Source organism: Magnolia sinica, chromosome 4 (assembly GCF_029962835.1).
Source record: "Magnolia sinica isolate HGM2019 chromosome 4, MsV1, whole genome shotgun sequence".
Classification (NCBI taxonomy): Eukaryota; Viridiplantae; Streptophyta; class Magnoliopsida; order Magnoliales; family Magnoliaceae; genus Magnolia; species Magnolia sinica.
Window position 1 is genome coordinate 32,404,793 of NC_080576.1, and position 144,179 is coordinate 32,548,971.

A 144,179-nucleotide genomic window follows, 5' to 3' on the forward strand; every position below is an offset into this window, starting at 1 on the left:
ATGTCAGGATCAAGTCTCTAAAGCTTCTTCTCAGTGAGCCATGTGCTGTCAGAAGCTAAGCATGACTTCCATTTAACTAGGTACTTCCGAAACCTGCCATTTGACGTGGAAACTATCTCATGGTCCAGGATATCTTCTATTTCCTTTCTGGGTGTGTGAAGGCTAGGTATGGGAGGTAGAGGCTGGGATGAAAGGTCAGGAAGAGGCCATAGATCAAGGGGTAAATTTGAAAAATCATGATGGGTGGGCGAAGAGCTGGACAAAGTATCAGTGGGTCCCTGAAAAGTAATTAGATCCTCCACATTGAATGTGGAACTAATTCCCATGGAAGGTGGAAGATTTACGTCATACGTATTGAGATCATTTCACTTTATAATTTTGAAGGGCCCAGTGCTACGCACGTGTAACTTACGAATGGCCCCTAGAGGGTACCGCTCGGGCCTAATGTGGACCATCACAGAGTCCCCAATATTGAACTCTTTGAAACATCTATGTTGGTCTGCAGAAAATTTATAATGTTCATTACTAGTAGTGATCTTTCGACTGATTTCTTAATGCAACAAATGTATGTGATGCGCAAAAGACTTTGTAGACTCTGATGGCCTATGGGAAACGACATGGGGATAAGATCAATAGGCTTCCTAGGCTTGTACCTAATAACGACTTCAAAAGAACTTAGACCTGTAGACCTATTAACTGAACTATTATATGAAAACTCGGCTATGGGTAGTACGGTGTCCCATGTCTTGGTATGCTCCCCGACTTAACATCGAAGTAAACTCCCTAGGCTCCTATTAACCACCTTAGTCTAGCCATCGGTCTGAGGGTGGTAGGCAAAAGAAAATTGGAGCCTAGTATTCATCATGTGCCATAGTGTCTTCCAAAAGTAACTCATAAAGCGCATGTCACGGTCAGACACTATGATTTTTGGTAACCAATGCAGTTTGACGACCTCATTAAAGAACAGCTTAGCAATATGAGATGCATCAGAGGTCTTAGAACAAGGAATGAAGTGAGACATTTTAGAAAAATGGTCCACGACATCAAATATGGAAGCGTGTTTCCGAATAGTCTTGGGAAGTCCAAGCACGAAGTCCATACTGATGTCCTGCTAAGGGATGAATGGGACTGGCAAAGGTGTGTATAATCTTGTATTCTGTTTTCTTTGCTTTGCTAGTTGACAAATACAACATTATCCTATAATTTTGGCCATGTCTCACTTGAGGCTTGGCTAATAAAACCTATCATCCACTAAGGTAATGGTCTTGTAATGACCAAAATGACCTACGACCCCTCCTGAATGTAACTCCCAGATAAGAAAATCGCAGAGGGAGGTACGTGGTATGCACAAGCTGTCACTCCTAAACAAGTATCCGTCCAAAATCAAATATTCACTGTTAGCTCCTGACGGACTCTCTAACAACGACTCATACACAACTCCGAAATCTGGACATATAGAATACTCTTCTTTAATGCGCTCAAGGCCTGTAACTTCAACGTTCATGGAGTTGAGTAATGCGAGTCGACAACTCAACGCGTTAGCAGGCTTATTCTCGACACCGACCTTGTGCTTAAGCACGAAAGTGTACTCTTGAAAGAATTGAACCCACTTGGCATGCCTAGGGCTTAATTTCTTCTGAGAGTCCAAGTATCTCAAGGCCTCATGATCCGAGAACAAGACAAATTCTTGCAGTAATAGATAATAACGCCAATGGCCTAGTGATTGCACTACCACGTAGAATTTCTTGTCATAGGTGAAATATCTTTATTTTGCCTCATTCAGTTTCTCACTAAAAAATGCGACAGGGTGTACTTCCTGACTAAGTACTCCTCCTATGCCGACTCCTGACGTGTCACATGTGACTTTAAAAGCTTTTGAAAAATCTAGAAGTCGTGTGAGTGGAGCTTCGGTCATCTTGACCTTTATCTCCTTGAAGGCCTTCGAGGGGGCCTTTGTCCATTAAAACTCTCCCTTTTTTATGAAGTCCGTGATGGGAGCCACAATGGAACTGAAGTCTCGAATGAACCGCCTATAAAAGGTGACTAAGTCATGAAAGTTGCGCACCTCATGAATATTGCGGGGTTCAGGCCAAGTAACAATGGCCTTGACCTTCTCGGGATCCGCCGATACGCCCTTAGTTGACACAATAAAACCTAAGAAGATCACACTACTAGACAAGAATGCACACTTCTTTAAGTTGGCGTATAACTTCTTGGCCCTAAGGATCCCACAAACCTGCGTCAAATGATTGAGGTGTTACTCCTTGGTCATGCTATAAATCAAGATATCATCAAAGTATACGACCAAGAACTTCCCCATGAAGGGTCTCAACACTTGGGTCATCACACGTATGTAAGTGCTTGGGACATTAGTTAACCCAAAAGGCATAACTAGCCACTTATATAGCCTATCGTTCGACTTGAAGGCCGTCTTCCACTCATCACCAGGGTGTATATGGATTTGGTGATACCCACTTTTGAGGTCAATTTTTGAGAAGATAGTAGCATTAGCCATCATATCTGGCATGTTATCAAGACGCGGTATGGAAAATCGATACTTGACTGTGATTTTGTTGATGGCCCTACTATCAACACACATCATGTACCATCCTTCTTAGGTATAAGAAGGGCGGGCGTGGCACACGGACTCATGCTCTCTCAAATGAAACCCTTCTCTAAGAGTTCATTAATCTGCCTCTTCAACTCAATGTGCTCCTTTAGGTTCATTATGTAATGCAGGAGGTTTGGTAGAGTCACCCCAGGGATTAAATCAATGGCATGTTGTATATCCCTCATAGCGGGAAGCTCATTAGGTAGATCATCAGGAATGACATCATGAAACTTATGTACTACCTGAATGGCCTCAGTGGGTAACTCTACGCTAGTCTCTGGTATACTCTCCCTAGCCACAAGGGCGTATATTGTCGAGTCCGCCTCCATTTCTCGCTTAAAGTCTTTGGCATTCAAAATATAGAGCGGTTTAGACTTGGACTTCGACTCCACTCCTTTTGGGCTGCTTGCACCACTCTATGTGGTGGACTCTTTTCCAGTCGTACTCTTAGGTGACAAAGGATTTAGCTTAACTTTCTTGCCCTCAGACCAGAACATACACACATTTCAATGACCAAATATGGTGATGCCCCTATCATAAAGCCACGGCCTACCCAAAATGATATGACCCACATCCATAGAAACAACTTCATACTAAATTGTGTCTTTCTATGATCCAAACTGAATAGGGACAAGACAACGGTGCGAGACTAGAATGGATGTTTCATCAACCCAAGAGACTGTACGGTTGAGGATGGGCTTCCAGCTTCAAACCCAAATGACTCACAGTGCTAGTTAATGCCATGTTGGCACAGCTAACACTACCCACGATCATCTTACAACTCTTTTTTCTACATTTTGCATAAGTGTAGAAGATCATGTTGCGGCGCCAGTCATCAGTGCTGTTGGCTTGAGCCAAAGCGCAACGCACAATTGCAAGGGTCGCAGACTCTTGCGTTCCCTCTTCCTCATCACTAGGAGTTTCGACTGGTTCATATTCCTCCTCCTCACCATTACTCTCTGGAGGCACTACTTCTACTTGCCCATCAATAAGGAGTACTGTAGTGCCCTCTCTCGTGCCGCACTAGTGAGCAAAATGACCAAACCCCTAACACCTAAAACACATAGTGGCCCCGCTTCCACACGAACTAGACCCAACAATCTCTTTACCCTTATCATCCTTAGGTCTGGGCTAAACATTAGAAGAAAGTTTGTTTTGGAATCCCGTGTTAGGTCTAGCCCCATAGGGGTTGGCCTTAGCACAGAATTTGCGAAAGTCAAACTGCCTTCCCACAGAAACTTTAAGGTATTACTTGACATCTAACACTACTTGGTACAATTGTTCAATAGTGTCTATCTCTTTGGCGAGCAATTCTCTCCTGATGTCAGGATGGAGGCCCATTTTGAAACGAGCAAGGGTATGTATTAGGTCATCATCAACCTCACAGCGGGTCGAGTATTCTTCAAACTTCTTGATATAGTCCACAACACTCATGGAACCTTGTCGAAGAGACTACCACTCCTCAATCAATCGTAAGCAATAAGAGAAAGGGAGTTACTTTTCTTTAAGCGTTTCTTTCATCTCTACTCAATGAACTATTGGGAGTTCCCTCACTTTTTCTTTCTTTCGCTCAACCATCGCTCAAAACCAACAATAAGAGAAAGGGAGGTACTTTTTTTAAGCATTTCTTTCATCTTTACCCAATGAACTATTGGGGAGTTCCCTCGCTCTTTCTTTCTTTTGCTCAACCGTCGCCCAAAACCTCTTTAATTGACCCACAAGCTTCATCTTAGCAAATCAGACTTGTCGAGTGTCCGACATATCATACCACTTAAAATAGTGGTCCATATCTGTCAGCCAATCTAGAAATGCTTTAAGGTCGAAGTAGTCATCAAATGTAGGGGCATCTACCCTAACTCCCTTAAGGAGTTATGCATCTGGGTCATATTGATCATGATGTCCCTCACGGGGTGAGTGCACAAGTACGCGCCCATGACCAGCTTCTTGGCCACCTCTATTCCTTGGTCTAACCTCCTGACCAATTGCCTAAGATTGGGCATCCTCCCCAGTGGTGGGGTTTGCCCTGAAGGATGCCTCTATTTCTTCAAGGCGTTTATCTATGCGTTGTTTTAAGTCCTTATTCAAGGACCCAACCTGTTGGGCTAACTTGGCCACTGTTTCTTGCAGTTACTCCATATTTAGTGTGGCGTGCAAACCAAAACCAGGACTCGTATGTGTAGGCATATACTGACTTGCTCAACCTAAGGACCTGCTATGACAACTATATGTGTCTAAAAATTAAATGACCCTACAGGACTTTATATGAAGGAGACTACATACCATTACGAAAATTCAGCTATATATATCAGGGACTACAGTTTTCTAACCCTGATATGTAGACCAATTTGAAATTTAAGCATGAGATGCAAAAATTCAGGCTTAGATCATACCAATTCAGAAACAGTTACACAAATTCCACATCCCACATGACAATCCAAATCATTCAATTAAAAAGGGGAATCTATGCAGGTCCAGGCCAACACAGGCTAAGACTAGACCAGTAAAAATTATAAACCAAACGATGTCAAAGGGGAATAGAAATCAACCACAAATGCATAAAAATCAGTCCCTAATCCATGGGATTCCTCAATTTTAATTCAAGGAACCTTAGGATTAAAAAAAGGGTAAATAAATTAGGGTTAATGCAAACTAAGGCTAGGGTTTAGGAAATAGGAATGAAAAGAGAAAAACCAAAGGAAAACCTGACCTGGAGAAAGATCCTGCGCGCAAATGGTGACCCGGGGCTGACGCATGTCCACGGGTGGGCTGGTCATGTGATGGAAGCCTGCCTCCCTAAAGTGACACCTACGCCTTGGTTTGCTAGGAGAGACTTCCAATCCCTCCAAGTTTGACGATGATCCGACATAAGGTTGAGGCGTAGTGCTCCGTTAAAGTTTCAGCCCTCCCACCGGTCTAGATTTTGGAAACTGGCTGTAGGGGGATGAATAGCTGAAAAAGCTAAGAAATTAAAGCAATAATGATGATAGAAGATGAGAGATATGGATGGAAGAGGGTAGGGGCGGATGAGGATAGATGTGGCTTCGCACCATGGTAGTTAGCCCTTCGTAGAAGGGAGGGCTTTACACCCACTTTTGAATTCTTCCACAACTCACGAAGAGAGCAGAAAAATAAAGCAAGAATTTTTATTAAACTTGAATGAATGAAAAGAACTGCAAGGGGTGCCTATTTATAGAAAAAATCCTATACCCCAAAACTCGCACCATGTGTGCAACCTATTACTTGGTAGTGAAGTAAACTAAAATAAAAATCAAACAAAAAAATCCAAAGCATTCATGATGTTTTAAATAATAACAATAAGCAAAACCTAAAATATGACATCAATCCAACGAATAGACCACGATCATGAGGTCCCGTGATGGGCTTTTCTTGACTATTGGGCCCATCCTTTTGAACCAAAACTTTATCTTTTAACTAGGAGGCCCTCCCTGGATATCGTCATCAAACCATATTGATGGTGGGGCCCTCCTTCTGTGAACGTACGTACATAGGGGTGGCAGCTTGCATGCGCGTGTACGCGGCGTACGCACGTGTCCTCATCATTAACATAACACGTACGTGGGTACGATAGTTATCCTCACCTTGCGTCTACTCTTGAACAAGAATCTGACCATTGGGAATGATCTTCATCTATAAATTAAGTCATCCGACCATTGATCATGTGATGGGATACATGTACCTTCCCTTGACTAAATCGGTGAATAACTCTTTAACCATAATGATTTAGAAGTAAGTTCTTTTATAAGAATTGTTTAGAATTGACATAAAACCAAGTAGAACCATTAGATTTCACAAAACTCTTAGATCAGTAATAATTACGAAAATGCCACTAACCTAGACCCTTGAATCCTATATCACATGGTTCCCATTATCCGTTTAATGTGAAAATTTGTACCATGCCTATGTATCATAAATTAACAGTACACGTCAAATTTCAGCTCTTAGATCATTGTAAAAATGACCTAATCAACAAATCAGCCCATTAACCGTTGATTTTGGTGTCCATCAAATGAAGAAACCTCGAGGGTAGTCGTAGTTGGATATTTCCCTTCATATGAACGACTTGGATTGCCCATCATATGGACCAAGTGAGAAATATAAAGACCCCACTTTGGTAAACTTTTCCTTGGGCACGAAGTTATCCTTCCAATGCTTACCAACTCGTTATAAATCTAGATCTTTAGATCTAGCCACTTTCTACCGTCCATTAAAACTCAAACCTAGACTACACCTTGGCCTCAGATGACTACGATATCATACAAAATTTGTACCCCGATCTGTGATCCTAAATCGTTGAACGCTGAAGTCGGTTCTTTCCTTTTAACGCAAAAGGTGGTATTTCAGATCTAGCCTCTTACAACCTTCCATCAACCATCAAACTTGGTCCAAGTGTCTACCTATCTTAAATGCATAATTCCTCCAAGAATTAGCTCTGATCATTAAGCGTGGACCAGTAATTAAGATTAAGTCTGTTTTGACGTCTACCAATAAAACTATCCAAATAAAGTCTCCAATCAACTCCACACTTGGGCCATGGGTCAACACAGCACATGGAAGTCGATGAAGAGTGTGGATCTTCTTAATTGTCATCACAGTGGATCCCACACTATATGTACAAACAATGGTTTGCGCATCCAAAGTATCTCACATACAAAGACGTGTTGGAGGAAACTTCCTTCTCCAAATTTCTAATTCCAGAATGCCCTCTATCATAAAATATTAGTACGACCCACTTAAAGCTCAGATCAGCCCCATATTTGAACACATGGCCTACAGGGTCTGACCAAGAGGATGAGTGGAATGGACTGATCAAACAAATATCATTGTTAGGCCTAAAAAGGGTTTAATGGTGAGAATCACAACAACCACTATTTCATGTAGTATGACCCGCGTGATCATTGAATGTACTTCAAATTTAGGCTCAAACCCTTAATGTAGATGGAAAGACAAATGGGCGGCATGGATCTTAGAAAACATACCCGTGGACCCCACATTCTAAAGTGCGTGTGCACAAGGTGCGCACCCACTTCCAGCACACCGGAACTGCCAATTCGGTCAAAACCCATTGACCCGACTCCCACTCGAAAAAGGAGAGCTCTCTCCTTTCCGTCTGCACAAAACGGATGACCTGCGTCCGTTTTAAGGAAGTGCTATGGCCCACCATCACCACCAGATGGTATAATCCAAACCGTCCATCAGATACCCTGGACGAAACCGTCCCACCCCATGTATGATCACGTGAAGACGGTACCCGAATGTGCCGCAATCCCCGGCCAAAAGAGGGCCTTTGCGTTGTGATACTGACAAACAAGGTCTGTTTAAGAATTGATGTGGCCCACCAAGCAGGGCCGATTGGAAAATCTAGACCGTCCACCCTATCGGCCATCTAAAATCGACCCTAGCGGTGTTAATTAACACACGTGTGGGCGTAAGCGAGCAGATCATAGCCGTTCTCCTTCCCGGATGCGAAAACGGATGCTGCGTAAGTCTCATGTAGTTTCCGCTGCGCCGAAGGAATTGCGTAATGCTACACCTGGCGAGTTCTAACATGACTATAAAAAAAAGGCCTTCCCACCCCACTGTCTGAGGAAAGAACAGAGAAAGGAAAGAGGGAAAGAAACGTGAGGGAGAGAAAAACGGGAAGAGAGAGAGAGAGAGAGTGTGTGTAGGGAGCTAGATATCGGAAGTAAGTAGATAGCCACTTCGAGGGGGCCGAGTCCTCCTATTATGAATAATGAATAAACTTCCAGATAGATTTTTATTAACAACAGCAACTTAAATAACATGACAAATAACCAACAGCCCACTACTTACTGAAATTAAGCAACACGTAACAACCCACAATAACAACTACTACATAACCACCTAGCAACCACACAGATAACTATCCACTATCCGCATGACCAGACTATAATTAACTACCCAAAGACTCGGAGAACCCCACTACTAACAGAATAGACTAAGTCAAATAAGCAAAGCATAAGGCCTCACGTCCCAGGCCAAGCCCACAAGTAACAAGCCCATGACAATCCTTCCCCCATCAGAAGACCTTGCCCTCAATGTCAGGGAAGTCTTTTTGCAGCTGTTGGAAGTCCACCTAGGACTCATCATCGAGCCCTAGTCCTTTCCATTTAACAAGTAGTTCACTCACAGCTCGCCCTTGCTTCTTCTTCATGCGCCGCTGCAAAATTTCTTCAGGCTCAGCTTGCGGCCCACCATCAACAGCCACAGGAGGAATGGTAGAGACCAGCACATTCCGAGCGCCCAGCTTCCGTTTCAAACACGATACATGAAATACGGGATGTAGGAGAGAGGTTGATGGAAGATCCAATCGGTAAGCGACACTCCCAATCCTCTCTAGGATCTGATAAGGACCATAAAATCGGGGAGAAAGCTTCAAATTGCGGCGCTGCACAACCGAATGTTGTTTGTACGGTTGGAGACGCAGGAAGACCCAGTCGCCTATTTCGAACTGCCGTTCAATACATTTTAAATCAGCAAAACGCTTCATCCTTTCTTGTGACAGGTGTAGGTTCCCCCGCAAGAGGCGTAAAATCTCGTCCCGACGCTGCAGTGTGTCTTCCACAGACTGAACCGCCACTGTCCCCGGCGAATGAGCCAACAATGGCGGCGGAGGGTATCCGTAAACTGCCTCGAAAGGTGTTATTTTAGTAGAAGCATGAACATTCGTATTATACCACCACTCTGCAATAGGCAACCACCGAGACCAATCTCTTGGTTTATCCCCGGAAAAACACCGTAAATAGTGTTCCACACACTTGTTAACAATCTCCATTTGACCATCCGTCTGTGGATGATAAGCGGAAGAAAATTTGAGCTCAGTCCCCTGTAATTTGAACAATTCCTTCCAAAATAGGCTAGTGAAGACGGGATCCCTATCACTAACAATAGAACTCGGCATGCCATGGAGTTTGAAAATATTGGCAACAAAAATTTGAGTAATTTTAGAAGCTGTGTAAGGGTTCGCAATTGGAAGGAAATGCGCATACTTACTAAGCCTGTCCACCACGACCAAAATCACACTGAAACTGTTCGAAAGAGGCAGCCCTTCAATGAAGTCTAAGGAAATATCCGACCATACTTTTGTAGGAATAGGTAAAGGTTGGAGGAGTCCTGCCGGATGAAGATTTTCTGTTTTGTTGCGCTGGCAAACATCACACTCTCGAATGAACGTTTTGACATCCTCTTTCATACCCTTCCAGTAATAATTGGCCCTAGCTCGATGAAGAGTTTTATGAAGCCCCAAGTGACCTGCTTGAGGGCTCCCATGAACCAAATGAAGCAACTGCTCCCTGATAGCAGTAGAGTCACTAATATACAGCCTGCCCTTGTAAAACAACAAGCCATCCTTTAAATGATATTTAGAGACATCAAGGAGATGGTTTGAAAAATCAGAGATGAGTTTCTTTAATTTTGGATCCAAGGAATAGGATACACGCAAATCTGAAAGCCAACTAGGAGAAGGAAAGGACAAGGCAGCCAGCTGGCTAGGTGCATCTTCAAATTTCCTGGATAGAGCATCTGCCACCAAATTGTCTTTCCCCTTTCGGTATTCAACCACAAAATCAAATCCCAACAACTTAGTAAGCCATTTCTGTTGCATTGGAGTACCCACCTTCTGCTCAAGTAAGTACTTGAGGCTTTGATGGTCTGTTTGTATTCGAAAAGTCTGCCCCAACACATAAGACCGCCATTTCTTCACTGCTAGTACTAAAGCCAGCAACTCCTTTTCATATGTAGAGAGGTGCAAGGCTTTTCCATGAATGGCCCGACTCATAAAGGCAATGGGCCTGTCCTGTTGCATTAATACAGCACCTACACCATAACCAGAAGCATCACACTGAATAGTAAAGGGTTTAGTGAAGTCAGGAAGAATTAAAACAGGGGGTTTAGTCACAGCTTCTTTAAGGGCAGTGAAAGCATCTTTGGCAGCAAGATTCCATTCAAAGGAATTTTTTCTAAGTAGAGAAGTCAAGGGGGCAGCAATAGATCCATATCCTTTTATGAATTTCCTATAATAACCCGTAAGACCTAAGAAACCCCTTAAGGACTTAAGAGTGGAAGGAAAAGGCCAGTTTAACATGGATTCAATTTTTTTAGGGTCAGCTCGGACTCCATCTTTTGAGATTAAGTGACCCAGATATTCAATCTCAAGACACCCAAAAGCACACTTGGATTTGTTTGCAAAAAGATGATGTTGGTGTAAAATCTCCAGCACCTTGGCTAAATGGTGTCGATGTTCTTCCAAGTTGGTGCTATAGATAAGAATGTCATCAAAGAAAACTAAGATGAATTTTCTCAAGAAAGGTTTAAAAATATGATTCATGAGAGATTGAAAAGTAGCCGGGGCATTTGTCAAGCCAAAGGGCATTACGAGAAATTCGTAATGTCCTTCATGTGTACGAAATGCCGTTTTTGGGACATCATTAGGATTAACTCGAATTTGATGATACCCGGAACGTAAATCCAACTTGCTAAAAATAGTTGCCCCATGCAATTCATCTAGGAGTTCATCAACAATAGGAATAGGAAATTTGGCCTTAATGGTTTCTTGATTTAAAGCACGATAGTCAACATAGACGCCAACTACCATCTTGTTTACGTACTAAAAGAATCGGAGAAGAAAAAGGACTATGGCTAGGACGAATAATACCTGAGGCAAGCATGTCATTAACAAGTTTTTCAATTTTAGTTTTTTGAAATAAGGATACCGATAAGGACCAACATAAACGGGTTTGGAATGAGGATGAAGGACAATATTGTGGTTGTGATCACGGTTTAGTGGAAGTCCCGTAGGTTCATGAAAAACTTCCTGAAATTGCTCAAGTAAACTTGTAAGAAGAGGGTCATTTTCAAGAGTAGAATTGCTAAATGGAGTAGGATTGAGAAGCTAAATTACCAAACCCCACTTGTCTTGTTTCATAGCCTTACCAAACTGTGCCCCATCCATCATGGATACCTCGGTTGGTGTAATGCCCTGTAAAACATGCTTAATATTCAAGAGAGTGAATTCCATACGTAATAGGACAAAATCCCATAAAATAGGCCCTAAGGTACGGAGCCATTGAACTCCTAACACAATATCACAACCACCCAAAGTTAAAACATAAAAATCTTCATGAAAAGTGTTTCCCTGCATTTGAAATTGAAGATCCTCACATTTGCCCATACTGAATAAAGTGTCACCATTTGCCACTCTAACCAAGAGTCCTGCTGTGGATTGTGACTGCAGATGCGCCCGGTGTTGAATGGAGGGGTCCAGAAAATTATGTGTACTCCTGGCATCAATGAGAATCACCACTACACAACCGTTGATATGGCCCAGAATGCGCATGGTTTTTGGACTTGGGGAACTGGCCAGAGCATGGATAGAAATCTCAGGAGCGGGTTCTGTATCAACTTCTACCCCACTCAAGGGAACTTCTACTCTTAGAAGTGGTGGTTGCTGCACGGGTCGTGGCTCGTCCTCCTCTGAGCCAGCCCATTCCATGATAAACAAACGGGCTGATTTGCATTTATGGCCCGACCCCCATTTGTCATCACAATTGTAACAAAGTCCTTTTGCCCGTCGCTCCTTCATTTGTAATGGGGACAAACGTTGAACCGGAACAATAGCCTTTGTATCTGAAGTGGTGTTGGTAATAAATGGCCGTGTGGGAAGAGAGCTCACCTTTGAACCCCGCCGGAAGGCGGTAACATTTTCCTCCTGCATTTTTGCCATACCAAAAGCCATTGTGAGGTTAAAGGGATTTAGCATACGGAATATCCTCCCGTAAGCCGCTCAAAAAATAACTGAGCTTATATGGTTCTGCTAACCCTTTGAGCCGATTAGATAAGACCTCAAATTGTGACTTGTAAGCCTCCACGATTATAGTTTGTCAGAGCCGTGTAAGGGCCTCCATTGGATCATCCAAAAGGGAAGGACCAAATTTGGTGAGTAAGGATTAAGAGAAGCCATCCCAACTAGTAATCCCACCTGAAGCCTCCAAATCCTGAAACCAAGCGAGGGCTTTACCCTCCATATGAAAGGAAGCCAAAAGGACTCGATGATGAGGGTTGATTTGATGATAATTAAAAAATTGATTAGCGCGATAAATCCAACTAGTAGGGTCGTTGCCATCGAATTTAGGAAAGTCGAGACGAATAGCCTTTGTTTGAATTCCACCATGCTCTTCAAATAAAGGATTTCCCCGCTGAGAGGATGACCCAATGTGAGAGTCTTCCTTTTGCTTTCCTTACTGAATGACCAAGGTCTCCACATTAGTCACCACCAGTTGTAATTGTGCTGACAAGTTTTCCACGGCCTGTTGCAAGGCTTCTTGATTTTGGTGTTGAATTTCCTGTGTGTGCCGAACTGCAGCCAACGATTCAGCAAGGTGGGATAAGCGAGTATTGTGCCCGTCAGCCATGGACCGAACGGCTCTGATACCACTTGTAGGGAGCTAGATATCAGAAGTAAGTAGATAGCCACTTCGAGGGGGCCGAGTCCTCCTATTACGAATAATGAATAAACTTCCAGATAGATTTTCATTAACAACAGCAACTTAAATAACATGACAAATAACCAACAACCTACTACTTACTGAAATTAAGCAACACGTAACAACCCACAATAACAACTACTACATAACCACCTAGCAACCCCACAGATAACCACCCACTATCCGCATGACCAGACTATAATTAACTACCCAAAGACTTGGAGAACCCCACTACTAACAAAATAGACTAAGTCAAATAAGCAAAGCATAAGGCCTCACGTCCCAGGCCAAGCCCACAAGTAACAGGCCCATGACAGAGAGAGAGAGAGATCGATCACTGACCGAGGTTGCTGTCCGTCCAGCAAGAAAGCCACAGCAAACCGCTGTAGGAAAGAGGAGAAAAAGGAAAGAGAAAGAAAAGGAAAAGGAAAAGAGAAAGAAAGAAAGGAGAGGAAAGGAAAGGAAAAAGAGAAAGAGAAAGGAAGAGAAAGAAAAGGAAGGAAAGAAAGAAAAGAGAGGGAGATCTCTTCCATCCACTTGCTGTAATGCCGGGTGGCAGACTCAGACGAGCAAAGAGAAAGATAAATCATGGGCCAAAATCTATCGAACATCCAGCAAGAGATTGAGGCCTGTCGGATCAAACTCCGGCTAGCCACAACAAGGAAATAGTAAAACATGAAGTAAGAGGTATTCACTGGACTCGTTTTGTTGCGTTGAAATTGTTGGGTCTCCTTCTTACATAACAATTTATGTTAAAATTTCTAATCTAAAATTATAATTTGTTTAACCTAGATATAGACGAAAGAGGAAACCTTAGATTAAACCCGATCATACAAATTGTATATTCTATGGTTGAAAGATGAATCAAGAGTGCATGCACTAAGTTCTAACGACGTAAGATGACGCTTTGACATAAGAGGTGAGGGTTTTATCCTTTGAGCTTACAGTAATTTAAGTTATTATATTTATCTTGCCTTTCTATGCTTTTAAAGATGCGAATTATCCTGTTTTTCATACCTTTAATGATGTGAATTATCTTGTCTTTCTATACCTTTAATGATGTGAATCATCCTACCTCTCATGTTTATATTTTCTGGGAATTATCCTATCAATTGATTCAGCTATTATCATTGCCATTATTGTTCCTGCGCGGATTATGACATCATGTCAAATACAATTGATTTCTCTGAATTTATGTGAGGTCATGGATATAAGCCTTGCCTCTGCCTCATCTCTTTATTTGAGTTGGCCCTGCCACTCGTCTCTATATTGAGTTGGCCATTGCCACTCTCCTTATTATTGAGTTGACCATTGTTACTCTTCTCTTATTATGTTGGCCATTATCACTTTTGTTGAGTTGACATTGTCACTCTTTGCTTTATTATGTTGGCCTTGTGTTGTCTATCTTTAAGGCTTGGGCATGTGTCTTGCTATTCCAGAACCTCCATACTTTAGTTGATATTCTTTATGATTCAGATTCAGCTATATTTGTTATGATTCAACTTATATTCCCTATAAGTGCAAATGATGTGTAAGATGTATCACAACTAGTGATTCAAATATTCTATCATGGACGTAATGCGCTCTGGGTAGAGACCCTCTTGGGGCATGTAAATCCTTGAGCCTTCGGGTAGTAATGCACAAATCGATGTGTATAATTCGCAAATGTAGTGTTACATCAATCTGGGATTGGATGTTGTAAATAGTCGCTCTATGAACAAATCGTGTCACGTAATTCACTCAGCCCATGTATTGTGCGCTCTGAGGAGTTCTCGTAAATCCATGATAGCGTCAGCCATACTAGTGAATATCTGTAGTTATGGGATGCGGGTCGAGCCGGTTATCTATAAATCATATTTCACATTGTGATGATCACTACGTATGATGAGCCTCACATACTTTGCTAAGCATGTATCTCATGTAGGTTGGTTGCGCATGCTGATACACTCGTGTTAGTGGAGCACGGGACGTATCAAACCCTTATTTTACCAGTTATAAAGCTTTTGAATTATTGTTAATCTTAAAGGATAACCTTCACTATGAGTAGGGCATTGACCTTCTCCCAACCGTACAGATTATGCAGATGACATATAGATTGAAGACTCAGAGGACAGCTTTCCTATAGAAGACTATACTGAAATAATGAGAGGATAGTCCATGAATTAGTTTTATACTTCCGCTGCGAACTCTGATGTTGTAATAAACCTCCCATTTGAGGCCTTGATTATTTCTTTTACTCTAATGATATATAATCATTACAGTTGATTTTATTCTTGTGAATGTTGTCTTCGTGAATGTATCTGGATCTAAATAAATGAAAAAAAATAGGGTGCGATTTCAAAGAATCCAGTTGTACATTATTAACACCCGATTTCCTCGGGCACGAGTACATACTTTGGCCGTGAAAATTCATGTTGTTACACAAAGGGACAGAGAGGAAGTAGAAGAAAAGAAGATGAAGGAAAGGAGGAAGAATGGAGAAAGAAAGAAGGGATTGAGTGGGTGTTTTGCTACCGAGTCAAGTGGACTCAACTTACTAGAACCAGTCAGGTCAAGTCGTGACGTGTCCGGCTACCCTATTGGGCATGTCTGATATAAGAAGGAAGCAAGAGGAGATAGACGAGAGAGAGCAGAAATAGAGATTTGAGAAATTCATCGACTGAGTTCTCCTTCAGCCAATTGAGTCAACTTAGCTAGTGTCAAATCTATTGAATTGACTCCGCAAGTTGACCCACTATTCCAGGTATGAGTTGTGCCAGGCATGGGCTGAGTTCAATCCCACTTGGCAGGTGTTGTCATAGGAAAAGCCAGGAATTGAGTCAAAATGGAAGCTGTGACGACGTCCCTTGATTTCTACTAAACTTTACCAAGCTAAGAAGTGGGTTCGAGTCGATTGGGTAAACCATCTTACAAAATTTTAAGATTAAAATTAATTTATTGTTCTAAGTTTCTATGTTTACTTTGAATATTGTGAGAATCAAACTCCTCAAAAATCAAACCTAGGTCTAAAACGTAGATTGAATACCCTAATTCTAATTGATTGAGGCATTAAGGTTAATCTTAATCGATTGTAGGGTGTAATGTTGTGGCCTAATACAATTCTTATAATTTATGGTAGGATCCAATCCTAGAACAAGTATACGTGAATCTAACAATCATAAGAGGATGGACTTGACTTGAAAGGTGAGGAATCACCCTCTTGGCCTTCTGCAGTCATTGAATTCCATGATATGAAATCCGTATAATATAATTATAATATGCAAAGTCTTGTGAACTTGATCTCATTGCTACTAATCCTGCTTTATTTAATAAATCTTGTGTGTTTATAGTTACTTCTAATACTCATGATACAAGTCTTAGAAACATGTTATATTCTCTTATTACATCTTGTGAGAAAGATCATGTTACAATATTCTTATCTTAGTTAGAGATTTGAAATTACTACATGGAACAAATACACATGTATGCTAGAGTTCTATACTCTTGTGATCCTATCCAATCTAAAAATAGAGGAATTATGGAGAATTATATCAAAGTGAGATCAAAGTCATAACTCAATGTTGAAGGTCTTACCAAGGACCTTAAGATTTGATAACGACCACAAATTAAGGAACATTATTGCCAAATTTAAGAGATGTGCATGAGAATCATGGTGCATAACATTCATGCATAACATATGAGCTTTACCAGGTGCTTGATGTAAGCCACCTCTTGTTAGGTCTACTAAGAATTCTATCATTCTAGTATAACCCTCAGGTTGAGTGCATTCATGCCACTATGGGCCGCTCTCTTTACATGAGGCTTTTTTGAGTTTTTAGGACCTCCTCGGATGTATCCTAAATACTTTTTTAGGAGGCTAAATTACATTGGGCACTCTCATTGCATGGTCTTTTCCAGGTAGTTAGTTTACTGCGGGTAACCCCTTCTTTTGACAGTTGGATGTGCATCCCCAAGTCTATGACTTTAGACATACATCCATACATTCATGCACATGTTCATATAATATCTCTCACTATGAATTACTAAGTTAGTTTTAAAATATATTGGAATACTTTGATATGCATGAAATCTTTGAGGCAAATTCCCACCGAGTTATCACTCACCCTATCGTACAGTTGCACCAAATAGATGCAGGTTTATTGAAGGAAGAATACCCCCAGTAGGGATCCCAGATGTGACTGATGAGGAGTCTGGCAAGGAAGGATATCATGTCAGTGTGGTTGAGCTGTTTGAGCTTAACCAGTAGTCTATGATTTACATGCTTTCGTCATTAGAACTTTATGTGTTTTTAATTTCACGGATTGTAATTAAAATCCTCTACTAAGGGATTTCATTTTGCTGACTTTACATTTATTAAACTTCCTTGTTAATGTTCTTAACATCTATGGCTTATATGGTAGTCGTCTTACTTTATGTCATGGGATTTGTTAGTAATTAGATGTATGGTAGTACACTTCATAATGTAATAATCAAGTTCTCATTCGCGAGTAATTATCCTTGGGTTATGAGAACCAGTGTGTTACAGATGGGTTGTAGGAAAAAATGGTGGTCTTGGATTTGGGAATGTGGAAGCTCTGTGAGATTCTCAGTCTTAGTTGATAGTTCCCAAATGGTTTCTTTTCAACATCTTGAGGCTTACGGTAGCGGGACCTCATTTCTCCATATTTATTTCTAGTAGTTATAGAGGCCCTTAGTAGAATGATAGATAAAGAAGTGAAGGCAAACTTGGTACATGAATTTGGGGTTCGGAAAGGGCATGTATTGGAGGTGTTCAGAATAGCCAAATCTTAAGTTATGGAATGGGTGATTGCACTAAAGCTTATTTCCTAGTTTCTAAAAAATTGGCTAGAGCTGTAATCTTCTTTTTATTTATGGTTATTGTATTCTTTTGGTTGCAGCCTGTGATTAATAAATCTATCACCTTTATTGACTAAAATGAAAATCAATTCAACAGTCCACCATACCACTAAAATATATACACATGCAATGTTTGAATTATCTCCAATATTATCTTTATCTCCAGCTCAATGATACCGATAACACTGGTAGTATTAGAAATTTTAGGTATTAGCAATGAATTGCCAAGTACTGCCAACATATCAATATCGCTAATGTAATCGCCAATATTTTCAACTATGTAAACTCTTGGTGTCACTTGTATTATCAATGCATCAATTATCACTAATGCATCACCAATATTTTCGACTATGTAAATTTTAGGTAATGCTTGTATCATAAGTGTATCGACGACATTTCAATAATATAACCAATGTATTGATATCATCAAAATTTTGTTTATTAGAAAAAAAATTATTTCAATTTTTTTATGGGCACATGGTTGCATGTAGTGTTCAATTTGTCATTGATAATATTGATGATATTTTGATATTATCGATATTGCAACATGCACGATATTGAAACCACAAACTTTTATTTCCTTTCCAATTGTTGATGATTTCTTGAAATATTATGTGTTGTTGATATTTTGCATATCGATAGATGTTTGGATGTAAGGTCGGATAGTTAAATAGGCCGGATGGGATGGTTGGACTAATTTCTTATAATAACATATGCTTTCTTATATATGCATTCTTTTTGCAATTTTTTATTTTTAAATATGTAAATATGTATATTTTAACATCGCCCGAAGTTTCGCTGAAAATTCCACCATTTTTCCCATTTTTCCCTGCATTTCCGATTATCAACGATATCATATTGTTTCCATATCCCTGGCCACCGAAACTTGTAGCAATACTGATACTTCAAACACTGCATGCACATACTTATTAACTAATTTCTCTACTCCTACTGTTCCTTTAGTTGGGCAGAATGAATAATGCTTATTGGACATTCTTCACCACTCATTGATGTCTCTACCTGAAACATTTTGCAATTTAGATTCCAAGGATCACATCACAATTCTTATTTCTCAACTAAAACATTTACAACCTATCTGCAATTCAAATTGCCAAGGCCAAGATAATGATATTCCAAGATATTATCTTTTGTAAGTTTATGCCTTACTATACTTAACCATGCACGCAATGCAAGAAGATAACTCTTTAGTCAAACATGGAATGGTTTATGAATTTTTATTTTTTTTAAAAGAATCTGAAACAACGAAACAAACAAGTTAATATTGCATAGATCTTGCGAGGAATAAGCCATATGTAGCAGAGAACCATAATAAGAAGGTATTGCCGTTATTATTATTATTATTATTACTATTATTATTGTGTATTTTTTTGAAAGGTGAAAATTTTATTCAAAAAGAACCAACAAAACAAAAAAAGAGAAAGCAAAGAAAACACAAAACAAACTATAGTCTAACAAGGCAGACTGCTGAAAGAATAAAGGGGCTACATCCCTGCCCAGTCTGATAACACTAAAACGATTACAAAAATTATTGCTTGGCTGGATCTAGACATATCTAGAAATATTATTATTATTAGATAATGGTACCACAATATCAAAAATAGAAATTAAAGAAGGAACTAACAAAACCTGCAATCTTTCAAGTATCCTTTGTTCCCTTCGAACCCCAACATCAGTCGGAAGGCATGGATACCTCTAACTAGATCGAAGCTTTGATGGGATTGATGAAATGGGAACGGATGTTTCCAGCGGAGGAGCACCTGATTTGGGCACTTCATTCATTGTGTCAATTTTTACATCATGACTTGTACCTGTAATCTCATTGCCTAAACTTGGATCTGTTCCACCAACAACCAACTTCTTACTCTCATCATAGCTACGATACTCCTTATGGCTGAAGTTTCTTAGCGTCCAAACTTGACAAATCACTTGTTATGGTTTTCAGATTGGAGGGGAATTCCAAACATTGAGAACATATTATGAAGTCGGTTTTTACTTCTCTTCAGTCCAAGGCATTTGGAAACCTGCTTGTAGAGTAGTAACAAAACAAGGAAAGAATATTAGTTTGAAATGGTGACACATGCATAAGAGACAAGCCTGAGTGCAAACACATATGCAAACATATACACAACAGACTCAAACATACAGGCGTCAGCTAAAAATATCATAACAGATATGTAAATCCATATAGAAATGCTCAAGCTCACATGAATTCACACTGCAAAACTATAGTATTTTTCTTTGAATGACAACTGTTGTTTTCAGTATTGGTATCAGTGCATGTATCACACCCTTGGGATACGGAAACATATCAAAATAACATAGGAAATATCACATGTATTGGGAAATTGGTCGAATTTTCTAATGAAACTTCAGGGGATGTTAAAAAAGACATTAATACATACTTAGAACTCAACAGATCACCAAAAAACAGGTACATATGATAAGTTTCCTTTGTATATGGTTATAAACTATGCGTTGTTTAATAGAAGTGATGCAACTATACTCGAAATCAGTTTGTACAATTTAAATCATAGAAAACATGCATGAAAAACACGTCCGCTATATTCACAAGGCAAATATGCCCTACAATGTGGGATGCGTTTATTTAAAAATATATTTTTAATTATTTTTATAATTTTTTTTAAAAAAAGGCGCACTCAAGTCCAACCAGTTGGAGTATACCTCAGGTCGAACCAATATAGAAACTCACCATTAATTATTGTTAATAAATGTAAGGAGAGAAGGAAAAGGGGTTGCCGGCTTAGGTGGACCCCACCGTGGTTTTTGTGTAAAATCCACCCTAACCACCATGTGCATCACCCGTGTTAGGCCCAAGACACAAAAATCAGCCTCATTTATGATTGAGGTGGATCACACAATTAGAAACAGTGTACAGGGCAAAGCTCACCCTCCAAATTGTTTCCCTTGTTATGTCCTACCTAAATCACTAATGAACGTAATTTTTGGGCGCAACCCTATGCTTTAGTGTGACATTCAATGGTCGGAGTGGATTCAATATAATAATCATGATACACCTTGTAAAAATCAAGGGTGGATGTCCCTCTCCCAACCTTTTCCATTATTACGGCCCACTTGAAGCACAGGTCAGCCTAATTTTTTTATATGGGCCTAAAATGGGATTACACATCTAATGATCGGTATGGATTTCACATACACATCATGGTGGACCCCTTCAAAAATCGAGATTTATTCCCTAATTTTTTTTTTACTCAAACCTATTGGACCTCAAAATATAGCACATCCATATGATAACTTTCAAAGTATTAATTGGGCCACACCATATAAAACATCTAGACATTGGTAAATAGCGAAACAAAAATGTGGTCCACTCAGTGAGTGGTTTTTACCGAGTCTTTCAAAAGGTGATGATCATGATGAGGTCCACCTATTACAAGGGTTGGATGTCATACATATAGGAAAGGTTGGAAGTTATCTCTAGTTAGATCTCAACCTATACTCCAGCTAGTTGGACCTAAGACCTCATTTTTCAGGGAGTTTTAGGGATGCCCTCCCTTGATTTTTTTAGGGACACACTATGATGTATATGTCATATCCTCTCCTACCATTAGATGTGTAATCCCATATTAGCCTTATAGCCAAAAAATCAGGCTCACCTATGGTTCAAGTGGGCCACTACAATGGAAATGGTTGGAAGATAGACATCTAACCTTGATTTTTACAGGGCCAACCATGATTATTATATTGAATCCACTCCAACCATTGGATGCCACACTAAAGCATAGACTTGGGCTAAAAAATCAAGGTCATTAGTGATTTAAGTGGGTCATACCAAGGGAAACAATTTTGAGGGTAAGCTTCGCCTTGTATATTGTTTCTAATTGTGTGATCCACCTCAATCACATATAAGACTACTTTTTGTGTCTAGCACGGGGTGACACACATGGTGGTTGAGGTGGATTTCACATAAACACCACTGTGGAGTCCACCCAAGCCGGCAACCCCTTCTCCTTCTCTCCCTACATTTATTAACAGAAAGTAACGGTAAGTTTCTATGCTAGTTCGACCTAAGACTTCATTTTTCAAGGAGTTTTACATACACCCTCCAGTTTTTACAAAGCCCACTATGATGTGTATGTGAGATCTACTCCAACTTTTAGATGTGTAATCCCATGTTAGCCTTAGAGCCAAAAAATCAGGCTAACATATGATCCAAGAGGGCCACGGGCCCACAACAATGGAAACAATTGGAAGAGAGACGACTAGAGGTGTACACAAACCGAGCTAGCTCAGTTTGTTCGCGCGACTCGACTCGAAAAAGCTCGATTCAACTCGGTTCGAAGTTGAGTTCAAGCCGAGTCGAGCTGATTTTTTGAGCTCGAAAATGAGTTCGAGCCGAGTTCGAGCAGGCCCCAGCTCGACTCGACTTGGTTCGAATCCAGCTCGAATCGAACTCGGATTGAACCAGTTCAGTGACTCGGTTACTTTGCCATTAATGTTGCTCACCAGCTATTTGATAAAATGACTCAACGAAATGTGGCTGGTGGCAAGGAAGGAGAAAAATTCCAATGGACTAGGATCACATCCGAGTGACTAACCAATGATTTTTAATCGTTGATTTACATGGATAATGTTTGGACTACGCAAATCATCCTATAGAAGTAATTTTAGTGATGTTGTTGATAATCTGATTGTTTTGGATATCATCAATGGGCCACATGCCCAATAGATTAGTATACTAGTGACACACATGTTACACATGTGACTCATGGGAGGATTTTAGATGTAATCCTAGCTTCCATCTTGGATTTCAAACCACCTCTTTGAGGGGATTTGAAATCCCTAGTTACTTTATGGTGCGAAATAGATAGGGGGTTTGAAATCCCCTCAAATCTCCCCAAATCCATGGTGCCAAATGATCCCATAGTGATTCAAGTGGACCACACTAAGGAAAACAGTTCGAAGAGTGCGCTTTGCCTTGTACTCTATTTCTAATCATGTGGTCCACCTCAATCAGAAATGAGGCTGATTTCCTAGACTCATGGGCCTAACATGGGGTGACACACATGGTGGTTAGGATGGATTTCACGTAAACACCACAGTGGGGTCCACCTAAGTCAAGGACCCCACTTCCTTTTCTCTCTAACATTTATTGACAATAATTAATCATGAGTTTCCATGCTAGTGGACTTGAGGTATAGTCCAAGTGGGGATTTAGTGACCATTGTTGAAATGTTTATATGGTCATATAAGTTTTGTATTGGTCAAGTTTTTGGTTTTTCACTTCATCTCAAGGAAAATGACCTTTTAAACGGTTTGAATGGCATATAAACATCGAGGTGGAACCTAGGAAGGTTTCAACTAGAGGCATTCATTTTCCCATTGTTTCATATCGTATGGCCCACTTGAGTTTCATATCGTAAGGCCCACTAAAAATATGAAAAAGCTATAAAATATAAATTGTATGAATTATATTGCAATGAATTAAAAGAATAAATAAAGATAGCTTTTTTAGTTTCCTCTAATGTCTCAATTGGATTTAAATTATTTTGATACGTGTACCGGTAACAGAAATAAACAGATATAAAATTTAGTAAAATTGATGGTTCTGAACCAATATTATTAACATATACTTATCTTAGAAGTATTAACCATACACATTAGTTAAAAATAAATTTTAGTTAGTGTTTGTAATTGGCACTCCTAAGCATACTTTTGGCCCTGATTTTGAGCTAATTATGGCCAAGCTTGCTTGATGAGCCTTACCCATTGACATTCATAAATTTAGCAGCATACAAAATAAATGAAATAAAAATTTTCAGGAATAAAAAAATAATAATAATTAAAAAGAAAGAAATTACCTATTTAGCTTATTTATTACAATGAAACACATTTCATTTTTAATTCACATTTATATGATTTTGAATCTTTATAAGCAAGAATTGAGTTTAAATACATTTGTATAACATATTTATAGAGTTACAATATACATCGGGGTAAAGGAAAGTCAAGGCAGGTGAGGAAAGCAAAGGTAGTTCAGGAAAGAGAAAGTAAGAAAGGAAATTAGTGTCAATTTCGCATGAAATTCCTGTGATTCTGTGTGGGCCCCATTGCGATGTTTTTGAGAAAGCCACTCCGTCCATCCGTTTTCTGAGCTTATATTTAGGAAATCAAACAAAAAATAAGGTCCACACAAGAGGAAACAGTGGAGATTTAGTGACCACCGTTGATACATTTATATGGCCACAAAAGTTTTGTATCGGTTTAAATTTTTGGGGTTTTTACTTCATCTCAGTGAAAATGACCTTATAAACGGTTTGGATGGAATATAAACATCGAGGTGGAGCCTAGGAAGGTTTTAACGGTAGTCATTCCTTTCCACACTGTTTCATCTCGTATGGCCCATTTGAGTTTTGAATCCTCTTAATTTTTGGTCACGTCCTAAAATGATCTTGAAAAATGGATGGACGGGTTGGATTTCTCAAAAACATCACAGTGGGCCCCACCCAGAATCCTTGCACAGTTGCCGTACAGAGGAATTGCTGGAAACGGAGTGGCTATTCCCCTGCGACCAACCCGGTGGCTGGTGGTCTGTGCTCTGTGGGCCCCATCATGATGTATGTGCTTCATCCATTCTGTTCATCCATTTTTACAGATCAGTTTAGTTTAGGGCTTCACACAAAACTGAGAGGATATAAATCTCAAGTGGACCACACCACAAGAAAACAATAGTGATTGGATATCCACCATTAAAATTCTCCTAAGGCCCATTGTACTGTTTATTTGATATCCAATCTGTTGATTAGGTCATACAGGCGCAGATGAAGGGAAAAAACAAAGATCAGCTTGATCCAAAACTTTTATGACCCCCAAATAGTTTTTAATGGTCGACGCTCATTCAACACTGTTTCTGTAATGTGGTCCACTTGAGATTGGGATATACCTCATTTTTGGTCTCATATCATAAAATGATTTGGAAAAATAAATGGACGGAATGGATGAAACACATACATCATAGTGGAGCCCAAAGGCCGTGGCAATCTGTCCACACCATCTGCGTGAATGTGCAATCTGCATGGGAGGGAATTTCACGCGGAAGGAGTTTTTTCCAACCGTATGCCTCACTTCTAAACCACCTTCCTTTCTCTGCTCCTCCGCTCAAGAGATGCATGGCTCTGATTAGACTAATTTTTATATGGACCGCCCTTGCCATCCGTTTTATGGAAGCGGATTGCCTGGCTACGTCATCAAGTTGTTGGGCCCCACTATGATGCATGTGTTATATCCACACCGTCCATATGTTTGGCGAGATCATTTGAGGGCACGAGCACAAAAATGAGGCAGAACCAAAGCTCAAGTGAACCACACCACAGAGAGCAGTGGGGACTCATGCCCACCTTTGAAACCTTCCTATGGACCACCAGGGTGTTTATTTGCCATCCAACGCGTTCACAGCAGTCCACCAGAGCTTTGGAATTGCCTCATTGTTGGGCTTATGCCGTAGAATGATCTCCCCGAATTGGAGTGGCATTTTGGATATAACACATACATCATCGTTTGGTGGGGTCCACAGAACTTGGTGATCGTTATTTTCAGTACAAGCTCTACTGTTAGTCACCCCCATTAGTGAATTGATACCAAGACCTCAGCGTTCAAACGTATCTTTACTCAGTTTACCACTTGAGCTATGGATCAGGGTGTACGAGCAAACCATTCTTGTTTTTTTCATAACATGAGATTATGAATGAAGATAGTAGTATGAAACAAAGGAGGTTATTTCCATTTTGATCTTATGTATCAGGGTCCATTTCAACGTCACAAACCTTTATCTGTTTTTTCAACTCATTGTAGGATGAGATGACAAACCTTAAGCTGATCCAAATCTCAGGTGTTTAAATTTTGTAGGCCACAAGTTTTGGATGAAGCTGATCTTCGTATTTTCCCTTCATCCTAGTTGATATTATCAAAAGTTGTGAAAACCTTACGATGGGTCTTAGGAAGAATTTAATGGTGGAGCTCTCAATCACAACTGTTTCTGTGTTGAAGTCCACCTGAGTTTTGAATCTGCTTAATTTCAAGACCACGTCCTATAATGTGCTGGAAAACAGATGGACGGATTGGATAGACAACACATCATTAAGGTGGGCCAAAAGGTAAGGGTAACAGTCACTAAGGTGTTAGCCGGGCAACACCTAATCCGTTTATTTGATTAGGATATGTCAAATCAGTGCGATTTTGTATTGTAGCCCATGAAATGCCTGCTGCTCCCAGTGACTAGGAACCCAAAAACTTACATTGCTCAGGTAGGACCAGATGACTTCTTTATTTGTAATTTATTGATAATAATAATAATAATAATAAAATCTTTTTTTTTTTTTTGCTTGGCTGGAATAAGATCCAAATAGTTGTGGCCCGCAGCGGTAATAAAAAGAGTTAAAATGATCAAAGGTTTGAATTAGACCAATCTAGGATTTTTCTTTCTTTTTTGGTACACGCCATCTACAACAACTCTCTGCAAATGAACAGTTTGGATTATTGAAACATGACCTGAGACCAGTCTCTTTGAACTGCCACCCTCTTAAACCATCCATTCTTCATGTAGATGGTGGCCTACAGATGCAAGGACCGGGCCATTCATCATTAGCTAAGCCCAAATACTGGGGCTAAATTTCAATATCGGGCCCAGCCCTTAGGGCAAGTTTAGGGCCTAGGCCTTTGCCGGCCAGGACCAAGCCAGGCTGCCCGGGTGAAGTAACACCACCATCTCCAATCATTAATCGGGTCCAGCCATTCTTGGACTCCCCACTGGTCGAGTCAACCTATCTGACCCGAGGTTCTAAAAGATGGATGTTTCTGATCAATTAGAAAGGAAATGTAGAATCATCAATCTAATCCATCCATCAAGATGTCATGAGCCCTTCAAAGAATAGCTCATCATCAACATTCTCAAAGCCTTGTCCCAGCAAACAAAGACTAGCCCATAAGAAGAAGAAGAAGAAGAAGAAGAAGAAAATTAGCTCATGCCCAACCAGCAACAAGCCATCAAGCCCAGGTTTTGGAATTTCCAACCTCTGAGTGGAAAGTGGAAAATAGCATCCCAGGGCTGGAACAGCCAAATGCTGAAAATCAAAATGGATCGTGCTTTGTGGCAGATCCAAATGATAGAAGACAAGGCGTGGAAGGGCATCAAATGCCTAAAATTCAGAGCAGACCACATCATTAATGTCAAAATACTCTCGATAAGAGCCTGACCATATTTATGCTCCCCATGAACTATCAGTCTATAGAGAAATGGAAAAGAATCACTTCCATGGTGTGCCGTAAAGGCCGTTACGGGGCCATAACATAACGGTGGCAACCGTTACGCGTTACAGGGTTGTAACTGCCGTAATAGCCATTATGAAAATAAAAAATAAAAAAATCCGTAATTGCCGTTAACGGCACGTTACGTCCCCTGTGAAGGCCATACCAGCCCTATAATTGTCTGTTATGGGGCAGATACAGGTTTTCCATACTTTTTAATCAATATTACGGGGCAAATACAGGTTTTTCAGGATTTTTTTTTTAATAAAAAAAAGAGATCGCGACCTGTATCGTAAAGGTAACGGTGGTGGCCATTACGGCCACCGTTACCATTACAAAACACCTTGATCACTTCCTTGCAATGAAAACACGAAGCAATTTCCATAAAAGAAGAACATTGACATCAACTTACAAGGAAAGATGAAATGCTGTGGAGGATTCAAGGTCACTCAGAGCAAGAGTCACTCCCTTGCAATGAAAAACACAGAAATTTCCAAAAAAGAACATTGACATCAACTTACAAAGAAAGATGAAATGCTGCAGAGGATTCAAGGCCACTCTAAAGAAGGGACGTAGACATTGGGTTAGCGAAAAAATGCTTTCGGAACACCGATGCGGGTCTGCTTCCGAGCTGGCTTCTGACTAGGCTTCCAAGTATAGCTGGGGGGTTGCTGGATGTAGTTTGATGCATTTCCCTCACAGTGAGGTGATTGTCTAAAACCAACAGTTCCAACAGCTTTCTGCAGCTCTGGAAAAACGTTTGAAGCAATGTATCAGAAAATCCGCTCAAGCATTGTTATATATGAAAAATCATCTATGATAAAAGTAATAATAGATGAAAAGAAAAGAAGCAGTGTAATAAAATTTTGAAATAAATTGCAAAATAAACATGATAGACTGTAATGGTGTTGGCAGCACTGATGGCTACTAACGAAATCATTGGCAAGTAGCCCAACAAAATTTTCTAGGTGATTGTTTTGGGCAATTGTCTTCTTTTTACTTTTTTCCCTTTTCTCATAAATTTTTTTATTAGGGAAATGAGTTTACTATAAAGATGGTGAAATAAGTAGAATGTAACCATTATGGAAACAATGGATAAGAGGAACTAGAAACTCAAAAAGAAATGAGAGAGAGCCTTACTTGCCTAGATATAGCTAGACATTATTTTGCTTACAGTAAGGGACAGCTTCCACGGTTCCTTTTTCCAGCATGATACCCATGACATGGTAACACTGGATTTGAAAATAATTTCCATTTTGATCATTTATTTTTTAATTGATCTAATCCATTTTAGAACAAACCACCTGATAACGCACTTTACTTGGCCTAAAAAAGTAATCATTCTTGATAAAGTTGGTTGATTAAGACAATTGTATCATTTAGGAACCATAAAGCACCTTTGGATGCATACGGTTCAAAAAATAAAAATGATTCTTCTTTTAATAGAGGCAATGGATCAGTGGATCACTCAGACATTTCAGATGTGACTCGTCTATGTCGACTCTGATCATACCCAATCAGCCCTGATCAGGTTAAACAGCACGAGTCACCTAGATGAGCCAACCCCCAACTAGGCAAGTTGCAATTCAACTCAAGACTGGACGAGTCAGCCCAACTCGCTGAGTCTTAAACCCATGAATGTGTCGGGTTGGTCCACAGGTCAATGGGCCCAACCTAATTTTGAGGCCGGGTTTGGGCCAAGCTAAGTGGGTAGCGGGTTGGGTTTGGGCTGGAAATATTGTCTGCTTTAAGTAAATGGGTCTGGTTTAATTTGAGCACTACCCAACTGATCCACCCATATAGGCTATATTAATATGTTGGGCTGGATGACGCAGCTCATAACCCGAAACAAAATAACGATAGCAAACATACATATATACATATATGCATATACGTGTGTATTCAATAACTGGGTCAGGCTGGGCATAACTTGAGTCCCAAATTCCATTCTTAAACCTGAATTAGGTCATGCTGGGCTAAATGTTTCGGGTTACACTATGGGGTTGAGCCAGAATTCTTGGCTTGTTTAGTAAATGGGTCAGGCTTGGCTAACAATGACTAGACCCAAATCCAACCCATTGCTACCCTAACCTTTTCTTTTAATCATCAGCAAAAGGAATACACGGGAAAAAAAAAAAAAAAAAATAGGCAAAAGAAAATTAATGAAAGAAAGAAAAAGGCAAAATATCAATGGGCCACAATACCAAGTAAAAAGATGCTAAGTGCCATGCAAAAAGGTGTTGGAGACATTTTACTGCTTTTCTTTTTCATAGGAATAAGGCAAAATACCTGAGGATTCAAAACATCCATTCGATTGATAATATTGTCCTGTCAGCACCACAAAAAGAAACTATTAGAGTAACCCCAATGATAACTCATCTTTCCCCAAGAATAAGTGTTTTCGTCAAGTATGTTTATAGACTAACTCAAGGTATGGCCATTGATAGTGTAATGGCAGAACAGGATTCATGCGGCTTACCCCAATTAATTGGGATAAGGCTTAGATGATGATGTGATTATTACGTTTATAATGTTGAGTTCCTCAGGAGTAAGGGCAGTTCTTGAATATAAGAAAATTCTTGGCTAATTGTCCTCAGCAATTTCATTGTGAATTTAAAGAAGAGGAATGTTCACATGTGCACCATTTTTTTCTTTAAAGGTAACCAGTGTTCGAGATATCGGTATCACGTTATGTATCACACCCTTGGGATACAAATACGTATCAGTTATCGCATAGGATATATCAGTTGTATCGCGTAATGTATCGTTGATGTTGGAAACATGGGGAAACATTGCAATTTGGTCAATTTCTTCAATGAAATTTCAGTGATTGTTAACAAAGACACCAATACACACTTACAAATCAAAATATTACAAAAAACAAGTGCACATAATAGGTTTATTTTGTATGGGGTCCTAATCTATGCGTTGCCTAACTCAATTGATGCAAGTATATTCAAAGTTTATTCATATAATTTATAAATATAAGAAGACGTGCGGAAACGCAAGCAATACATTCAAAAGCAAAAGAAGAATCACTAAATCAGGTTACATACATGTTTGATTTTTTGTTTGGACACAAAGATTGCAACCAATTTGCGAGAAATTGAGATTTATTATTTTTTTTTCAATTTTTTACAACTCGGTCCTTCTCCTCCAAATCTCAAAATCGAAGCTCCCAATTCATGATTTTTCATGCAAACTGAAAATGACCCATCCACTACTTCACCAGAAACTAAGAAGCATCGAACTATGGGAATATTCGCATGCATCCAATGTTTTGAGTATCGGTATGATCGTATCGTTCCATGTAATGATGATAAGGGATATAAAAACACATCATTATCACCAATATCATTGGATTCATCGCTGATACTCAAAAAAAAATATTGTTCTCTGGGGGAAACATTAGGAAAATGTTGTGAAAAATGTGAAATTTTTCAATGAAACTTTGGGAGATGTTAAAAGCACATGTTTACCCATTTAGTAACAAAATATTGCAAAAAAATAATTATACATAATAAGTTTCCATTTTATAGGGGCCTTTAACCATGTGCTCTTGAAACAAATTTGTACAAGATAAATATGAAAATTTGTAGCCTATTAGTAGATCGGCCAACACTCATCAATATATAAAATTTCCACATTAATTAACAGACAAAATACATTTTCCAATATAAAAATGGAGAAATTAACTTCTCCCCAATTTTCATTTTCCACTTAAATGAAAATCATGCATAGACATGGATTTCCATAGCAATCCATGTTGACATTTGAAATAAATAAATAAATAATTTTGTATAGATTTTTCATCACCTTTTTCGTCACTTTAGAGTTAAGGCCCGTCTCCACTTTGAGTTGAGATTTCTCCCCCAAATGTAATATTTGATTCAATAAAAACCAAAATTATACCACCCTCCCCCCCCCCTAAAAAAAAAAAGGAATTTGTCTGGGCTTTTGGGATTTTCGCATATTTATGAATATTTCCTTGGTATCGAGGATATTATCGCTAGTATCGGGGATCTTATCGATGGCAATACCAATACTAGGGAACTTTTAGAAGGGTCTTATCAAAAGATCGGTGACATCGATAGTGTTACCATATTATCGAAAATATCGGCAATAATTTGAAAGTTTTTTAAATGCCAACAATTTCAGTATCACTGACTCGGTGATACCGATAATACTGGATATATTATCAATAATATCACTCATATTTGAAACACTACGTGCGCTTCAATGGAGGTGAGATACCATCCATCTTGCATCCATGTGCTCAACTCAACATGTGTAAAAAATTCGAGCTATCCAAAAGAGGTACCCTACCATGATTTCATAAAGAGCAGCTGATGAGTGAATCGACCTCATTTTTTATTCAGGTAATCATTGTAGCGGGGCTCAACAAAGCCTTGGATTTCACGTGATACATTGGCAGAAAGTAACTCCCATTGATGCGTATGTTGCAATTACATGTAAATAATATTGTTAATTAAGTTTTATCACTATAATATCCTTTTCTACAAGGTAGCAACAAATATTATTAAAAAAAAAAAAAAAAGTAATATGTGGCTCCAGTTCAGTGCCTTTTCAATTAAAGTTCTTGTTACCCTTCAAAAGATAAAAAGAAAAATAAAACATATATTTATTTTTTTTAAAGGACAAACATTTTCACTTTCTTGATATACTAAAGGCAAAGAAAGCTTTAACTTCATACTGATTTTAGGCTTAGTTTTGCAAACTTTGCGCTGAATGGAGAGGAGTGAAGTTACATCTAAGTTGAAAGACTGCAGAATTCCTAGTATCATTAGTAATGAGTGCCCAAAGTTATGAACTAAAGGAAGATTTTGCATTGATAAAAATTACATTTGCAAAAAAGTGAAATTTTAGGAGTTAATCAGGGAGAAAGTGGTAGTGCCTTGGCAGGTACTTTGGACTTCAGGCAGGGAAATTGCCGTTCACTTCCTCGGGCTTTGGTCATGTGTGGAACTCAACAAAACAATTGTGTGATATTGTGGTTGAGAGAATAGAGAAAAAGTTGACAGCATGGAAAGGTTGATATTTGTTGCTCAAGGGCAGATCACACAACAAATCAACTTTGTTAACGTGACGATTTTATTTCATGTCGCACTTCCATTAATGGTTAGGGTGGTAACTAGACTAGAGAGACTGCAAAGAGATTCCTTATGGAAGGGATTTGAAGAAAGACACAAATACGATCTTGTGGAATGAGAAGTCTGTATGCCAAAAAGGCAGGGCAGGTAGGGAACAAAACATTGAAATTTATGAATAAGGCTCTCCAAGCAAGTGGCTTGGAGGTTTTGGGAGGAGGCTAATTTGTTGAGGTGGGTAATCATCACTTCCAAATATGGTGAGCATGAGGGTGGGTACACTTGGGCAACATCCTAGTATAGGGCCTCTGGAATTTAGAAGGCGGTGTTCAAGGTGGAAGAATGACTCTATAAAAGGATGGTCCTTACCATAGGGGGTCTCAGATTACATTCCGGGAGAAAATTTGGTGTGGTAATGTTCCTCTAAATCAAAACTTCATGTTGTACCATTGGCTAGTTCCAACTGAAGAAGTAAATTTCGGACAATGTTATTCCTTATCTAACAGCCAATTGTCTGGGCACTGCAGTTCAGAAGGGGTGAAAAGGATGATGAAATTAGGGAATTACAAGATTTTAGAAGCATCTGAATGGGACAACTCCCCAGCTTGGAGGTTGTTATCGGCAAAAGAGAAGATTAGAGAGGTCTGGAAGTGTTGGGGCCAAGTCCTTCTATGAGGTGTGGTGAGAGGATGACAAGTAAGGGAGGCCCCACCCATGCTTTTGATCTTATCCGGGACCTTCAAGAGTGGTTGCATTTGGCTGGCTCGTTGGCAAGGATAAGGTGCTGACCATGGACCAAGAAAGCAACAGATGTATTGCTTGTGAAATGCAGTGGATCATCTTTCCTGTATTACACTTTTCCAAGGGCTGTATGGCTTCAAGTTGGAACTTTCTAGGATGGCATGGATACGCTTAGGACAATCAGAGCTTTCTTTGATGCTTGGAATTGGGAAGGTTTGGAAAGAGGGTAGGGCAAAGTGGCAATTAACTTTTACCAGTAATTTGGAAAAAGCACAATATAGAACATTTAGAAGCAAAGAGGAATCTCTGGACAACGTCTTCCAAAGAATTAAATGGAAAGTGATTGAATGGACTGTGTGCTTAAAGGAGTTTTCAGGGAGTCGTAAAAGTAATCTTCAAGGAATGCATTCTTTTGCATTAGGGTAGGGGCGAATCCTCATCATCTATGCTCCCTGCGTTTGTAGTTTCTTTTTGTGTTTTTATCATTAACAACTTCCAGGAAAAACAAAAGTAGCGAGTGTGTGAATCCCTCAACACCATAACAATATTCAGCAACTCTTACTAAGGAACTGAATGAAGGGTTCTGTGATTGCTTCTGGTACAAGGAAAAAACTGCAAATATTCGGTTCCTTAGCTTAAGTAACCAAGCTGATATATTCCTCAGATGCAAACCAATTTCCAAATCCGAACTCATACAGAAATATGAGAAAACGATAATGATTTGCAATTAACTAACCAGCCATAAAATCTGATTACACGATAGACAAATGAATGAAATGATCAAATAGTCAGCAATGAATTGGCAGAGCATAATTTGATCAGATAATTTGTCTTATTAAAACTTTTTCCAGCTAACAAATGCAGTTTTTATATATATATATTAAAATAATAATAATAATAATAATAATTGCAACTGCTGTCCAAACAAGTACAATCTCGTAAATGGCTATTAACACCACAAACCATGGATTGTTGCATTTTAGCAATGGATCCAGGCCGTCCAATTAGCATTACCTCTTTGGTGAACCAAAGATATCAGATCCATCACCTTTTTTTTTTCTTTTTTTCTTTTTTTTTAACACACCCCACACACTCACGCTAGTGGAATTTCACCACCTATGGATACTCGAACCCTTGACCGGGTGGTGAAACTCCTGGGAGTCTACCACCCGAGCAAGAGTAAGGATCCAGATCCATCACCTGTTTTGGACAGAAAAGATCGTTAAGTTGTCCAGAAAAAAAAAAAAAAAAAAAGCTATCAATTGAATGGCTATAAAAGAACCGGTCACTGCATTTGTTGTCGATTGGTCATCCATGAGGCGGGCAACTATAGGGTTGATGCCATTTTATAAATGATACTGGACAGTGGATCAAGCCTTTTGTCTAAAACATAACTTCCTTGACAATGGTCTTTCCAGGCACTGTCAGGTTGCAGTTAGTCATAAACTCAAATGATCAACTTTGGTCAGGGGCAGGCAAGAGGCAATTAGGAAGGAAGATGTTGGTAATTTTGAAGATCAAGTTGCATGTATTCATTTTTACTCTAAGAAACATCTCTTATGCAACAAGAAACAGAAGGAAAACCGCCTGAAAAGAGAGAACAAAAAAGGGAGAAGAAAAATCGAGATATTTTCCATGAACATGTAAGTCATATAATCTACCTCTGATATACCCGGATTTTGCATCACAGCTCCAAGAATGTTACGTGTAAGGCCCCTGTAAAGGACTGTATTTGTGCTGCCATCCCCATTCAACCATGGTAATATAGGCCTAAATGTAGGCAAGTCATCTGAAGATGTGCGACTCTCTCTCTCAACCCCTTCTGAGGAACAAGCTTCCTCCATATAATTTTCAAGCTTGTCATCCCCTGCATTGGTCTGAGCTTTGCCATCGGGTTGATCGCCCTCTTCAGGAAAATCCAGAATGGTTACTTTATGCCCGTCACAGAGGTTCATAGTAGTCTGCTGTAAAGTGTTGCTGTCTTCATGACTTTCTTGGAGAAGTGTCTGAAAGCGCTCATTATTCATCACCTGAGACTTAAAGCAGGAGGCTGGCTTTGCATCTTGATAGTGACCAGTGATTGAACTAAGCAAATATTTAGGTCCATATGAAGCATCAAGTGCACGGACACAATCATAAGCATTAACCTGAATAGGAATCACTCTCAGCAATTTGGCAACATATCATAAAGTTCAAGTATAAAAAGCTGCAGAAGATACATGGTGATTGCATAGTTTTTCATCATTTGGAATAAGTTAAGATCTCTATTATCTGTGATTGCATTACACACTAGTGCTTCTTTTTCTTTTCTTTATTATTTTATTTTATTTTTTTGGACAAATGACAAATTTTATTTAGAATAAACTCAAAGATATGTTGCAACAGTGGCTGATAGCTATCATAAAAAGACGAAGCAGAAACCCCTTGTCCCACTAATCTATTCACCATGTCATCGGATTCACAATGAACGTGAAGAATAGAAACCAATGTCATTAACTAGATCTCAAATCACCTCAAAAATATTCAAAAATCTCCATGGAAGCAAACTCTCCATTGATACCCAAGAGATGGTACATTGAGAATCTCCTGCAAGTACAAGCTTGCCAAGATGACATAAAAATCCCAAGTCCTACTTATAGCACCCCTTGCTTCTGCTTGAATCTTTTTCATCTGTGGTCCAGAGAACACCTATCTAATACTGCCTGCCCATATCATCTTGCACCACACCAGTTCTTACTTCTGACCATCCCCAGTTTGCGAAATGAACTACCATCAAATTTTTGTTTTGAAATTCATTGGTTCTTTGTAATAGACACTATTACTTATCTTCTTGACCTTCCTACACTACTATTCTCCAATTATATTCAGGACATCTTGGAAAGAGATACTCCTGGATCTGTCTTTCACCAAAGCCCACTTATGACAGCCACTTTAATTTTCTCCACTCCATAGAAATGGACCTCTCATCTCTGATGATATTTCTTTTTGATCTTTCTGTGTAGCAAAAGGAATGATTCTCCAAAGAATTATTCCTACTTCGAACAGGTCTACTTCATCAATTCTCAAAGAACTCACAGATCGTGTTTGAAATTTTTTAACTCAGTCTAAAAAGGATCAACCAACATAAATGACTATACAAACCATAATGGGTGGAGAGGTAATTAATTGTTTCCTCATCTCCTATGCAAAATGGTAGCCCTACTAGCAAGCCTTACCATCTTATTCTTCAAATGGTTACATCTGATAGTTTTACCCACGAGAAGGTCTCAAGTCCAACCAGTTGGACCATAAGTTACAGTCCACCCAGCGGATAGCTTCTAACCTTTCATGTACATGCAACATCCAATCTGTCCAATAGGTTGGTCCCATCATGAGGATCGCCTTGTGAAGAAATCAATCACATCCATTCATCGAGTGAACCACACTTGTATTTTCTTATTTATCAATGGTTATGCATTGTTTTCTATGGTGTGGCCTACCTGATAAGAGGATTTGGCTGGTTTTTGCACAAGGTGATACTTGTGTTGGGGCCAACTCATTAGATAGGTTGGATGTGCACATGATAGGTTAGAATTTATTCGCTGGGTGGACTGTAAATCATGGTCCAACTGGTAGACTTGAGACCTTCTCTTTATCCACTAACATCTCTGGCAAAATGCTTCCACCTTTGGCAGAACGGGGGCTCCCCACAGTTAGGCAGTTGTAGGGGGGTCACTAATCATAGGAAAGGCATCCCAAGGATTCGCATCGAAAATATCCGATGTATCGTGGAATGTATTGCTGTTTTTGGGAAACATTGGGAAATTGGTTATTTTTTGAATGAAACTACAGGGAATGTAAAAGAGGACATCAATACACGCTTAGAAATCAAAAGACTACCAAAAAAAAACAAGTGCACAAAATAAGTTTACTTTGTATAGGGTTCTAAACAACACGCTGGCTAATAGAAATAATGGAACTACATTCAAATCAGTCCATATAATTTATAAATATAAGAAGACATGAATGAAAATACAACAAATTAATTATCTTTGAAAATTGCATACTTGGCATACAAGTAATTAAAATTAAATTGTTCAAATTATGTCTCGTAACCAAAAAATTAGGTTTAATTCCTCATACGATGATGAGATAAGTGGACATTTACTGGACAATTAAGAATGAAAAATATCCAATGGTCCTGTTTCAACAAACAAGTGTCCATGAATCAAAGGACAAGATCGTTCAAACGTCTAATTTTGGGATCATGTCTTAGCGACAATGGGTTCCACAATTAAATTGGTTTATTTTGAGTTAATATCTAGCATGTGTAAAAATTTTAGTGCATGCCTAACAAATACATTGCGAGTGTGGGATCCACAATTTAATTAGCTTAAGTGGGTTAATATATATGCCGCTTAAATCCATTTCTAAGTGCTTATGCAACAACCCTAAATACACAACCAGAGTATCAAATACCCCAGCTTTTAAAGAGGTCTAAGGTCCAACCGGATGGATCACAACTTATGGTCCACCCAACAAATAACTTCTAACATCTCATGTGCGTTTGATATCTCACCCATCCAATAAGTTAGCCCCATCACGAGGATCACCTTGTGCAAAATTCTGCCACATCCACTTATTGAGTGGGCCACACTTGTATTGTGCTATTTATCAATGGCTAAAATTATTTTCTGTAGTGTGCCCACCAGATTAGTATATGGGGCTGATATTTGCAATAGTTGATCCCGATGGTGGGACTGACCTATTGAAAGTGTTTGATGTTATGTACACGATAGTTGCAAATTATCCACTTAGCAGACCATTACTTGTGGTCCAATCAGCTGGATTGAGACCTCCCTTTTAAATGGATGAAAGACGCTGCTGCAGGCCTTTACTTTGAAAAGATTGCCATGCAGGGAGGGAGGGAGGGAGAGAGAGAGGGAAGGAGGGGAAGGAGAGGAAAAAAAAGGAAGAGAGAGAGAGAGAGAGAGAGAGAGAGAGAGAGAGAGAGAGTAGCCAACGAGGGGGAGGGGGAGAGAAAGGTACGTCTTTTTTTCTTCTTCTTATTTTCGATTTTTTTTTTTTTCCAAATGCAATTTTGAGTCCCTTTTTCGAAGGGTTCTGTCGATATTGCAGCTTATCAATGGTAATATTGTGGATACTATTTAAAATGTGAAGGCTGACATGCGATATATTTTGATATCGGCGATATGTATCGATATCGCATGATATTATTGGCGATACCCAGTATTCCCGCAACTATTCATCGGTTTCGTATCACAGCCCTCCAATACTGATAATATTGACCGATATATTGCCCGAAATCGCTGATATAGCAAACATTGGGTGGAACAAGTGTGTGAAACCATGCCATTTGTCTGGTGGGATCAACAATGCACATGCCATGCACAAAGAACACATCACTCCATTAATCAGTTGACCCATAAACGATGTTGAATACACAATTTTTTCTCAATTCAATATTTTACATGAAATATCTTTTCTATTTTTCGAATTATGAAATATAGTTATATGTTTTAAATAATTGTTAGTGACCTAGTATTAACTTTCAAGTCAAGTTTTTAGCCGATTCTTTGAGCAGTCTACTCGATGGCATTTCAAGAGGAGTCATTCAGATTCCAAACCATTCTAATAACCAAAAACAGTTCATATACACAGAATTAAATGCTTTGGCACCCAACTCCATGTCCTCCCAAAACCTAAAAAATGATAAATAAATAAATGCAACCCTATCCCTACACCAATAATTTGCTCCCATGATTTTTCCCCAAAGTGCATTAGGTTCGTCATGGATCTCTATAACTACTTCCTCGGAAAGAGTTTACTACCTTTTGTCTTATGCTTCTAATTCCATCACCACCATCTACTTTAGGTTTGCCGAAACAAATCATACTTACGCTTCTACTGTTGGAAATTTCACACAGACACATGCACATGTACACACACGCACACGCACACATAAGGGGAAATAGTACTATGAGGTCGACCTCATGGGAACTTCCCATGAGGTCGAGCTGTGTGGGCCCCACCGTAATGTGTGTCAAACATCTACCCCATCAATCAGATGCACCATCCTATGATAAGCCACGGACTTAAAATTCAAGTCAATCCATGACTTAGGTGGGCCACACCACATGCAACAGTCGAGAGGGGTTACCCTCCCATTAAAACATTCATAATCATTTATTGAACCCACCGAGATATGTTTCACAAATCCAGCCCATTCATTGTGTGTCCCACTTGGATGAGGGGTCAGGCCAAGTTTCGGCCGCATCCAAAACTAAGGTGGGCCCAACCAAATACTTTTATATGTTTTAGGCATGTCTTCACATGGTTTTAGATGGTATGGCCCACCTGAGTTCCATATACGGTTGATTTTTGGGATATCCCATAACCTAAAAAAGACCCATCAACTGCACGGTGTTGATGTTCGACACACATCGCGGTGGGGCCCACGCAACTCGACCTCATAGTACCATTTCCCACGTGTGTGCGTGTGTGTATGTGTGTGTGTGTGTTGTTGTCAAAATGTTTATTACATTGCAAATCGTTATAGGTGTTGAATCATATCAAATCACCAATCGTATTGTAAATCGTAAGATTTTCTTTGATTTTTCTTAAAAATCGTTACCTGAAAAATATACATAAATTACATAAATTAAAAAATAAAACTCATCAATTGGAAACAATAGAAGGGCACTCAATTTTATGGAGAGAGAGCGAGCGGGGGAGCCCCTAATTTGAGTGGGACCTTCTCCTCTCTCTGACAAGTATATCCTTTAAGTAGCAAAAGAAAAAGTACCTAACAAATCCTAATTTATAAAACAAAAGATAATAAGGGAATAAGAGCTACGTGGACCTAGGTGGGCCATATCCACTTCCATTAACAACAACTATGATTGGTATGAGTGCTTTGTGAACCCATTTGTTTCTCATTTTTATATATTCCTTCGTCAACTCAAATCCCTTTTCCTCCTGTTCCTCTTCATCCCTACCTTTCCTAAAGAAAACATCTTTGGATTCTTTCAAATTTTCCCATCACCGAGCAAGAAATCTTGAAGAGCAACATAGTAAATGGAAAGGCTAGCAAGAGTAAATATAATAGGAGATATCGTAGCTGTCAACATTCTGGGAAGAAGTCACAATGTCAAGTAACATGCTCTTAAACATAAAAATGTAACTCAATCCCACAAGTTATCAGTACGGACTCAATGATACAAACATACAAGTGATTGGGTGAAAAAATTGTCAAATACAATCTTTTGAAAGGACCAATTCTCAAATAAAAATCAAAAAGTGTGTGTGTGTGGGTGGGTGGAGTTAGCATTCTCAAATTGCTTAACGCATCGTATCGCACCATACCTTTATGACTAGTCCAAATATCTGAAGCATATCCACGATAAATTCGGCCATTTTTTCTCCTAGAAGAATAAATTTAAAAATTACAAAAGTACATGGAAAAAAGTGCTGAAATTCAATATAAGGGAACTTTTTGCATATTGTGTTTCCTGAAATGAACAGAGCAAGTAATAAATAAGATATATAACCTACCTTGCATGACCATGACTCGAGAAACTTCTTCCATGTTCAACCCTTGCTCACCAGCTTTATGAATGGCAACATGGACAGTCATGAAAAGCTGAAGAGAGAAAGGAGCCAGTTGTTCCCAACCAGCAGGTCTTGATGTTGAGAGTTCAACATAACTAGTAATAGCTTCCCATAGACGTTCATTGGGGGCCATTTTTACTGAATCGCCACTGTCAAATATATGGTCTGGATTCAAATTCTTTATAGGAGATGCAGTCCCACCAGGTATAAGATGAGAAAAGGATTTAGATAGATTAGTTTCATCATAAGACCAAGAACTTGTATGCTTCTCATCATTTGCGAAGAAGTCCACAGCTTCTGCTCTTGAATATGTAGCACGACTTAATGATACCTTGATGCCAGGAAAACCTTTTTCTCGACGAGAATCACTATTATTTGAATCATGGACTTTCTGCTTCTTAAACTTCTCATCACAATATGATTTCCTTTTATCAATTTTACGCTTTAAACTACTCTGCTCGTCAGCTTCTCCAACACCTTCGGCTGGCAGGACAGGTGAAATGGACAGTTCACCTGAAGAAACTAGAGCAAACAGATGGAAAATGTCACCACACTGTAAATCGGCACTGAGATTTGCCTCATCCTGCAGGAGCTCCTCTTCTCTTTTATGAAGCCAATTTGCAAAGTTTGCTGCCCTCTTTCCTGTGTTATCTGGAAATGGGGAAGAAGTGGCATCATGCCAGAACTTCTGGGAAAAGACAAATGGTTGACTGCCTTGCCCGATAACCTGCCCATTAGAGGAGAATGTTAGAAAGAAAAAAGTTTGATTAAGAAACGGAAAACATTAACATAAATTGGTGTTACAAGAAAATTGAGAGCACACCAAACGATAAGAAAAATTAGTAGTTGTGAATGGGCAAGGCGAGACAAAAAGACAATGTTAGATACGTGTGCTCTCGAAAGCCAATGATACATATGTTGATGGATATTCTTTATCTATGACCACTTAGTTGAATGGAATATACTTTTGTTTTTCATCAGTAATTGTGTGGAACTTATGCATTGAATATGTTTAGTGGGTTATATTTGCTGATTATCATAGGTCCATGGGGAAAGAATGAAGTGGACCACGGTCTCAAGAACCCTAAATTCCATAACCACTTAATCAGCCTTGGGCGACCCAGGATTAGTTTTGTGGTTATTCCATGTGACAAGGAACCAAAGATGAGTTGGAATGGATTAATCTCCAACATCGGGCATCTTGTTGCCAATACCGTTTACCACATGAGAGTGTGAATGTTCACTTGTTCATGATTACTTGGGCTGGGGTCAATTGGACATTCGCATCAGTGAATCTTATCAAGTCTCCTAACGAAGAGGCCCATCATACTCAGATTGGATTGACTTGATTGTATACTAGCTTTGACTGATCATGGGGGGACTTTATGGTCCTAATATTGCAGACAACCTTTTGAGATTAAATTGGTGGCCAGTGTATGAGCATTGTTGGGAGCACGCATTGGGATGTGGTGGAAGCCCTACATGCACCAATGAGGGATCCACTAATCTCCCCAACACTTGTTTGTGGATGGATCTTGTCAATGAGACCGTCCGTCAAGTGTTTTAAAGTAAGCCAGTGCATTTAAATTTTTTCAAAGGTTTCTAAAATGTTTTCAATGATCTTTACATTCCATCATTAAAGTGTTTTGATTAAATTTAATGGGAATCCAACAGTTAGATCCTTTAATAGTCCACATCCTGTACTTGCATGGGATTTAGAGCTAAGGATGGAAATGAGTGCAAAATGGTCAGAAATCATGATTCTTCATGTTTTACATGGAAAATCAAGGATTTCAACCTTTGATTATGAGATTTAATATTAGGGGGTCCAATTTGGAAACAATTGGGGAAATTTTAAAATTTTCACAATTTCTTTGAAAATTGGTTGCAATCTTACTATCCAAACACGAAATCAAACATGTATGAGGCCAGATCTACTAATTCTTATAGTTTTGGAGAATTTTTAGGGAAAAAAAAAATAATTAATTACAAAATAGTATAAAATATTTTTTAGATTTTTTTTTTGAAATTCCACTTCTATCAGCGGTCAATTCAATCCAATTTCAAAGTATGTGGGAGTGTTTAGTGAAATTATCACCACATACGCTTTAATTTAGGGATTTGGGGGTAGGTGGTCCGATTTGAGGAAAAATCAAAATCTCACCAATTTCTTTTAAATTGGTTGCAATCTTAGTGTCCTAATATGAAACGAAACATGTATCACACGTGATCTACTAATTATTGATGTTTTGGAGATTTTTTTTAGCAAATATTCTTAATTAAAAATAATAATAAAATATTGATTTTTTTCCAAAATTTATTTTCTATCAATGGTCAATTGACCACATTTTTAGAGCATTTAAATGTTTGATGTTTTTTAAATATAATTAATAATATTATCTAAAATAGTTATAAAAAAAAATGTTAAATGTATTGCTTGTGTTTTTTACTTCTTTTTTTATGAGGACATCACATCACATACACATTTGCATACATATCAGAGGAGGCGGGGGGCACCGATTTCTGTGGCTAAGTGAGTATCCATGTTCATGTTGAAGACACCATGTGCATGTGCAAGCATCTAGAAGACCCCACAATGGGAAGATGCACATGGGTTGCTTTAAGAAGTGATTTGGACCATTGGATTTGAGGGACATGACGATCGGGCCGTTGGATCGCATAGATTACATGATCAAGCTGTTGATCGTTGACCATTCTCATCATCAGAGGACATAATTATGTTTTAAGATTTAGTTTATGATTGATTTATGTTTTGGACACCTTATGAGTGATGTTATTTGATTTTTCATTAGACTAGGGTTATTTTGGTCAGAGTCGTTAAAACATGGTTTAATTTGTAATTTTGAAAAGTCTTGAGAATATATGAAGAGGGGGATGACCTCCTTAATGATGGATTTTCTCTCTTTAAAAAAAAAAAAAAACAAAGCTCCTTTGTTTCTTATTCTTCATGCGATGTGAAGACTTGTTCCATGTGATTTGAAACGAAGATCGGTGCGATGCCTATCTTCAATCACGGGAGTGTGAGGCTTCCAGTTATCTATCTTTGAGTTTTCCTTCTTCGTGCAAGGTATTTTGTTTAAATCTCGTTAGTTCTTCATCCAAAACCTCTTCCAACACCTTCTTTTCTTCTTCATCATCTTTTTCCTCAAAACCTTAAAGTTACAAACCAAACCCTAACAGACCGGACCCCACACGTGTGACCATACAGCCACACATGTGAGCCCATGAGTTGGTCTGTACATCCACTCTTCTAGTCCCCTTTGCTTCTTTGAACCATTCCTCCAAAACCTTATCTTCTCTTGTCCAAACCCTAACCATAAACCTAAAAATCCCAAATCTTCCAATTTCCCCAAATTACCAAATCCTAGATCTTCAAAACTTTCTATTAAACCCAAATCCCTAAATTCCCTACATCCAAAACCCTAATTCCCTTCTCCTAATATCTAAACCTTTTAACCCCTTTTACCCAACTTACCCTAATTCCAAGTTTTCCTCAATTTCCCTAAACCCTAATCTGACCCAATGTTTTAAGTATTGACGATATTGGCCGATATATACCATGATATCTCTTGTATACCACCTATACGATACGAAATGCACAGGTAGTGCCAATATATCCCACATGTTCGATCCGATGAGCATTTTCAATTTCCAATCCTTTTTTGTTGAAATTATGTTAAATGAGTGTTAAATGGTTACAAATCCATTGGTTTTTCATGTTTTGCATGAAAAATCATGGAGTTAGAGCTCTAATTTCGATATCCATTGGTTTTTATGTTCTTCATGCTTTTTTAAAAAAATTTCCTTCAACCAACTATCAATTAAGACTAATTTCGAAGTATTTAGGAGTATTTGATGAAATGATCATCACATACATTCTAATTTTGAAATTTGAGTGTAGGTGGTTCGATTTGGGAAATTTTGGGGAAAATTCAAAATTTTCTGCTATTTAGCCCAAATTGCTTACAATGTTACACTCTAAACGTGAAATCAAGCATATATGAGGGCTGATCTATTGATTTGTTAAGTTAGCATTAATATTCAAACAATAAAAATCATTTTTTTAACTAAAATTAATAAAATATTTTTAGAAAATTCAAAATTTCCCTTAAACCACCTACCTGTCAATTGAGACTATTTTTAGAGTATTTAGGAGTGTTTGATGAAATGATCATCACACTCTAAATGTTATGCATTCAATTTGAATATAGTTGCATTAGTTCAGTCAAACAGCGCATAACTTAGGACCCTATACAAGAAACCAACTATGTACATTTCTTTTTTGAGATGTTATGATTTAAAAGTGTTTATTAAAGTCTTTTTTAACAATCTCTAAAGTTTCATTAAAAAATTTAACAATTTTCTCAATGTTTCCCAAAAGGTGCGATAAATTACCCAATACAAACGATATATCCCATGCGATAACCGATACGTATTTGCATCCCAAGTATGCGATACGTAACGTGAGATCGATATTTTGAACATTGATCTCACCCTAGACAGTATTAGACCTTCATCTTTAAAATAGGCTTAACCTTATTGTATTTGGATATTTCTACATCCATTAGATCCTAGTTTCTCATATTTAATGGTCTTGTAGGATGATGCTTGGCAACCTAGGCTTAAACTATGCATGATCTCCTTTTAGAATCTTGGTATTTGTGATGATGGTAGCAAGTTTGTGATTTTCATTAATTAATTTAATTTTGCTGATTGATCTCTCACATTATTCAAGTTCATGCATTGGTCCTACATCAAATTCAGTATTAGAGCCATAGGTTTTGCATAGGATTTTTGTGTTGCACTTAGGTTAGAGTCACATCTAGGGTTAGTAGAGCATACATTGCATATAGGATCTAGGATCCTAATGTTGATTTTGTTCATAGTTTGAAGTATCCTATTGCTGAATTTTCAACTAGTGTTTTCCACTTATACCATTGCTGAATTTTCAGCATAGTAACTCAAGTTGTCACCTTACTGAATTTTCAGTTTGGTATTCTCATATTACCGTCCTGCTGAATTTTCAACATAATATTTGAAGGTAATGGCTTGCTGAATTTTCAAATTAGTGTTTGAATGTGTCCAGTTTGATCTCTAGATTGGTTTTATCTGTGTCATAACATTATCCTAGTATCTAGGTTTTCCTTTTAGAGTTTCCTTGTGTATGCCCCCTCGTTCTTGACGTGGCTTTGGTCTACAGTCCAGAATGAATCTGGAGTTGATTACTGAAGCCCTTAATGCTATCAACCACCATCTGACGGCCATTGAAGCGCACAATAGAACCATCGCTACTCAATTGACCACAACCAATGCATGTGTCAATCAACTTGAGGCCTCCAAACAGGCAAACCCCGACATTGGGGAAGATGTTGAATCTCAAGCTGGAGATCAAGTGGATGGGCGAGAAGGTGGTGGTGGCCAAGGCGTTGGCCGTGGTCGAGCACAAGTACAACTACAACGTGAGGAACATCATGACCATCATGATCCAAACACGCAAGTCATGAAGGGTGCAAAAGTCAAGGCTCCCAGTTTTGATGGTTACTTGGACTCCAAAAGCATTCCTTAATTAGGTGGCAAACAAGGACCACTATTTTAATTAGGTTGATATGTCTGATGCCGTCGAGTGAGATTTGCTAAGATGAAGCCGGTGGGCTAGGCCAAACTTTTTTGGACCAACATGGAGCGTAAAATTGAAAGGAGAGGAGAACCCCCAGTTGCACACTGGACTGAGATGAAAGAGGTCCATAAAGAAAATTATCTCTCTCTCTCTCTTATCGCTAGAGGCTCCTAAACTATGGCAGGCCTTGCGCTAAGGACCTATGACTGTGTCAGACTACATCGCCAAGTTCGAGGAAGACGTGATGCAATGTGACATTAAGGACCCAATGATTACATTGTCCAGATTCAGGATGGGCCTCCGAGTCGAGATCCAATGAGAACTTTATTCTTGTGACATTGGCACATTGGAGCACATGTACCAAGTGGTGTAAGACATTAAGTACTATCTGAAAGTATCAGTTGGTAGGCGTTATGACTCTCGGAATCCAAGTGTCGAGACTTATCCTCAAGGGACAAAGTCTGACGTGGGGAGTCAATCCAAGCCCCAAGTTAGTTCCCAGTCCAACCTAGAGATGTTAAAGGAAAATGGATGGCAGTTGCTAGCTCTAGGGGAGGTGAACAAACGCGATGCTTTAATTGCCAAGGATTTGGTCACTTTGCGCATCAGTGTCTCTCGAAAGAGAGGAACAAGGCCCTAGTGATTGGCGAAGGTGAAGAAGAATCAGATGAACTGGGCGATTTTGAAGTCTATCAGCCTAATATCACTAGTGTTTGTGATAAGGAAGTAGAAGAAGAAGAGACCACACCACTTGTAGTAGTCAGGTGCACCTTGACTTATGCAAAGGAGAATGATGACTGGCATCGGACTATGATTTTTTTACACCTATGCAAAATGTGGGGAGAAGAATTGTAAGGTGATCGTCAATAGTGGTAGTTGTACAAATGTGGTCTCCACTAGCACTTTATCTCGTTTGGGTTTGAAACCTGAACCGCGCCCTCAACCCTATAAAGTTTCATGGGTTGACGCATCTTCCATCCCTATTACCCAGCGATGTCTTGTGCCTATTTACTTTGGATCCTATTCAGATTCGTTGTGGTGCGACATTTTGCCTATCAATATTAGACACATCATTTTGGAACGAACTTGGTTATTTGACCGCGATGTGACGATATATGGCTGCTCGAATGTGTATTCATTCACGCATCGGGGCAAGAAGATCACTCTAGTTCGTCTCCTACCAAAAAGCAATGCAGAGAAGAAAGCCGAGGGAAAGTCAATTAACCCAAGGGATACGAGGAGATCCCAACCTAAGTCTCTCCATGTTATCAATGCCAAGGAGTTCGAGAGAGGCTAAGGTGGATTCGATAGTGTGCGCCTTAGTGGCTAGAGAACTTACACCTAAGGTTAGTTTAGAGGGACCCCCTAAGGTGAATCCAATTCTAGATGAGTTTCACGATGTATTCCCAGATGACTTGTCGGATGAGCTTCCACCCACGAGGGACATCCAGCATGCAATTGATCTTATCCATGGGGCGACTTTATCAAACCTTCATCATTATCGAATGAACCTCACGGAGCATGCAAAGTTCAAGAAGCGGGTAGATGAGCTCCTAAGGAAGGGTTTCATTCAAGAGAGTTTAAGTTCGTGTGCCAAGCTAGCGCTTCTCATGCCTAAGAAAGACAACACGTGGCGTATGTGTGTGGACAGTAGAGCCATCAATAAAATCACAGTCAAGTACCAGTTTCCCATACCGCATCTTGATGATATGTTAGACATAATGGCAGGTGCCACCATCTTTAAGAAAATTGACCTCAAGAGCGGGCATCACCAAATACACATGGCCCAGGAGATGAGTGGAAGACAGCCTTCAAGACAAAGGATGGGCTATATGAGTGGCTAGTCATGCCCTTTGCCTTAACTAACGCCCCGAGCATATTTATCAAAGTGATGACCTAGGTGTTGAGACCCTTTAAGGGTAAGTTCCTTATGGTGTATTTTGATGACATTCTTATCTATAACACATCAAAGGAAAAACATCTCCACCATCTAAGGCAAGTTTGTGAGGTCCTCGGAACTAAAAAGCTTTATGCCAACCTTAAGAAGTGCACATTCATGTCAAAGTGCATTTTCTTAGAGTTCATAATATCATCTGAGGGCATGAGAGCAGATCCGGAGAAGGTCAGAGCTATAGTTGATTACCCAATAAAACGATATATCCCGCGCGATAGCTGATATGTATATGCATCCCAAGTATGCGATACGTAATGTGATATTGATATTTTGAACATTGATCACACCCTAGATAGTATTAGACATTCCTCTTTAAAATAGGCTTAACCATATGCTATTTGGATGTTTCTACATCCATTAGATCCTAATTTCCCACATTTAATGGTCTTATAGGATGATGCTTGGCAACCTAGGCTTAAATTATGTATGATCTCCTTCTAGAATCTTAGTATTTGTGATGCTGGTAGCAAGCTTTATGATTTTTATTAATTATTTTAATTTTGCCGATTGATCTCTCACATTATTCGAGTTAATGCATTGATCCTAGTTTCCATACATGTCTTCGTACATTCATAAATTATATGAATAGACTTTGAATATACTTGCAACGGTCCAGTTAGACAATGCATAGCCTAGGACCCCATACAAAGGAAACCTGTTATGTGCACTTGTTTGTGTGATGTTATTCTTTAAAAGTGTGTATTAATGATTTTTTAACAATACCTGAAGTTTCATTGAAATTTTCGATCAATTTCCCAAAGTTTCCCCATGTTTCCCAACAAGTGAGATAAATTAATGAAATATTCGATCAATTTCCCAATGTTTCCCCATGTTTCCCAAAAAGTGCAATAAATTTCGTGATACAATTGATTTATCCGATGCGATAACCGATTCATATCTGTACCCCAAGGATCCGATACGAAACACGAGACCAAGGTGTTCCATATCCGTTACGTTACGCCCATAAAAGCCGATACGTATAGGTAACGGCTATGACTGTTACGCGATACAGGGGTGAAACGGGGCAGTTGGCTTTTTGGGACTGTATCGGCTGATATGGTGGCTGTAAAGGCCGCTACTGGGCAAAACAACCGTTACCCCTGCAACGGTCGAAAAACGACAACTTTTTTCCTTATTTAAATCTATTTTTCTTCTCTTTTTTCACTTTCTCATTTCAAAATCTCTTCTAAATCATTTTACAACAAATTTCGACCACTCTTACTATAATTTTTTAGATTAAAACCGTAGATTGAAGTGATTTGATATAATAGAAACTTCAAGGGTTTTTTTAAAAGATTGAAAAAATAGTATTTATACTTTTTTTCTAGTTCTAATACTTGATTGTGATGTGTAAGCATTAGATACATATTAATCATGTTCACAAATTCACTAGATAACCCGATACAACACTCTCACCAAATAGTGGACCGTTACACTATCATAAACATGTTCAAAACAAAAAAATGAATACATATTTGAAATATTTACATTATTTTGGAATTTTTAGATACTTTTTCAGAATTTTTTGGGCAAAAGAAAATTTTCAACCATCATGGCCAATACCCGTATCAGTAATGGTGGTGACCGTTACGGCCACCATTACTGATATAGAATACCTTGCACGAGACCGATATAGTAAACATTTCCCTCAAGCATGCCTCCATTCTCTTGTTGTTGATGAAACTACTCAATAGGGCTATTGCTCTCTAGATTTTAGTCATTTTTTAATTATAGGTATCATGACCCATAGAAAGAAAAGCAGCTATGTTGTTCTTTTTGCATGTTTGTTCTTTTGTTGGGGTTCTCTACTTTTTGAAAAGATCAAACGATGTTCATACAAATTAGAATATCATGAGAGGATTACATGTGATTTTCAATGTTTTCTTGATAAGATTACAAGTTACAACTAAATGGATTTTATTAGACTAATTCTTTTCTAATTTCCTTCATTTTGTTAGTTGTCACCATTATATACTATTTTTTACTTTGTTAGTTAATTTTATTTCTTCTTAAAAGAATATTATTTATTTGTGTACAGAAGTGTTTTTGTGCCTAAGTTTTGGACATTTCCATGCAAGTCACTTCGACACTTAACACCCATGCCACGTGTCCAAGTAACACTGCTACACCATATGTGATTACTATATTTGGGATTATGTATTGTTTTTTAGTGAAATCTAAATCCTTACTATAATATTGTTATAGATCCCAAGTGAGTTTATGTGGAAATAGGTTGGTGGTGGAATAATCGGCCTGGAGGCCTAAGCTACCTCCTTCTCAACTACAAGAGCATATCACCAAGTCAACTTTTGTAAACAGCCCTAATTTGCTACACCATTGTTGCTAACGGACCTAATGGCTTCCAGAAAAAAGATATTGACGTACCTGTACAGACAAATTTAAAAGTACATATATGACAAAATTTCACACTGATGTGTCCTCAAGTAGAGAGATGAAATTATAAAGGCCAATATCTAGAGTAAATGTTAAATATGCCAATTGTTTCGCAGTCGATAGTCTGGATACAAGAAACATAGTGGACAGCAGTGTTTTAAATGGTGAATAGTGTGTAGTGTAGCCTCACCCCTCTGAAGCGTGAGGCATAAGCTACAATGTGTAGCGTAAGCAATATGCTACTTCTAGATTATTAATCAAGGTTGTGCTTGGTTACACCAATTCCATGATATTCTGCACCAAATTAGACTGATTATAATGAAATTTGACAAAATTTTATGATAATTGGTGCAACCAAATGCAACCCAAAGCAATAGGAAAGGTCAACGATTAAATATAAAGGTGAAATGAGCAATGAAACTAATTTAATATTGTTACTTGTATTATTTTACTAAAAGTTAATTTTTATTGAAAAATAGAAAAATGTAACAAATTATTGAAAACATTACTTTTAATGTTGTAGTGAATAAAAACTTGTAACAAAGCCATGTAGCGTGTAGAGTAGTGTATGCAAATTATCATGTAGCGCATGCAACATGCGACTTAAGCTATTTTCACGAACTACGTAGAGTTAAGGCTAAGCTACACCATGAAGCATAAGCTAAACACTACGTAGCGTAGCCATTTAAAACACTGGACTGGGCATTGACATTTTACAATCTTTGGGAAGAGCTTGAGTTTACAGAAATAAAGCCAACAGTTTGATATAAGAGAATTGAAACAGACTAAACAAAAAATTTGAACCGTACAACCAACAGGGTGCTACTAAACGCAAACAGTAAGTATGATACAATCTAGGTGTTAATGTAGACTGTAAAATATGTGCAGTTCAAATCAAGTCTGAGAATTCCTAACTTGTTACTCAATTATGACCTTGTCTTTGCCAGTTTCCATGAACCTGCATATAAGTTAATCAGAACTAAAGGCTAATTTTATTGGCGAGTTATATGCTGGAAAGTATTGTACTATATTTATGATAATTTATCAAACATACTATCGCATTAAATATATTCCATATGATTATAATTTATCATGTTCCCAAGTAAATTATCTTGAGCCACCCATGAGTGATAAGCAGGTTTTTTCTTTTTTTCTTTTTTCTTTTTTAAAAAAATACCAGCTTATTCCAGAAGCTAGTCAATGATAATCCCTCCATAGATTATTTTTTTTAACACGCGCACTCACACCCCACACAAACACACCCACACACTCACACTACAGTGGATTTTCACCACAATGGGTACTCGAACCCACTAACTCATGTTGAAACTCTTGTGAGTATACCACTGAGGCATGAGTATACCACTGATAATCCCACCATAGATTCACCTATATTAAGTTGCGGCTAAAGTTGCAAAAATAAGAGCTTGAATCCTGCTTGTGAATAATCCAAGGAACATGACAGGTATAGGGACTACTGAAGGTACTGGAATTTATTATTTCTACTCTTTCTTTTCTACAACCTACCATCTTCCTTGTACAATAATCTAATGAGATATTATCTAACCGGTGTTCCATTCGTCACAGACCCAAACAATAGGAGTAAAATGGAAAAGGGAATGATTTTTGTGATGATCTAATCTTCTTGGGAGACACTAAGCGTGATAAAGATTGGTCCCAATATAGAAGATCTAATATTCCGACAAATTTACGATTTAATTTATTGATTTTGTTCTTTCATCAATGGGGCCCTTAAAATAAAATATGAAGAATAAATATATTCCATAATACAACATCAAGTCCTTGCATTTTTTCTATGAGGTACTGTATGATGCTCCAACCAAATGTTTGGGGTTTTAGTTGTGTATAAGTGGGGCCCAATGTTCAATGATCCAAAGCATTGATGCTATGGAGCACATGGATAGGCAACACAGCGAAGATCTCCCAAAGTGATCCACCATAGCCATCAAGTATGTGGCAAATTTTGTCCAATGTGAACGGATGCTATGTTCTCTTTCTTAGCTGTCTTTTTTCATGGCCACCACTGAAAAGCTAGATTGTTCCAATCAAGGAACTACTAGTGCATAGGCTACCCAAAGTGAGGTTCATTATATCAGCAGTTTAGATCACTGAGCCATGGACTCACTTGTATGAACTGTAGGGCTGAGTGGTACTGCACAAACACCGAGCTAGAGCATTTTATAATACCCACTTTGTATATTTGTATAGGCTGGATTCAACTGAAGACCATTTCAGGAGCAGAGAAAATTAATCGGTGATCTTAGAATTTCTACTCCCAGTAACATTTCCAGAAATTGTGAAATGGGACTCGTGTTGTATTGGAAAGAAAAAACCCCTTTACATTCACATGAGTAAATCTTCTTAGGGTTTTTGGAAATTCTACTAAAAGTAGAAATCACAAATTATTTCTCATGGCAGGGGCGAAAACACAGCCATGTCATTTTATTTTTTATTTTTTTTAAAGGCAGCCATGTTGTTAACATGATAATAATATTTAGATACCATGCTTTCAATTACTGGCTAGATTATGGTATTTATCATTTTCTTTTGCTATTATCATCAACTTTCCATTTGCACAAGTAGCAAACATACAAGAGATCAAAGGCTATCATTAGGTAGGCCATACCTCCAATGGGAATACTTGATACCCCACAAAATACACCATTTTGACAATCCAAGCAATTCTATTGAAGAATATTTTGAGGAAAGATAATAGATTGTTGTAAAGAAAATACTAATAATGAACTGATGCATCCGGGCTGCACATCCATCAGATATGGTCCCAGATGGGTCCTGCTGTTGGTCGATAAAGACTAAATTAGAAGAGAATGTTTGATTGGACTGTGGAGCCCACATCGGAAAGCAAATATGTCCTTATATATATGATGTTTTTTGAAAGGTTGACATATAAACAAATATAGATGGACTTGGAGCCTCTAGTAATATCAAAAACTCCCATATATCAACCAGTTATTCTAGCTACTGTGCACATACGACCGTATAACAAAACAGCCAGGCAGTTGGTATACAAGGGTCATAAAGATATAGAACTTCAAGTCTTCTGATGGTATTTAATGCCCCTTTACATCAATCAGTTCTCTATGTCGGGTCTCTACAAAATTTGCACACCTCGTATATTGCATATGATTGTGTATACAACATGCCACAATTTGCATATAGAAAGAGTAGATTTCCATCGGTTTCAATGAGGCTGATTCATCTATAAATGTGGTAGAATAAGGTTATTCTACAACTTTTCCATGTAGGCCTACCATGGTGGCTGTGTGTGTGTGTAGTAGTCAACCCATATAGGATGGTTGCCCTACCATGAAAGTGGGATGCCTAAAATTCAGGACAATCCAACCATCATGTGGGCCACCACTTCGATGTGGAGGTTTTTGGGTGGCTGTCCTTTGTTACTATGGTTTGGCCCACCATATGACTGGATAGTCCTGGTTTTTGGGGCTTCCTATCATCTTGGAGGAACTATCTTGATGTGTTGGTTGAATGGCATACACACAACACAGTGGGCCTGACAGAGGCAGTTCAATAACTTTTACACAACTAAGTTTTCCATTCAATCGAAGAACTTCACACATAGCTGAATAACAGTGGTGGAATAACCTAATTCTACAGCATTTGCATAGGATCCGGCCTCCTCTTTCAATAGCTGTTTTCAATTTCCTCATTTAATTTATTTGTTAGCGATAGAGTAGAGAAAGGATACTTATATTGACCAATATGACTAGTTAACTTCTTGTGTTTAGCATTAAGTGAATCTAAAGGATTTAAAATTAGTCGGACTAAAGCAGAGTATATGAAGTGCAATTTAGAAATAATCAGCGTGAAAATGAGGACTTAGTTGATATTTTTATTTTTATTTTTTTCTTTTTTCTTTTTTCTTTTCTTCTTCTTCTTCGTTTTAAAAAAAAAAAAAAAAAAACTTTGGCAAAATTTTATTAACAACAGCGGAAGCAAAACATTATGAATATACACAAACCAAAGAAAAGATACAACTCAAGCTAACTATCCGGAAAATGAACTACTGCCTTGGAGGCTATAGCCCATTACCTCACATTCATTTTAGCCCTACTAAAACCCTCAAAAGCTCGCCCTGCCCAATTCCTAAAGCTACAATTATTCCTTTCCAGCCATAAAAACCAAATTCCTGCCAAATGCACCAAACCTTTTTTTGTCTCTTTCCAAAATCAACACCATGCTACAAGAAGAATTGAGCAATGGAACATGGCAATACCCATCTATACCGAATAGCTCGAAAAAAACCTTCCAATACTTCCTTGCGAATGAACAATGGATAACTAAATGATCCACTGATTCCTCATTTTGATAAGACATTAGACAAGTATTCGGGAGAATCATCTCGCAAAGATTGTTGACCAAGAAGTTTCCCAAAAGGATCACTTTCGATAGCTTGGGTCAATAATTCATGAAAGTGGAAAGATTGACAAGGATGTTGCCCATACAATTCAAGTTGGGTGGAAGAAATCAAGATGTGTCTTTGGAACTTTACGTGTTCGTCATGTTCAACTCAAACTGAAAGGGAAATTTTATAGGATAGTTATAAGACCACCCATGCTTTATTGGATAAAATGTTGGGCAGTTAAGGAATGGCGCGTTCATATTAGAAATGAATACATTTGAGAGAACTTAGGAGTAGCACCAATATGTAATAAGATGAGGGAAAATAGACTTAGATGGTTAGGTCATGGGCAACTAAAACCAAGAATTGTGCCAGTTAGGAGTGGGTGGTACAAGACGAAGACTGGTGAAGGCTCTAAAAGGGTAAGGAGAAGGCCCAAAGGATGTGGATGGAGGTAATGTTTTCAATATTGGCATTGACGAACACATCACACTCTTAGGATATGAAAACGTATTGGGTATCGCATGGGAAATATTGGAGGTATTGGAAACATCGGGTGATTCGACCAATTTCCCAATTTTATTTCTTTTTAACATTGGGATATTAGTCAAATATTTCAATGAACCTTTAGGGGATGTTAAAATAGACATCATTACACCACTTAGAACTCAAAAGATTACAAAAATCAAGTACACAATAAGTTTTCTTCATATAGGGTACTAAACTATGTGTTGTTAGATACAAATGATGCAATTGTATTAAAAATCAGTTCTTTTAAAATAACAAATAAAGAAATCACTAATATTTCTATAATTCATATAACATATAAGCACATTCAATGTACTAAATATTGAAAGTAAATATATCCTACAATATATGGTGCATTTATTTAAAAATATTTTTTAAATTATTTTTTATAATTTTTTTCAAAAAATAAATTAATCTTTGAAAATAAATAAACAAGTCTGGCTTATGTTAAAGATCAATATACACTCATAAATACAAAATATTAGGCATACATAACATCTGGTCAATCTAATTGTAATTCAAATAAAGCAAAATCAGACTTAAGCTAACTACGTTTAAACCAAGGTTCAGATGATACCATGAATTTCCTCTCTCTAAGGTAATTAAACGCCGCAAAAATATCATGCTTGGAATAACGCCGGAGAGTCCCTTCTAGCAGTTTCGGCACTTCGGGCACCGCAGAGGTACTCAGGAATACCACCTTCAAGAGCTCAACGGCATTGGCTATTGACAATGATCCACAAACCTTTTTACTGATGCCTCCATCGTTCCAAAGCTTTTGAAACTTTCCAAGGCGTTGAGAACTTGACCTACTTCGACTCGCAAAGAAAACCATACGGTGATCTTTCACTTCTCTTTCAACATAGTTGTGAATTCCTTTGCCAGGATTGGATGATGAAATTAATCCAGATATTTGATGTGAGTCCTGAGAGTGAGCAGAGTTATCTTCAGCCACCAATGAAGGACCAGTTTCTATGCCATGAGAAAATTGACAACTTACATGAATGATGCTTGGATTTGTCTCATCAACTTGGGGAAGATCTGGCCACTCTTTTTCGCGCCTGCTTCTACAAGTCTCTGGTTTACCCATCCGCTTGTAGTAAATCACCTCATCAACAGCCATCTTAATATTCTCTTCTTCAAAATCATCCCAAAAGTATTCCTTGAAGTGTGACCCTAAAGTATTTTCATGAGCTTGGGAGTCGGTAAGAATCCCCACTAATGGTGAATTTTGAAAAGTTTGCCCAGAGCTACCATGCTTCATGAGTTCCTTTTCACTTATTTTATCCAGGTGTTTAACATATCGTTCACCAAGCAGGTTACAAAGTTTCATCACTGCTCTTCTAATATTTGGATCATTATTCAACATGGCCATTCTTCTTCTGCAAGTATCTGGAGGTGCTGGAAGGTCAGAAATAGAGGCCCAATCAGCACGATGATACCTTGCCCCAAGGGCTGCACGATGTCTTGCATATTGGATCACCAATTGCCTGTGATAAAGAAAACATACTCAATAGAAACATGAGGAGCTACAAGTAAGAACTGTTGGTAAAGGATATCATTCTTTTAGTAGTTTTGGGGAATATGAGGTTTATTACATAAGCTATTTTTAATTTACCTATCTGAATTTTCTGTCCATGAAAACTTTTTTCGACGTGTTGGCCTCAGCCTTGAAAAGGCAAACTGACTAATAAAAGAAGAACTCTCCCCATCTTCTTCATTTGTCTCCAACTCTTCAACAGCATTGGGATGATTGACCTCATCACATGTTTGAACGCCAATCTCATGGTCTTCCATAGATGTAGGGCAGCAATTTTCTTGTTCCGTGTTTTTCAAATCACTATCAGATAGAAGAGGCGATCTTGTTAATTCTCCAGTTACAGTGTCTGACTTTACATGCTTCAGTGACTTGTTTTCTGAAGATATCTTCCTTTTCTTAGCAATGGATACATGATTTTTTGTGTCCTGCTCTCCTAGAAATACAGGATGACGTGATCGCCGCTTATCATATGAAACACGGAGCACCTGCAAGAAGTATCTTTCAAGTTACCAAGGAAAAATCATAAGGTCAAATATGCATATCATATAACAAAACAAATTCCAGAAACACTGAACATATAAGGGAAATGTGCCATTAAAAGATGTACAGTTAGCTTATTCAATAGCATCAAGTATACTCTGAAATAAATCACATTAATAAAAGCACAGTGGTAGATCAGTGCTAGTGATAATCAGTAAAATGAAATTTAAAAGGTATGGAATGGAAACAACAGCAAAAGTAGTAGCAAAGGAATTTCAGGAAAAAGGCAGTGTTGAGAAAATTACACGAGTTAATCCTTTCTTTGTGCAGCACTGAACATTTTCACCAATGCCTAAAATTGTATGCCAGTGAGCACTTCAAGGAATTATGCCTGCAACCCACCCATCCGCACATACAAACAAAACAGCACTGCGACCTCTTTTTTTTTTTTTTTTTAATTACACAAATATCCAAACACCAAGTGGGATCCAAAAACCAGGTGGTGGAATTTAAGAGGAAAAAAATGTTCAACAAACTGATGGAAGAAGAAAGTGGAATGCCTAGGAAGAAATAATTGTTATGTGAAACGAGATGGTTGAGTGCACTAGGAAAGTGGCAAAAGATGTTTTAGGAGTATTTAGAGGGAAAAGCCAGTGAAAAGGAAACTTGGTGGTGAGTGACAACATATAAAAAGCTATTCATGAGAAACATTCATGTTTCAAAGCCTAGCATGGGACTAGAAATGAAATTTTTGAACAATATATAAATGCCAAGAACGTTAAGAAAGTAGTAAGTGAGGCTAAACTTAAGGACTCTGGTGATCTTTACAATAGATTAGGGATAGGAGAAGGTGAGAAAGATGTCAAAAATGAGCGAGAGGAAGGGTAGGAACTTAGATCATGTTAGATGCACTAAGAGTGATAACTAGCAGGTACTAAACATAAGCCAATTCCCATTCTTCTTGAGGGTGAGGGCAGGCACAAAACATGGGCTATGGCTCTCTCGGATGTAGCCCTTATTTAGCAACTCATCAACTTGATGCTTCAACTCAGCATGCTTGGTTAGACCCATTCGGTGTGCTGGTACGTTGGGTAAAAAATGCACCATGAACCAAATCTATTGCGTACTGAATATCCCACAGTAGAGGCAACCCCTCATGCTGATCTTTAGGGACTAAATCTTGAGAGTTATGGAGCATAGATTTGATTTCTCAAGGAATAGATTCATCTTTACAAGTAGTAGGCCCATACACCTATTTTGTTACTAGAGCGAGCATAACTCATTTTTCCCTACTCTCTTGCTCAAACTTTCGCATGGTGAGAACATAGGAGTTAGGAAGTGTCCGATGTCGATGTAGATGGAGGAGACATAGGCAACAGGTGAAGTGGATCCAATGGCCTCGCCATAGGAAAATATGTGTTAGCCTCACTGTTGCTTTGCAATAGAATTATATCACACCAAATGTCATCCTCATAGACGCCGATTTTAAAAGACACCAAACACCTTCGAGTCATAGAGATGGTAGTGACATCAAGTGATGCAACCTTGTATAGTTTTGGATGTTTTTCAATTGGCAATTTGAGCTTGTTAATTACCTCTTGTGAAACGAGTTTCATCACACTACCGCCATAGACGATTATGTTACACAGCCTACCTTGGCACTTGCCTATGGAAAATAGTGGTCCAACGCTAGTCCTCCGCATCCCCCTGAGTGATGGTAAGGAAGCAATGTATGATGAGAATGGTAGCTTCGACTGCGGTTTCAGCATGAGGATTCTCTGGCTGTAATGTAGGCTCTACATAGGGTTGTTCAATTGCTCGTCGTAGTACTCAAGGTTGTCATGGTAGTAGGGATCCTCCTCATTACTACGGTAATAGAGGTTCTTGGCTTGCATACACTCATTAGAATTGTGTCTTTTCTCTCCGCAGCAGTGACAGTCAACATTCTACTGAGGATTAAGATTAGAACATTTCCCTTTGGTATGCCCCTACAGCACTGGATGCCTTTGATATGAATTCTACTGCGGAAACACCGCAAAGGTTATGGTTGCCCTTACAGACAGAATCTACATCTATGGTCGTGGCTAAAAAGGGTCGGGAGGTAGTCGGTAGCCTTGGGGTGGAAGCCTGTTAAGACATGGATCAAAACTTTCTTTACAAAAGACTCCCTCGACTGAAGATCCAAAACATCAGAGAGTTTGTTATTGTAGCCATTGCTCAAATTGTTGGGCCTTCCAATGAACAACATCAACTGACTCGAAATCATACAAGACCACCTCAAGCTTTATCATGGCGTAACCCTGCCCAATAGCGGTTAGCCATTACGCGGCTGGGCTCTACAAGCTTACGATGGACAGTAAGCCCATTGAATATCTCAGTGTAGCCTTTTATTAGTACAAGTTGTTAGGTGTAATATGTTAAGTTGTAAGTTGTTTGTATTTTGGAATCAAGACATCATATTCATTTCTCAAAAATAAAATTTTTAATTTTCAGTAAGTTGTTGACTTGTTATTTGTTAGTTATTACTTGTTAATTGTTATTCACTTATTTGTTAATTGTTAATGAATTAGAACTTAGAAGATGACTTATTGAGTTTGTGTTAAGTCATTAGTGTGACTTTTTAGTATTATACATTACCTATGTAGCTAAGGGACTAATTACACTTTACAATGCAATAGATAAAAACAACAAATTGGATCACTTCTATAGTTCTACTTTTTTTTATGATGACAGGGTGTCCACACCCCATTTTAAGGCCAGAATAATCCCTACGGATGCACGCAATCACCCACAAACCATGTGCATCAGGTAATATGTGGGGAGCAAACCCACAACGATAGCCATTTGCCCAAACCCCATGCGGGTGGATCACTTCTACTAATTCAAAATATTTATCTTATTTTTGTTGATTTTTTAAAATTTTTGCTAAATTTTCCCATTTTCTTCTTCTTTTTTAATTTTCCAAAAAAAAAAAATAGCGTAAGCGATTACAACCACACAAGTGATCACATAAAACATTTGACAACACTGAGGAATTAATAAATATTTTTAACCAAGAAGTTTCCCAAATGACCACTTCCGACATCTTGGGTCGACAATTCATGAGAGCGGAGAGATTGCAAAGCATGTTGCCCATAGAATTCAAGCGGGGTTGAAGAAATGGAGATGTGCCTTTGAAGTTTTACATGATCGCCATGTACCCACTCGAACTGAAAGGGAAATTTTATAGGATGGTTATAAGTCCAACCATGCTTTATGAGACAGAATGTTAGACAGCCAAGGAACAAGATGTCCTTGGGATGTCTAGCTGAAATAAGGATGTTGAGATGGATGAATGGCAAGAAAAGGAAGGATAAAATTAGAAATGAATGCATTCGAGGGAATTTAGTAGCAGCACCAATAGGTAACAAGATGAGGGAAACTAGACATGGATAGTTTGTTCATGTGCAATGGACACCAAGAGCTGCACAAAGGAATGAATTTGTACAAATTGAAGGCTCTAAAAAGGGAAGGGGAAGGGCCAAAAGGAAGTTGGTGGAGGTAGTGAGAAAGACGTGATGACCTATGGCTTGAAGTTATGGCCCTTGATATAGTGGAATGGTGGAAAACGATTCATGTAGCCGACCCCGATTAGTTGGGATAAGGCTTAGATGATGATGATGATATAGTTACAAGCAGTGTTCGAGTTGTCGGTATCGCTACAAGTTTCGCTGGCCAGAGATAAAGATATAATATCGTTATCGCCGATAATATCGCCGATAACTGGAAATGCAGGGAAAAAGGGGGAAACATGGAGAAAATGGTGGAATTTTTCAGTGAAACTTCATGACATGTCTAAATACATATATTTACATATTTAGGAATGAAAAAATTACAAAAAGAATGCATTAAATAAGAAGTTTCCATTTAATGGGGGTCAAAAGGCACGCGTTGTCGTAAGAAATCACTCAAATAATAACCAAAATGAGTTTATGTAATACAAATGTAAGCTTATAATAATTAAGACATGCAAAAGTAAATGCATTTAAAAAAAATACACATTTATGGCCACATTTCATCCTTACATAAAATGACAAGGTGACTCGCAATCATTGTTCAGATCTCGTGGCCGTTGAGAGTAGTACTGTGGCCCACTATGAATGTGCGTGGATTATCCACGCTGGCCATCCATTTTTTCAGCTCATTTTAATAGTTGTTTCGAAATTTGAAGCATGTCCAAAGCTCAAGTGGACCACACCACATGAAACATTGGTAATAATGATTTTTACAGTTGAAACCTTGGTAGGGGCTACAGTGATGTTTATTTGTCATCTAACCTGTCCATAAGGTCACAAAGACATGGATGAAGGAAAAACACAAATAATATATTGATCCAGATTTTCTTAGGCCTCATGGAATTTTAGACATTATAATTTCAATTCACACTATTTCCGTGGTGAGGTCCACTTGAGATTTGGATATAATTGGTTTTTGGGCTAAAGCCCTTAAATTATTTGTTAAAATGGATGGACGGAGTGGATAAAATATGTAAATCATGGTGGACCCCACATAATTTACTCAGAACGCAAACACATATGTACTCGAGTCGGTAGGGACGCGGCTTAGCTACGACAGGTTGAGTGGCAAGACTTGCCACTGTAGCGACGTGTAGCTGTTATCTGACCCACCATGGTTTATGTTTCATATCCACACCGTCCAACCATTGGAAGATATCATTTTAGTGTACCAGATAAAGAAGGAGTCGGATCCAAATCTCTAATGAACGACACCACATGAAAACAATAATGATTGGATATCCACCGTTAAAATCCTCCTATGGCCCACGGTACTATTTATTTGATATTCAATCTGTATGATTACGTCATACAAGCCTAGATGAGGGCAAAAATCAGATATTAGCTTGATCCAATACTTTTATAGGTCCCAAAAGGTTTTTAATGGTCTACGTTATTCCTGTAATGTGGTCCACTTGAGATTGGGATATACCTCATTTTTTATCTCATACTCTAAAATTGTCTCGAAAAATAGATGGACGGTAAGGATACAATACATACATCATGGTGGGGCCTACAGAATGTTATGGTGGCCCAACGAATTGTTTAATGGTGAAAATCATTATCACCGCTGCTATTTGTGGTGTGGTCCACATGATATTTGGATATGATTCATTTTCTGGATAATGCCCTAAAATAATCTCTAAAAATAGATGAACGGTATAGATATAATAAATACATCACTGTGGGGCCCACGTAACTTTAATATCCATTGAACCGTTCGTACAACTCGGAGCTCGAGGAGCGTTAGTGCTCGTCTGCGCACGCCACGTACCTACAGCAGCTATACAGCTACTGTGTGTACACCACCCATTCCACGGCCCTTTTTTTGATAAACCGACCCCAACCATGGCGATTTTAAAGCTCCCAAAAATCTCTCCCCAAATTCCGATTTTTTTTTTCAAATCCCAAATCAAATCCCCGTAAGCCTGGTAGAATCCAGTTTCCTTTCAAAGCGATTCCATTCGAAGGAAAAATGGGATTTTAGGTTTTTCTTTCTTGTGAAAGATCCGGCGCTGTTGACCACGATTGGACAACCAAATTCAGCCGAGGGCCACTCCTTAGGTAGATCTTGAGTAAAAAGGTAAGAGAGCTTCTTCTTCTTCTTCTTCTTCTTTTTCTATATTTTTTTCGGAATAAGAGGGTCGTCGCCTAATGTCGCCGAAAACACGGCATTTGTTTTGCCTATTTTATCGAAATCTACAGGGGAGTTGGCTGATTTGGCCAGTGATCCGAAAATATCGCCGATAATATCGACGACATCTAGAAGAGAAACGAAATATTGGGGTTTCGGTATCGCAGGTCTGGCGACACCGATAATATCGGCGATATTATCGATTTCTCACCGATAACTCAAACACTGGTTACAAGGTCACATCACCCATTTATGAGGAAATGTCATTGTTTCTGCAGTTTCTTTTCCTGTATGACCTGATATTTTGAATGGTCCACCCATATGGCTATGCATGACTTGATTCCGGTGAATATAATCAGAATTTTCAGATCCCTCTAGCATTAGCAAAGAATCTCTTTTATCTTGTCCCTTTTTTTTAATTAAAGCCGTAGATGAGTAACATGTCTGAATTAACAGCTGTTTCTATTCATCAAGTTGACAGTCCAAGAGTCATGACTATCCAATTTTTTTAGTTCATGAGTTGTGTTGTTCTTCAACTTCCAAATATTAAATTTTCTGGTCATTTTCTAGTGCTCTTTTCCCTCTAAATTCTAACTGTCCATGGTGCAACTCCCAGGTGATTTTTTGTTTTTTGAAAGATTTTAATAAAAAACTCTTAGGCAATTTCAGTTAATTGACTAGTAAACAATGCTTCTTATGGGCATTTTCTGCATGGGAAGTTTTTTCTTGGTGTTATTGTGGATAAAGGCCCATGAAACAGTTACAGAACCTGTTGCAAAACATCCAGCCTCTACTAATTATGGTGAAACACAACCAATGGGTTATGAATGCTAAGATTCTATATTGGATTGAGAACCAATAACTGCTGTAAGTTTAACAAGTATAACCCACATGGATCGGTTACTTTCAAATGGAAGAAAACTTACAAATTGATTGAAAATATAATACTTGATTGACCCATGATATACACAGTCATTATTCACTCATCCATGAGCTTCCAATACTAACCTGCTCTAAGGAAAGATTTAACTCTGCAGCAATCTTAACACAATCTTTGAATGGAATTTTTTTATCTGGAACATCATTTGCCACACGTTTCAGCAGCTCTGCACGTTGGTCAGCAGCCATAACCCGAGCTGATGCCCATGAGCGGCAAAGGAAAACCTGTAGCAAATCAATTCTAGTTATCCTTGATTTAAAGAAAAAAGGCGAATAATGAAATACAAATTAGAAAGAGCTCAAATACCATTGTTCCATTTAGAGAATCTTGTTAATCAACTGCCTTTTATGGATTTGTGGCAAGCTATTCCATAACGGTAACGGTGGCCATAACAGCCATCACTGTTACCTTTACGATGCAGGTCGTAACGGCTGTTACAGCCACCGTAACAGCCGTTACGGTCTCTTTTTTTATTGAAAGAAAAAACCTGAAAATCATGTATTTGTCCTGTAACATTGAAAATAAAAATAAAAATCAAACAACCTATATTTGCCCTATAACCAGTGTTCAAATTATCACCGATATTATTGAAATATCTCCGATATTATCTTTATCTCCAGCTCGGCGATACCGATAACACCGGTAGCGATACCGATAATGTTGGTAGTATAGAAATTCCAAGTATTAGCAATGTATCGCTAAGTGTCGCTAATGTAATCATCAATATTTTCAACTATGTAAATTCTAGGTGTCGCTTGTATTGCCAATGCATCAATATTGCCAATGTATCACCAATATTTTCGACTATGTAAATTCTAGGTAATGCTTGTATCATAAGTGTATCGACAATATTTCAATAATATCGCCAATGTATTGATATCATCAAATTATTGTTTATTAGAAAAAATTTTATTTCAATTTTTTTTCATGGGCACATGATTGTATGTAGTGTTCACTTTGTCATTGATAATGTTGATAATATCTCGATATTATCGATACCGCAACATGCATGATATTAAGACCATAATCTTTCATTTCATTTACAATTTAATGCAGGGGCATTTTTACACCAGGCTCAAGTGGGGTAGCCCGTGGCATGCGGGGACACACTCGAGGTGGGTGACCAATGTGATTTGGGGCCCACGGGAGAGGTCTCATGTTCGAGACTCCTCACCGAGGGTGATTAATGCAGGGGCATTTCACATCGGGCTCAAGTGGGGTAGCCCGTGGGATGCAGGGACACACTCAGGGTGGGCGGCCCATGTGATTTGGGGCCCACGAGCCCACGAGGGGGGTTTGGCCGAGGTCCTAACCCGTAAGATGTGGGGCCTGGGCTATGAGATAAAGGGATTAATTCGTCATACTCTAATAGTTCGAGCTTTTAGAGCAGGTGGTTAATTATCCTGCATCACAATTGTTGATGATTTCTAGGTGAAATATCATGTGTTGTTGATATTTTACAATATCGATGGATGTTTGGATGGAAGGTTGGATGGCTAAATAGGTTGGATGGGATGGTTGGACTGATTTCTTACAACAGCACATGCTTTTAAGGCCCCATTAAATGGAAACTTGTTATTTTGCATTCTTGTTGCATTTTTTTTATTTCTAAATATGCAAATATGTACATTTTAACATATCTTAAAGTTTCACTAAAAATTCCACCATTTTTCCCATGTTTCCCCGCATTTCTGGTTATCAGCGATATTATCGACAATATCAATATTGTTTCCGTATCCCTGGCCAGCGAAACTTGTAGCGATATTGATACTTCGAACACTGCCTGTAACAGACCAATACATGGCTATTATGGCCAGTGTTCGAAATATCGGTATTGCGCTATGTATCGCATTCTTAGGAGACAAATACGTATCAGTTGTCGCATGAGATATATCGTTTGTATCAGGTAATTTATCACACTTTTTGGGAAACATCGGGAAACATTGGGAAAATGGTTGAATTTTTCAATGAAACATCAGGGATTGTTAAAAAAGACCTTAATACACACTTTTAAATCATAACATCTCAAAAAAGAAGTGTACATGATAGGCGGCTTCCTGGGTATAGGGTCCTAAGCCATGCGTTGTCTAACTGAACTAATGCAACTATATTCAAATTGGATGCAAAACATTTACAGTATATGTAATGATCATTTCATCAAACACTCCTAAATACTTCGAAATTAGTCTCAATTAACAAATAATTGAAGGGAAATTTTGAAAAAAATAATAATATTTTATTAATTTTTAATTAAAAAAATATTTTTACTTATCAAAAATTGACAAGGACTTGACAAATCAGTAGATCAGCCCTTATACATGCTTAATTTTATGTTTAGAGTGCAACATTGCAAGCAATTTGGGAGAAAATGGGGAAAATTGGGGAATTTTCAAATTTTCCCCAAATCGGACACCTACAATCAAATTTCGAAATTAGTCTTAGTTGACAGTTATTTGAAGCAAAATTTTGAAAAAGAAAAACTTGGAGAACATGAAGAACTAATGGATATCGAAATCAAAGCTCCAACTCCATGATTTTTCATGCAAAACATGAAGAGACAATGGATTTGTAACCATTTGACATTGATTCAACATAATTTTAACAAAAAAAAAAAGGAACAAAAATTGAAAATGCTCACCGAATCAAAAATGTGGGATATATCAACATGTCCTGTGCATTTCATATCGAATAAGCGGTATGCAAGATATATCATGGGATATATCGGCCGATAGCGTCGATATTTAAAACAATGATTACAGCTTTTATAAGGAGCATACGGGCCATTAACAGCGATTATAGGTCTATTTTTTTCCATAACGATTGTTACGGCCGTTACAACCCTGTAGCGTGTAACGGTTGCCACCATTACCTTTACGTAACGACCATTACAACCCCATAACAGCCTTTACAGTTGACCATGGTTTGTGGAAAGCATGGGAAAGGAAAGTCTTTCCCAAGAAACCAAAGGAAGGTCTTTCCCAAGAAACCTTATTTCCAAGGAACTGTGGGAAAGGGAATAGTGTCAGCATTTTTTTATTTTTTATTTTTGAGAAATTGGGGTCTGTTTCCAAATCAGATGTTTGGCAAAATGAAATTTTCTCGAGAAATATTCTTGGTCACAACTTCAAGACTCAAAAGCATTCATGATATAATATGGGCCTCACTTCGGGGTAAAACTCGTCATTGTGGCCATGGATAAGCTTGAATATCAATCAATCAAGTGGGGCCCACTTTCATTATAGGAGCTGTAAAAAGCTTCAAAAAAGAAAAACTGAACCCACTAAGTATTGAATGGAATAGAGGCAACATGGTGGGCCCTACACACAAACCTATATTTGGCATCCTCCCCGCTTTCTTCCCTATGGTGTGGCCAACTAGATTTCTGGATCATGCCGATTTTTAGCTCTAGTGCCTAACATTAGCAGGTGCACCTTATAGACAGCGTGGATTTTACAAACAAAATATGGTGGGCCCTACATTGCACTCAGTTAGCAAAACTTACATGTAGGTTGTACGGCTATACCGAGTGATCCAAAATATCACCAATATTATCAGGTCTTGCCAGGTCAACGATACCAAAATTATTAGAAGTTCAAAATTTTCCAAACATCACCAATGTTTTCAATAATGTCAGAGATATTTGGCGATATTATTGATATCGAGAACATTTTTAAAAGAATCACTTACAAAAGTTCCTTGGTATAGGCAATAACATCCCCGTTACCAACGATTATTCCCAACATCAGGGACACATACATAAGTGAAAATTGAAAGAAATTTGATATTATATATATATATATATAGGGAAAAGGTACTATGTGCTCGAGCTGATGGGACCGTCCCATGAGGTCAAGCTGTGTGGGCCCCACCGTGATGTGTTTCGAACATCTACCCCATCAGTCAGATGCACCATTCCATCGTGGGCCTAGGTCTCAAAAATCAAGTCAATCCATTACTTGTGTGGGCCACACCACATATAGAAGTGGGGAGGGGCCGTGCACCATTAAAACATTCATAATCATTTTTTGGGCCCACCGAGATGTGGTTTGCAAATCCAGCCCATCCATTATGTGTGTCCCACTTGGATGAGGGTTCAGACCAAGTTTCAGCAGCATTCAAAACTCAGGTGGGCCCCGCCAAGTGCTTTTATATGTTTTTGGCATGTCTTCACATGATTTTAGATGGTATGGCCCACCTGAGTTCCGTATACGGCTGATTTTTGGGATATCCCATAATTTAGAGGGGACCCATCAAATGCACGGTGTTGATGGTCGACACGCGTCACGGTGGGGCCCACACAGATCGACCTCACGGGAGCTTATCGTGAGGTCGAGCGCATAGTACCTTTTCCCTATATATATATATATATATATAAGGGAAAAATCCAAAAACCAAAAAAGATCTCCCTTTTTTTAAGAATTATATTCCTTGAGGGATTTTGATTACTCTTGGTTTTTACTAAATCAAAGTTTGGCTTTGGGAAGAAATCTCAACTCAAAACAAAGATGGGCCAAATCTTATAGGTGACAAAAAATACATAGAAACTTCCTTTTTCTTTTTCTTTTTTTTTTTTCAAATGCTAGCATGGATTGCAATGGAAATCCATGTCCATGCATTGATATGAATTTGTGGTGAAAAATTAACATTTAAATGAGAAATGGGGGAAATTTGTGAAATCCTAATTTTTTCCATTTTCAAATATTTCCCCAATGTTTCCTTCAAAAATATTTTTCCAAGTATTGGCAATACCGATACATGTTTCCATATCCTCGGTCGTCGATACATGTAACAATATTGATACTCTTGAATGCAACCTGTTTAAGGGGAGTTAACCGATACTCTGGCAACGTATGATTCATGATATACAAGCACTTAGACATCATATACCTGGAACAAATTAAGTAAACATACTAAATTATGGACCAACTCTTTACGAGTCACAGTCCAAAAATCAATTGGTTGAATAATCTTCACCACTTAGTTGTGCATAGTTGTTTGTTAACATAGACCATAAGATATATTTCATTTTTAACGATCCAAAAAATGTCAATCAATCTGACAGTTAGATGATTAAATACTAAAAAAAATTGTCATCATACACCTAAACTTAGAACCGTAATTTGGAACGTTTACACAATTTCCTTGTAATCTTTAAGCACCTTCATATTATCCATCTAACCATGACAGAGTATTAAAGTATTCCTCTTCCAAAAAAAGAAAAATAGTTTCTCCTCTGTTGCAACTCGGGATCCAACATGTTTTACAACCCACTAGGATAACATGTTGAGATGGTATGGTGATTTGAACAATCCATATTCTCTTTAATACCATAATTAAGATAATTTCATAACCATGCTTTAATGATCCTCTTAACCTTTGATTTTTAGGGTTGAATACAAGCCATTGAATCTTGTTTCCATTGTCCTAAATTCATCTATCACTACTAGATAACGATGATAAAAATCATCCATTTAGTGCAATTTTTTTTTCTAACCATGTCATGTATGGCACATTCTACAACATTAACGTTTCCAAATATTGTGAACTCAACATGTGGGCCCCAGTGGTGATAATAGATGCATGATCCTATCGCAATAGAAACTTGGACAATTAACTGTGTCAGCAAGAACCTATAACAAAAATACAACCTACTATGAAGCAATTAGACTCAGGAGGTACTAAAATTGTTGCAAGAGGCAAAAACATAGTTTCTGAGATTTTCCAATTGAGGCCCATTAGTGCCTGAGTTACTATTGAGAATGTGTACCTTTTTTTTGTATCCCTTGTATACTCTACTGGAGCAGCATTTGTGCTTTGATCTTAACGTGATGAGAGTTGTGTTTTAAGACACAATATTTGCCCTAGCGGCTCTCTCTCTCTCTCTCTCTCTCTCTCTCTCTCTCTCTCTCTCTCTCTCTCTCTCTCTCTCTCTCTCTCTTCTACTTTTTCTACGGATTTCTTCTTGAATTTATCTCTACCCTTTCTCTTCTACTTTTTCTACAGATTTCTTCTTGAATTTACTTCTACTAGGTATCAGAACCCAGGATTCTTCGTGTTGTTCTGTTCTTAAACATCATAGTTTGCTGATGTTAGCTACTACATAGCTAACGTCGTCATGATTCATTTGCACTATTCGTACGACCATGTGGTAAATGAAATGTATGGTTTGATAGAACTTGGTTTTAGAAGGTTTATGGTGATTTTTGTGGATTTTTCTGAGTACATTTAAGGTACATTTCGAGCCCCACAAGGTTTTTTTTTTTTTTTTTAAATGGCCCATTTTGAGTTTTTTTAAATTTCTTCAAATCAAATGGTTTTTTTTTTTCTTTTTGGAGAAAGGACAGCATAGGGCTAGACGGTTTGGTTGGTATTGACCACCTCAGTAGCTCAGACTAGAGGCAAGCTATGATGGAAGAAATGTAAGCTCTTGAACAAATTGATACATGGGAGATAGTTCTCTTACCTAAAGGGAAGTAAAGAGTTGGGTATCGCTGGGTCTGTGTTATTAAGTACCTTCCAGATGGAATAATTGACAAATATAAAGTTCAGTTAGTTGCCAAGGGCTACATTCAAACTTATGATGTCGACTACTTCAAGACCTCTCTAGTCGCTATACTTAATTTAGTCTTTGTAATCATCTCTTTAGCTGCAAATTTGTCTTGACCACTGTTTTAGTTAGACATGAAGAATTCCTTCCTCCATGGTGATCTTGCTTAGTAAGTTTATATAGACCCACCAACAGGGTTTTCCCTGATGAGTGGCTTACATCGCGTTTATCGTCTCAAGAAGGGTATCCATGGTCTTAAGCAGTCAGCCCGAGCCTAGTTCAACAAGTTTAGCAATGCGTTGTTAGACTTTGGCTTTGTTCGCAGCTATTAAATCATTTTCTCTTCATCTGTCGCCACACTATTGGGATTATGGTTTTACTCGTTTATGTAGATGATATTGTCTTAGTTGGCGATGATGTTAAAAGAATTACTGCACTCAAATCTTTTCTTAGAACATGATTTACTATCAAATATTCAGGCACGCTTCACTACTTTCTCAGTATTTAAGTTGTTAGATCCCAATTTAGAATTGTTCTCTCGCAACAGAAATATGCTCTCGATGTCTTATCTGAGACTGACATGCTTGGGTGTCAGCCCGTTGCTACTCCTATGGATGTTGCTCAGAAACTTGGTCTTGATGATGGAGACCTATATTTGATCCTGGCATGTATCGTTGCTTCATTGGTCGTCTCATTTGTTTGACCATTACCCAGCCTGACCTATCCTTTGCGGTGAGCGTTGTCAACCAATTTATGCATGCTCCCCATACGGCTCATCTTTCCGTCGTGTATCAGATCCTCCGTTATATGAAGATGGCTCCTGGTCAAGGCTTACAATTTCAGCGACATGGTCATCTTCATCTCTCTAGCTACTCCAATGCTGACCGTGTCCGGAGTCTTCATGATCGGCGGTCTATGTCTGGTTATTTCACATTTGTGGGTGGCAATTTGGTCACTTGGAAGAGTAAAAAGCAATCAGTGGTTGCTCGGTCTGCTGCAGAAGCTAAAAATAGAATCATGGCACATGGGACGTGTGAACTCATGTAGCTCCGCACTTTGTTACAGGAACTTGGTAATCCTTCTTCTGGTGTCATTCCTTTGTACTATGGCAATCAAGCCACCATTCATATTGCTAGCAATCCTGTGTTTCATGAACGCACTAACACATTGAGATGGATTGTCATTTCATCCATGAAAACGTAGCTACTAAAGAAATTGAAACTCTATCCATTCATTTGGGGGAGCAGCTAGCTGATATATTCACTAAATCTCTTAGTTGACACACCTTCCACGTCTAGTCAACAAGTTGGGCATGATTGACATATTTGCTCCAACTTGAGGAGTATTGAGTACTATTAAGAATACACGCACGCACGCACGCATGCACACACACATTGTATTTTTTTTATTTGTGTATATATAACTTCTATACTCTGCTGGAGCACCATTTATGGAGCACCTATATTACTCAAGAAACTTGGAAATGGGTATCATACCTGCACCGAGTATTTTGTGTAATTCAAGAAGATGCTTACTTATAAATTCATTAAATACAATTTGAATCCACAACTGATGGCTCAAGTATTATTCAACCATGAATAATCAATTTGTTGATTCCAAAATCTACACATCAATCACAAGAAACATATTATAGCCTTATAGGTACACATTAAAAGTTGAAAACATAAAGTTGGGTAACACATTATAAATAATCAGAATGTTTAGAAGGAAAACAAAAAAGAAAGAAAACTTGATTCCATACTCCCGAGTTACATATTGGTAACATGGAAATGAATCATTATTAATTTTGGCCGCTATACTCTTAGTAGAACACATACAATTGGAAAGATGGTCTAGCTTATGAGAAAATTGGTCCAAGTTATGGCTTTGGATGTTCCCACCTCAATAATGTTGACCCACAATTCTCTTATCCCAAAAGTATATTCCTAAAACATTCTTAATATAAATAAATAAATAAATAAAAAGGTACGGAACAGCTAGAAAAGATGGCTTTTGCATTATGTGTGTCTAGGCAACAAAGTTCATAGATCATTTATTATTACATTGTAGCTTCACCATAGCAATATAGAACCACTCTTTTGACCTCTTTCAGTATGAGTGGATGATGTCGAGATCAACGGGGGAATTCTTCCTACAGTTGCATTGGGTTAATCTCATCCAGAAGGAGACCCTCTAAGGCTCCCCATCCTTACCCGAATAATGGTAGATTTGGGCAGAGCAAAACAAGAGATGCTCGTGGAACAAGCATAAGCTTCCCAATGTAGGAGAGCGAGATCCGATTCATTGCTTCGGCATTGATTCTAAATCCCTTTATGCATTGCCCTACTTCTTTTTGGAGTTCTTTGTTGTGTTTTTCTATGAGGATTTCTCATCCTCCTATCTTTTCATAAATTTTCCATGATTTTTTAAAACTTTAAAAAAAAAAAAAAAAAAGAAAGAAAAAAAGAGTTCATGAGCACTTCTTAAATATGAATGTTAGAAAATGAATACAATTACCATAAAATGCAAAGAAAGCACAAAGACCACAAACCTCAGGAATGGCAGACCCAGGAAATGCGTGCGATGCGGCTACTGGATCAGCCGTAGCATAACAATATTCTAAAGTTTTCCAATACGCATCAACAGCCTCCTTATTCGATAAGATAAAATCGTGTCTGATTCTTGGTCTGAGATCAGAAGAATGTACACTTGAAGATCGTAGGGCTCTAAATAGAGGTTCCTCAATGTAAGGTTTAAGTTCCATAGCATGCATAAGAATGGCGCAAGGACCTTTATCTATTGCTCCCACGCATTCTTCAGTAACTAGTCGAATCAACTACAGGCCAGATAGACCGTTAGCATGAAGCATGATTACTACAAACCAGCATATACAAGAATCCAACAAATATGGGAAAAAATAACTGGAAATTACTGATCCAATCTTTTTTTTATCAATATTATTGATTAAGCAATCGAACTTATGAAGTTACAACTACAAGAAAAATAGAAAGAAACAATAAAGAAGAACGAGAAATTGGAAAAGTTATATGGAAAAAAAAAACAGAGAGATTTTTTAATACAAATAAGGTATTGATTTGCGACACATTCAACAATTAAAAATCTGTTGGAATGAATATATATATATATATATATAAGTATGAGACAAAGAAACAAAGGGGAAAAAAGGAACTGTACATGTTGATCGGGTTTCTAGGAATGGAAAAACAGAACAAAAAAAAAAAAAGTTAAGTACAACCCGAATCCATACTCATTTTGTGACAGAACCATAACCCAAATCCATAGTTGATCTTTAAACTCATTTTGTGATGGAACTGTTTCATTTTAACTTTTAACTTCTATTCCCCAAAAGTATTATCCATAAAGGATATCTAGAAACAGGCTTAGATGGATGATCTGGCACTGCGACACTAATTAATCCCTCCAAGTTTAGTCCAATAGTAAGACAATACATGCTTACCTTCTTCTACAAGTGTTCTCAACCCACTTCTGCAAGATAAAGATGAATCAAGCAACATGCAACACCATGCATAAAATATCAAATTTGAAAAAAATCAAACTTGCCCTGTAAAGAATTACTCATGAATAAGCATAGCATGCAGATACATCATCATAACCTTCAATGGTAGGAGTTTAGATATGTGAATGAACTAGCAAGGAAGACAAGCTTGTGGAGAAAATAAGCAACTAACATCCCTAGTAGCAATCTAATTTAAATAACATCAAATACTTTCAAAGGATGGACAAACAGTAACCAACTTAATCTATGCAAAAGACGAGCAAAGTATCTTCTAGTAAAGACCCTACCTTCAGCCGCATTAAAATATCAATAACACGTGAGAGTCGCTCATTTGCATGATTAGCCATCAGTGACTTGTATTCCTCCACTGGAAGATCAGACAGACGCAATCCATGCCGGCAACTCTCAAGCAAATCCTCAAAATTTTGTGTCGACCCTACAACTTGTAGAAACAGCTCAAGTGGCATTGCCTTTAAAGCAACATCCAGTGCAAACAATTTGCAAGTGCTGTGAGGATTCTTCAGGTCATAGCCATGCTTTCCAGAGGATAAAGCATCATGCCAATCAGGTAAACTGCATAAGTAACCCCACAAAAAGTTATGCAGCAGCTTTGCACGAACCATCTTGGCAGGAACAAATCCATTAGCTCGCATAGTTTCAGCTTTAACTTGGGCATCTGAAGCTATACAAGTCGAAGTCCTCTTTATACCTGTTAATACAGGCACAGATTGATCATTCTTTGATCGAGCTAATCCTTGTCCACGACTTTGCATATCGAAAAGTCTCAACTTTTCCTGAATTTGAGTCAAAAGAGCAGGGGTGAAATCCACAAAAGATGGGTGCAAAACCACTTCCGCTGTACGGCTACGGCCACAATTAGTCACAGCAGGAACAGTAACTAGAGCACATTTACAATGCCCTTCTTGTTGAAGCCTGTTCAAAAGACGAGTTAAGGTCTTCCTGGCCATCGCAGTGGGCTTGTCTTTCTCAAGACCCTCAAGCCACCTATGAAGCTCAGCTGTTAGGATGAACTTCTCATTCTGCATGATAATAATACGTTTATGAGCACACAACTCATAGTATGCCTAAGTAGATGCAAGAAATAATAGTTAATCCTATTCTTGCTCTATCTGGAATAACTTCATGCTGGCAAAGCAGACATTCACATTTACATAAGCGTTAAGCCGAAAATAACTTTTAAGGACATGGTTTTAGATAAAAACAAAATTTATTAGAAAAAAGCAAAAGGAAAACCAAAACAGATACAACATGATAACACAAGGGGCTGTGTTTGTTGGTTGTGATGCTGAATTCAGAATCCAGGCTAGGACAAGGGATGCCATGGATTTCTGCTCCCATGGAACCAAAACAAACAAGAATCTAGCTACTGTGACTCATGCTTGCTCCATCACGGACAACTGATAATATGCCCAAGCAGATTCAAGAAATTATAGTTAACAAGACTCTTCAGCTGCTCACCAAATGCTTTTCTTATTCATAACTAACGAGAACCAAAGCAGTTGAAACACAGTATTGTGAAAATCTTACGATTTACGACTTACAATTTAAGTCAAATCTTAAGCAAAACGATTGGAATCCTGTTTTATATGAATCCTATGATTTTATAATTTGAATCCTATGATTTACGACTCAAAACCCAATTTACGATTCAAATTATATTTGTTTTCTTCTATTCTAAGCTTCATTTGGCTTTCATTTTATGATTTTAAATTGGTGGGGGCTTTAAGAATCATTTAGGAAAAGCCCTTCCAAAAGAAAAAACAGAATCATTTAGAAAAGATAAATTATTTTATTTTGTTTTTTATAAGAGATTAATTGATATATATTCTCTTCAACATTAAATCATAGAGCTTTCTTTTAAAAATGATTTCTTACTTCTTAACTAGTCAAAACACCAAATTGATGTATGACTTATCTTGAATGTTTTTATGGATGGTTACAATTATGTTGACTTATATGTATTGTGGAATGATGGTCAGAAATAAAAATATCTTTTTCTGTCGGTCTACAGAATCAAATGCCCGCTTTTCCAATGTGATTCAACATTCAGGAAGGGCAATAAGAACATAAATTATTAAAGGATCCTCGTATGTTTTTTAAGAAAAGTTTATTCAACGACAAAATAAAAAATAAAAGAAGATAAAATCCTTTAACACTATGTTCACATGGTATTACCTGGTGCATATTTGGTGCATATTGATGACCACAGGATGATCGCTGAGTTTTTTAATTTTTATTAATTTATTTATATTTTTCATATTTTTAAGAAATCATAATAAATCTTACGATTTACAAAACAAATTGCGATTCGATACGATTTAACCCCTATTATGATTTGCGATACAATAACGGTTATGACAACATTGTTGAAACATGATAAGAAACGGGCTAGTTTCTGATGCTGGTTGTGTTGTTGGTTCAGGTTCCAGGCTCAAACATTAAGGGATGCCCAGATTTCTTCTCCTACAGAATCAAAACAGAATAATATAGCTTCCATCTCTCATGCTGTTGGCCCTTGTGTTGCTGGTCTGGTTTCATGCATTGACCCAAAAGTTATTGCTTCTTCAACATGTGCTTCTACTCCTTTTATAGCAGAACCTACATGCAGTGTTCGAAATATCAGTATCACGCAATGTATCTCACCCTTGGTATACAGATACGTATCGGTTATCGCATGGGATATATCATTTGTATCGCATAATTTATCGCATTTTTTGGGAAACATTGGGAAAATGGTTGAATTTTTCAATGACACTTCAGGGATGGTTAAAAAAGACTTTGATACACACTTTTCAATCATAACATCTCAAAAAAAAAAAGTAAAGACAATAGGTTTCCTTTGTATAGGGTCATAAGACATACGCTGTCTGGTTGAACTAAGTCAATTATATTCAAATATAATGTATTACACAAATATTAGCCTGATCGAAAACTTTTATGGCCCTCACAAAGTTTTTAATGGTAGGAGTTCAATCCCCATTGTTTTGTGTGGTGGGGTCCACTTGAGCTTTGGATTTGACCTATTATTTGTCTTATGACCTAAACTAATCACTCCAAATGGATGTACAAAATGGATATACAATACATACATTTATGTGGGCCCACCTTTGATGATGTGTTATATATCCACTACGTTCATTCATTTTTACAGATCCTTTTAAAACGTTTTTCCAAGCATTAAGTAAAATCTCAGGTGGACCACACCACATGGAACATTGATTATTGAACGTTCACCGTTAAAAATATATCAAGGCCTACTTTAAGTAGATCCTTAATGTTTATTTGTCATCCAAATCGTTGATAAGGTCAATCAAAACTGAACGAAGGAAATATACAAAGATTAGTGTAAACCAAAACTTTTGTGGCCTATAAAATACTCTTAACGGTCATTCACCAGTTTTTCTGGTGTGGTCCACCTGAGATCTCGATCTGCTTAATTTTTCGTATAATGTCCTTAAATTATATGAAAAGACGAATGGACGGCTTGGATAAAAAATATACTAAACCCCACAGAGCCCATTACACATGCCTATCAATCTGTGCGCATCGATTAAAAAATTACCCAGACTACGTCCTACCACAGCCCATCTCTGGCTAAGAACGGGCAGCACCTTTGATTGGCCACTGTGATGTATGGGTCTTATCCACACCGTCCATCCGTTTTTTCGTATCATTTTAGGGTATATGCCCAAAAATCAGGAAGATCCAAGGCTCAAGTGGACCACACCACAGGAAGCAGTGGTGATAATGACTCTAATCGTTGAAACTTTTCAAGGACCTACCATGATGTTTATTTTCCATCCAACCTATTCATAAAGTTATGTAGACCTGGATGAAGAGAAAACACAAATATCAGCTCCATCCAAAACTTTTGCGGCCCACAAAAAGTTTTCAACGATAGGAGTTTAATCCCCATTGTGTACTCCACTTCAGCCTTGGATCTGCCTATTTTTGGGTTTATACCCTACAATGATACGAAAAAAAAAATGGATGGGCAGTGTGGATAAGACCCATACATCACGTGGCCACTCACGGAAGCGGATTAGCTGGTGTACCACACACCAGCTATATAGCTGCTGTGGGTACGTGTCGTGCGAAGACGAGCACTGACACTCCTTGAGCTCCAAATTGTACGACCGGTTCAAAGGAGATCAAAATTACATGGCCTACAATGATGTATTTATTATATCCACACCGTTAATCCATTTGGCGAGATCATTTTAGATGATGAGCCAAAAAATGAATCATATCCAAAACTCAAATGGACCACACTACATATAGCAGCTGTGATAATGATTTTCACCGTTAAAACACTTGTAGGGCCCACCATAACGTTTATTTTCCATCTAATATGTTCATAAGGTCACAAAGACCTGGATTAAGAGGGAAAACAAATATCATATTGATCCAAAACTTCTGTGACCCCAAAAGGTTTTCAATGGTAGACGTTCAATCTCCCACTGCATTTTTCAGTGTGGTCCACTTGTTCTTTAGATCTGTCTTATTTTTCGGCTCAAGACTTACGACAAGCTCGCAAAATAGATGGACGGTTTGGATACAACGTATACCTCATAATGGGACCCACAGAACTTGCTAACATCAGTACAACAGCTATATAGCTGGTTTGTGGTGCACCACCAGCTAATCCGCTTCCGCGACTCAAAGCGCTGCTCGTTCCCACCTTTCGAAGAAGATGGCGTCCTCCAAAAAGGCTTCCGAAGCCATTCTCGCTGCAATAGGAATAGGGTTCCGGTCATCTCGGAACCCTGAGTGGCCCCACAGTTCCAATCACTCAATCTTCTTTCCCAGCTACCGAAATCTCCTCTTAAGAAAGATTTCCCCCCCTTTTTTCCTGATTTTCCAGTAAATCTACGGATACAACACGATAGTATCACTAATATCAGTGATTTTGCAAAAAAAATCGTGCGATATTGTGCGATATATCGCACGATAAAAAGAATTTTGGTTTTTTTTTTTTAATTTCCGGGGGTATCGGATGGGTTTCGTCTCGCTGTGCAGCGATAACGATAATATCGGCCGATAGTATCGATATTTCGAACACTGCCTACATGTAATGCTGAGTCCACGGCAAAAAAAAAAAAAAAAGCTGGTTTTTCTTTAGCTAATGGAGCTAATTCTGCATTTCCCTTAAAAAATTTAATAAACAAAAAACCAATTTAACTCAGATTCATGACCATTTAGCTCTGTTTACCACCCCTAACCGATTCCTCTGGTGTTGGTCCGGACTCTGGATTCAGGATGCAGATTCCCAACCCACTGCCAGTACCGACGAATCAATGGCTACCCCCCTACCTAAGGTCTATTTCTAGGTATCAGACCATTAGTATGCCAAACTTCTCTCCACTTCCCGTTGTTGGACACACTACTATAGTGTGACTGGCAGGGGGTACTGGAACTAACAATGGAACCACTCCTGAACTATCAATTTCATCAACCAGGACTAGAACTGTGCTATAATTGACATCTGCATCTGACAGCACAGCTTCTAGACTTTGCCATGTCTTGATCAGATGCTGATTAAGCAATACAAACTGGACCCGTTGCCACTAGGTCAATGAATAAATCCAATCCATTCATTTGACTAATCAACTGAAGTTGTCCTGCTCTAGTTCCTTCTGCTATTCAGTCCATTTGTTGCTAACCGCTGTTGCTGTATTTGCAGACAATTTATCTCTACCTCTGCTATCCTTGCACATGATGATTGAATCAGATCAACTGAAACAGGATATGCCATTGTTGGCGCTGGTTCTACCTCAAGAACATCATCTCCAATTGGATATTCAAGAACCAATTCTTCAATTTATGATGCAACTGCACTTGACTGATTCTGGGCCCAGGGACTGGCTCTTCTGCCAGTGCCTAGATGTTGCTTATTGACCAAACTTATCCTACTTCTGATGCTTTCAAGGGATTCTCCCAGCTGTCCAATCAACTTTTGGGGTGCTAACATCACACAGACGACTTTACCCTAGTCTGCTACAAAAATCTACTCCCCCAACCTGTCCCCTAGTCTGCTACAAAAATCTACTCCCCCAACCTGTCCCCTTCTTAAATGCACTCTTCTTCCTGCCCTGAAACCTCAGGCTCCAACCAGACTCATCTTCCAATCAGGCATCACCAGAGCACCCAGACAATGCAACGACCCCATTTGGAGCCAGCGAGCACCACCAACATGGCAAAGAGAATCAACGTCATCAGGTACTCCTAAGATGTTCAATCCCTCTGATTTCCGTCAATGATGAACCCCATTCCGTTGTCTTCAACACTAGAATTTTTCTGAGCCATGGACTGGAGGCTTTACATCTGATCTCAAATCAGGTATCATCTCTGTTTGGATTGTAAAAACCGCAAGGCCCAGTTGTCTTTCTCAACCTAGCTTTCTGCGAAACCCAGAGAACAGCAGCCTCTCCTTTCTGACCGCCATTGATGGAGGCAGGCTCATGCAAATCTACTTGTTATCATCAGCTTCTACTCACAGAACCTACCAAATCTACTTGGAAGGATGATTTCATTGAACAGCACTTTGATCCTAGCATCTTCCAAAATAAAAAAAAAATAAATAATAAAAAAAAACAGAACAAGCTGTAGACAACCCATTTTGGCATCCTTCTGAAATGAAATGCATATTGCTTATAACATGCCTGTTTTGTCAAATTTCAATAGCCATACCCTAATTTTTGACATTTTTCACCTCCCAATTGCTTCTAAAACTATGCATTCAGAACCAGATATCTTCATGAATCATCCTAGGCATATAAAGGTGTCGAAGAAGGTGCCCTTCGAGAGACATCGATTCCGATTCAGAGCCACTTAATGCATTGCAATAAAGGCCATCGAATGTATAGACCACCCTTCTATGTCAGTTTGGACCACAATGCTGGCTATTGGAAAGCTTGTCAAAAAGTCGGTTTTCACTGGTCATTCTGGTCAGGCAGCAGGGTGCCCAACAAGTCAGTTTTGAGTGTCAATCCTATACGTGACACAATCAATATGGACGTTGCATCTCCTGACGTTAAAAGGCCTGGCATCACGAATGGCTTTCATAAAAGGAGAATTCCACATGCCGAAATTGCACTCAAATTTGTCGCCTATGTAATCAACGTCGTCCATAGATATACTGCGAGCTATCTGGGTGCCTTTGTCCATTCTCTCCACATGGAAGACACTTATCATCACTCCAGTCAAGTCAATGCTACATCCACGATGCATGCCATTAAATCATTGCTCGATAATTGGAACCTTCAAGCGCATGTTGGATTGATATGTTGATTACGAAGATCATACCCAGCGATGGATGTGCCAGCATCATCTCATAAGCAACAGGTTGTGCACCAACAGTGGAAAGACATCCGGATGACTTAAACAACATGAATCAAAGGGCGACGCATGGGTCATCTTCATTGCCATATAGATGCGACACTCATGAGAGTTGCGTTAGTATTAATTTCATGGTTCTGAATATCGGTATCGGCAGGTGCATCAGCCCGACTAAAAAAAACAATACAATACGGGCATCGCGTATCGATATTGGTCCGTATCAAAATATATCGGCCCGTATCAGTCAAAAAAAAAATTATACGCCAAAGAATTAAGGAAAATAACAGGAAAAGAAAATAATAATAAGATATTCAAGAATCTATCTTTTTTTAAGATTTTGGACATGCATATGATGGTATATCGGACCATTCTTTGATAAAATGTTTCTGTCGGTTTGACTTGTTGAAGGTTAACTAAATAGGCACTAATTGAACACAAATCAAGCATGATTTGGTGAATTAGGGCCCATTACATTGAAATACAACAAAAAGAAGATGAAAATATTAAAAAGAAAGTAAAGGTTTACCCTACTTTCCGATTTTTTCCATAATGGCCTACTTCACTTCGATTTGTCAAATCCCATTCAAATCATCCGTTTTGATCCAAAATAGGTCTAGATCTAGCTTAAAATGAGGTTTTAAGCTTCCTCCATGGTTTAAATGAAAAAAGAAGAGACATGAGTGCAATTTTGAAAAAAAAAATTCAAAATTTGGCTTTTATGGGTGTATCGGCCCATATCAATGCCGATACACCCTATATCAGCCAATACGAGTCAATTTTTTCGTATCGGGCCGAAACGTCCCCATATCGCGTATCATCTCATGCTGATATGGATACGATATGGTCGTTTCGGCTGATATGATACTGATATTTAGATCTATGATTCATTTCTTAAGCATTAAGTGACCCATTCTCCCTAGTGCCCCTAGGCTATTTCAAGACCACACCAACGCAAAACCTCTCAAAAGCCTCATTTCCAGCCATATATAAACCCCGCTCATGTCTCCATTCAATACTCATTACGTGTACATCTTTATATCCAAAAGCATTAAGCTGAGAGAGAGAGAGAGAGAGAGAGAGAGAGAGAGAGAGCTCTAAAGAATCAAAGTAACAAAAGCCGGGGGCAATGAGAGGTTGAAGATTCAAAAAACGGATCCCTAAGATGAGGGTTCAATTTAATTTGCCATTCAAATTCATGCTTTCTTATAATTTCTTAGCAATCAAATATGCTTTGAAAATCTACATGTTTGTGGAATTAAAAGAATGGGTTGACACCTAAAAAAATAGGTTGTGCACCAATGCCTCTTTAGTAAAAACTTTTCTATATTATTTTATTTCTCATATATTTGAGTCTGATAAGGGGATCCAGTGATATGGAAATGATCCCTATCAAAACCAAGGTATGCTAAAACGGTATGTAACAGCCATAATGGCTGTTACCTAACGGTAACGATGGTAACCGTTACGCGTTACGGGCCAAAATGGTTGTTACAGGAAAATTTTGCCTAAATGGCCTCAAAACTGATTTTTTTTTCAAAAACAAAAAAGAGTTTGTAACCACTGTTGTGGCCCATAACATAGCAGTCAATGTTTTAATATTGAAGATATCAGACAATATATCCCATGAAATATCTTGTATCCCACCTATGCAATACGAAATGCACAGGTAGTGCCGATTTATCCCACATGTTTGATCAGGTGAGCATTTTCAATTTTTGATCCTTTTTTTGTTGAAATTATGTTAAATCAGTGTCAAATGGTTACAAATCCATTGGTTCTTCGTGTTTTGCATGAAAAAATCAGGAGTTGGAGCTTTGATCTTGATATTCATTGGTTCTTCATGTTCTCCTTGTTTTTTCTAAAATTTTCCTTCAATTAGCTGTCAATTAAGACTAATTTCGAAGTATTTATGAGTATTTGATGAAATGATCATCAAATATACTCTAATTTTGAAATTTGAGTATGGTAGTCAGATTTGGGAAATTTTGGAAAATTTTGAAATTTCCCCAATTTCTCCCAAATTGCTTGCATGTTGCACTCCAAACATGACATCAAGCATGTATGAGGGCTGATCTACTAATTTGTTAAGTTCTTGTCAGTTTTCAAAAAATAAAAATCATTTTTTAATTAAAAATTAATAAAATTTATTAAAATGTTAATTTTTTTTCAAGAGGAAGGTCCCGCAGGTTTGATAGCTGGGAATATGACACATGGTGGAGTGAGAAACGATGAGTTAATTTTTTCAAAAGGCAATAATGATGAGCGTCAGGTAGGTGAAAAGGAACTCGATGAAACATTGACATGTGGAGAAATACCTAACGCATCATTAAACGAGGAAGAGAGAGAGAGACAGACAGAAAGGGAGGTCGAGTTTTTTTCTTTTGGAGGGGAGGTACATCTGAGGACCTATGGCATTATGTTTTCTCTGCAGTAACGTGTGGTAAACAGCACGCATGCGACTTCACTCACTTATTCGGCACATGTGGAACATAACTTAAACGAGGGCATGTGTGAAAATTTTATATCTTCACAATTCCCTATGGGAGAGCTTATTTCAATTCTAGTTTACAGAACGCGTGAGGAAAGGGGTATGGACTTGAGCCGAGAGATGAGACCTCAGATGGAAGGGCAGGGCTTTCAAGAAGAAGATACAGACCTTAGATTGGCACCCTATACTGATTCCAGCAAGGATTCTCTTTCGGGAGGGGAAATACAAGTGGCTCAAGGCAAGAAATAGTGTCTTCGATCACAGAGGATGATAGTGATAGCAAACTACCAGATTAGAGGGGTAATCTCCTAGAAGTCTCAAAGGAGTTGATCGAAGATCAACTTGTACTATCGATAGTCATTAATCAACAACCCAATAGTGAAAAGAAGGGGAGTTCAATTCAGTCGTTGATAATGAGGTCTGTGATGTAACTTTCTCTGGCCAACTACAGAACAGAAAAGTGTCTATGGCCCAGGGAATGAAACATATCAGGTGGTCATGGTATAGACTGTGCGGTTAGTAGGAGGTACCTTCGGTGACAAGCCAAAGGATTACATGGCCGTATTTGAGTTTGTGGAAGAGAGGGGCAGACAAATAAGTCATAAAGATTTGCAAGATCAGAACCATAGTAACATAGAGAGGCTACATGTACAATCTGGTCTGATTGTTAATGTGAGGTGGTGGAACCTATGAGTACCACAACAAGGGAAAACAAGGGATTTGTAGGTCCCCAATGAAGATAATTAGCTGGAGCATCAGGGGGTTGGAGTGTCTGCAAAAAAGAGCCCATATCAACGACACATGCAAGAGATAGAAAGTACAAATGGCAGCGTTTCAAGATACCTAATTGCAAAGCATGGCTCAGGGTACAGTGAACTCATGGTGGTCAGGGCAGCAAAAGGAATGGGAAGCACTAGATGCGAATGGGTCAGCAAGAGGAATTTTGGTTACATGGAACCCTAATTTATGAAGTAAGGAAGACTGTAAGAAGGGGAAATTCTCTCTATCTTTGCTACTCGAAGAAGTTTCATCTAGATTTCAGTGGGTCAGTGGGTCTTCTTGGCAGTCTATGGGCCATCAAAATCAAGTATAAGGCAAGAGTTTTAGGCTGAGTTGGATATGTGTCGCAGCAAGTGGTCTATGCCGTGGTGTGTGGGTGAGGACTTCAATGTGGTTAGATTTTCATATGAGAAATCGAATGGGGTAAGGATATCCCGGAGCATGCAAAACTTTTAATATAAGAAAATTAAAAATGACATGGTTGATTTGCCAATTGGATAGGTTTACATGGACTAATGGGCGGACTGAAGTAATTAAATCTAAGCTAGATCGATTCCTCTTTTCTCCAGAATAGGTAGAAAAATTCCTTTTAGTGCATCAAAGAGGTTTTACCCAGATTGATATCCAATCATTGTCCGATTATTTAGAATTGGAGGAGGAGAATTGGGGACCTCGTCCTTTCAGTTTTGAGCCTAGCCTCTTTAGAAATTGAGGGTTTCTCAGAAAAGGTGGTTGACTGGAGGTCATCCTTCTCAGTTCAAGAGAGTGCAGGCTTCGTTTTATTTCAGAAATTAAAAATGTTGAAAAGAAAAATTAATGATTGGAGAAAAGAGACTATTGGGGGTCAAGCAGAGGAGATGTCGAAGTTATTACATGATATTCAGGTACTAGACATTAAGGAAGAGTCAGGAGAGTTATCGGTAGAAGAAAGAGCATGGCGGGAAGTCTATAGTGTAAAGTATAATGCTAGGCTAAGAGAGGACGAAATTAAATGGAGACAACGATCTAAGGCCCTTTGGTTAAAGAAAGGAGATAAAAATATGAAAGTTTTCATGCTATGGCAAGTGCTCGAGCAAGAGTCAATAATATATAGTCATTAATGGTGGAGGGGGAAAGAGTAGAAGGTAGAATAAAAGTGTGTGATTCTATAGTTAAATTCTATTCAGATCTTTTGACGAGAGAGGATTGGAAGCGGCATTCACTTGATAACCTTTCATTCGATTCTATCTCATCAGAAGCGGCGTAGTCTTTGGAGAAAGCTATTTCAGAGGAAGAGAACAAGAAAGCAATATCATATATGGGAGGTGACAAAGCCCTAGGGCCAGATGGATTTCCGATAGCGTTCTCCCAAAAGTTCTAGATATTAGTCAAGCAGGAATTGATTGCCTTTCTTAAAGAATTTCACGAAATAGGTCACATAGCAAAGGAGTTCGGGGCTACATTCATTGCATTGATTTCCAAAAAAGAAGGCACGGACCCATCAATCTTTTGGGAGAACCATATAATTTTTTTCCGAAAATGCTAGCATCTAAATTTCAATCAGTTATTGGAGAAGTCATGTCCTTATCATAAGGGGCTTTTGTGGAAGGTAGATTGATAGTGGATACGGCATTAGTGGCTCACGAATGTATCAACTCTTGTAATAGGAGATCTAAAGGAGTAATGTGTAAGTTGGACAATGAAAAAGCATATGATCACGTTGATTGGAACTTTGGATTACATATTAGGAAGGATGGGTTGTGGGCAGAAATGGCGGTCTTGGATTCGGGAATGTGTAAGCTCCGTGAAATTCTCAGTCTTGGTTGATGGTTCCCGAATGGTTTCTTTTCAACATCTTGAGGCTTACGGCAGGGGTACCCCATTTCTCCATATTTTTTTCTAGCAGTTATAGAGGCCCTTAGCAGAATGATAGATAAAGGAATAGAGGTGAACTTGGTAAATGAATTTGGGGTTCGGAAAGGGCATGTATGGGAGGTGTTCAGAAGAGCCAAATCTCAAGTTATGGAATGGGTGATTGCACTGAAGCTTATTTCCTAGTTTCCAGAAATTTGGCTAGAGCTGTAATCTTCTTTTTGTTTTTGGTTATTGTACTCTTTTGGTTGCAGCCTGTGATCAATAAATTTATCACCTTTTGAAAAAGGGGGGGGGGGGGGGAGGATCCAATCCCTTTCAGATACTACGCAGCAGATTTACATAGTAAAAGAAGAAAAAGGAAGAGAGAAGGGAGAAAGAGAATGAACAGAATAGATATAATGAGAGCTAGGGTTGGGCATCACCTCTCTCCTCACTTTTATTGACTAGAATGAAAATCAATTCAGTAGTCCACCATATGACTGAAATATATACACATGCACATACTTATTAACTGATTTCTCTACACCTCCTACTGTTCCTTTAGCTGGGCAAAATGAATCATGCTTATTGGACATTCCCCACCACTTGTTGATGTCTCTACCTAAAACATTTTGCAATTTCGATTCCAAGGATCACATCAAAATTCTTATTTCTCAACTAATTCATTTACAACTTGTCTGCAATTCGAATTGCCAAGGCCAGGATAATGATATTCCAAGATATTATCTTTTGTAAGTTTATGCCTTACCATACTTAACCATACACGCAATGCAAGAAGATAACTCTTTAGTCAAGCATGGAATGGTTTATGGATTATTTTTTTTAAGAATCTGAAACAACAAAACAAACAAGTTGATATGGCATAGATCTTGCGAGGAATAAGCCATTTGTAGCAGAGAACCATAATAAGAAGGTATTGCCATTATTGTTGTTGTTATTGTTGTTGTTGTTGCTGTTGTTGTTGTTATCATCATCATCATCATTATCATTATTATTATTATTATGTATTTTTTTGAAAGGTGAAAATTTTATTTTAAAAAAAAACAGCAAAACAAAGAAACAGAAAGCAGAGAAAACACATAACAAACTACAGTCTGACAATGCAAACTGCTGAAAAGAACAAAGGGGCTACATCCTTGCCTAGTCTGATAACAATGAAACGATTCCTAAATTTATTGCTTGGCTGGATCTAGAAATATCTAGAAATATTATTATTATTAGATAATGGTACCACAATATCAAAATTAGATAGTAAGGAAGGAACTAGCCAAACCTGCAATCTTTCAAGTATCCTTTGTTCCCTTTGGACCCCAACAGCAGTTGGAAGGCATGGATACCTCTGACTAGATCGAAGCTTTGATGGGATTGATGAAATGGGAACGGATGCTTCCAGTGGAGGAGCACCTGATTCAGGCACTTCATTCACCGTGTCAGTTTTTACATCATAACTTGTACCTGTAATCTCATTGCCTAAACCCGGACCTGTTCCACCAATAACCAACTGCTTACTCTCATCATAGCTATGACACTCCTTATGGCTGAAGTTTCTTGGCGTCCAAACTCGATAAAGCGACGACTTGTTATGGTTTTCTGACTGGAGGGGCATTCCAAACCTTGAGAACATATTCTGAAGTCGATTTTTACTTCTCTTCAGTCCAAGGCGTTTGGAAACCTGTTTGTAGAGTAGTAACAAAACAACAAAAGAATATTAGTTTGATATGGTGACACATGCATAGGAGACAAGCCTGAGTGCAAACGCATATGCAAACATATACACAATAGACTCAAACATACAGGCGTCAGCTAAAAATATCATAACAAATATGCAAATCCATATAGAAATGCTCAAGCTCACATGAATTCACATTGCAAAACTACAGTATTTTTCTTTGAATGGCAACCGTTGTTTTCAGTATCGGTATCAGCGCATGTATCGCACCCTGGGGATACAGAAACATATCAAATAGCATAGGAAATATCACATGAATCACATAAAGTATAGCAGTTGTTGGGAAACATTGGGAAATTGGTTGAATTTTCCAATGAAACTTAAGGGAATGTTACAAAAGACATTAATACACACTTAGAACTCAAAAGATCACAAAAAAAAAGAAGTACATATGATAAGTTTCCTTTTGCATATGATCATAAACTACGCATGGTATGATAGAAGTGATGCGACTATATTCAAAATCAGTTTGTATAATTTAAATCATAGAAAACATGCATGAAAACACATCCAATAATATTCAGAAGCCAAATATGTCCTACAATGTACAATGCATTTATTTAAAAATATATTTTTAAATTATTTTTATAATTCTTTTAAAAAAGAGGCACACTCAAGTCCAACCAGTTGGACTATACCTCAGGTCTAACCAGCATAGAAACTCACCATTAGTTACTGTTAATAAATGCAAAGAGAGAACAAAAAGGGGTCGCCGGCTTGGGTGGACCCCACTGTGGTGTTTGTGTGAAATCCACCTTAACCACCATGTGCATCACCCATGTTAGGCCCAAGACACAAAAATCAGCCTCATCTGTGATTGAGGTGGACCGCACAATTAGAAACAGTGTACAAGGCAAAGCTCACCCTCCAAATCGTTTCCCTTGTTGTGGCCCACCTAAATCACAAATCAACCTAATTTTTGGGCCCAACGCTATGCTTTAGTGTGGCATCCAATGGTTGGAGAGGATTCAATATAATAATCACGATGGGCCCTGTAAAAATCAAGGGTGGACATCCCTCTCCTAAACATTTCCATTGTTATGGCACACTTGAAGCACAGGTCAACCTGGTTTTTTGATCTGGGCCTAAAATGAGATTACACATCTAATGATCGGTATGGATTTCACATACACAAAATGGTGGACCCCTTCAAAAATCAAGGTTTATCCCCTAAAAAATTCTTTACTCCATGTTGAACCACAGAATATAGCACATCCATATGATAACTTCCAAAGTATTAAGTGCATATGACATCCAACCCTTCCAATAAGTTGGCCCCACCACGATGATTGCCTAATGCAATGTTCAGTCCTATCTACAAATCAATTGGGCCACATCATATAAAACGTCTATACATTGGTAAATAACGAAACAAAAATGTGGTCCGCTCAGTGAATGGTTTTTACTGAGTTTTTCAAAAGATGATGATCATGATGGGGTCCACCTATTACAAGGGTTGGATGTCATACATATAGGAAAGGTCAGAAGTTATCTCTAGTTATATCTCAACCTATATTCCAACTAGTTGGACCTAAGACCTCATTTTTTCAGGGAGTTTTACGAATGCCCTCCCTTGATTTTTGACAGACCCACTATGATGTGTATGTGATATCCTCTCCGACCATTAGACGTGTAATCCCGTGTTAGCCTTACAGCCAAAAAATCAGGCTGACCTATGGTTCAAGTGGGCCACAACAATGGAAATGGCCAGAAGATAGACATCCAACCTTGATTTTTACAGGGCCAACCGTGATTATTATATTGAATCCACTCCAACCATTAGATGCCACACTAAAGCATAGTCTTGGGCTAAAAAAATCAGGGTCATTAGTGATTTAGGTGGGTCACACACCAAGGGAAACAGTTTGGAGGGTGAGCTTTGCCTTGGATGTTGTTTCTAATTGTGTGATCCACCTCAATCACAGATGACACTAATTTTTGTGTCTAGCATGGGTTGAAACATGTGGTGGTCGAGGTGGATTTCTCAAAAACACCACTGTGGGGTCCACCCAAGCCAGCAACCCCTTTTCCTTTCTCCCTACATTTACTAACAAAAAGTAATGGTGAGTTTTTATGCTGTTCAAGGAATTTTACAGACACCCTCTATTTTTTACAAAGCCCACTATGATGTGTATGTGAGATCTACTCTGACCATTAGACGTGTAATCCCATGTTAGCCTTAAAGCCAAAAAATTAGGCTAGCCTATGATCCAAGAGGGCCATAGGCCCACAACAATGGAAACAATTAGAAGAAAGACGACCACCCTTGATTTTTACTGTGCCCATCGTGACTATTATATTGAATCCACTACAACCATTGGATGCTAGACTAAAGCACAGTCTTAGAGCCTAAATATCAAGCTTATTAGGCCTCGTTTGGCACCATGGATTTGAAATACCCTAGATTAAAAATCTCCTGGATTTGGAATCCTCCGGTTGTGTTTGGCTCCCTGGATTCAGAATCCCCTATAATCCAAAAGTAGCTATGCATAGTATATTTACAGGGGTTTGAATTTAGTTACTAAATCAACTTTAATATCTCTAATTAGTGTACGAATGTAATGTCACGATGATTGTAATAAGCCCGTTGAAATATATACTTTGGCTGAAAACAATGAAATTCCACTTCTCAGATGGGCCACAAGAATAGGATCACATCTGAGCGACTAACCAACGATTTTTAATCGTTGATTTATATGGACAATGTTTGGACTACGTGAATCATCGTATTGAAGTAATTTTAGTGATGTTGTTGATAATCTAATTGTTTTGAGATATCATTAGTGAGCTACGTGCTCGATAGATTAGTAGCCTATTGACATATGTTACACATGTGACTCATGGTCATGGGAGGATTTTAGATGTAATCCTAGCTTCCACCTTGGATTTTAAACCCCCTCAAGAGGGGGTTTGAAATCCACAATTACTTTATGGTGCCAAATAGACGGGATTTGAAATCCCCCCAAATCCATGGTGCCAAACGACCCCTTAGTGATTCATGTGGGCCACACTTAAGGAAAACAATTTGATGAGTGCGCTTTGCCTGGTACACTATTTCTAATTATGTGGTCCACCTCAATCACAAATGAGGCTGATTTCCTAGACTCATGGGCCTAACATGGGGTGATGCACATGGTGGTCAGGATGAATTTCACGTAATAATGGGGTCCACCTAAGTCGAGGAACCCTTTTCCTTTCCCCCCTAACATTTATTAACAATAATTAATCATGAGTTTCCATGCTAAATAGTAAACCCTATATTATATTTATATATTATACATAATTAATTAATTAATTATTACTTATTAAATAAAAAATCATAAACCCTATATTATATATTATATTTATACATAATTATATATTACTTATTAAATAAAAAAATCATAAACCCTATATTATATATTATATTTATGCATAAATTATATATTACTTATTAAATAAAAAATCATAAACCCTATATTATATATTATATTTATACATAATTATATATTACTTATTAAATAAAAAAATCATAAACCCTATATTATATATTATATTTATACATAATTATATATTACTTATTAAATAAAAAATCATAAACCCTATATTATATATTATATTTATACATAATTATATATTACTTATTAAATAAAAAAATCATAAACCCTATATTATATATTATATTTATACATAATTATATATTACTTATTAAATAAAAAATCATAAACCCTATATTATATATTATATATATACATAATTATATATTACTTATTAAATAAATAAAAAATCATAAACCCTATGTTATATATTATACATAAAAAAAATAAAAATAAATAAAAAATCAAATATATATATAATATTAAAAATCGTAAAACCTTTATTGAGATGGATGGATGGATGATTGGTTGGATGGTTGGAGGGAGGGAGGGAGGGAGGGAGGGAGGGAGGGAGAGATGGATGGATGATTGGTCGGATGGTTGGTTCGATGGATGGATGGATGATTGGTTGGATGGATGGATGGATGGATGGATGATTTGTTGGATGGTTGGATGGATGGGACTTAGGAGAGATGGATGGATGATTGGTTGAATCATGGATGGATGGATCATGGATGTGATGGATAATTGGATGAGTAGTCAATGAATGATGCATATTGTATAAATATAATATAAATTATATATATTGTATGATAAATACATTATAATATATTAATATTATATATATATATATAATTAATGTTAGATTGATAAGTGATTCACGTATGTTAATGTTATAATTTAGATTGTAAATGACTTAATGTTATTGCTATTTATTATTTACAATTATGTGATTTTAAATGCTCCCCAAATTAAAGTAATGTTAATGTTAATGTTAATGCTATTTTTTTCTTATTGTTAATTGTTATTGTTAATGTCAATGTTAGGTTGTTAATATTAATTGTCAATGTTATTGTTATTGTTAATTTAATTAATATTATTGTTATTGTTAATTTCTTATTCTTTAATCAGTAACATTAATTTTTTTTTTAATGTTTTATCGTTATAGTATAGGATAATCAGTTGCCCATTTGAAGATTTCTATATTACCAGACATAGATTCAGTGTGTTTTTTTATGCATAGAAATTCTCAAATTCTCTTTTTAGATAGTTCAATGTTGGATAGATAAGAATGTTTTCATTTATTCTAATTTAAATACACATGCATGTTTCGGTTCGTCCCTCCTATTCTCTCTGGATATATTTTTCGCATTTATTTCCTCATCAAATATCAACACTTTGTGTAGATAGTTGACGTGGGGATCAAACACAAGATTAATATATTCTGGAGAGATAAGGGGAGATGCTGCCAAAATTTTGGCATGGCATTTAAATTGAAAATTGAAAGCATTACAATCTATTCAACATTGAATGGGTGACTGATTTAGACACTAGGGAAATTCTAGAAAATTTAGAGGACATTTACATACACACTACTTGTGTTAATAAGTGTCTAAAAGTTAGTTTCCTATCTTTATATTTATAGATGGCTATTGAGGAAGTCCCAACTACCCCTGGTGCCGGTGCATCGGCCACATCTCCTCTTATTGTTGAGAGAAAAGGGTCTTCAGCTGCAATCGCAACCACAACTAAAGGAAAGAAAAGGTCACATGTGGGATAATTTTGAAAAAGTTCTAATTAATGATGTGTGGAAGATTAGATGTATGCACTGCAAAGCACCATACAGTAAAAATCATGAGGGTCAACTACTCATTTAAATAGATATAGGCAAAGTTGTTCAAAGAGACCAAAAATTTCAATTATAGACCAACAGTTGCTATCATTTAGCAAGTCTGAAGGAGATGCTTCTCAAGGTAAACTTTCACTCGTAAGTTTGAAAAAGAGAAGCTAAAAGAGTAGTATGCAAGACTTGTGATCGTTGATGAAAAACCATTTAGAATGATAAAGAGCAAAGTTTTCATGGGATACAATAAATTCCTTAATCCTCAGCTTGAGAAGGCCTCCTGCGTTACTGTGAAGAGGGAGTGCATGAAGATGTACACAAGTAAGAAAATGAAACTAAAAGCATTTTTGGCATCAGTCTCAAGAGTAAGTTTAATTTCTGATTTGTGAACAGCATTTAATCAAAGAAAATGATACATTTCATTGACCGCACACTATATTGATGAATATTAAAAACTTTGCAAGAGAATTTTAAACCTCTGCCACCTTCCACCTCCTCATACCGGTTTAGTTATTTCATATTGCATTTATAAATGTTTACGAGATTAGGGCATTGCAAATAAAATCTCTTCAATAACTTTAGACAATGCTTAAACAAATAACAGTGTAATATCATTCTTACGTAACCAGTTCAAGGCAACCGGCAATTTATTTTTTGAAGGAAAAATATTTCAAGTTCGGTTTTGTACCCACATATTAAACCTAATTGTACAAGAATGGCTGAAAACAATTGACCCAACTATAGAGAATATAAGGGAGAGTGTAAAATACACAAGGGGCTCACCTTCAAGATTGAGTATATGGAGTGATATAGTCCAACGTTTGAATATAAAGTCTCAAAAAATGTTGAAGTTAGATGTATGCACACGTTGGAATTCAACTTTTGAAATATTGGATTCGGCCGTAGAATTGGAACTTGCATTTCCTAAATATGCAGCGCGTGATAGAACATATTCTTGGTTGCCTACTGAAGAATATTGGAGCAAAGCAAAAGAAGTTCACAAGTTTCTCCAGGTTTTTTATAACTGCACGAAGATATTTTCTGAAAATAAGTATCCCACAGCAAATATGTTTCTTCCATCTATTTAGAAGATCAAGGAAGCCCTAAGAAAAAGTGTCAGTGAAGGTCCAGATTTTCTACAACTTATGACACTTGGTATACAAATGAAGTTCGATAGGTACTGGGATGAATGTCATTTGTTAATGGCCTTAGTAGTTATTCTTGATCCTCGGTGCAAGATAAGTTTTTTTAAGTTCATTTTTATGAAGATTTATTCTGATTAAATAGCGATAACCGAAACCTCTAAGGTTCGTGACCTAATTGAAGAATTGTACACTACGTACACAACCACACCAAGTGCTAAAGAAGTTAGAGCTCCTACTGTTTCTACAACCAATGACCATATGCTCGACGATAAATACATGTCTTTCTTAGCACAAGAAGATACAGATAATGAGATGAAATCATCAGAATTAGACTTGTATCTTAAAGAGTCAATCGTAAGACGGCAGGATTCAAACTTCAATGTTTTGGAGAGGTGGAAGTTGAGAGCTAGTGAAGGAAAATACCTTACACTATCAGTGATGGCACGGGACATATTGTCAATTCTTATTTCAACGATGGCATCAAAATCTGCTTTTAGCATAGGGAGTAGGGTCATGAGCAAGCATCGAAGCTCCCTTACACCAAAAACTGTTGAAGCATTAATTTGTACACAAGATTGGTTGCGTTCGATTTAGGGAGAATAGTTTTAATATTGAGGAGGATGAAGAGAACGAGCCTCAAGACGAGACTGCACATGCAACAACAGCAACGTGAATAAGGTTAGGTTAAAAATTATTGTTAATTTCTTGAAACTTGACAATAATGCAATGTGTACTTCTATGTTATGTTGATGGATGTTACAAGTGCAAAGCATCAATGACTTTTATTTTATTTTCATATCATGCTTTTGTTTATTTTATAATTCATATTTCATTATTGCTTTATATCTCATATTTCATTATTGTTTTTATATATCATATTTCATTATTACTTTTTATATCTCATATTTCATTATTGCTTTTTATATCTCATGTTTCATTTTTTCAATTGTTTTTCACATTTCATTATTGCTAAAATACTAATTTCTCCAACACAGAGTGTAGATATGTCTTCAAGTGAACCATCGACCGACGTTTGGGACTATGGTTCCTTAGTCCACTCCCCAAAATTCAGAAAATTGAAGATTGTCTCATTTCTGTGGGGCCAAGTTTGTTAACAAAACTAATCGACTCGAGTTACACTTATCATGTCGAGGTGGAGATGCAAAATCATATCCTAAAGCACCAAAAAAAGTCCTACTTCTTTTTTAAACCCTATTAATTCGAATAAAAAACATTTCACTCCCTCCTCCAAACGTTCTAAGGCAGAGGAGGAAGCTAGATTATTAACATTAGAAGAACAATTCCAACTCGCCTTAAAACATAGTATGGAAGAGGCTTCTAGACATCAACGATGTCCTCCAAGACAACATAATGCCAAAGCAGGTTCAAGCTGCACGAATAAAAGAAGAAGAGTAACAAACCATCGAAGTTTCTCTCTAGTCTTGGTGCATTGTACAGGGTATTGGGAACTACATATAAATCTACTTACAAAGAAAGTTTGAACAATTTAATTCAAATTATACAAAAGCACGATAAAAAGCTCTCTCCACCTTCTGATTCGGGAGAGGTGAAGGAGTACGTATATGAAGAATTGGATAGCAACTCGAGCTCGGCAAACGAATCTCCTCTCTAGTAATAATTAGTAAATAAAAATAGTAAAAAAAACTTTTCTAATGTTGTTGTAATTAGAATATTTTTAGTTTTCAGATTGTATATTATTTTTTATTTTCAGTTTTATTGTGTCATTAAATGTTATGTACAAGTACAACTTTAACTCGAAACTTCCAACCTCAAACTTGAACTCATCTTGAAAACTCAACTCGAACTCAAACTTGAAAACTCGAAAACTTGAACTCGGCTCGAATTGGTCCGAGCTGCTGATCGAGCCGAGTCGAGCTGGACAAAGTGGCTTAGTCACTAAGCCGAGCCGAACACGAGCTGCGGGTAGCAGCTAATCAAGCTGAGTCAAGTTGAGCCCAGCTCGACTCGATTCAACTCGGTGTACAGCTCTAGCCACAATCACCATTGCTTGGTTGTTGTTTGGGTCGTACTCACGTGGTTTCAGCCTCCCTGAGCATGGGATGTAATGCTTGATATGGCTACACCATATGATTTTCTTTTCATCCTTTTTCCACAGGGAGTAGCCATGAGGAGGTTGCTTTGACTGCTTTCTTTATTGATGGTTTCAGAGGTTTGGGTAAATGTGTTTCATTCAATGGTGATTTTATAGGATACATGAAATGTTATTAGTTGTAATCATCTCTACATGGTAGCAATTGCACCAGCCGATCCCCAACCCAGCTCAGGAGGGCTCATGTCAGGCAGCCAACTGGTCATCGAACTTTTGTAGAGCATCATGAGAACTCCAATACCAGCAGTGGCAGTTGCAATGACCACGACAACAATGATAATTCCTCTGCTTCATATGTTTCCCATGAGATACTGAAAATTATTCGAACAACATATTGCCATTTAAAGGTCACAAAAGGCTAAAACAGGTGACATATGAACTAGTAGTCCAATGAAACACACCAAGATGATGCTGCCAACAGTTATTTCCCAAGAAATGGCACTTAAATCAGTAGTAGTGGTTACTAGTCAAGGCCATTTCTCGCAACTCTAATGAACATGCTTACAAAAAGAAACTGGTAGAAAGAAGCGAACAACACACTAGATTAAAATTTATCACAACCAAGAGAGTTATATACTCACCTCCATAACAGTTATCCCTTTTGAGCCTTCAGCATCAACCATATCATACACTTGATGCTCAATGGGAAGCTCTACAAGCAGGTCGCTTGTTTGTCCCTTGTTTCCACATTTATCTGGCTGGTCTGTATCAAAATCATCATATGCAAACACTGCAGTCTTTGGCTGAAAACTTTTTGGATCAAATTTCTTCAATAAACGTAAACAATTGACAACCTGCAGAAATGTACAAAGACATGATAAACTAGCAGCAATGACTCCTGTTCAACAATCACTTAGTCTCTATAACAGGCATGAAAAGGCTTAGCTCAGCATTTACCAGTATGCATTTAAAATAAAATAAAAATAAAAATAAAATAAAAAAGGAAGACTAATGACAAGCAAGATTGAGAACAGGGAGGTCATGTCCTATACTAATTTTAAAGAATAATTATAAAAAGGTGTGGTCAAATGGTCATTTCAGTGAATGAGTAAATGCACACAAGGGGCCATCTGAATTGGGGGCACCTGCACTGCCAGGTATCTCAATTTCCACTTCCACCCACATACCAACATTTGGGTTAATCAAGAAATCGAAATGCCCAGATATTACTAGCAACTCAATCTCCAATTGTCTTCGTGACTCGAGATCGGCAGCATGTGTCACCCCATTGTGACACATGCTGAGATATTCCAATGATCTGAACTGCCCATTTCCTCAGTGCTACAGTGAAAAGTTATGGTCCAAAAGCCAAGCTTCAAGGATGCTCCTGACCTTTGGTTTTTGGAGTTGAATATGGGCTATTGAAAATGTATTCTCAATGTTGTACTGAGAGACTTTTAGAATCATCTGCTCAATACAAGTTTCCTATGGTTGTTTGTTTAGCATATCAGCTTTAACATGGACAGTTCCTGTGAGACTCGTATCCTAGCATGTACCATTCCATAGGCTCCTGCGGTCCTCCCGGTCGAATTCCGGCGACCTGCGATGCGTAGATAGCATTTGCATGCGACCTGGAGTGTCATCCTGTAATTTCGAGTCGGCTTGACTTAAGACCTATGTCATTGCGACCGCATCGTCGCTGCGGTTCCAACGTCGCATCTCGTATGACAATCAGAGATGTACATCAAAAGATGTAGGCCGCGCTTTATTTGAACCTTGATCGCATTTGTGGGACCCACCTATGGCATGGCACGCCATCCTATGCATGCATGACATCATCATCCTCATAATTTCCTACCCACCTATGGCTAGTCTAGACCTCTAGCCACCTATAGCTAGTCTAGACCCCTAACCCCTCCCTTACACTCATTATGACATGCATTTATTACTCTCTCTCTCTCTCTCTCTCTCTCTCTCTCTCTCTCTCTCTCTCTCTCTCTCTCTCTTATCTCTCTCCCTCCCTCTTTCTTTCTTACTTCCTAGCAAGAGAGAGAGTTCCCAACGTCCATTAGAGCTCTCCATTTCCAACCCTTTTGCAAGCTCTCCACCCCTAAATCCAACCCTCTAAAATCAATCTCAACCATTGAATCTTGTTCCTTTGGAGCTCTAGATCACGTTGGTGGAAGAAGGAATATGAGATCAAAGGTGGGTGCTTCTCTCTCTCTCCTTCTCTCTCTCTTTCATTTTTGTGTGATGTGTGGCCCACTCGGATGGACCCCACCTTAATGTATGCCTTAAGCAAACCGTCCAAGTCATGTGGACCATACCCTTTGGTGATGGGAAAACAAAAATATCAAATTGATCCAAGTCAAGTGGGCCACCTCTACGTGGGACCCACCAGCCGTGGTCCCCACACGTGGGACCTACCTTGATGAATTGAATAGTCCAGCGTCCAGGGACGCTGGACGTTGCCTGAAGCGTAAACAGGCAGCCATTGCAAAAAAAAAAAAAAAGAACTATCATTACTTTAGCCCTTTTTGAGCAGGCCACTCATGCAGGCACTACATAGATGTATTAATCAAATCCACACCGTCCATCCCATTCCCCAAATCATTTTAGGCGTTGAAACGAAAAATGAAGTCAATCCGATCCCCTGGCGGGCCATAGCATAGAAAACAGTGAGTTTCACCGTTAAAAAAAATTCACTCTGACCTTTCTACGCACCGAAATATATCAATATTGGGCTTGTCTGCCTTGTCTTGAGCCATAGGATCCAGTGAATGGAGTAGATTCACCTGATGTGGACCCCACCTAAGAAAATCCCAGAAAAACATAAAAGCAAAAAAAAAAAAATAATAACAAACAAGCAGCGCCTGCTGCTGCTGCCAACGGTCAGAGGACGCTGGCGTCCTGGTACATCTGACGCTGGGACGTGGGTCCCAGCCATGGCCCCACCATGATGTATGTGGAACATCCACACCCTGCATTTCGTGGCCCCGCCTCAGCGCAGCAGACTCCCCAAAAAAAATCAGCCGTATATGGTGTTCTGGTGGCCCACATTGCAGGGAACAGTGTTGACTGAATGTCTGCATTGGAACCTTTTTTTGGGCGTACAGCAGCTTTGGATCACGTTGAAATTTTTTAATTTTTTTATTTTCATCTAGGTACGGGTGACCCTACCAATAGATTGGATGGAAAAGACATTATGGTTGGGCTCCACGTGGGACTCACCAGTCATATGTGCCCTATACCAAGCCGTCCGTCCAGCAGAGCTGGGACAGCAGGCCTCCTTGATGCATGTATTTTGTCCAACCGTCCATTTTGACGCTGGCCGTTGCAGCTCCCTCTGAGAATAATACTTCTAATAATAATAAAATATAACCATTAATATTATATTATACCACATCTGGTGGGACCCACTGGTAGGACAGATTGGCTGGTGCGTTCGCTGGTGTGGGACGTCACCAAGTTCTGTGGACACCACCATGATATTTGTGATATTCCACACCGTCCATTGTTTAAATGGTGGACACCACCACCGATATATTTATTTCATCCACACCGTCCAGACTGTCTAGACGGTGCTGGACAATGTTTGGACGGTGGTGTGTGGACCACCACGCTGCATGTGTTTCATCCACGTCGTCCAATCTAGGGGACGTGGACCCCACCTTGAATTATGTGTTTAGATGTCCATCTGGACGATTCATTTGGTGGACCCATCTTTAATTTTCTTTTATACAAGCCATCCATCGGTTTTACCAGCATGGGACCGCCACGATGTATTTATTTCATCAACATCGTCCAGATTGTATTGGACAGTACTATACAGTGTTTGGCGGGGCTGATTTACATAGACAATGTTTGGGTGGTGCTGATTTACTTGGGAAATGTTTGGACACTGCTGATCACATCGGTGAACCATGTACCCCTATAATTGTGTACTGTAATACACATGATACACCTAAAACTATTGAAATGAATTTTGGTGTAGTCTATACTCACTTGAGGCTCATTGTTGCGGCCTATCTATGAGGCCCATCATGATATATTTATGGTCCATGCACAGGCCCATCTGTTTACATTTTGACACATGTGACAGGGCCCACTTGCCTTATATTTTGAGGCCCATATGATAGGGCCCACCTGCTTGAATCTTAGGCCCATATCGTGCAGCCCATTGTGAAATGTATTAGGCCCGTTGGTGTGGCCCATTTGATGCATATCAGACCTATGTATGGGGCCCCCATGTTACGTATTTGAGACCCATGTGAAGGACCCACCTATTGTGCATATGAGGCACATTAATGCGGTCCACTTGATGGATATTGAGGCCCATTATGATGTATTCGTGACCTATGGCCAAGGCCTCCTGTGACATGTATTAGGCCCATTAGTGCGGCCATTGATGTAGTCCAGTTAATATATATGAAGCCCATTGGAGAGGCCCATGGACACGATCCACTTGATGTATATAAGGCCCATTAGTGCGGCTCATTGATGCGGCCCACTTGTTGGATTGACGCCCAATGATGCGGCCCAATGATGCGACCCACCGTGATGTGCATATTAGGCTAACGGTGCGGCCCAATGTATCGACCCGCCGTGATGTGTAGGCCTACGTGCTGCATGTGTAAGGCCCACTTGTGATGACTATTTGAGGCCACCTATTGGATATTTGGGCCCACCTTATTTTTCACTCTACGTGGGCCACTACTTGGGAGCAATGTTGGTTAAATGTCCACTTTGATGGGCGATGATGGTTGAATGTTCATATTGTGACCTTCCCTTAGGCCATGTTCGATCGATTGACATGACCGATTTGCCGATTTGATTATCGATCGATCCCGATCGACATGACCGATTTGCCGATTCTGATTATCGATCGATCCAATTGTCGTGACCGATTTGCCGATTCTGATTATCGATCGATCCAATTGTCGTGACCGATTTGCCGATTCTGATTATCGATCGATCCCGATCGACATGACCGATTTGCCGATTCTGATTATCGATCGACCCCGATTGTTGTGACCGATTGCCGATTGATGTGACCGATTTGCCGATTCCGATTATCGATCGATTCCGATTTGTCGAGGCCAGTTGTATAGGCCGTTTCTGATTGCCGAGCCGAGTATTGAGGCCAGTTTCGAGTGTCGAACCTAATTGTTAAGGTCGATTTTGATTGCTAAGGCCTATTGCTGATGCCTACATGATGTATATGCGACCCGTAGTTGAGGCCCATTGTGATGTATTTGAGGCCCATGGGCAAGGCCCATTGTGATGTATTCGTGGCATATGGGCAAGGCCCATTGTAATGTATTCGAGCTCCGTGGGCGTGGCCCTTTGTGATACATTCGAGGCCCTTGTATGGAGCTCGATGTGATGTATTTGAGGCCCATGAGTGAGGCCCATATGTGATGTGTATTGGGCCATTGTGTGGGGCCGTGGGCCCATTATATGTTTGGCTCTACGTGAGCTATTCCTTGGGGGCAATGTTGGTTAAATGTCCACATTGTCGAAGCCAATTGCTGAGGCCGGTTATTGATACTGATTATGAGTATGTGACAGCATAACATTATCATACATGCCCATACGCATCATCTGCATGTTTGTTATGAGATGTGGTTGATCATTGCATATGTCATTGGGCAGATTGTTATGAGTCTCCCTGATAGGCGGAGGTTATCTCACATGAGTGCACGGTATGCGTAGGATTGGTGCATGACTGTATTGTATAACTCATGCATCTTGCATTGTGTGCCCTAGCGACATCAGGGCTGTAGCCTCCACAGGCATATCGTGGATGGCCAGATGGGACATTGAAAATCTGTTACTAGCATTGGACTGTCATATCATAGGTGGCCCTGGGTGAAAATTCCTAAACCCTCTTGGCCGGGAGACGCCCCAACGTCGAGACCGGGTGGATACATGAGCGCCCGAGTGCCGAATACCGGAGGTCGCGTCTCCCACTGTGTCGTGGTCGGTTGGGAGGGGGTGTGGCCTTACCCGCCCGAGGGTAGGGGGCATTACTAGGCTGAGTTTGACCAGCTCGTGAATGGGTCCGCTATCGACGTGCCGGATATGTATTGGCAGACTATTGGCCAGGCGGATAGTGAGGTTTCTTACGCTCACTTGGACTGTGCTGCTGGGAGAGAGACAGTGCCATTTGGAGTGTACTAAACCCCGGTGATGATCCCAGATATAAACTGTACTGATATGTGGATTTAGTGAGCAGGAGTTGCACACTCATTCATGCATTCATTCATTCACTATCTACTCGGGTTGGTGGTACGCAACTAGTTGTTACGTGTGCCTTCGCAATGGCCAGGATTTCGGTTGGGGCGCGCGACTAACCTGAGATCAGGAGTTTACCACATTGAGTCTGACTATCCAAATTTAGGTATGGGACTGGTTTGGATAGAAGTCCCTTGTGATGGACCCCATAGCCTGCGATACTACGTACTACCATTCCGACTTCACACTCCATATAGTCATTCCATTCGCACCGCATATTGCATTACATCCGCGGCATGCGACATCTTGGGTTACTGTGCTTCTGCATTTATATGGTCTAGATATGGCTGACGTATTTATGAACACATAAGGAATTATATACCCCATTGCATTCTCGGCATTTGATATTTGGCTCTTTATGACTCCTCGTTTGCTTAGCTGTTATATATTGCGTATTCTGATATTGATTGGCTCATGGACTTGTTCGTATTTCCGCTTACTCTGTTATCGTATGATCTATGGTCTTGTGAGTATTTCTGTTTACTCTGATAATTCCTGCTCTTGTCAGTATTTCTGCTTACTCAGATAATTCATGATCTTGCTAGTATCTTTGCTTATTCCGATATTGTACGATTTATGGATTTCCAGTATTTTCAGTTTGTATGATAATGGCATTGTATTGAATACTTGTCACTTACCTTGTGCACACACTTACACCACCCTCTAAGCTTTCTATAAGCTTATGCACGATAGATGCGTGCAGGTGATGTTAAGTTGCAGCAGAGTTGAGCTTGGAGCATGCAGCGATCTTCTGGAGCTTGGTTTTTATTTATGTATTTCCTTCCAGCATTGTACTCAACTGATTATATTAGTGGATATGTGATGATGATGTTGCCTTTGTGAATTGGGTAATCTTGTGGTTATGCTTATTGCAAGCTAAACAAAAAAAAAATCCTCCTTGTAGGATCCCAGGATCGGAATTTGGCGTATGAACGCTAGTAGCCGAGAACGGGGTACTACGGAGGCTGTCGGTACCAAATTCGGCGATCGAGATTCCAATGAATCCGATTTTCGGGTTTGGGGCGTGACAGTTCCGATCATTAGACCATCTCAGCATGTGGACCCCAATGGGGCGACACATGCCGGTAAATCTGACTCATGATGGAGGTAAAATTAACTCGGTTGTTGAAGACATACTGCAAAAGGAGACTGCTTTCCACTTCAGCAGAATGTGATGAAGTATCACCTCACATCAAGGTATCACCTCACATCATCCATCAGCAGTTGCAATTCACACAAAAATGCAGAGACTAATGATAATAATGGCAAGAAAATAAGACCCAAGTGACTTGATGAAAACAAAAAACAATTTAAAAAATTGTTGGAACATCCAAAAACCATATCATAGCTCTAAAATAATAATATAGATCATAGGTAAAAAACCCAAATCAATTATAGACTCAGTCAATCCCTGACTTCCCTCAAAACATGTTTCAACAGCTCAACCAAATGGGTCAAGAACATAACGTTTTCAATTTATTTTAATACAGATATACATAAGTTTTTTTTTTTTTTTTTTGTGAGTGATTTCCTTTCTGTCCAAGGTAGACTAAAAATCACATTTTAGACCTTAAAAGTTTTCTTTAATTTTTTATGTGATATCCAGAATGCCTACTGCTTTAGATGTACTTTAAGTTAGACAATATGCTCATAAGAAAGACTTCTTCGCCTCGTTCCAACCCAAACCAAACTAGTCTTCAGTGGCCCATCCAACCTGCCAAACCAAGTATAGTAGCCAGTAAAGTACGTTTCACGCAACCCAGTAAACAAGTTCAAACCCACGTTGAGTTGACTCCAGTGAGTCTGAATCTGCAACCAAGTTTCCAAACCTTTGTTACATAAAGCATGATGGGAAGCAGTGCAGCTTTGGATGTGGAAGTGATGAGGCATCTATTTCAAATTGTTAGGAATTGCAATTCCCAAGAAGCAACAGTGGGACCACATGTCAGAAGCAGGAGTGACACTTTGGTAGGAAGCTCCTGTAGCTAAGTTTCAAACAATCAAAAGAGATATAAGCACATTTCAAACATAGCGTACATATAAAACTATAAAGATCAATACATGGGAAGTACTTGAGAAATGAATAAAAAATAGAGAGTAATAATTGATTTATCTTTTCACATCATGCACAAAGGTCCAGCATGTGCATGCCCCACCAAAACTTCCCAAAAAAAAAGGATAAATGGACTCCAATTTTTATAGTTATCCATAACAAGGCATTCAACGAGCAATAAAACTCTGATGTCAGCAACTATAAGAGAGTAGGCATCAAGAAGCCAAGTTGCTAGTAAGGAACTGCTGAAGCTTACCTACCTACCAAAAAAATAATTTTTGAAGGAAAAAAAAAAAAAACAAAAAACTGAAGCTTTACATCTAGTAGACGACATTTAATTTACACAGCCAAAATCAAGTTAAAAGGCCACATTGATAAAGCACGAATTTGAAAACAAATCAATTAAAAAGAGCATATCTAATATCATCATGTGCACCTTTTTGTTTACTTCTGCACGAAATTCTTCCACCAAGCGAGCATCTTTCAACCGGTTACAAATCTGTGGGCACATTTAAATAACGAGTAATACAAGCATGATTAGATGAAAAGAGATAGGAGAACAAGACTACCGACTCAAAAGTTGGATAAATAAAACCCATTGGATCTAAACATGGAACTTACATTTCTCCACGCTCTATGACCTGGAGTCTTCCTATAGCCAAGTGCTTGTTTAATATCTGACACAACAAGAACCTTTAACAAAAGAATGTCAAAAAAAAAAAAAAACAAATCAGCAGTTAAAGCATTTAAAAACTATCAGCAATCACATATGATTGACCTTGCCACCGGCTTCTTCAAGTTTATCACAGACAGCTTTCAGCTCAGGTACATAATCTTTTACAAGCACATCTTCTTTGCTACTTTCTCCAGAAACACCAACTCCAGTCAAAGTATTCCCATCTACATTGCCAAAACTTTCTACTGTATCAGGCTTTGTAATCTCAAGCCTTTGTTGAGAACTCAAATTCAAATGCTTTGCATAACGACATAAATGTATCAAATTTGTAGCAATAGGACTGCAGTTGGTGCTATTTTCCGATTTTTCTCCCTCAATGGCAGGTTCTTTTCTCCTTACAATGGTGGATTGCCTCACGATCAACCGCCGGCATTCAAGGTTCCTCACTGGGTAAAAAAGGTCATTTCCTTTCATACCAAATTCCTTTGCAAGTTGACTCTGTGTTATCCCATTTGTTCTGCAATATGTCAAATGCATTAACTAGAGAAAAAATATGCATAGATGCATTTTAGGACGAGTTCCATGTTTCTTCTTATTTAGAAGCAAGAAAATTATTTACTAAAGCAACAAAAAAATATCTGAAAATAGACAGAGAACACAAACACAACAGTCATGACAATGAAAATCACAAAACCAAAAAAAAAAAAAAAAAAGGTCATGTAAAGTGACAAATGGACTACTTGAGAAATGCGTAAAAATATCTTATAGACAATGAATTACAGATATAGATAGATTCCATAGACATTGGATGGACAGGAAGCAAAAAAGGTTGATAGATACCCTGTTTACTGCCCATCGAGCGTTGTGTTCATCAAGTCAGTGGATGTGAGTGTTGACGTGAAGACAGATGCGTTGTCTAATTTTTTTGTCTTTCTCCTAAGGTTGTTGTGCATGTGATGTTCTACCATGCCATGCAGTTTATAACAAAAAATGAGCACAGTTATAAAGCTATAAGGAAAACTTTAAAGTGTGAATATTTGATTAGACCACAAGCAGAACACAATACATCAACAAAGTTATCTAGTGAGGCAGCATTGCAAGGTGGTGCAACCTATCAAGTCGATGAGATATCGACACCTAAATTGCAAAAAATAAATAAATAAATAAATATTGAACAAGAGTAAGCCCACAACATAAGAATATTTCAGTAGAGAGGCGTAGAACTTCATTGTTATAAAACTACTTACAATTCTTAAGGAAAACCACGCCCCCCCCCCCCCCCAAATGAATATTCAATGAGAATCCTCTCAACTAAGAGACTAATTTCAAATCAATCTATGGTTTTTAAAAAAAAAAAAAACTAATAATATTAAAAGCAAATGTAGGATATAAATCCTCCAAATCTTCAATAACATCTTCACATTAGCCAATATATCTTCAATCACATCTTTAAACGAGCCCCCATATTTTCCACTAGTAAATTGCAATTCTTGACATTTAGGCCCTAATTCTATAAATAAATAGTCCAAAATCAACACATATTGAGCCCTGCGGTGGTCGTGAGCCTAGGTGGGCCGCGGGCCTACATCAATTCCTCCTAACTTTAAAAGAACTCATCCTTGAGTTGGGAATCAATCTCAACCTTGGACTTGTACTGCCTTTACAGTGAATCTTCTTCTTTGGTGGAAGCTAGGGTTGCAACCCTAGGCTTCGACTCGGTGCAACCTTTGTTGGAGTTCACTATATATGATCTCTTTCACTTGCGCTTTTGTGGGTGCCTACTTGTTTATTGTAACTTTAAAGTTCTTTATAGACTATAAAACATCTGCACTGTTTTTCACACCACAGTCATCTTTTGCAAAGGCACTTGAATTTGAGTGTTGAGACCTATTTGCATGTCTATCAATGTCACTGCTACTATCAATGGATCCATCATTTGATACATTGGTGAATTCAAGTGTAGATCCAACATTAACGCACCAATCACTTTAGATGTCAATTTTCCTTCAACTCCGCGGATCTCTTCATTGTTTCTGGAATATCTACTTCAATTTTGGGTTCTCTATCACAGTCTAACAATCGAAGGATTCGATCATTGGTGTTTTCATAAGCAAGGGCTGCCCGTTGTTGGTTAGGACCTTGGTAGGGGCATTCCTCTATGTGTCCATGTGCTCCAACTTTAGTTTTTGAATTTCCTTCAAGTCGGAGCTCTCACACTTGATTAGCGAGATTACCCACCGCATGCATGAGTAGATCTACCTAGTCATGAGTGTGTGGATCAATTGGATTACTTACACAAACTCTTCTTGTGTCACCTTCAAAGCCATTAGGAGATGATGTAAAGTCATCAGTTACCAAACGATCACCCGCTCTGATAACAAAATGATGCAACCCAGTTATCAAGTTAAATGAGATATTGGCACCTGAATCGTAAAGAAATAGACAAGAGTGCACCCACGAGAATAATGAAGTAGAGAGGGAGAAATAACCTTATCGATATTAAACTTTTTCTTACAATACTCAAGAAAAACTCATGCTTAAGAAAATTTTGGAATACCTACCTCCTACACCACCCCCTCTTTTACAGACCCTAATGAATCTTCAATGAGAATCCCCTCAACTAAGAGACTGCTTTTTAATTAATCTTAACCTAAGATGGCAAAAGCCTACTAATAGTAGCAAATCAAAGAAACAATCCTCCAAGCCTTCAATCACATCTTCAAATTAGCCCCTATATCTTCAATCACATCTTTAAATCAACCCCCATATTTTCCACAAATAGTAAATTGTAAATCTTGATATTTGGGCCCCAAATTTATAAATAAATATTCCAAAATCAACACATGTTAAGCCCTGCAGTGGGTCATGGGCCTGGGTGAGCCGTGGGCCTACATCACAGGATATCGATGCTGACGTCAGTTTTCGAAATATCGGTATCGTATTACGTATCGCATCCTTGGGATACAGATACGTATCGGTTATTGCATGAGATATGTCGTTTGTATTGGGTAATTTGTCGCAATATTTTGGAAAACATAGGGAAACATTGGGAAAATGGTTGAATTTTTTAATGAAACTTCATGGATTGTTAAAAAAGACCTTAATACACTCTTTTAAATCATAACATCTGAAAAAAGAAGTGCACATGGTAGGTTTCCCTTGTATGGGGTCTTATGCTACGCATTATCTGATTGGACTAATGCAACTATATTCAAATTGATTGCATAACATTTAGAGTGTGTGTGTTAATCATCTCATCAAACACTCCTAAATACTTTGAAATTAGTCTCAATTGATAGCTGGTTGAAGGGAAATTCGAAAAAAAAATTAATATTTTAATAATTTTTATTAGTTTTTAATTAAAAATGATCTTTATTCTTATTCTCCAAAAATTGACAAGGACTTGACAAATTAATAGAGCAACCCTCATACATGCTTGATTTCATGTTTGGAGTGCAACATTGGAAGCAATTTGAGAGAAATTGGGGAAATTTTGATTTTTTTCCCAAAGCTGACCACCTACACTCAAATTTCTAAATTCGAGTGTATGTGATGATTATTTCAACAAATACTCTAAAATACTTTGAAATTAGTCTCAATTGATAGCTGGTTGAAGGAAAATTTTGAAAAAACATGGAAAACATGATGTACCAATGGATATCAAAATCAAAGCTCCAACTCCATGATTTTCATGCAAAACACGAAGAACCAATGGATTTGTCACCATTTGACACTGATTTAACATAAGTTCAACAACAAAAAAATGTATCAGAAATTGAAAATGCTCACTGAATCAAACATGTGGGATATATCGTCACCACCTGTACGTTTCGTATCGCACAGGTGGGATAGAAGATATATCTTGGGATATATCGGCCGATATCGTTCATATTTAAAACATTGGTTGACGTCATTCTTGAGAGAGAGGCATGTTCCCACAATTGTTTTGACCCATTTATGAGAGGAGTCAGCCAACCAAAAGGATGGTAGAGTGCACTAGGTAGTCACTTTCTTCATGACAACGACACACACCAAAGTGGTGGTGGTGGTGGTGGCAACAACTATGTCGTCAATAGTCACGGGCCTCTTGGCACATTTACTGGGGTTAGGGAGTTTGATCATGCCACCCAAAAGGGCTAGAACGAAGACCACAATTCTCTTCATGTTCCACCACAGGATTCTCAACCACAGAATAAGTATCATTGTTGCAAAAAGTAACTAAGTGGTTGAGGAGTCTCCATCGCGTAGTGTTGGGTCTATAGATATTACTAGTGGGCGGGACAAATCCAGTTCCGAGCCACAGTATATGGAGATGGATCAGATATAGTTATGGACCTCATGGATATGGGAAAAGCGACTCTAGCAACTACGATAGATAGTCGACTCACAATCATTCACCTACAAATATGGGCAGGAATATGCATGGATACAAACAAGGGTATCACTTATATGAATATGAGCAGATGCATCCAGGATACTCTATCATACCCAATCTGTATGCAGCTCCAGATCCACATCAACCACAGACGAACAAAAGTATGAAGTACTCATAGGATGGGCGTACTCATCCAATTAGGAGAGGATGAATAGCGGCCAATGTGCGAAATATCGGTATCGCATTACATTCCTTGGGATATAGATACATATTGGTTATCGCAGGGGATATATCGTTTTGTATTGGATAATTAATTGCACTTTTTGGGAAACATGGGAAAACATTGGAAAAATGGTTGAATTTTTCAATGAAACTTCAGAAATTGTTAAAAGAGACCTTAATACACACTTTTAAACCATAACATTTCAAAAAAGAAGTGCACATAATAGGTTTCCTTTGTATAGGGTCCTAAGCTATGCGTTATCTGATTGAACTAATGCAACTATATTCAAATTAAATGCATAACATTTGGAGTGTATGTGATGATCATTTCATCAAACACTCCTAAATACTTCGAAATTAGTTTTAATTGACAACTGATTGAAGGGAAATTTAGCAAAATTTTAATATTTTAATATTTTTTATTAATTTTAATTAAAAAATTATTTTTATTTTCCAAAAATTAACAAAGACTTAACAAATCAATTGATCAGCCCTCATACATGCTTGATTTCATGTTTGGTGTGCAAAATTGCAAGTAATCTGGGAGAAATTGGGAATTTTTTGAAATTTTCCCAAATTGGACCACCTACACTCAAATTTCTAAATTAGAGAAGAACCAATGGATTTGTAACTATTTAACACTAATTTAAGATCATTTCAACAAAAAAAAAAGGATCGAAAATTGAAAATGCTCACCGGATCGAACATGTGGGATATGTCGGCACTACCAATGCATTTTGTATCGCATGGGAGGGATATAAGATATATCGTGGGATATGTCGGCCGATATCGTCGATATTTAAAACATCAGCAATACTTGAAAGGGTGAGTGAGTTAGCATCATTCTACCATGACCTAGGCACAATACCACCAATACATGGAGTGATGGTACTATGACCATCATGGTAGAGCCGAAGATGATGACTATGAGTTGCCTTGTAACTCTATATGGGTATGAGGCACAAATGCAATGGGCACAGATGTATCTTTGCGTCTTCTTTTTTTACATATTATTTGTGTTTTAGTATTTATTTGTATGATTTATGAATTATATGAACTCTTTTCAAACAAAAAATGCATCACTTCTATATATAAAAAAATACTAATATTAATAATAAACAACATAGTTTAAGACCATATAAAACGAAAACTTATTATGCATGTTATTTTTGTAATGCTTTGAGTTCTAAACGTGTACTCTTTTAACATCTCCTAAAGTTTCATTGAAAAATTCCATCATTTTCCCTACGTTTCCCTCAGGCAACAATGCATCCCCCGATACATGTGATACTAATACTTTTTCATCTCCTGAGGTTGTGATAATACATGCACCGATACCGATACGGTGAACATTGGTCCTATTCTCATCAATTTGTTGCCCAATGGTGCTCGATAAACCATGGATAGGGCTACTATTTGACTAAGGATATATAAGTAGAACCGTTTGGGAGGCATTAAGCCTATCCTCCATAAGTACACAAAGGAGTATTTATTTTTTATATTTCACACGTGTGCTGCATATGTCAATGTGTTGCAGATGAGACTGCCCATCTTCAACCACTCCATGTGCCAATGTGCACACATGTACATTTGTCACTATGCATCTTCAAGTGCCCCACATGTGCCAAACATTCCATCTTGTGTCTGCACATGACCGGCATGTGCCACAACCAATTTACACGTACCCCGCATGTCTACATGCCAAATATAAGTGCCACATGTGCATGTCTATCCATCTAGATTCATGTGTTTAACAAACAGCAATCACAAAAGCAAGTGGGTCAGTGTAAGATGTTGTTAAAAAGGGTAAAGGTTGATGTTCTTGAGTGGGTCAATTGCTTTCTAGCCTCCAAATCCAATCATAATAGTTTGGGCTGAATTGGCTGGGTGGTCATTGTAATTTTCTTACCACTTTGCATTCTTAATAGAAGTTAGTGTTACCTTTCAAAAAAAAAACAATCACAATAATAAAATAGCTCATCCATGTGAGCTTGTACGAAGAGGCCTCAACTAGACAGATGTGTCCAAAATAGCTTATCCGGACAAAACTTTGATGGTAACCAAAGAGCCCTCAAAAGTTGGACTTGTGTGCCTTTCCGATCAAAGGAAATATTATGTTGAAGATGATATCATATGTTATATTTTGGCACTTGTGAAATGAGGAGAAATTGGAAGGCTTTTTATAACATGATCATGTGTATGAAAAACATTAAAAGAGGAAACGCTCAAATGGTTGCTGGATGGGCAATGGTGAGACTGAATTTTGGTATACTTCCAAGGCAAATTTCTTCAATGATTGGAAGAGAGCTATAGGTGGAGGAAGGGAGGCGCTCTACGTTAGCGCATGTTAGTCTCCTCCTACTAGTTATTTCATGCTCAACTCCGATGGATGGTGGCTTCGCAATATGGGTCCCTTTCGCATGGACGGTGTCCTAATGAGGGTGGTTGTTCATTTGTGATGCAAATCAATCAGATGGGTCCCAAATCATGAATGCTCAGTCAACCACTACACTACTGCATAAGCATTTTAGAATTAAAAGAATAAACTTTTTGGTATTGTTATTTTATCCATTCATCATTTATGAATCATTTCTTTTTGCATGATCCCAGGAAATTTCTTTCATGCACGCACAAACCAAGCCGTGGGCATAGCGCAGTGTGCATGTGCACGCACGTGTTTTAATTTTTTTGCTTTATAAAGCTGGTTGGTGCCTCATGTGCGACCCTAAGTGCCACGCATCTTGAGCTGCCACCATGTGTGCGTCCCTGAGTGCCACGTGTCCAGGGCTAGCTTTCTTAGCAAGCCACCTTCTCTTCAAAATCACTTTACCTTTGATTTTTACAAACCTTGTTTTTCAGTTTTCTCTCTCCACTCTTGTTCTTCCTCTTCAACTTCCCCTTTTCTTCTTTCTCTACTTTCAGTGTGGGCAAATATATGAAGGCAACTCTCAGTTCAAGAGCTTTTGATCGAGTGTGCACCTGATCCAAGCCATCCATCATCATGGAGAGCTATTGTATCCCCAGGACAAATGAGTTGCAACCCAGTGCATCAAAGATCAGATCCTTTGTGAGGGCAAATTTGTCTTTGAGACAGTGACTGTAACATGCCTAGGCTCTCCTCTCTTCGTTTCATTAAACATTTTATTTGTCCCCATACTGCGATTTCTGTGTTATTTCTATCCCAAACGAGCACCCACAAGATGTATGGCCCTAACCATCATATGCGTGCACCATGTGTACGGTATATAGTATGTTGCCAGTGCCACGGAATTCTCTTCCTACAGTTATAATTCCAAAGGCCATTATGATTAACATGTGTTCCACTGACAGAAGGTATTGATGGGTCTCCTAGAATGCAACCACCATTGTTGGGTTTTTTTGTGCCTCTCTCTCTCTCTCTCTCTCTCTCTCTCTCTCTCTCTCTCTCTCTCTCTCTCTCAGCCAAATGCAGAAGTGTTTCATTGCTATGGCTAAACAAACATGGCATCAATGAAAAGCGTAGCCGGAATTGACAATATCAGCTGAAAATAGCAGAATTCAACAGAACTATACTATAATCTGAACACGAGAACAACTGCAGAAGAGAAAAATCGAGACACACCTGGTGATGGCAATCCGCTCAAGCAGGCGTCGCTGATCTTCTGAAGTCTTGCCATCAGCAGCTTTCAGGTCATCGAGACCCAAGAAGCTGTCCCTGAGACGCTCCGGGGCGATGATCTTTAGCCCTAGCTTCTCCGATCCTTGGACAGTTCGGATTGAAGGCTCGTCAGGAGCAAAGGTGGAGCCCCGTACTTCGAACTGCATGCCAGCAATGTTGAGAAGCCTGTTCCAGATTGATTCCTTGACGGCACTGCAAGGGTCGAGACCAGCTAAAGAGGGATGATTCTGCAATCTCATCCATAGATTAGGGAGGGCGATGCCGTTGCGGCCTTCGAGGCAAATCTCTTCCAAAGCTGCAGCGAATATCGAATCCATCGCTGGGATGGGAGGATTGCAAGCAATTTAAGGATTTGAAGGCATCTGAGAGAAAGCAAGGGTTTGGTGGAATTTCTATCGGGTATTGCTGCTACTGCCGTTGCTCCGAGAAAGGAAACTCCCGCCACTGCGGAACGTTTTGCTTTCAGTTTGTACTCGTGGGCACAATTTTCTGTGATCCAAACCGTCGATAATTCGGACTCGTTGCGGGTCCTAAGTAACGGTGTTGTTTTCTCTAAAACGGGGCAAACGATGCCGATTTCCTCGGGAAGGCTTTCGCATGAAGTTCCTAAAATCGGATTGCATGATGAGTTACTCAGTACGCTCTTATCAGGGAAGCGAATTTCCTGCGAAAGCCTTTCGCAGGAAGTTCCTGTGCAAGGATGCTGGGTGGGGCCCACTGCCATGTTTATGGGAAACCTACTCCGTTCATCTGTCTTTTGAGCTTATTTTATGACATTCAACCAAAAATGAGTTGGATCCAAAACTCAAGTGGGCCACACGAGAGGAAACAGTGGGGATTCAGTGAGAACCGTTGAAACAATATTATGGCCGTAAAAGCTTTGTTTGAGGCTAAATTTTTTGTATTTTCACTTCATCCCAGTGGTAATAACCTTATAGACGATTTTGATGGCATATAAACATCAACGTGGAGTTCAGGAAGGTTTCAACGATAGATATTTCTTTCCCCAATTTTTCATCTTGTGTGGCCCACTTGAGTACTATATCCACCTATTTTTGGCATTATTAGTAAAATGAGCTCGCCAAACAGATGAACGGGGTAGATTTAACGCAAACGTGGCAGTAGGCCCTACCCAGCATCCTTGCGCAGGAACGGCATGCGAAAGCCCTGGCAGGAAATCCGCGTCCCTGGTCCAAAGTGAGCGTACGTGGTATATCACGCCGCCCATCCGCCCAAAATGTAATCATATCCAAAGCTCAAGTGCATCATACCACAGGAAACAGTGGGAGTAACGGTTTCTTCGTTGAAACTTTTCTGGCCACACAGTGATGTTTACTTGTCATCTAACATGTTCATGAGATTATACAGATACAGATGATCCATTTAAGCTTGATCCAAAACTTCCGTGGGTCCCTAGAATATTTCAACGGTAGATGTTTAATTCATGATGTTTCCTGTAGTGTGGTCCAGCTAAGCTTTGGATATGCTTTATTTTTAGGCTTAAGCATTAAAATTATATGCTAAAATGATTAGACTGAGGGCATAAAATACATAAATCATGGTGAACCTCACAGAGTTTACTCAGTACACTTGCTTAATACCCAGTCTGCTTCCTAGGTTCCTGAAGTAGGTAGCTAGGTGGGGGCCACCGTGATGTTTGTGATAAATTCAACCTGTCCATCCGTTTTTACTAATCCTTTTTAGACATGAGACGAAAAATGAAGCAAATACTTGAACCAAAGTGGGCCACACAAGGAAAAAGTAGGAAAAGAATTAACTACAGTTGAAACCTCCTACATCTGCCTTGATGTCTATATGCTATCCAAATCATTTCTACTGGATTAACTGAAAAAACCTTAAGACTTATCCTCATGGTAAACTTCAGCGTCCTGCTCATCCCCATTATTGTAGTCTTCTGCTATAATCAATCAGGAGTTATGTGATCTATACGGATATGCATGGTGCATTTGAAGATATGCAGATATATACATAAAAGATTTCTTGTAACCATAGCTGAAACATATCATATAGTGTCATGTAATACTAAAGCTGCCAATGAAGGAGCAATCATGTGCAAACGGTTATAAGACAAGTGGCAAAAGAAGAAGCAGAAGTTCAAATAGTATTGAAGATTTATCGGAACGTGAGAAGGATTTAGATGAATGGATTAAAGCTATAAGTAAAAGAGGAATACGAAAAGGAAAGTGGTCTCATACCAACCCAAATAAACCAAATATACCTTTCAATTTACATTCTATAGTGTAACCCCTTACTTTTCCTGTCAAAGCAAGTTACATTTCCTAGTGTAATCTTTACTTTTCAACTTGTTGTTTACATTGGATCCTTACTCTTGCTACGGTGGTAGACTCTCAAGAGTTTCAACACCTGGTCAAGGGTTCGAGTATCCATAGGTGGTGAAATCCCACTACGACGTGAGTGTGTGGGGGTGTGAGTGCTTGTGTAAAAAAAAATTAAAAATAAAAATTAAAAAAATTAAAAATTAAAAAAAAAAACTTTTTGTTTACATTGCTTAGCAGTAACCAAGTAGCCACAGTTTAGCTGTAATTTGAGGCCACGCTCGTACGCTAGATTCAGTTCATCAACCAGAAAGGTGTTTTGCAACTATTCTTCACGATCAACTATAAGAATCCCTTCCCCATTTCCATTTATCTGAATTAAAAAGTCCTTTCGTATGTAAGTCAAATGAGTAACCCACCATCAGAAGACGAACTCCACCCTTTGAATATCGCCTGATCCAATTTACACATTGAGCAAGTGGCTGAATAGGCGATTGATCTCATCCAATCTCAGTCATACACTACGTGTCTGCCTACGTTGGCGCTCTGAGTCATCTTTGTTAAGTTTGAATCGAAGCCACAATTTCAATTATGGCACGCCAGCGCATACCCGGTGCCGAAAACAGCAGACAACAAGTTTTTGGCATACCCGGTGGGACCTTGTCTCTAACTTATCAGTGTAGTATTGCCAATCATGAATAAAAGAAGTGTTCGTATTGCCGGGATTGATCCCTTTACACCAACCGGACCACCTCCAGTCAAGGATGTGCCGGTTCCAATGGCCCCTGAGGCATAACTTAAATAATAACCCAATGCTTGCCATTGGGGATCAAGGAGAAGCATCAACATCCCAGACTATTCTTCCAGACGAGGTTGTTGTTATGCTCTAAGATGTACAAATGAGCATTCAACTTGTGTAAGAGTACGGAATGGTTCAGGGAGAGCAATTTCATGTTCGAGCTAAGAATACCAATTGATATACCAAACTGAAGCCATGAATCGATTGATAGCTATGATGATCGAACGAACATTATTGGCAACACAATATAATGTCAAGGGAAGTTCTATTGGTAATACAGCTCTATTGCCACCCATGCCGCCTCTGCAACGTAATCCTCCACCGGTTCCTATCTCATAGATGAAGAATGCGCTACCTCCTATGGAAGTTAAGTGACCGGAAAGAGAGGCTAGGAACTTTATACTCGAGAATCGAAATCAAGGACTTCCAGGAGGATTTAATCCCCAATAGTTCCCTATATTGTAAGATAATGCAAACCGATTTAGTCCAAATCACCCGCTAGTCTTAAAACCTCATCAGATGGATCACGACTAGATCATGCAAATTGTCCAAGAAATTGTTGGCCAAGATCTCAGCCGCAACACAATCCCGGTGTATCATAAACCATACCTCGAATGGATAAATCAGTAAGACCTGTTGCTAAAGAATTATCGACCGGATTTTGCCTTATTTTCAGGTAAACCCTATCAAACAACATCGAACATGTTGTTTGATTTACAATGCAGTGTAGTGAATTGGCTAACAATGACTATCATAAATTGCAGTTGTTTTACCATTCACAAACAGTAACGACCTTCACATGGTAATCAAATTTATTGTCATACTCAATAACACATGGTAAGAGATTGAAAAAAAAAAGGTTCCATGCTCAGTTCTTCTCCAAAAACAGGGAAATCACTATGGCCGATCTCACGCATTTTTGGTAGTTGCCCAGAGAATCGTGCGAGATTTATATAATGCAGTTTAAGCGAGCAAAGAGTGGGAGCTAAGCTTGAGCCTATGCGGCATTTTATCAAACACATGGAGCGCACCTTCAAATTTTCATAAAATCCAAAACAGTAACAACAATATACATGTATTTCATCGAACATTGGGCGGGCAACATCAAAAGCATAATTAGAGGACAGTTTTATAACGTGAAGTTTTTTTTAATAGTGATTTGTTTCATATACATTCCTTCCTTGCCACTAGTCGATCCCGTCGAGAATGTATGCACCTAAAACAACACTTCATTAAGTCATTTCATCAAACACTTGGCGAGTAACATGAATATCAAAATAACCGAGTCACCTAGCCGATTCGATCTGAGTCCATTTGAGTTGAGGTTTGATCCGAGTCAAGTCGAGCTCGGGCAAGCTCGAAATCAGCTTGAAATTTTTTTAAGCTTAAAAAATCAGCTCGACTTGGCTCGAACTCAGTTTCAAATCGAGCTTTTCGAGTCAAGTGAGTTAACCGACCTAACTCAGTTCATGTACAACTCGAGGTATGTGTAATACTCGTGGTTATTGTACTTGGGTGGCAGAGGATTCAGAGGTGGCCTAAGTTATAAGGGAGAAAAAAGTTGCTTCTGCACTAACGTAGCCATGATTTGATTGTACGTTTGTGTTAGCAGGGTGAGCTTCCTACGTTCCCTTGCCATCTGCCGATTTTGAAAGGGGTATTGTGCGTTACCTCGGAACTATTGCTGCTATTGTGATTGTGGCTATGGTGGTGCTTGTGAAATTTATTGTGGTAGATGGGGTTGATATCTTTGTTGGTGCTGTCGAGGTTGGTATTGATAATGTTGTTGGCATCCCTGTTGGGGAGCATATTGACTACCTTAAACAACGGCGATGATATTGTTGACCTCTGATGAACGTTGGATCAAACCATTTCTATTTTCATATCTCGGGGGATTCCTCTTAAGCTTGCTCTATTTTTAAAGTGATTTGATGTGGCCAGGGGCCAATTGTTCTGGCGCTTATTCCAGCCTCAACTTGCTGCCCTGCACGAATGGGTTGGGTGAAGTTTGCATATGGTTACGAGATTAGGTACCCTGAATGTCACGCCCCAAACTCGGAAACCGGGCTCACAAAATTTTCGATTCAGAATCCGGTGCCGACAGCGTCCGTAGTACTCCATTCTCGGCTTCCAATGTCCATACCTCAAATTTCGATCCCGGGATCTTACAAGGAAGATTTTTCAACATACTTTTATCTCGTAATAAGCATAACCACAAGTTTACCGAAATCACAAAGGCAACATCATCATCATATATCCACTAATATAAACATTTGAATAAAATGATGAAAGTGAAATACATATATCGAAATCGAAGCCCCATAAGTCAGCTACATGCTCTAAGCTCTACGTTGTTGTAGCCTAACACCGCTTGCACGCATTTATCGCGCATAAGCATATAGAAAGCTTAGAGGGTGGTGAAAGTGTGTGCGCAAGATAAGTGTCAAGCACACAAATACAACACCATAATCATACAATATCGGAAATACTGGTAAGATCATAAATCATAAGATATCAGAGTAAGCGAAAATACTAACAAGTTCATAAGAATATCATCAACCTTATCTAGGATATGTGATGAAAAGACATAACAAGTAAATGTCATTTACTAAAAAAGTAATGTAGGTCAGTTATGCAATGCGGAGACATAATGAGTCAAATATCAGATACCGATGATGCAATACCATATGCAATTCTGAAGAGCTATGAATACCATCAGCCTCATCTAAGTCATATGAATGCAGAAACATAGTAACTCAAAATGCCATATGCCAAGGATGTAATACAATATGCAATATGTGGTGCGAATGAAATGACCAAGCTGCAATGTGAAGTCAGGATGATAGTACGTGGTATCGCAAGCTATGGGGCCTATTACAAAGGACTTCTATCCAAACCAGTCTCATACTTATTTTTGAATAGATAGACTCAATGTGGTAAGCTCCTGATCTCCAGTTAGTCGCGCGCCCCAACCGAAATCTTGGCCATTGCGAAAGTACACATAACAATTAGTTGCGCACCACCAGCCCGAGTGGATAGTGAATGAATGAATGAATATGCAACTCCTGCTCAATAAGTCCACATATCAGTACTGTACATCTCTGAGATTATCACCGGGGTCTAGTACACTCTACGCCACCTGCAATCCCATCAAGGGCACAACTGGGTAAGTGGAAGAGACATCACTATCCACCTACCAATATCGGGCCCAGCTCGTCGATAGCGAACCTATTCCTTAAGTTGGTCAAACTCAGCCTAACATTGCCTACTCCCTTAGGTGGGTAAGGCCACACCTCCCCCCAACCGACCACGACACAGTGGGAGATGCGACCCATTGGTATATGTCCCTCATGCGCTCGTATATATCCACTCGGTTTAGACGTTGGGGCGTCCTTGATACCAAGATGGTTTAGGAATTTTCACTTAGGGCCATCTATGGTGGCTCGATGTTAGAACCAAACATTTTCGGTGTCCCATCTGACCATTCACGACATGCCTGTGGAGGCTACGATCCTAATGTCACCAAGACGTACAGTAATCACAATCACACAATGCAAAATGCATGAGTCACACATTGCAATCATACATCAATCCCACGCATACTTTGCGTTCATGTGGGATAACTCCACCTATCAGGGAGTCCCATAAACCACCTGCATTATGGCATATGTAATGATCAATCACATCTCATACAAATATGTAGATGATGCGTATGGACATGTATCATGATGTTATGCTGTCACATACTCCTAATTGGTATCAGTAGTCGGCATCGATAATCAACATCGACAATCGGCATCGACAATCCTCGACAATCGACCTCAATATCCAGCCTAATAAAGGGCCTAAGGGAAGGTCACAATGTAGACATCAAACCATCATTGCCCACCAATGTCCTTTCGGTCAAATTTGGCAACCTTCGCACCGGTCGGTGTTTGCGCATGATCCTAAGCCGGGTCCCCGCCCACCGATGTCGGCTCGATCTAAAACTTATGTCTTGACGATCGCGTCGTCGCCGCGGTTCCAACGCCGTGACTTGCGCACCGAACCGATATCCAGGTAAGAAGATGCCGATCAGCGTTTATTCCGAACAAACACCGCGCGTTGCGGATTTCGAGGGAATCTCTACACAATAAGTCCCATCAATCATCATTAAATGCAACCTTATCTCAAGTACAACAACCCATACCTCTTTCTTCACAAAGTCAACTCTCTCTCTCTTCACCCATCCCTCCTTTACTCACTTTTCAAACAAACCCATGCCCCATTAATTACACCCATCACTCCATCACCTCATATCACTCCCATCCTCTCATTTTCTCTCTCATTTTCTCATATCTCTCCAAGCAACCCCAAGCCCCAAACGTCCAAGCTTTCTCTCCCTCTCAAGTGTGGCCCACCTTCCATCATCCATCTACACCCTCCCATCTCTCATCCTCACCATCAAGAGCCCATCATCCTCCATCAAAGTTGAAGCTGAGGGGCATTGGAGTCTAAGAGACCAAGAAGAAGGAAGATAAGGTGGGTGCTTTATCATTATTTTGAATTTCAGGGCCCACTTGTTGGTGGGACCCATTTGGATGTATGTGATCTAATCAAGAGGGCCCATAGTGGCGGGGCTCCTCTATCTCACCGTATATCTCCCTTTATCTCTCTCTTTCTCTCTCTTTGTAATGGTGTGGATCCCACCAATATGTGCTACATCTACCCCCGTCCATCTACACCAGACGGCGTGGCCCACTCTATCACAGGTGATGATCCACACCATCCACTGTTTGGATGGGCCCAATGCACCTTTTTTGTATATATATATACTTATATGTTATATTTTATATAATATATATAATATATATAACTTAATATGTATTATATATACAATATGATATATATATTATATGTATATATATATATATATATATTTGGTGGGACACGTCCATGTGGGACCCACCACAAGACATGTGTTTATCCACGCCGTCCAGCGTCACTGGACGCTGGACGGGCAACCCCCCTTTTGTGTCTTTTAAAAAAAAAAAAAAAAAAAAAAAAGAGAGTAGGGAGAGGTGGGCCACTCATGCAGGCCCCACCTTGATGCTTTTACGCAATCCAAGCCGACCACCCTATTTTTCAGATCATTTTAGGCGTTGAGCCGAAAAATGATCTCAATCTGAACTTATGGTGGGCCATAGCATAGCAAACGAGTTCCTACCTTTGATTTACTCCCTAATGCTCCTGTAGATCTGAAACAGCCCAATATTAGACTCTATGGGTTTGTATCGAGCCACAGGGACTAATGGCTGATGTGGATCGTACTGAAGCGGGCCCCACCTAGGAAAAACCATAGAAAAACCGTATTTTCAAAAAAAAAAATATACAGCAGCAGCAGCAGCTGCCGCTGACGGACGGGCGGGCGACCGGGCTGGGGCTCACGGCCCCAGCTGTGGGCCCCACCTTGGTGCTTTCAACCATCAACACCGTCCATTTGATAGGTCCCCTCAGCCCATACGTCCACTCCAAAAATCAGCCATAAACAAAGCTCAGGCGGGCCATACCATCAAAAATCATGTGAAGACATTCCTAAACATATAAAAACACTTGGTGGGGCCTACCTGAAATTTGGATGAATCTGAAACTTGGTCTGAACGGTCAGTTAGGTGGGACTCACATATTGGATGGGCTGGATTGTGAATCACATCTCGGTGGGCCCCGAAACAAAAAAAATAAATTAAACAGCAGCAGCAGCGCTGCTGCTGCTGCAGTGACGGGCGGCCAAGAGGCAGGGACCCACGGCTCCATCCGTGGGCCCCACCATGATGTATATTTTGTATCCACACCGTCCATTTGGTGGGCCACTAGTTGACATGGACCCCCCCTCAAAAATCAGGTCAATCCAGCGCTCGGGCGGCCCACATCACAAGAAACAGTGTGAATTGAACTCTACCATTGAAACCCTTTCTGGGTCCACAGAAGTTTCAGATCAAGCTGAAAATTGTTGTTCCCCTCCTCCCTGGCCCGTGTGACCTTATGAATAAGTTGGATTTCAAATGGACATTTCAGTGGGCCTTACCCAAGGTCCAAGTGACCTTATGAATAGGTTGGATTTCAAATAAATATTATGGTGGGCCCTAGGCCCATGTGGTGGAGCCATATTGATATATTTCTAGCCGATTGGGGAGGCCCACCTTGATATATATATATATATAAGGCCCATGAGGTTAGGCCCATTCGACGGATTGGTGGCCCGATGTCGAGGCCCACTCTGATATCTATAAGGGCCATGTTACGAGACCCATTGTGATGTTTTCAAAGGCTCATGGAGTATGACCCATTGCAATGTACATAAGGCCCACTAATGCGGCCCACTTGACTTATATAAGGCCCATATGAGATGGCCCATTTGATGTAACTGAACACTATGGGTCGAGGCCCAATGAGATGTATATTAGTCCATTGCAATGTGTGATTTCCTATGGTATGTGTAATGGTGCTTTATGGCGGGCTAAGCCTTGGGAACAATGTTGGTTTGACGTCCACATTGTAAGGACAATGTTGGTTAAATGTCCGCATTGTCACACTCCTTAAGGCCACTGATAGGTTCATACTTATACTCTGCAGGCCGTCTAGGCCCATTTCTGTGATACGCAGAGCCCATCCCTATATGCATGTTTAGTATAGATCCATGGTTCATGATCATTCGCATCATATGTATGCCTGACGTGAGGAGTGACCGATCTTATCATATTCATTTGGGCAGACTGTTTATGGGCTCCATGATAGGCGGAGTTGCCCCATATAAGTGCATGGTACATACAGACTGTTGCATGACTGATAATGTGACTCATGCACTTGCATTTGTGTGATTATAGTTACTATATGCCCTAGCAACATCAGGGCCATAGCCTCCACAGACACATCGTGGATGGCAGGATTGGAGACCGGAAATATTTGGTTCTAGCATACGGGCGCCATAGACGTCCCTGGGTGAAAATCCCTAAACCCGATGGTACCAGAGGATGACTTCAATGTCGAGACCGAGTGGAAATATGAGCGCACGAGGGCCGAATACCAGGAGGCCGCGTCTCCCACTGTGTCGTGGTCGGTTGGAAAGGAGTGTGGCCTTACTCGCCCGAGGGTAGGGGGCAATACTAGGCTGAGTTTGACCAGCTCGCGAATGGGTCCGCTATCGACGTGCCGGATAGGTATTGGCAGACTATTGGTCAGGCGGATAGTGAGGTTTCTTACGCTCACTTGGACTGTGCGGCTAGGAGAGCGACAGTGCCATTTGGAGTGTATTGAACCCCGGTGATTATCCAGAATGAGAACTGTACTGATACATGATGAGGATTGGCATGCTTGAGTTGCATCCCGCATCGCATGGCCGTATTATGGCCGATATCATTCATATCTTGCACCACGTAGCCTTGGTACGGCTGATTGCATTAATATGCTCATTACCATGATTCCGCATCACTCTGACCTTGCATCTTGAGCACGTTTATATTGCGCACACACTTACACCACCCTCTAAGCTTTCCATAAGCTTATGCACGATTGATGCGTGCAGGTGACGCCAGGACGCAGTCGCAGCCATAGTGTCGCTGTAGTTGGAGCGTGCAGCCGAGCTTCTGGAGTTTTGTTTCTTTTATTACATTGTATTTCCCCTTTCTGCCGCATTGTACTCAAAAGTTTTTGATCATAGTGGATTTTGTGGTGGTGTTCTTGTGGTTATTAGTTGTGGGTTATGCTTTTATTATGCTCATTATGAATCAGCTGATGATTTGAAATCCTCCTTGTAGCATCCCAGGATCGGAACCTGGTGAATGGGTGCCGGGATCCGAGAATGGGGTTCTACGGAGGTGTCGGCGCCGGATTCGGCGATCGGGAATTTTGTGAGCCCGGTTTCCGAGTTTGGGGCCTAAGGGAAGGTCACAATGTAGACATCAAACCATCATTGCCCACCAATGTGGACATTTAACCAACATTGCCCCCAAGGAGTGGCCTAGATAGAGCCTAACATATAGTGGACCCATGGCCTCACACAAGGGCCTAATATACAACACCCTGGGCCTCACTTAAGAGCTTAATATACATCACGATGGGCCTCTCACATGGGCCTAATATACATCACAATGGGCTTCATCACTGGCCCTCAAATGTATCACAATGGGCCTAATCACATAGGCCTAATATACATCACAATGGGCCTTTCAACACGAGCTGAATAGACATCACAATGGGCCTTAAATACGGGCTGCATATACATCACATTGGGCCTCAAACACAGGTCAAATACACATCACAATGAGTCTCAAATATAGGCCGCATATACATCACATTGGGTCTTGACAATCAGCCTCGATGATCGGCCTCGACAGTCGGAATTAGCCTCGACAATCAGAATCAGCCTCAATAATCCAAATCGGCCTCGACAATCGGAATCGGCCTCGACAATCAGGATCTATAATCAACCTCAACGTAAGGCGGGCTCTATAGATGGACGGCTGATGATGGATTAAGAAATATCAATGGGGCCCAATTGTTTGGGGTAACCCACTAGAGAATGATGAGAATGGGCCTAGCCATGCATAAGGGAAGGTCACGATGTGGACATTTAACCGTTATTGTCCAACAATGTGGACATTTAACCAACATTGCTCCTAAGAAGTGGCCCATATAGAGCATAACGTATAGTGGACCCATGACCTTACAAAGGGCCTAATATACAACACCATGAGCCTCACTTAAGAGCTTAATACACATCACGATGGGCCTAACTTATGGGCCACATATACATCACATTGGGCCTCACTCAAGGGCCTAATACACATCATGATGGGTCACTCACACAGCCCTCTCATACATCAAGTGGGTCGCATCACATGGGCCACATATACATCATAATGGGCCACTACACGGGCCTAATATACATCGCAATGGGCCTCCGACACAGGCTTAATATACATCATAAAGGGGCCACATCCCATGGGCCTCAAATATATCACAATGGACCTCTACCCATGGGCTCCAAATACATCACAATGGACCTCAACCCATGCGCCTAAAATATATCACAATGGGCCTCAACCCATGGGCCCCAAATACATCTCAATGGGCCTCAATCCATGGGCCCCAAATACATCATATTGGGCCTTAACAAATGGGCCATAAATACATCATATTGGGCCTCTCAAATACAATAAGTGGCCGCACTACTTGGGCTGCACCATCTACACCATTCATCTATTTTTAGAAATCATTTTTAGAGTATTATATATAAAAAAAATGAACCATATTAAAAGACCATCTAGACCATACCACAAATCACAGTGGTGATAATGATTTCCACTGTTAAAATCCTACAGGGCCCACCATAACGTTTGTTTTTCATCCAGTCTGTTCATAAGGTCACAAAGGCCTGAATTAAGAGGGAAAACAATTTCATATTGATCCAGAATCTCTGTGACCTCAAACAGTTTCAAGGGTGGATGTTCAATCTCCATTGATTTTTGCAGTGTGGTCCACCTGATAGACGGTTAGATATAACATATACATCACGGAGTGCACCACCGTCCAACCATCTGGACGGTGCAGATGCAAAACAGGTGGACGACATGGTGTAAAACAGATGGACAACGTTGATACAACACACGCATCATGTGCAACCCACCGTCCAATAATCTGGACGGCGGAGATAAAACACATATATCATGGTGCGGATCACATACATCATGGTGGACCCCACTCGAACAACAGGTGGGTCCCACTGTGCCTACGTGGACGGTGGATGAAACACATACATCAGGGTAGGTCCCACAGCCATGGCGTGTACATGAGACACATACATCATGGTGGATCTCACCGTCCTTGCTGGACAATGCAAATACCACACGTACAGGGCCCCACAGATGAGCAGTTAGTGAAACACATATATCATGGTGGGTCCCACTGTCCCAGCTGGACGGTGCATATACCACATGTGTGGCATGTGGGTCCCACGTCCAGATGGACGGTTGGTATACAACACATACCCCATGATCACAGAACTTGTTGTCGCCAATACAGTAGCTAATGGCTGACTGGTCGCCACCATCCCATGGACGGTTGGGATACAATACATACCAAGGTGGGTCCACGTCAGCGTGGCCCACAGCATCAAATCAAGCTGATGTTCGTGTTTTGCCACCGTCCAGGCCTGCTGGATGGTGAGGATGGGACAAATACCTCACGTTCACGTCCATAGAGCTTGGTGACGTCTATAACAATAGCTGTATAGCTGTACAAGGTACACTAGCCATCCCTTTCTCCACATCAGGTGGGGCCCACCACATATATTATAATATAATATTATTTATTATTATGGTTGTTATTATTATTATTATTATTATTGAAATGGGGCAGCGTCCAGGCTTGCTGGACGGTCTGGACAGCAGGCCGTCCAGCCGTCCCTGGCCCATCCGGCTGTTGGATCTGGCCACTGATGGAAGGTCTGGATATGCAGTGCATATGTACAGGTGGGGTCCACATCAACGTGGCCCACTCAATTTGGATCAAACTGATACTTGTGTTCTCCTTTCAACCGGGTCGGCTACAGACTACTACTGCTCATTACATTTGGATCTACCCCAATCTAAGTTCATGATCTCTCTAAATGGACGGTCTAAAGATGGATGGTGAGGATTATACTACATACATCAAGGTGGGGTCCACACAGGTGGCCCGCCAGCTTGGAAATCAAGTGAATATTTGTGTTTTCCTCCATGCTAGGACGTGTTGCTAGACAACAACTTGTCTAGCAGAATGTGGGCACCTGCCCCACTTTCTGAATGATCAGGGGATAGGCAGTGAGGATGGAAAGCATACATCAAGGTGACGTCCATACAGGTGGGCCACACAACCCTCGGGATCAAGCGCGTTTCCATACAATCAGGCCTGTGTGGCTGTTGACGTCCAACACTTGGACAACAAGGGCGTCATTGTTGCTAGACGGTCTAGATCCCCCTCACATTCATCAGGTGGGCCACGAAATATGAGAAGGAAAGAGAGGGAGAGAAGTACCCACTTCAAAATCTTCCCCTTGAACTTCTACCCTTAAGCTCTAATGCCCTTACGAAGCTTCCTCAATAATGAAGATGATGATATAAAGGTTGGATTGGTGAGGATCTAAGTTGGAGAGGGCTGGATTTTTGGGATGGGTTGGACATCCATGGCTCTTGCAATGGAAAATGAGGAAGAAAGAGGGAGGGAGAGAGAAATAAGAGAGAGAGAGAGAGAGAAGTTATGGCTTGACATAATGATGTAAGGCCATCATAAATGCCTAGGTAAGGGGAACTGTTGACTTAAGAAGAGGGGTCATCATTACTTGTGTAAGGACATGACGTCACCCACCTAGGGAATGGTGCCATAGGGGTAGGTGAGTCCCACAATATGTGGTCCACAACCATTATAATGTGTGGGCCACAACTTATGATCTCAGCGTCGCATTGACACACAAGACGTGGCATTGGAACCGCGGCGACGACGCGGTCATGACAATACAAGTTTCAAGTCAAGCCGACTCAAATTTATGGGACGTGACTCAGGGTCTCGGGCAAATGCCGATTACATGTAGGGCTGTACATGAACCGGGCTAGCCCGATTAACTCGCTTGACTCGGCTCGAAAAAGCTCGACTCGGCCCGACCCGGAATTGAGTTCAGGTCAAGACGGGCCATTTTCTTTGGCCCGAAACTGAGTTCGGGCCAAGTTCGGATAGGTTCCAGTTCGCCCTGACTCGACCCGAAACCCGACTCGGCCTATATATATATATTTTCTAAATTCTTACCCAGTTACCCTAACCATTTAAAGCAATTCAGGCCGTCTAAATCGTGGGTCCCTTTGTAGATAGACCAAAGTTCCAAAAATTTATGACAAAAGCCCTTCCTAAAAATCAAGGCCGTTCAAGTTACCTGCCAAAGCCCTTCCTATGGAGTAGATGGAGTAGAGTAAAAAAATCAAGGTCATCCAAATCGTGGGTCGGAAACTGGCCCAAACTCGCCCGATTGCTGACTGGGCTGGGTTCGGGCTGGACAAGTTGGCCCGGTGACCGAGCCGGGTCGAGTTTGGGCTGGTTTAGCTGGTGACTGGGCCAGGCCAGGTTAAGCCCAGTTTGACTCAGTTCGGCCCTATGTACACCCCTACTTATAGGTCGCGGGTTGCCGAAATTCGACAGGGAGGATCGCAGGAATCTACGGAACGGTACGGCCTAGGAAACGGGTCTTACATTGAAATACTTAGGTTTGCTAAGTGAACGATCATGGAGATTTACTCCTCGTCATCAATGGGGGTTCACATCCAAGTAATCATAACTCGCCAACATCTAACATAAGTTGGCAATGTCTTGTCACTTCTCCGCCATATGAGTGTCAAACCACCCTCCTTAGTGCTATGTTGAGATTGTACGTGAATTAGTCAGCGAAGGCCTGAGAAAGTTGTTCCTTGGTCTTGATATGGTGACAATCCAATGATGTATATCAATCCAAAGCATCACCCTTCAAGGATTCTTGGAATAGGCAGATGAGGGTTTCGTCATTCCCTACTACAACGTTCAACTCTCCACAAAAAGCTTTGAGATGGGTTGTAGGACAACCGCTGCCATCATATCTCTTGAATTTGGGAACCTTAAAGTTATGAGGTACACATGCATCTGGGAAGGGACACATGTCCTTAAACTTTGTTAAGGGAAGGTTAACCCCCTGTTGTCACTGAAGCAGATTCTAGATGGTTTGTTGCTGCTCCTGCAACTGCTCTATTTCTATTAAACTTGTTTGAGAAACGGGTGTCTCTCACGGCTGAGCTCATTCCGCTTCTTCGTCATAGTGGTCAATTTCTTCAACCCTATAACTTCTATTAGGGGGAGCTTGCTACAATGTGACTATGTTCCCGACTGTGAAAAATTATTGGAATTGAAAAGCACTCCCAGTTGGGGGAGGCTAAGGAGCTTGAAAGTGACCACCTTGTTTGGTATTCGTTATTACCTAGAAGACTTCTCACTGACCCCCATTATGGGCATTCTCCAGTGCCGGTACTAGGCGTCTGGTCAGGGAAGCGAGTGCTGCTTGAAATTGAATCCTGACTACGGGATGTGCTAGAAATTAACTGGGGATCCTAGCTACAAGATCTGTTAAAAATTGATTTGAAACCCCGATTGCGAGGTTAGTTGGAAATTAATTGAGAATCTCGACTGTGGGATTGTTTTGAGAGTGACTCTCGATTGCGGGAGGGTATTGAAAAAAATACCCCATTTTTGAGGGATATGCTGACTACTTGGTTTGAACTAGAAGCTGGAAAGAACCTTTATGGTTGTTGAGATGGGCCAACTTAATTGTTGGCTACGGTGGCTTGTGCTTGTTTGAATTGCAAGAACAACCCATGCATTTCTTTGACTCCTTACACTAATTCTTAGATGATCGGCATGACTTCTACCTACTGCATCTGTGCAAGCTGAGCTTCTGAGAGATAGAGTGCGTGGAAGGGTTGGATTTCTTTCTCATGGTTGGCCATGGCCATTTGTAATCTGGTTCGAATGATGCTACTGAAGGAAAGGTTTTTTCGGGACTACCTATCTCGTAAAGGCACAATGGTTTTGGATTTTTGATGAATTTTTTATTTTAAATTGACGCGGATGCAAATGCTTAAGAATTGTTGACCCTCTAGGACTGAAAAGATCTTATTTTTCAAGTTAGGTCTCAACTGGCATGGTTAGTACATCCCCAAAAAGAGTTTTCATTCTGTGGGTGCTGGGATCTTGGGCTAGAATCGACTTAAGGCCACTTTCTTTACGGGTTGCCTCTTTCGAGGGCTTTGCGTTATGATAAATTGGTTATGTTTTACCAGAGTCAGCACTAGCTAATTTCTTTGTCTCTGTAGCTGGCTAGACCCTATAGAAACATTAGGGCAGGGATCCAAAGATTTCCTGCCTTAAGATGACTCTTTGGTTCTGCGATTAGAGATTTAGAGTAAGGAACCACAATTATAAAGAGGAAATGCATTAATCACCCACTTTGTGCGTACAGATGTATAGTCTCTACTTCAAATGATCTGATTGTTCTTGAGGGATAGGATTCATTTCTGGTATATAAATGTGTGTGATGCTTGTGACAAAATATGAAGTAATTGGTAGGTTTTGTTTTTTTTGGACAGGATCCGATTAAATTGGGAAGCCTCAGAGCATAATTTCGAGGTAATTTGGTGCAAAGTGTGTTGAGTGATGAGATAAATGTTGCGATATACGAATGTTATAATTAGATGGAGCTTGATTGAAAATTATTGGGCAAACGGTAGTGTCACAAGGATCATATCGAGTGACTTCGATTGAACTTGGGTCGATTGAAGAGGCTAGTGTTAGGGTTGGACCTAGGCCAGGCTTTCTTCCTCACTGGCACTCTCCTTGGTGGGATAGATGCTTGATTGTGGATGGGTATGGACACGGGCGGCTCAAACGGGTAGGCAAGTGAGCCAATCACCTAAGGCCCCCTAATTATGAAGGCCCTATCTTCTAGCAAAGTTAAAATTTCTTAATTATGAAGTGTAAATGCTATCTTATCTAGCTCCTAGGTTTGTCAAATTTTGTAATGCCAAAACCTCTTGGAATCTGTATCTTGTTTAGCTATTATTGTAAGATCAACTTCATACCCTCTTTGCCAATCTTGTCTACATCTAAGTACAAGATCAAGAAGTTCAAGTACAAGATCAAGAAGTTCAAGAACAATATTAAGAAGTTCAAGTACTTGATCAAGTCTTCAAGCTTTAACTACTTCAAGAGAATGATATATGATGATTCGATCTCACAAGTAAGGTTTGTTTGACCCTAAATTGACCTTATGATAGGTCATACAATTTGCATCTATATCGTAGGTCATTTAATAATTTTATAGGTCATTTGTAGACTAGTCTAGACATTGGCTCGACCAGTCCAAGAATATTCTTAACCTGTCTAAGGTTGTTGTCGATTTTTCAGAATTTTTTGTTGGACTCTCGACCAGTCCTAGAGACTGCTCAACCAGTTGAGTGAACTGTAAGACTCTAACCCAAGTATGCACGTCGTTTCTTTAGGTCATGTGGTCCTACTAGTCGAATCCCGGCTGCCCGCGACCTTCAGGTAGTGTTTGTGGTCGTCATTGAGTTCAGTCATGTAGACACAACCCGACTCGACCCGAGACCTATGCCTTTGCGACCGCATCGTTGCCGCGTCTCGTACGTCCATCCGAGTTGTAAATCATTAGATATAGGTGCACATCATTTTGAGCCTTTGATCACGTTAGTGGGACCCACCTAGTAGGGTGTACACGTTTTCCCATGGGGCCCACCCTAGTACACCTTCTCCCATAAAGGCTACCCTACCTAGCCTACCTAGAGCCTAGCAACGCATGATGAGTTTTCTTCCTTAAATTCATCATTACTTTTTTCTTCCTAAAACCTTACATGCTATCATAACCCCTCTACAACTACCTTTCTCTCTCCTTTCTCTTCTGTTTCCTCTTCTCTCCTTCCTTGCTAGACTTGGTCCCATCTCCTTCCATTTTTAGCCCCTTTTCTTACTTATTTTCCCTCCATTTCACCATTACAAACCCATCTTGGCCATTGATTCATGACCCTTGAAGCTTGAGGTGCATGGTGATGGTAGAAGCTTGGATATCCAAGATGTGGGTGTATTAGCATTTGTAAAAACTCAAATTTCTTTAGTTCCTTTCTTATTCTTCTTTCTTCTTCTCATGATGGAACTTGTGGGACCCATCAAGTGATGATGGTGGCCCCAAGACTCCATGGATATGTCTTGTAGCCTATTCTACAATGCATGCATGTGCATGCAAGGGACCATTCTCCATGGATCCCTTCATGCTCTTTTCTTCCTTAGATCATGGATCTTTGGGTCATCTAAACCCTTGATCCTTGATGGAGATTGGATCTCCACCATAGATCCCAAGTAGGTATCATATGATCCATGTATATCTTGTGTATCTTGTATAATGGAATATATATGCATGTGTGATAAAGGGAAGGGCCTCAATGTGATGGAGACCCATCTCTTGTGGCCGAATTTTTATTTTTTCCTTGCAGATAACCTCTGATCATGTGTGTGTGGCCCACCTTATGGACCAACAAAATCCAAACCGTCCATGGAGGTTGGACGTTCATGACAGTCCACCTTGGACATGTGACCCAAAAAATCTACCTAAATGGGGCACATGTAAGGGGTTTTTGTTATTGGGGAAGGTTTAGAAACATGATTTTCTGGGATTAAATCACATTTTAAATGATGTTTGTATTTAATTCTTTTCAGTTATATGTTGCTAACCAGAACTGTCTGGACAGATTTTTGGGTCAACTTGAAGCCAGATTTTGGGGCTTTTGGAGGGGAGTTTTGTACCAAGTAATATATGACTTTTGAAGGTGTATGTCCCACCTACAAGCATGCCAAATTTCAGCCTCAATTGATCTCATTTGGGTCTCCAAAAGAGTAGGCCAATATGGGTATGTTGCTGGATTTTTGCTGTAAATTCCAGCAACGTTGTCTCACATAAAACCATAATTTAAAAATATTTTCTTTGATGGTGGGCCATCTTTATAGACTTTTCCTTGTTGTATAAGTGATAAGGGACCTTGGCCCTAAATTTATAGATTTTTAGAGGCCCTGGACCCACTCCATTGGAGTGCCCAAAGTTGGTACAACAACATACATTGCTGGAATTTTCTGCTACCTAGCTGTCCTCTTGAGTTGTAGCTGATTTTGGGCCCCAGCCCAGCTGGACTTGTGTATGTTTACTAGGCCCACCTCTGATGTATCTGAGGTCCATGTGGATCATGTATTTGGGGCCAACTAGCTAGACCAGCGTCCCCTACTGGACGTCCAGTGTGGTGGACGTCTAACATGGTAGATCGTCCATGGGCTGGCCCACCATGATGTAGGTTTTCTATCCACGCCGTTCCCCCCTCTGTGGTGTCCCATGTGGAGTGTGGGACCACCCCAGGTGGACGTCCCATGTGGGGCCACCTCAGGGATGTATGAAGCCCACTTTAATGTGTGTACGGGCCAAGACGCCTAGGTCATGGGCTGCTCCTAGGCCTGCAGCCTAGTAGCAGGCCCACCTGTTTTGTGTGTACCATCCTCTTTCTCCATCTATGCCCCTCTTGTAAATATTGCTGGCCCTTATGGAAATATTTTTCACATGTTTTAACAAGTATCTGGGCTTCAGCAGGCCTAAATTGTTGATGGATTGAAAATTCAGTATGGGCCCAAATGAGTATTATTTTGGACTCAATTGTATGAGATGTGGGGCCCACCTTATTAAGAAAGCTGGGGTGCATGATGCACACCTATTTTGGTAATATCTTGGGCTTGATTAGTGCCTTTTTTGGGCTTGATTAGTGCATAGTTTGGCTACCCTTTTTTATAGTCCTTATAAACCTAAGTATGACCAGATTTTTGGGACTTCCTAATTGGCCCAGAGTAGGCTCGAACGTCCCACCTTGGCCCAGCCATATGTTGGGTTGTTTCCACCATTTAGATGGACTTGTGGGCTAGATAAAGGTGATTTTAAGCCCTTGGTTGCCCATTTAAATGTGCTAGTTTTTGGGCTAATGTAAAGGGGCCCATTCCACCCAACTTAGACTTGTTTTTGGGACATGTATTTGTGCCCATGGGCTGCCGCTTAAGTTCACCTAAATGTATAGGTCTTGTGGCAAATGAGACTTGGGCTTTGGGCCTTGACTCCCCTTCTTGGTCCATGTTTGTTAGAGGTAGTATTGGGCCTACTTCCTTATGCCTTTTGTGGGACCTATGTGCATATAGTTTGGATATGGGCCTTGGGCCTTATGTTTATGTGGTTTGTGGATTAGATGCCCTAGGGAAATTCCGGCAACCTTCGCACCATATCCGGTGTTTGTGCACGATCCTAAGCCAGGTCCCGCACACCGACGTCGGCTCGATCCGAAACTTATGTCTTGGCGATCGCGTCGTCGCCGCGGTTCCAACACCGTGACTTGCGCATCGAATCGATACCCAGGCAAGAAGATGCCGATCTGCGTTTATTCTGAAGAAACACCGCGCGTTGCGAATTTCGAGAGAATCTCTACACAATAAGTCCCATCAATCAACATTTAATGCATCCCATACATCAAGTACTATACCCATTCCCTCTTTTTCCAAAAGTCCACCATTCTTTCCACCTCACCACTCCTCTTTTCCAAATTTCAACAACAACCATACACCTTTTACAATTTTTCAACCTAAACCATCCCCCATCACACCTCACCCATCCTTATCACCCCTCTCTCCCTCATTTCTCAAAATCTCCAAGCAACTCAACCCCAAGCCTCATACGTCCAAGCTCCCATCTCCCTCTCAAGTGTGGTCCACCTTCCATCATCCATCTACACCCTCCCATCTCTCATCCACACCATTAATCCCCCATCATCCTTCATTAAAAGTGAAGGTAAGGAGCTAAGGAGTCCAAGGGAGCAAGGAGAAGGAAGATAAGGTGGGTGATTTTCCATTATTTTAAACTTTAGGGCCCATTTGTTGGTGGGACCCATTTGGATGTATGTGATTTAATCTAGAGGGCCCATAGTGGCGGGGTTCCTCTACCTCACCGTATATCTCTTTCTCTCTCTCTCTCTCTTTTGTTGTGATGGTGTGGATCCCACCAACATATGTTACATCTGACCCGTCCATCTACATCAAACGGTGTGGCCCACTTTGGTACAGGTGATGATCCAGACCATCCACTGTTCGGATGGGCCCAAGGCATTTCTTTTTGTTTATATACATGTTTTATTTTATATAATATATATATATATATATATATATATATATATATATATTATGTATATATGTTGGTAGGCCACATTTACGTGGGACCCACCAACTGATGTGTTTATGTATGACGTCCAGCGTCCCTGGACGCTGGATGTTGGCGAGCATGCAGTAAAGATGGACTCGGAGTGTACTAACGGGCTAGCAAAAGAGAAGTTTTGGGGTAGGCCATTCAAGTAGGCCCCACCTTGATGTATAAGTTAGATCCAAGCCGTCCATCCTCTTCCTCAGATCATTCTAGGCGTTGAACCAAAAAATGAGATTGATTTGGTTTTCTGGCGGGCCGTGGTATAGGAAACAGTGTTCCTACCTTTGATTTGCTCCCTGATGCTCCTGTACATCTGAAAAAGCTCAATATTGGACTCTATGGGTTGGTATCAAGCCACAGAGACCAATGGATGGAGTGGATCTTACTGAAGCGGGCCCCGTCTGGGCAAAACCGTAGAAAATCGATTTTTCAAAAAAAAAAAAAAAGAAGAAGCAGCAGCAGTGCTGCTGCTGCTGTCAGAGCGCCACAGGCGCTGCCTGCGCCCAACGACGGACGGACGGACGGACGGCTGGCTCACGGTCCGGTTGTGGGCCCCACCTTGGTTCCTTTTGACCATCAACACCGTGCATTTGCTGGGTACCGACGGACTGGCCGTCCACTCCAAAAATCAGCCGTAAACGGAACTCAGGCGGGCCACACCATCTAAAAACATGTAAAGACATGTCTAATCATTGGTGGGGCCTACCTGAAATTTGGATGCGACTGAAACTTGGTCTGTACCCTCAGCCAAGTGGGACACACATAATGAGTGGGCTGGATTGTGGACCACATCACGGTGGGCTCCCTATCCATGTGTAAAATAAAATAAAATAAAATAAGAATAAAATAAAATAACGGTGGGCTCCCTGATGGGGATGTAAAAATAACGGTGGGCCCCACCCACGGTCCGTGTGACCTTCTGCATAGTTTGTGTGGAAAATAACCATTATGTTGGGCCTTATCCAGTGGGCCCTACCTTGGTTCAAGTAGTTTTATGAACAATTGGGTGGAAAATAAACATTATGTTGGGCCTTAAATTGGGTGGAAAATAAACATTATATTGGACCTTAGGCTAGGTGAAAAATAAGCGTCATGGTGGGCCCCACTTATGTAAGTATTGTAAACCACACCCTCCATTGGTGTGGGCTCCATCAGGATGCATGTGTTTCATTCGACTATCCAACCATTTTTGAGATATTTTAAGGCCCATTGTGGAGGCCCATCTTTATGTACTGGTGATCCTTGTTGAGGCCCACCTTGATTTGTATAAGGCCCGTATTATGAGGCCCATTGTAATGTACGCAAGGCCCATGTGACTAGGCCCATGTAGATGCATGTGTAGCCCTTCATTGAGGCCCACCTTGATATGTATATATGAGACCTATGTATGGGGCCCATTTGATGTGCTGGAGGCCCATAGGTCAAGGCCCAATAGGACATACATAAGGCCCACTGATAGGCCCATGCTTGCAGTGTAATTCCGCCATGGTATATGTGTTGATTTTGTAATGGGCCACGCCTAAGGAGCAATGCTGGTTTGACGTCCACATTGAATGGATAATGTTAGTTAAATGTCCGCATTATAACTCTCCCTAAGGCCCACTGATAGGCCCAAACTTGTGGTAAGTAGGCCGTCTAGGCCCATCTCCATTATACCTAGAACCCATCTCTTATTACATGTTTAGTATAGATGCATGATTCATGATCATTCGCACCATATGTATGCCGATGTGAGGAATGACCGATCATAGTATATACCTTTGGATAGACTATTTATGGGCTCCCTGAGGCTGAGTTGCCTCATATAAGTGCATGGTATATACAGTGCTGCATGACCGATAGTATGATTCATGCACTTGCATTTGTGTGATTGTAGTTCTTGTATGCCCTAGCGACATCGGGGCCATAGCCTCCACGATACATCGTGGATGGCGGGATTGGATACCAGAAATATTTGGTTCCAGCATACGGGCACCATAGATGTCCCTGGTGAAAATCCCTAAACCCGATGGTACCAGGAGGATGACTCCAATGTCGAGACCGAGTGGATATATGAGCGTACGAGGGCCGAATACCGGGAGGCCGCGTCTCCCACTGTGTCGTGGTCGGTTGGAAAGGAGTGTGGCCTTTCTCACCCGAGGGTAGGTGGCAATACTAGGCTGAGTTTGACCAGCTCTCGAATGGGTCCACTATCGACGTACCGGATAGGTATTGACAGACTATTGGCCAGGCGGATATTGAGGTTTCTTACGCTCACTTGGACTGTGTGGCTAGGAGAGCGGCAGTGCCATTTGGAGTGTATTAAACCCTGGTGATTATCCAGAATGAGAACTATACTGATATATGATGAGGATTGGCATGCTTGAGTTGCATCTCGCATCGCATGGCCATGTTATGGCCGATAGCATTCATATCTTGCACCGCATAGCCTTGGTACGGCTGATTGCATTCATGTGCTCATCACCATGATTCCGCATCACTCTGACCTTGCATTTTGAGCACGTTTATATTACACACACACTTACACCACCCTCTAAGCTTTTCATAAGCTTATGCACGATTGATGCGTGCAGGTGACGCCAGGACGCAGTCGCAGCCATAGTCTCGCTGTAGTTGGAGCGTGCAGCCGAGCTTCTGGAGTTTTGTTTCTTTTATTACATTGTATTTTTCCCTTTCAGTCGCATTGTACTAAAAAGTTTTTGATCATAGTGGATTTTGTGGTGGTGTTCTTGTGGTTATTGTTTGTGAGACTTGATGAAACCCTCCTTGTAGTCTCCCAGGATCGGAACCTGGTGAATGGGTGCCGGAGTCCCAGAATGGGGTTCTACGGAGGCTGTCGGCGCCGGATTCGGCGATGCCTTTTGTGGGACCTATGTGCATATAGTTTGGATATGGGCCTTGGGCCTTATGTTTATGTGGTTTGTGGAATAGATGCCCTGGGACAATAGTAGTTGAAAGTCCCCATTTGGACCCCTCTAGGTCCATTAGTTGCTAAGTGTGGTTGAATACCTACCTTAGTCCCTTACTAGGCCCGTTTCCATACTATCTAAGCCCTAGCTTTGTATGCTTAGTCTCATGGGTTACCCCAGGTAAATGGGCTCCCACCACAGGTTATATCCTTTATGAGGAATTGGTTAAGTGTCAAGGCCCTTCATGGTTAGGTAGAGAGTACATCTTCTCATTCATCTCATTGGCACCCTTATTTATCTTCATGGTCCACTCTCATATGCATCATATGCATGCTTGGTTGAGGTATGATTGGTCATGGTTGTGCCATTGTGTAGGACACGTTGGTATGGAGTTTACCATCTTGAGCATGGTGAATGCATGAGATTGATGCATGGTTGATTATGTGACTCATGCATTTGGTATTGCATAGCATATGGATATTCGCCCTTGCTTCATCAGGGTCGTAGCCTTCACAGGTATATTGTGGATGGTCACGTTTGGACACTGAAAATGTTACTTGATCATTGGGGTGCATAGGATATCCCTAGGTGAAAGCCCCTAAACTTCCACTGTACCGAGGGGATGCCTCAACGCTGAGACTGAGTGGAAAATATGAGCGCACGAGGGCCTTATACCGTTAGGCCGCAACTCCCACTATTGCGAGGTCGTTGAGATGGGGTTTGGCCTTACTCGCCTGAGTGATGGGGCATAGCTAGGCTGAGTTTGATCAACTCATGAAATGGGTCCATTACCATCGAGCCTCGGTGGTGATTGGCTGTCCACAGGCGGGTAGTGAGGTCTCTTATGCTCGTTTGACTGTGCGGGTCTTGGAGAACGACAGTCATTCTGTAGTGTACTTGACCCCAATGATTTCCTTATAATGGAAATGTACTTAATATATGGTTTGGATATGAGGACTGGCATTACTTCCCATTCCATTGGCAGTGACTCTATAAGTCTCATGTTGCATCGCCTTGGCATGGCGTCCAGTACTCATGTATTATATTGCATAGCCTTGATATGGCTTATTGCATTCATAGCTTAGCCTTGGTACGACTAGTATCATTCATGTTTCCTTTGTATTCCCCCCTATCTTATTCTGAGCATTCACTGCCCTCTAAGCTTTCTATAAGCTTATTCACAATTGATGCGTGCAGGTGAGGCTAGGCAGCAGCAGTAGCAGGGCAGGAGCGAGGAGCATACCGAAGACCTTTTGGAGATTTCCTTATCCTATTTATGTATTCCCCTTCTGAGCCTTGTATTTTTATAAAAGTTTAAATTGTTAGTGGATTTTTGCAATGTGTTCCTTATGGCTATGTTTATGAGATTTACTTGCTATGATCTTGGGTATGCTCAATTGGATTGGAATTGTGGTATGGAAATCTTCCTTATAGGATCCCAGGATCGGAACCTGAGCCAGGAACCGAGAATGGGGTACTACGGATGCTGTTGCAACTGGAATCGGCTATCGGGTTCTTTGTGGGTCCGATCACTGAGTTTGAAGCATGACATGAACAGTGCTTGACTAGTCGTGCAGCTCGACTCAAAGTACAGCAACATTTCTGGGTCCCACTCGACCAATCGAGTGCAGTGCTCGACCAGTCGAGTAACGATCTTATCTTATCGCGCCAGAAATTTTGAAATATTATTGGTCCTTTAACCAATCGAACAGAGCACTAAGCCAGTCGAGCGAACAATATTTTTGCCTATAAATTGAGGACAATTTTCAGAGTTTTATAACTCATTCCAAAAGATATTAAAGTCACAAGTCTGAGAACTCAGTCCCCATTATTGTGAAACTATTGTGAGGTATTTATATATTATTTTAATAGCTTTTTGGTTATTCAATTCTTTGATCTCTTGATTCCATTCTATTTGATATTGAAAGGGGATTTTTGTATTTAACCTTTTGTGAGATCCAAGAAGTTGAATCTAAAGTAGCCTAAGGTTGGATTTAATTTAAAATTCATTTACACTTAGAACCCTATCATTTGAGAGATTGAACATTGAACATTAATCATTCTACGTATCCAAAGAAGAGGTTCTACCAAGCTACAACGAAGTACTTTCTTCAGATAAGTATAATTTCAATTTTCTGTATTTGGTTTGTAAGATTGCAAGAAAATCTTTCATTTTTGGTTTTGACTGAGATAGCCAGAAAATCTCAGTAAGTGGGGTTTTTAATTGTAGTAGCCCTTTGAAAACACATTGTGAAGGTTTTGGGTGAACCTTAGAAAACCTATTTCATAGTAAAAGCCAATATCCCGTGGGTGAGGATATTGGGAGTGGAGTAGTTTTGTGGTTGTTTTCTAACAGTTAGTGTACACACAAGCGAACCACTATAATTATTGGAGTTGTGGTGAATGATTGTAATTTATTTTCTGCACATGTAGTGAATGTTGTAATAACAGTAGATATTTATTTCTGTTTTATTCTTTATTCCTCTATATTGGTTTGGGACTTTGATACACAGACTGTTCTAGAAATCAGGTTGTCCTACCATAAGCCTTTGGTTTTTGGTGTAAGGTTGTCCTTCGAACAACAACTGTATCAACCTCTCAATACTTGTGCACTTAAGGTTGCCATTTGGGATTGATAAGTGCCATCTTGTTCTAGTTCTTTCTTAATTTCACATTTAAATTTTAATTTGGCATAGTCCTATTCATCCCCCTCTAGGACTCTTAGCTCGTCCTTTTCTTGAAGGTCATATATTATAGCAAAATTAAAATTAACAAGAAGAAAAAAGCCTAAATTTTTTGAAATAAAACTTATTAAAAGGCCTATAAAATAGGAATATCTAAAAATTAGTTTACAAATTTGAAATTGAAAATAAAAAACAAATTCTAGAAACTATTACTATCAATAATAACAGTCTAAATCTATCATCTCTTTTTGTAACAACCCAGTCCTAGTAGCTAGTCACGAACCCTTGATCATATAAACATACATCACGAGAAAGGTGGTGAATGCTAAGAGACATGGTAGAATACATTATCCTCATTCCCATTTAAGATAGAAGTATTGAATTTCAGGGACGAAATTCTCTTTAAGGGGGGTAGATTGTAACACCCCGTACTTTTTTGTACTTGGGTATTACCATGAGAACCTGACTTCGTATAAATACAATCTCGATTTATGTGAACATTCATACTCTGGCCTACATTTAGCCGTCAAGATGGTGGAGCAACTACGAGATTTGAGATCTACCGTTTAATTGATATGTAGGGGAATTTAATTGTAGGAGTGATTGTCAGATCTAAAGTTATAGATCTATCTCAAAGACAGATGGGTGGCCTATCTTAAGTTGATACCTTAATAATTCATTTTAAATGTAATGTAATTGTGTGTGTGTGTGTGTGTGTGTGTGTGTGTGTGTGTGTGTATATATATATATATACTACAATACAAAATAATTTTATAATTATTCGTAATAATACATAAGTTACATGAATTATTCAAATCATGTATATTATTTGAACTATATATAAAATAAATTGTATGCCAACACATTATCATATAATTGATGTACATTGACTAATATTTACATCTTTAACTATATACTATTGTATTATATATATATATATATATATATATATATATATATATATATATATATATATATATACACATATATATATATATATATGGGAAAAGGTACTATGCACTCGACCTCACGATAAGCTCTCGTGAAGTCGAGCTGTGTGGGCCCCACCGTGATGCGTGTCAACCATCAACACCATGCATTTGATGGGTCCCCTTTAAATTATGGGATATCCTAAAAATCAGCTGTATACGGAACTCAGGTGGGCCATACCATCTAAAATCATGTGAAGACACCGTTAAAACATATAAAAGCACTTGGTGGGGCCCTCCTGAAATTTGCATGCGTCTGAAACTTGGTCTGAACCCTCATCCAAGTGGGACACACATAATGGATGGGCTGGATTTGCAAACCACATCTCGGTGGGCCCAAAAAATGGTTATGAATGTTTTAATGGTGCACGGCCCCTCTCCACTTTTGTATGTGGTGTGGCCCACACAAGTCACGAATTGACTTGATTTTTGAGACCTAGGCCGGCCCACGATGTAATGGTGCATCTGACTGATGGGGTAGATGTTCGAAACGCATCACGGTGGGGCCCACACAGCTCGACCTCATGAGATGGACTCGTGAGGTCGAGCGCATAGTACCTTTTCCCTATATATATATATATATATATAATATCACTTAATATTAATTTTACTATACTATATATGCATATATAATCACAAAAATACATTGTAAATGTTAATAATTGTAAATAAATACTTATCTATAACTATTAATGTATTATAACAAACAAATATGTAAATATATTTTAATCTAAGATATTATTTGCTAATATTTATTACAATCAATATATCAGATTAGTATATTAACTACCTATATTACACTCGGAATGTTGTTAATGATATTTATCTATAATATTACCAATTAAATACTTTACTAATTGATAAATGATTATTAATATAAAATATGTAATATGTTAGTAATTATACTTAAATACAAAATAATACAATATATATATATATATATATATATATATATATATATATATATATTTACGTGTAAGATGATACCAATATAATTGGGTAGTAGGCCTGATTGACTCACCAATTGGATGAATGGCCCTGATGGCAGGATTGGACTGCAAATCATCATTGGATTGGCTATAATTGGCACTCAAGGGCCATCGATCATCTAATATGGTCCACTTGAGTATAGGATCTACCTCATTTATTGGGCTGGGCCCTATTTTGGGTTGATAAAACAAATGAACGGTGGAGATCAGATCACAAACCATTTTAGACCCCACTTTTGTGTAACGTATGTACACCATACACGTGCACCCGAAGTGTACCAGTCCTCTGTCGCAATCAGATGAGTGCTGACCCGCGCTCGTCCAAAAAAGGA

General features: G+C 39.4%; 1 protein-coding gene and 2 long non-coding RNA genes across 9 annotated transcripts; all 3 read right to left on the bottom strand.

The window, feature by feature from the left end:
- Nucleotides 1-27,641: 27,641 nt before the first annotated feature.
- LOC131242975 (uncharacterized) lies at nt 27,642-114,934 on the bottom strand. Of its 7 annotated transcripts, XM_058241995.1 has the most exons (18): nt 114,250-114,930; nt 106,154-106,568; nt 105,997-106,068; nt 105,812-105,874; nt 97,667-97,879; nt 88,155-88,553; nt 74,688-75,440; nt 73,414-73,698; nt 64,384-64,539; nt 57,286-57,692; nt 56,668-57,157; nt 56,245-56,592; nt 40,695-41,478; nt 40,506-40,564; nt 34,802-35,287; nt 29,581-29,619; nt 27,845-28,039; nt 27,642-27,735 (listed from the first exon to the last, which is right to left on the bottom strand). In XM_058241995.1, exons 1-17 carry the CDS (start codon nt 114,621-114,623, stop codon nt 27,851-27,853), a joined length of 5,532 nt encoding a protein of 1,843 aa, XP_058097978.1. In that variant the 5' UTR covers nt 114,624-114,930; the 3' UTR covers nt 27,642-27,735; nt 27,845-27,850. The 7 variants fall into 7 exon arrangements, with proteins under 7 accessions (XP_058097978.1, XP_058097977.1, XP_058097979.1 ...); XM_058241994.1 differs by having other exon boundaries at nt 27,642-28,039; nt 114,250-114,929; XM_058241996.1 differs by lacking the exon at nt 29,581-29,619 and having other exon boundaries at nt 27,642-28,039.
- On the bottom strand, nt 34,039-34,795 carry LOC131242976 (uncharacterized). The gene is made up of 2 exons (XR_009169792.1): nt 34,341-34,795; nt 34,039-34,188 (listed from the first exon to the last, which is right to left on the bottom strand). It is a non-coding gene; the product is annotated as an uncharacterized LOC131242976 (long non-coding RNA).
- Nucleotides 54,690-55,715, bottom strand: LOC131242977 (uncharacterized). The gene is made up of 2 exons (XR_009169793.1): nt 54,945-55,715; nt 54,690-54,901 (listed from the first exon to the last, which is right to left on the bottom strand). It is a non-coding gene; the product is annotated as an uncharacterized LOC131242977 (long non-coding RNA).
- Nucleotides 114,935-144,179: the final 29,245 nt, after the last annotated feature.

What these genes read in the sequence shown, in the direction of transcription:
- LOC131242975 (XM_058241995.1), bottom strand. Translation starts at nt 114,623, where the DNA reads ATGGATTCGATATTCGCTGCAGCTTTGGAAGAGATTTGCCTCGAAGGC. An exon ending in TAAATCTTTCCTTAGAGCAG is followed by an intron (nt 57,693 to 64,383) that starts GTTAGTATTGGA and finishes TACTTCTTGCAG; the next exon opens with GTGCTCCGTGTTTCATATGA. An exon ending in TTAGAGAGAGGAAATTCATG is followed by an intron (nt 41,479 to 56,244) that starts GTATCATCTGAA and finishes TCTAATGGGCAG; the next exon opens with GTTATCGGGCAAGGCAGTCA.